Source organism: Cavia porcellus, unplaced genomic scaffold, assembly GCF_034190915.1.
Source record: "Cavia porcellus strain 051 isolate PalLab524CR breed Dunkin Hartley unplaced genomic scaffold, mCavPor4.1 scaffold_14, whole genome shotgun sequence".
NCBI lineage: Eukaryota > Metazoa > Chordata > Mammalia > Rodentia > Caviidae > Cavia > Cavia porcellus.
In genome coordinates, this window is record NW_026947497.1 from 64095874 (window position 1) to 64204897 (window position 109024).

At 55.6% G+C, this 109024-nt stretch overlaps 3 protein-coding genes and 1 long non-coding RNA gene across 13 annotated transcripts; 2 read left to right on the forward strand and 2 right to left on the reverse strand.

Moving 5' to 3' along the window:
* Positions 1–11192: 11192 nt before the first annotated feature.
* Myl3 (myosin light chain 3) lies at positions 11193–14590 on the reverse strand. 2 transcript variants are annotated; one of them, XM_003477033.5, is made up of 6 exons: positions 14383–14590; positions 12655–12682; positions 12420–12569; positions 12035–12208; positions 11529–11606; positions 11193–11440 (listed from the first exon to the last, which is right to left on the reverse strand). In XM_003477033.5, exons 1-6 carry the CDS (start codon positions 14521–14523, stop codon positions 11412–11414), a joined length of 600 nt encoding a protein of 199 aa, XP_003477081.1. In that variant the 5' UTR covers positions 14524–14590; the 3' UTR covers positions 11193–11411. The 2 variants fall into 2 exon arrangements, with proteins under 2 accessions (XP_003477081.1, XP_063117142.1); XM_063261072.1 differs by lacking the exon at positions 14383–14590 and adding an exon at positions 12959–13009.
* Positions 14591–25943: 11353 nt separating this feature from the next.
* Pth1r (parathyroid hormone 1 receptor) lies at positions 25944–47211 on the forward strand. 8 transcript variants are annotated; one of them, XM_063261067.1, is made up of 19 exons: positions 25944–26047; positions 26595–26715; positions 26850–26915; positions 27642–27733; positions 28618–28674; positions 30755–30883; positions 39290–39392; positions 40544–40678; positions 42173–42283; positions 42372–42490; positions 42634–42728; positions 43060–43246; positions 43557–43710; positions 44894–44954; positions 45179–45245; positions 45478–45572; positions 45962–46103; positions 46180–46221; positions 46692–47211. In XM_063261067.1, exons 6-19 carry the CDS (start codon positions 30809–30811, stop codon positions 47076–47078), a joined length of 1773 nt encoding a protein of 590 aa, XP_063117137.1. In that variant the 5' UTR covers positions 25944–26047; positions 26595–26715; positions 26850–26915; positions 27642–27733; positions 28618–28674; positions 30755–30808; the 3' UTR covers positions 47079–47211. The 8 variants fall into 8 exon arrangements, with proteins under 8 accessions (XP_063117137.1, XP_063117138.1, XP_023416091.1 ...); XM_063261068.1 differs by having other exon boundaries at positions 26031–26047; positions 26598–26715; XM_023560323.2 differs by lacking the exon at positions 25944–26047 and having other exon boundaries at positions 26534–26715; positions 45966–46103; positions 46692–47001.
* Positions 47212–64050: 16839 nt separating this feature from the next.
* Positions 64051–107581, reverse strand: Ccdc12 (coiled-coil domain containing 12). 2 transcript variants are annotated; one of them, XM_005006843.4, is made up of 7 exons: positions 107343–107536; positions 79929–79996; positions 66637–66716; positions 65289–65350; positions 65096–65130; positions 64498–64574; positions 64051–64411 (listed from the first exon to the last, which is right to left on the reverse strand). In XM_005006843.4, the coding sequence occupies exons 1-7, from the start codon at positions 107436–107438 to the stop codon at positions 64329–64331; spliced, it is 501 nt and encodes a 166-aa protein (XP_005006900.1). In that variant the 5' UTR covers positions 107439–107536; the 3' UTR covers positions 64051–64328. The 2 variants fall into 2 exon arrangements, with proteins under 2 accessions (XP_005006900.1, XP_063117143.1); XM_063261073.1 differs by lacking the exons at positions 64051–64411; positions 64498–64574; positions 65096–65130; positions 65289–65350 and adding an exon at positions 65559–65748 and having other exon boundaries at positions 107343–107581.
* Positions 73399–79934, forward strand: LOC134478745 (uncharacterized). The gene is made up of 3 exons (XR_010051590.1): positions 73399–74005; positions 76192–76836; positions 77216–79934. It is a non-coding gene; the product is annotated as an uncharacterized LOC134478745 (long non-coding RNA).
* Positions 107582–109024: the final 1443 nt, after the last annotated feature.

Below are 109024 nucleotides of genomic sequence, written 5' to 3' on the forward strand. Positions count from 1 at the left end.
GGAAAGAAGCCAAGCAAAAAATCCAGATCAAACTATAAGTAAAATACAAGGAAGAGAATGGGATTGATGCCCCCCAAAACCATAAAAACAGTCAGAAACGGCACAGAAAGAAAATATCTAACTCGGAAGAAAGGATAATGCCAAAACAGAAGTGCTGTTAAGTGCTGGTAATACCCTACCAGCACTTAATAGGAGTACATTTGCTGAGCATGGTGGTGCACACCCATAACCCCAGCCTCTGGGAGGCTGAGGCAGGAGGATCAGTGTGAGTTCAACGCTAGCTTGGGCTATGTACTGATTTCAAGCCCAGCCTGGACCACACAGCAAGACCCTGTCTCAAAAACAAAAAGCCAAAAACTAATACAGTAAAAGGATGGGGGGATCAGCACAAAATCAGTAACGTCCTCCTCAGCCAATCACGAATTAGAAAAGGTACCAGAAGGGTTGGGGATTTAGCTCAGCTGCACAAGCACCTGTCTGGCAAACGAGAGGTCAAGTTTGATTTTCAGTACCAAAAAAAAAAAGAAGAAGAAAGGGGCTGGAGATTTAGCATAAGCACCTGCCTTGCAAGCAGGCGGTCATGAGTTTGATCCCCGGTACCGATAAAAAGAGAAGAAGAAAAAAAAATTTTTAAAAAAAAGAAGAGGAAGAAAAAAAAAGAAAAAAAGAAAACGGAAGGGAAATCACTAATGATAACCATGCACACACTCAGAGCCAGCACAAGGCTTTGGGCCGTCTGGTGGGTTCTAGAGGGTTCTCTCTCACCTCATACTCACAGATTACAGCCACGCAGGCTCCCTGTGGTCCTCATTTGCTCCTGTCCCAGGGCTTTTGCATGCCTGCCTCTCATGGCTTCAGTTCCACTTCGCCTCCTGTATCTGTACCAGAATCTGTAAGCTTTTTATGGCAAAGGCTGCATAGTAAACATCATTGATTTTGTGAGCCAGGAGACAAGATTAACACTACTACATAAATACTTACATCACAGAGGGAAAGCCAATTCCCACCGAACTTTTACTGATGAAATTCAAGGTATATGGCAGGGCATGGTAGCTCACGCCTGTAATCCTGGCACTCAGGAGGCTGAGGCAGGAGGATCATTGTGAATTTGAGACCACCCTGAGCTACAAAGTGAGCTCAAGGCCAGCCTGGACTGCACGATGAGACACTGTCTCAAAAAAAAAAAAAAAAAAAAGGCAAGAAAGAAATTCAAAATATAATGAAAAACACTATTTTTTATTGCAGATCTACAAGGAGAAAAATGGAATTCTTTGGGGAGATAATATCAAAGTCAGAGCTCTCTGTCATGAAATTGATTATGAATGTTCTGTTAAAACCATTCTCTGTTAAGAGGCAGCGGAGCCACATTTGATTTAGACCCAAATGTTACCTCCTCAGCGAGGTCTCCTCAGGGCACCCTGAAAACTGTACCCCCCACATGCTGCCTACCCAGGCACCCCGTCCTCCTCTAAGGTTCCCTGGGAAATTGCCCACAGTCTGACAAGCCGTGTACGAGGGCCCATCAAAACACATGGATATGAGTGCGGATTTCAGTGTGCCGCAGTAAAGGACGCCTTGCCCAAAGCCCCTCACCATCTACATCTCCCCCTGCTTTGCACACACTGACCCCGTGTCTCTGCCACCTTCTGAAGCTGCTCTGAAAGTCCTTTTTCCTGAGTCTTTCGAGGTGATTAAAACCATGCGATGGAATGCTGCTGGCAAGCGGCATCCCATGGAGAGGCAGGCTGGGCCTCACCCACCTTACTCTCCAGACCTGGCACCATGTGACCCTGGCTCTTCCCCAAAGCCAGAATGACCAGGAAAGGTCGGCATTTTGAACAGATTCAGGACACTGAGGCAGCCATGACAATGGCACTGAAGACCCTCAGGAAAGAGGACTCCGGAGCTGCTGCAGAAAGCAGTGCGGACGAGGGGACCAGTGTGTGCAAAGCCAGGATGGTGCATCTCTTATTGCAGTAACTTTTAAAATTTGCACACTTGCTCCTTCTGGACCCTTAGCTGGTTTCTCTTCTGGAAGCTTGTCCCGTGCTCCCACGAACCTGGTGGGGGTGAGCACATTTTGTCCACCTGGTTCAGTGCCGGAGCCTGGCGCTGGGAACCCATCCCGGAAATGGGAGGCTGATGAGAGCGTGGGCCCTAGCAGAGACTGGCAGAACGTGGCCCTCCATGCCTGGCACACACTAGGCATCGGGATTAGTCACTCTTAGTCATCGTGATTGCTGTCGGCAAGGCCCCGGTGTCTCGTCTGGAAGGCACAGCCACCAGAAAGGACGTCATCTTCAGCCTCCAGATGTGTCCAGCCGCCTGTTCCCTGCTCCTCCTAGGCTCCTGGGATCCATCCTCCCCTGGACCCTGTGTCCTCCTCTGGGTCTCTTTGCCTTTGTCCCTCAGTTACAGGGTAGCACAAACCTCAGCATTCAGGAGGCTGAGGCAGGAGGATCACAACTTCAGAGGCAGCTGGGACAGCTTAATGAGACTGTGTCTCACAATAAAAACCGTCTGTCTGGCCAGGACCGGGGGCCCCTCACTTCCACTTCACTTGTACTAAGGATGCTGGCCCCATCTCCCTGGGGAGCCCCGTTCTGGAAAGCCCTCCTTAGGCAACCCCAGCACCCGGGTGACCCCATCTGTGCAAGCACTGACCATTCCCTGAGCACAGTCATTCCTGGGTCACGGGCACACCAATCCATCGCTGCCCATTCCTGACAGCTTCCGCCTCCCGGTTGGCTCCTCTAATCCCTCACCCTGGCCCCCCTGGATGCTCAGGGCCTACCCCCACCCCTTAGGAGGCTCCCCTGCCCCCAGGGCAGGTCCCTGGGGTTCACCTCTCCCCACACCTGCCCCTCTCTGATCCCCACACAGCCCCATCCGGTGGCGGTGGAGAGGAAACAGGCAACTCAGCCATCAAGAGCCAGGGGAACCAGAAGACGCGACAGATTTCGACAGGAGGGGGACCCTGCGGCTGGGCTGTAGAGTGGGGGACGCAGACACCCACGTGCTGCCGGGGGACCTGGGCCCCAGGACGGACCCCTCAAAGTGAGACCCCTGGGTCCCGGAACCCTCCTCCGTCTGAAAGCTCAGCCTTGTCCCCTCTCCCGCTGAATCCCGTCCTCTGTCCCCTTCCCCTCCTCAGAGGCTGGGACCAACGACCTGCAGGGGGCGCAACAGACTGTGCTCCATGTGGCCCGAGCGTCTGAAGCTCACCCGCCACCCCAGGGCCCAGTTAGTCTGGCGTCCCGGTGTTACATTCTCCACGGGCGCCAATGGAGGGGCCAGCCGTGTGTGTGGTGGGACTGTCCCACATGGGTCAGCCGAGTGCCACCTCCCCTGCTCCTGGTCACTGTCCCAGCCCACCTCGCCCCCCAGGGCCTCAGGAGACCATACCAGGGTCCCAGCTAGGGCCATGCACACAGAGATGCGATCACGAGGACTCCGGCCTGCACTCCGCGGAGGAAAGAACTGGCCGTCCTCAGCGAGCTGGGGCAACCCTGGGTGGGGACACCTTAGGGCCCCAGCTCCTGGCCCTGGCCCTGAGGACTCTGCCCTGCAGGAAGCTCCTCAGCGACCTCCTGATCCCAGGGCGCAAACCTGGCACAGTTTGGGAAGCCAGGCAGGTGCCGTATCCCACCTGTAGGCCAGCCCTCACCTTGACCCTCCCCTGAGGGACCTGTGTCCCAGTCTCAGGCGGATGTGGCCCAGGGTTACCAGAGATGCCAGAGAGGCAGCCCTGGCCTCCCATCACATGGGGACAGGGACGCTGTCACGTCTGCACACCTGCCTGGGTGCCAGAGCACACTGTGATACAAGTGAAAGTGTGCAAGGCTGGCGGGGTACTCTGTTCCCCCATGTCCCTACGGTGGGGCACAGAGCACATCTGCCCCACCAGGCCACCTAAGGGTGTCTGTGGTTGGTGGCCATGGCCACAAGGTCCCAGGTCACTGGGGCCAGTTGGGGAGGGATGCTTCTAACTGGAATGAATAAGGTTTGCACAACCAGAGCTTCCAAATTACTTAGCAAAACAAGTTTGCTTTTTAATTAACATATGCTTTAAAAACAATGGTTTTAATTAAAGAGGGTGGGGTGCAGAGGAGACAGGGGGGAAAATATTTCTAGCAGTTCCAAGCCCTGGGCCAGACTTCTTAAAAATGAACTGGGAGCCTTGCCTTGGCCTGCAGAGTCGGGGAGGGGACCTGGGGCAGTCACACTGGCTTCCACCCCACCAAGCCCTCACAGAACAGCTCACCACCCACTCCGGTTCCCTAGGCCACTCGGGAAGGGTGGTCCTTTAGAAAACAGCTTAATCAGCCTTTCTCTCTTTCTTTCTTTCTTTCTTTCTTTGCTTTTTCTTTTATTTTTTGAGACAGGGTCTCACTGTGTAGTTCAGGCTGGCCTTGAACTCACTCATTCAGCTCAGGCTGACACCAAACTCTCCTGCCTCAGCCTCCCATGTGCTGTGATTCCAGGCGTGCACCACCATACCTAGCCGTGCCTTCCACTTTCTTGACATCTCTTTTAGATGCCACACATTAGGGAGAGCGTGTGACATGTGTCTCTCTGAGCCTGGTTTACTTTGCTCTCCCTCCACAGAGGTCTGCTGGGTCTTGCAGGCAGAGCAGGGAAAGGAAGCAGAATGTGGGAAGGCTCTATTGGGTGGTGAGGTTTCCCGGCGGAAGCAGATTGGAGTTAGCGGAGGGGGAGCCTATAAACCATAGAACCTTCAGACCCTCCCAGCCACCAGACCCTGAGGAGTATGGGACCTCACATAGACAGAGGGAAGGGGTGAGTGTGCAGAGACTAGAAGCAGGGGTGTAGGCCTTGGGGTTTCCATCAGCCCAGCCCCGGGGCAGCCTGCCAGTGCCCAGTAAATGCTTGTGAGCTAGCTGCGGTGGTGCACACCTGTAACCCCAGCTCTCTGGGAGGCAGAGGCAGGAGAATCACCAATTGGAGCCCAGCCTGGCTGACTTAGCAACTTAGCAAGATCCTGTCTCAAAATTAAAAAATTAAAAAAGGCTGAGGATACAGCTCAGTGCAAAGGCCCTGGGCTCAGTCCCTAGGCCTGCTAAATAAAGAACAAGGTGGCTGCATGTGGAAGGGGGTGAGGAGAGGCTCTCACAGTCCACTATGCCTCCAACCCTCTCCTGGCCTCTCAGGGTATATGTCAGCACCAGCTGGGGGTCGGGTGCCAGCATGGGGCTGGGTTGGCACCTATCGCTTCCCCCATGCAGATCTCGGAAGGAGTACAGAACCCTGTTTCTTATTAGGCGCCTTTTGCTCCCTGGCCCACACCCCCACATGAAACGGGCCTCCCTGGGCTTAATTCACGAGACCCAGCTGGGTGGGAGGCCCGGGAGCAGGCCAGTGGGGGTTATTTTTTCCCCTGAGCTCAGACATTCCTGGCTTTATTATTCTCCACATTTCAAAGCAGCTGTCGCCTCCCCGCTCCCCAATCACCCCCAGCCCAAAGCTCAGTCTGGAGGAGGCCTGGCCAGGGCACATGCGTGCCCCACACCTCCAGGTCAGCACAGCAGGGGAACTGAGGCCAGGAGATGGATGGGGCCATGGGCACCTCTGACAGCCTGCACCTGAACTCAAGCCCCCACTGTGTACCCCATCACTGCCCCTCCCCTTTTTTCACATTCTGGTCTGCTTTCCACACAGGGACTTCGGTGGTTTGTCTGTAACACACAGCCAGTTTGGGGCAGGCATAGGACAATTCTCAGGGTCCCTGACTACTCAGGGTGCTAACACAGTGAGCCCCACTGAGTTAGGGGGACAGATTTGGGAACCTCATTTCAGAGAACTGTGATGGGGAGGCATCTGTGTTTTGCCAGAAAGCTGTCTGTACACGCTGGCTCAGCAAGGGATGAGAATCCTGTCGCTCGGGGCATTCAAGCCAGCAGCAGATTGGTGTCTGAGGCCCTTTCTTGCCTGGCAAAGTTTGGGGCAAAGTCTTCAGTTGGTGAACATGGGACCCACAAGAGGAAAACAACATAAGGGCTCCCTCCTCACACGCTCGGGGCAGCTGGACAGGTCTGGAAGCACTGGCCACACACACAGACAGACGTTGCAGATGCCAGCCAGGGCATAGGCTCCGTGGGTGCTAGGTACTGACTGTAGTGATGGGGGATGGGTAGGGAAGGTCGCGCCTCAGCCCCTCTGGCACTAGAGGTAGAGGTGGCCCATCTGAGAGTGCTGGGACGAGAAGGTAACTGAGCAGAGATGTGCAGCTCTCTCCGCTCAGAGCGCCATCTGGGCTGGGCACGCTAAGCCCATGCCTTCTCTCCGTGACTGCTATCAACACCCCATCCCTGTCCCCCACCTCTGTGCTGTGGCTGGGGCTCCCCACTTCCAGCCTCAGGCCCCAGAGGTGGCAACAGGCATAGTGTTCTGTGGTCCAAGACTATCATGGGCCCAGACAGTCCCAGAAAGGGGTCTTCTTCTTCCACTGCCCCATGCACAGGGCCAGACTGCACTGTGCCTCCTGCAGGGGCAGTACACCCCATACCCATGGCAGGGGAGCCCAGTGAGCACCAGGTAGCTACAGGACAGAAGGATGGATGAATGAATGGAAAGACAGATGCTGCATGGGTAAGACAGATGGACAAATGGACAGGTAGATGCAGAGTGAGTGGGTGGATGGGTGAATAGATGGACAGATGGATGCACAAATGCTGTATAGGTGGACAGATAGACAAATGTACAGGTAAATGGGGTAGAGGGTCAGTGGATGGACAGCTGAATAGATGGACTGATGGCTAGGCAGTTGCTGCATGGGTGGAGAGATGGGCAAATGGACAGGTAGATGGGGGCTGGGGTGGACAGATGGACAGATGGATGGATGATGGACAAATGCTGCATGGGATAGGCAGATGGATGGATGGAGGGATGAATGGATAGACAGATGAGTGGACAAGTGAGTGGGTGGATGGATGGACGGACAGATGGGTGGGTGAATGGATGACGGATAGATGGGAGGATGATTGGTCTGATACACAGCAGTTTATATCCAAACTAAATCATGAAACTTAAAACTGACTTTGTCAATTCTTGGTTTGTCAAGTAAAGTTATGGGAAGGAAAAAGCTACCGCTGACCATCACTGTCATCTGTAAACAAAAAACACCCTGGTAGAAAGCAGCATGGCGGGCTGTGCTAGGGAGGAGAGAGGACCCCAAGCTGGGCAGACGGTGCTTCATGGAGAGCGAGAGCACTTCCTGGGAGGGGCAGCCGGCACTGGAATCTGGGACATACAACTCTTCCCACTGCTCCGGGGCAGCGTCCCCTCTGGCAGCTTTCCTGGCTAGGACAGGACCCCAGGCTTGCACACCCCGCAGGCCAAGGAGCTCACCACCTCCCCGGCTCAGGAGCTGGGGTTACGTTTCAGATCGCCTTGCCACAGCCTCTGTAACTTCATGGGAGGGAAGACAGAGGCTTCCAGCCCCACGCACAAGAGTGTTGACCACAAGGCAGTGCCCAGATGGATCAAAGTACGCAAACCAGGCAGCACCAGGCGTGGTGGGGCACACCTGCAGTCCCAGCACTCCAGAGGCCGAGGCAGGGGGAATCTCAAGTTCAAGGCCAGCCTGGGCTACACATTGAGAACCTGCCTCCAAAAAAATCAAAAATAAAAACCCAGAAGCTGACAGACAAGACCTCAGTTGTCCCAGGCTGTCTGCTGTCTCTGGAATCCCTACTCACCAGCCCCTCAAGAGGGCTCTGACCTCCCACTTCTCTGCATGGCTTCAGGGAACATGTGAGGTGTGTGCCCCCCACCCAGATCAGAAAAAGAGCAGGAGATGGAAGCAAACAGCAGGCCTGCAGGCATCCCTAGGCAGGCTGTCCTGGACCCTGGCTGGCACAGCGGGGCTGGGGACCCCGTAGGCCGCACACACCACTCTCCAGCCGTGCTCCATCAGCACTCGGCAAACCAGGATGTTTTGGCTGTGGGAGACTGGAGAGCAAATAACCCCACCATGGGCCAGGGTGGGCCAGGGTGGGCCAGGGGCTGGGTGGGAGGGGCTTAGGAGAACTCTGGCAGCCAGGAGTTCGAGGCCTGGGCTCTCCAGTCCCTGGGGGGACTGCACGAAGGCTCTGAGAGAGGGCCCTGTCCCCAGAAAGCCCATCCATGGCCCTTTCCACCAAAGCACCCCGAGGGGTTGCCTGTCAGATATCACAGGTTCCTGTGGGCTCCTCCTCCCTCCACCTGATTCCTTCTTCTTTTGTTTTTGTTGCTTTGGGGGTTTTGTTGTTTATTGTTGTTATTTTGGATTTAGTTTTGGTTTTGGCTTTTTGAGACAGGGTCCCACTATGTAGCCCAGGCTGGCCTTGAACCCCCAGTGACCGTCCTGCTTCAGCCTCCCGAATGCTGGGGTTATGGGTGTGCACCACTACGCCCGGCTCCTAGCCCCAACTTCATGCATAGCTTCGTCTGGTCCTTTTCTCCACAACTGAATTCCTCCTGCAGCCTCCATCAGCTCCCGGGGATCCCTCTGCCTCGGTGCTTTGAGCCCACGGTTCTGGCTTTCGTACCCATGGACCCCTGTCCTTCCTGCTAGTGACCAGAGGAAACTTTTGTCCACTGCCAGACTTCATGTCCTGGCCTGACTTCAGCCCACTTCATCTTTGCCCTTCCTGCACCCCATTGCACGTGACCTGACCCTCATCTCCCAGGGGAAGGGTGGCAGCTGGGAGAGAGGACACAGGAAGTGACAGGCTGCCAAGAGCCACGGGTGGCCGTGCAAGACATCAGAGCAGCAGGGAGGGGGACCATTTGCTCCAGTCCCATCATGACCCAGCTCCCACAGTTCTCTGTCCTTTGGGTTCAAGTTCTGGACCCCGAATATCCGCCTTGAGACTATAGTCCCTCGGAGGGTCACTGCCCATGGTGTCACTGGCTTTCTGTAGGATGACTTAGGCCTGGCCCAGAGTCCCGAGGCTGCACTCTGCCCTCGACCCACCTCCCGACCCTGGTTCTGCCGGCCTGGAAGGGGCGCCCGCCTGCTTGTCACCTTGGAGAGTACCAGGGTGCCCAGTCAGGTGGGTAGGGGGGTCTGGGGGGACAAGCCCTCTCCCCTTCCCAACCTGTCCTCTAGCGGTGGGTCATGGGCCAGACCACCCTGCTCGAGGGGAGTGGGGATCAGGGTTTATGCAACTGTGGGGAGGCCACAGGCCGGCTGGCAGCACTGCCCACCCAGCACAGGGCTGACTCAGCACAGCCGACACACGCACACAACTCCTGCACACAGCGGCCAACGGCGTACACGCCGCATGCACCAACAGACATGCACACACCCTCCCCGGCACAGATGTGCATACGTGACACATGCACAGCTCGCACACGCACACACATTGCACACACACCCCAGCGGAGGATGCTGAGGCAGGAGGAGGGTCACCTTCAGCACAGCTGTGTATGACAGGCAGAAGGCCCCAGAGTGGTACCATGGCCCTGGTGTCAGGGTTTCACTAACTGGCCTTGAACTCGAAGTGACCCTCCTGTCTCAACCTCCCCAGTGCTGGGATTACAGGCGTGTGCCACCACAGCCAACTCCAGACACTCTCAGAGTCTCAGCAAGGGGACCAGACAGTGCAGACCAGCACGATTCAGATGCCACGCCCAGCCTGTCCCCACTATCAACCCAGCCTTCCCACCCTGGTTCACACATGAAGACAGGGATGGGGGACAGCAGGCTCCTTTAATCCCAGCATTAGAGAGGCTGAGGCAGGAGGATCACTGTGAGTTAAGGCCAGACTTAATTAAATAGTAAAACCGTGTCTCAAAAATACCAAAAGGAAACTCCTGGAGCTACCCAGCCCGTGCAAATCCACCCTCGGCCATCTGTGTCAGCTGGTGCTGCTTCCTTTCACAGGCTGAGTAATATTCTACCATGCGATTGCTACATTCTGCTGTCTGTTCATCCGCCCAGGCACATCTGGGTCCTTTCCACTGCCTGGCTGGTGTGAGCCAGGCTGCTGTGAACAGGGGCAGGCAAATGCCAGCTTGCAATCCTACCTCCAGCCCTTCCTGGTTTGAACTCAGATGCAGAGCAGCTCGGTCACAGGTAATTCCATGTTTAATGTTTTGCGGCCTGGGGTCCTGATTTCCACAGTGGCCGCACCGTTTCCATTCCCGAAAATGGCTCCAATCCACCTCATCCCAAGGATCACTGAGAGCCAGCGCCTCTGCCCGTCTCCCCGGCCCCACCATGTCCTCTTCACAGACATTTTATTCCTCCGCCCCGTTTTTAGTCAGGTTACCTGGGGGTTTTGTTGCTTGGTAGGAGTTCTTTATATATCATACGATTGCACCTGTCCTATGAGTCTCTGTCCAGTGGTTACCATCACCAATGTCACACTCATACGCTCAGTAATGCTCCTGCCTCAGCCTCTCCAGTGTGGGATTACAGGAGCCTGCTGCCCACGCTGGCCCTCCCTGTTGTCAGCCACCAGTCAGGCTGCACACATGCCCCACACTGCTCCTGATGCCCAGCAGAGCCTGGCCTGCGGCAGGTGCCACAGGAGGAAGCACCATCAGGTGCCTGGGCACAGGGCACACACACCCCTGTGCACCCTCCACCACAGGCACACACACATTGACAGGTCTCCCACGTGCACCGATGCCCGCTGTCTCCTGCCCTCACGGGGTGGACCACCCCTCAGGAAGCCGCCCCAAATGCTCTCCTGGGCAAGGAGATGAGGACAGAGGTGGTCACGTGTTTTGCTGCCTTCGCTAAGGGGTCCCAGCTGCCTTCCACTGAGAAGTGCAGGCTGAGGAGCCCACTGGGGGTCCTGGGAGGTCGTCCCTTGAGGCCTCTACCCCTCCCTAGGGCTCCCCACAAGCTGATAGCCTCAGTGTCTCCGTCTGACTCTGGCAGCTGGGGGATGGTGCTCCAGACACACAGGGCAGGGCCACCATGTCCCCAGCTCAGCTTGTCTGCCTGGGACACACAGCTCCAGCTCAGTCATGGGGTCATCACGCAGACCGCGCTCTCAGTGGCACCCGTGGGTCACGATAGGAGGGAGGGCGGGAGCAAGGGGGGGACCTGGGAGACCACCAGCCTGGCCCACTCCCACTGGGAGGCCATGGCCCAAGGACTGGAGAGGCTGGTGAAAGGGCAGCTGAGAGGAGAGAGAGAGAAAAGAAGGAGAAAGGGAAGGAGGAGGAAGCCAGAAGCGGGCAGATGGTCATTTATTGAGGATCCCGCACTGGAGCAGTACAGGCCAATGCAGCCCAGAGGGGCACAGATGACCGTGTTCCCCACTGAACGGAACTGACGTCCCCATTCAGCTCCCAGCTCCTGAAAGCAAAGGCAGCCCCGGTCACTCGCAGGGTCCCCCGGGCTCTGAGTAGGGGCTGTGGAGGCAGCCGGGCACGGGGGTCTCGCTGCAGGCTCAGCTGGTCATGATGTGCTTCACAAATGCTGGAGAGGAGAGTAGGAGGCCAGGGCTGAGCATCGAAGCCCGAGGACCTGGCCCCTGGCCCCTGGCCCCAGGACCCCTGGAGCCCACCTTCATAGTTAATGCAGCCATTGGAGTCCTCCTGCCCGGCCATCAACTTCTCCACCTCGTCTTCAGTCAGCCTCTCACCTGGCAGGGACAGAGGGCTGAGTCAGCACCATCTGGGGTGAGAGGTGCCAGGGAGGGGGACCCTGAGTCCCTCCAAAGGGCGGAGCTGCTGTCTAGGGCCCCCCCACCAGCGCTGCCCACCAGACTGAGGCCATCGACCCATTTCTGAGGGCCCTGGGCATCGTGGTGTCTGGATGACCAGTCCCCTCCTCCACTTTATATTTTTTATTTCCAGATTCGGTATCTCCCTAAATTGCTAGCTGGCTCATGCAGGACTCAAATTTGTGATCCTCCTGCCTCAGCCTCCCAGAGTGCTGGCCTCACAGGCATGTGATGGCTACCAGCAATACCAGGCTCCAACACTCTTTCTTTATTCCCTGCCCGAAGGACCTTGATTGTCAGTCTGCCCGTTTCGGGCCCCGCAGTGTGGGGCAGGCAGGCGGCCTCACCCAGGGTGGCCAGCACGTGGCGCAGCTCGGCACCCATGACGGTGCCGTTGCCCTCCTTGTCAAAGACCCGCAGCCCCTCCACGAAGTCCTCGTAGGTGCCGGTGTCCTTGTTCTTGGAGATGTGCTGCAGCATGGGCAGGAACGTGTCGAAGTCCATCATCTTGGTGTTGAGCTCTGCGTACAGGGCGGGGGTGGGGGTGGGGTGGGCAGAGCTCCTGAATGGGGGCTGAACCCCGAACCATGTGCCTCTCCCCACTGGCCCATCCTTCTCACGGACTGCCCCTGGCATGGGTCAGGGTGCCGAATTGAGGTCTCCCTGGACCTGCACCTTGACGTGAGCACCCTTGGCACCCCACCCCACCCCCACTCCAGGCAAGGCCCCTACCTTCCTGCTTTGGCTTTCCCAGGACTCGGAGCACCTCCGCCTGCGTGGGGTTCTGGCCCAGTGCCCGCAAGACGTCCCCGCACTGCCCGTACGTGATCTTCATCTCGCCCTTGGGCGTGCGGTCAAACAGCGTGAAGGCCTCCTTGAACTCTGCAGGAGGTGGGGAACTGCAGGCCACCCAAGTGGGGCAGGACCCCTGCCTGACCCACAGCCCCAGGCTGGGACCCCCACTCACCTTCAATCTGCTCCGGGGTGAACTCGATCTGAAAAAGACCCCAAGACCCTGAGCACCTGGTCCTGGGAGCCCAGCCTGTCCCCAGCCTCACCAGGCAGAACCTCTGGCCACACCTGGTCACCCACCCAGCTCTTGTCCCTGTGCAACCCCATGGCCTTGCCTCTCAGACCCCATTGCTTCCTGAAGAGGAAGGGAGGAAGGTCCTGCTTCTAAACAGATTCCCCAAGGCCACCAGATGGGCTCTGCCACAGAGCTTGGCGTGGACACGTGTCTCCGTGTGTGCCCCCTGCAGCCCTGCCCTCACCTGTGACCCTGGGACAGCCCCATCCCGGTGCAGCATGGGGCTCTGCTGCCAACCGTCTGCAGAGGCCAAATCACGGCCACTCCAAGCCAGGAAGCCTCCTGGGACCCGATGCCCCCTCCTCACCTGACACTAGGTCTATTTTTATCCCTGTCATCACCCTCCAGAGTTCAAGGTTAGGCCAGGGAAGGAGCTCTGAGAAGGGGACGCGCGTAGTGCCTCTCCCTCCACTTCTTCCTTGGAGCCACTCTAAGCTCTGGGTGCCCACCAGTGCCGGGAAACCCCCACCTGCCACCCTGCCCTGCGGTCCCTCCTCGAGTTGGGGGAACGAGTCGGCATTCATGCCTGGGCCCCTGAGAGCTCTCTTCATCAGAAAGGGACTTGGTCCCCTGCTCTCACCGGCCAGCCTGGGGTCCCAGGGGCCACAGAAGGGCCTCTAGGTCCGAACCTCACAGGGGAATCTGTGCCCACCTCAGAGCTGGTGAGACCAGATAGTGCCAACTCGGGGTGCAGGACAAATGGAGCCCACAAGACAGAGGGCACAGGCAGAGAGTGGCGGAGGACCTGGGCTCCCAGGGAGCTCATCATGGAGGTCTTGGAGCAGGCTCAGGACAGGACCCTCGTTGCCACAGACACAGAAAGGGGCTCTGGGAAGGGCGTAAGGGAAGGAAGTGGCCCGCCTTGTGGGTGCCTCTCTTGCTGGGCAGGCGGGGCTGGAAGGGCTCCGCGGTCCTAGGGAGGCAGCCAGGTGGCATGGAAGGGCAGGAGCCAAGCGTGCTGCTATGCGAATGCCACAGGTGGGAGTCACACTTGGCCTCCAAGTTTAGACTCCAGCAAGGACTTCCCGCCAGGAAGGGTTCCTGGGGCCACCAGTCAGAGCCCCACCGCCCACTTCCTTCAGGACTATGCAGACCTCCCTCCCCAGCCTGTGCCTCAACCTCTCCCCCTGAACGTTGAGGCCCGGCCTGACCCAAACGGCTCTGCCTCAGGGATCTTGGCAGGGGTGAGTGTGGCCCAGCTGGCAGGGCTGCTCTGCTTGCTCTCTGCTTTGCCCCTCTAGGAGAGTTGGCATGGACAGGGGACCTCAGCTGGCCAAGGAAGACACCTCCCTGGTTACGGGGATCTTGGAGCTCGGGGTAGCTGCCTCAGGGACCTCCCCACTTCCCCTGAAAAGATGCGAAGTCCCAGGAGAAGGGACAGTCAGCTTTCAGGGCCACCGAAAAGCCCTTCCGTTCCAAACCCAATCCAGACTCCACAGGCATGGTCTCCCTGCAGTGCCGGCCGGTCCTGCCCCATGTCTGACCACCACCCCTCCTGCCACAGCTCCTATGTCCCCTTGGCGTCCTCACCTTCCCCCACCCCAGTCTTCTTCCAGGGGCTCCACTCTCTGCCTGTCCCAGCCCAGCCCAGCTCCTGCCCATGCCCACCTTGATCTTAGAAGCATCGAATTCGACCTCCTTGGGGCGCTCAGGCTCCGGCGCAGGTGCAGGTGCGGGAGCGGGGGCGGGGGCCGGGGCCACTTTGGCCTTGGCATCTTCCTTCTTGGGATCCGGCTTTTTGGGGGCCATGGGGGCTGTGAGCTCAGTGAGGGCGGTGGAGGAGGATGCAGGCAGCAGGGTAGCCCTGCCCCAGGGCTTTATCCTCCTGGACACCTCTGACCCCGCCCCACCCCCACTGGGCACAATAGGGATAGGGCCATAAAAGGACATTGGTGAGGCTCAGGGGCTATTTTGGGGCCTGGAGAGGGCATTGTTCAGCCTGGGAATGGGGGGAGGGAGGGCTCTCTATTCCTCCCAATCACCTGTTGGGCAGAGGGGGGGTGAAGCAGGGCAGAGGCCGATGCTGGGCACACACAGGCACCCACACTCGTGTGCATACATGCCCCGGACTGCTGCAGGTCAGTAGCCTGGAGAGGAAAAGTCCCTGGATTAGTGTGTGCAGCTGGGGGCAGGATACCCCACTGTCTGAGCCACGCTTGCCCTCCGGCCTGGACGCCCTGTGTCCATCTGCCCCTGGATCTGCTTCCAGGCACCAGCATGGAGGCTCCATGTGCTCTGGTGCGTGCTGTCTGGAACATGTGTGCGGTGGGGTCTGGTGCCGCCTCTGTGTGTCAGGGGGTCGTCTGTGTGCCTGTCTGTGCTGGCTGACGTGTGTGTTCGGGACCCTGCCGCCGGGTGCTTCTATTTAGATGGTTTGGTTTGGTTTTCCTAGTGCTGGGATTGGAACCCAGGGCCTTTACATGGAACTACATCCCCAGCCCTTTTTATTTTTATTTGTTTATTTAGAGACAGCGACTTACTAAGTTGCCCAGGCTGGGCTCCAACTTGCCATTCTCCTGCCTCAGCCTCCCAGAAGGCTGGGATTACTCGTGTGTGCCGCTGCAGTCTAGGAACTAGTGTGTGTCTCTGAAACAGGCAGCTGCAGCCCTGGCTAAGGATCCTGGGGGAGCCTGCATCTCAGAGATGCCCACAACTGGGCAGGGGGTGCCCCGGTGCCAGCCCAAGCTCATCCTCATTCCTGTAGCCACCCCAAGTGCCCATTCTGGGGGCAGGAACACAGCACAGTTTGCCTGGGCCACTCTGTGGGCCAGTGGGCGGCTGAGGCAGCATGAGGCCCCTAGACCAAGCCACAGAGCTCAGGGACATCTTGCACACACATTGGGCCCAGCCCCTGCCCAGCCTGGTGCTGGGGATGGTGGGGGTAGGGGCCCCTGGTTATTTTTAAGCACCAAGAGCCTTTGATAGCAACTTCAGAGGCAGTGCTCCCGCCCCCAGACTCCAGGGGCGTTTCTGGGGCACTCAGGGGTGCAGCCCAGCTGAGAGGACAATGTTCCATCATCTCCACCTGGGTCCCCTATGGCCACTCCAGGTCCTCCTCAGCCCTGACTCAGCTCACTTGGACGGGACAGCAGTCTAGGGCTAGGGGCCTCCCCCTGGGACACATTCCTCGCCTCATCTGGAGGGCAGAACACCCCACATCTGGAAATCTCACAACATCCGGGGCTGGGGGGGGCACGTTTTTCACTTTTCTCCCAGATGTTTGGCAAGAAAGAGTGGGGGAGGGTCCACAGAGACAGCCAGGAGCTCCAAGAAGTGGGGACAGCATGGGGCACGGCCAGTGCCCTCCGGACAGTGCTGGCCCAGCCTGCTGACACACAGAATGGACGATTCTTGGATGACCCATGGCGGGCACTGGCGCCAAGGTATGACCTGGTCCACTTTCATTCATAATTGCTAACCCAGCCCAGGCCGCACACCACCTAGCCACCCAGAGCCTCTGAACTGTTCCCCAGGAGAACCTCAGTGTGGCATGTGGGTGACACACACTGACCTCTACCCTGTGCATGGACAGAGGGCAATGGCACCCTGATTCCCTCTCTTCATCCACCGGGCAGGTATGGCCTGCAAGTACCCTCAGATGGAGGCCAGCCGGACATGGGAGCCCAGACCTGGCCACTGGATACCTCAAACCTGCAGCAATTGCTGGGCACAGTGGTGCACGTCTGTGAGCTCACCACTGGAGAAGCTGAGGCAGGGGATATCTAGGGGTTCCAGACCAGCCTCAACTATATAGAGACTGTGTCTCAAAACAACACAAAAACAACAACAACAAAAAAAAAAACAAGAGAGGCCCAGTCCCCAGCAGAGACTCATCGGTCAACAGAACTGCTACCAGGATGGGGGAGGGGGGGCAAGCAGTGGAGCCAGCGGGTCACACCTTCCCTGCTGGGTCCCAGTTACAGAATGATGGCTCAGAAGATCCTGCAGGGCCTGAGGGACCTAGAGCGCCAGAGGGTCCTGCATCTTCCCCTTCCGAAGACCCAGCTCTGATGTCCAGTGGTGTTCCCTCATGTTGTGCTTCAGAGCCCCCCTGGGGGCCATGCTGGGGACAATGTAAGTGCCGACTTCTGAAGGCCAGTAGGCTGAGGCAGGAGAGTCCTGGCCACACCAGTCTTCTCTGCAGTGCTTCCCTCTCCCGGGTCTGCACAGACTGGGCCTCCCCCTGTGGTCCCTTGCCGGGGACTCTGGCCACCAAAAGCTCCTTGTCACTCTGATCTCAGCAAGACGCCAACTCCTCCAGGCAGCCTCCCCAGACCATCCTGCCATCTGCTGGCTCCTGTCCCTGTGTACCCTGCCATGAGTGCCCCCTTGTTAACCTGTCCTGTAGCCGAACCCTCCCTCCCTCCCGTGGACTCCATCTGTCCCAGCAGAAGTGTCACCCACATCCCCAGACACTCAGTAAACCTTGCAGGAACAAATGTCCCACATCTCCCATCTGCTCACACCTTACTGGGGGGATAAACCCCTCCTGAGCCCCTCCTGGAGTGGGGTGAGGGGAGATGGGGTGTCGTTGCATGACAGGCAAGAGCTCTGGGGACCACAGAGGGCCCCCGGCTGCCCCCCACACCCACTGTGGCCCAGGTTGGCCCTCCCTGCCACCCCATCCCTGGCTGAGACACTTCTCAGCAGCTGGGACAAGGCAGACGGCAGGTCAGGGACAGGAACCAGCTTTGGGTTCAAACCTGGAACCCCAACCTGGACTTTAGACTCAGGTCTTACCCCAAACTCAGACCCCAGAACTCAGAGTCCAGGACCAAACTCCACACTAAGAACCCCAAACCCAGAACCCAGACTCTGAAGCCCAGGCCACCAAATCTGGACTTTAGAGGCAGAGGCCACACCCCAGGGCTTAGGAGTCTAAACCCATGCTCCAGAGCCGGACTCGGACTTCAAACTCCAGAACCGTAACCCCAAACCCAACCCCCAGATCCAGAAGTAGGTGGAGGCCGAGGGCTGTCTAGATTGGCACTGCCCGATGCCCTGCAGATCGATCAGCCCCACAAGCCTTGGAGGTGGGTGCCTGGCTGACTTCCCGGTCCTGTGCACACTGCCCCAAGCCCACCTGGAAGCTTGGGCTATGGTGGCCACGAGTCTGTATGACAGGGGGCCGTCCCTCAGGCCCCAAAGCCAGAGGCAGGGAGGAGGCGATCAGGCTCCCACTGCACTCCTGCCCAGCCACAGGCTGCCCGCCCGCCCGCCCTGGCCCGCCCCTCCTGGCCCGCCCCTCCTGGCCCACAGCCCCTGGGCTGGGCCGCAGGCCCACACTTCCCGGAGGAGTCGAGAACGCGGCCTGGGCCAGACCCAGGGCCGTAGAAGTAGGTCAAATGTTGCCATGCGGCAGGTCCCAGGCCTGTCCTGGCTGCCACTCACTTGCCAGACACGTGCACCCATGTCCACTGAGACGCAACCCTTACTTCACACCGGGTGCCCATGATATCCCCGCCTGGGGCTCCAGGGGTCCCGCCTACAGCACAGATGGGGGGACCAAGCAAGCCAGTGGCGGTGAGGGCCACCTTGCTATCTTGGCCAGAGGCAGCGTGAGGTAGGCGCGGGCCCAGGCCCAGGAGATGACTGTCTGGGCCAGTCCATGCCACCCCATGGCTCTGAAGCCATGTGTGAAAGCCCGACTCCAACAAGGACTTCCCAGCAGAGCTGCTCTGCCACCAACAGGATGTGGCCGGCTTCCCAGAGGCACAGCCCAGGGCTTAAAAGATGGGAAACTGCCGAGGGTGAGGAGGGAGACTCCCGGGCTTCTACGGCCCTGGCTGCTCTCCCTTTCTCCCAGCCTCAGTTTCCCCACCCTGTACCCAGGCAACAACAGCTTCCCAGGATGATGGGGTCAGAGGACAGCCTCTGCCCTTGCATCCCAGGCCATCTGCACTGTCCCACACCACACACAGACAACTCTGTCCTGGCTCGGGCGGGCCCCTCCCTCTGCCCACTGTGCTGACTGGGACCAGATGCTCCAACCTTGTGGTTCTGGGGTGGGGGTGGCAAGGCTCGAGGGCTGGCAGGAGAGCCCTGGGTTTGGCCCAGGGACCTATAATCAGCTCCTGCCCCTCTGATCCCAGCCCAGGACTGACGCTTGGGGCTGTGGTGTCCTGGCCGGCTGTGGCCACGGCCGCTATATTTGGGAGCCCGATTCAGCATGAAGGAGGGGTGGGCAAGCAGCAGCCTCCAGCACCCAGGGCCTGGTGGGGGACAGGCAGGGACAGCACAGGCCAGGCTGGGGCATTCTGGATGAGGGGGGTGGCCCTGCATGTTTTGGGGGGCCCGGCCTGAAGGGTGTCAGCCTGACCCTGGACAGTCAGTGCCAGTAGGGACACAGAAAACACAAAACTGCAGTCTCTCTGGGAACGCTGAACCCCTTATTTCTGCAGAGTCTCAACATGAGCTAGGGCCATGCATTCCTGGAGAATGAGGCAGAGTGGGGGGCTGTGGCGAAATGGGGGACTGTGGGGGACAAAGTGGGGGGATGTGGCATCATAAAGGGCTATGAGAATGAGGTTGGGGGAAAGGGCCTGGCATGGTGTGAGAGGTACCTGAGAAAAGGGGTTTAGAGGAAAAAGAGTGAGTGTGGCCCACAGCCCCCACTCCCCAGCCCTTCCCACTGCTCCAGCTTCCTAAGGACAGATGGACAGGGCCCGCCTCCCCCGCCCAGCAGGGGCCTGTGGCCTCCCTGCCCTGCCCTGGACATTCCCTGCCACTCAGCCAAACCTTGTCCTCTCCCACCAGCAGTCTCCCAAAGAGCAAATATTTATTGTCCTTGGAAGAAAAAAAAAGAGTCCCCTTTTAGGATCGGGGTCTAGGAGTGGCTATTGAGGTTTGCAGGGGCTTGGGAGCGGCCCGAGATGACCAGAAACCCCCGGGATGGGCGGAAGGAGGAGGAGGAGGCAGGGGAGGAAGGGATGCCACTGGAGCTGGCCTTGGAGGCAAGATCCCACCTTTCTGTCCCCCAGGAGGGGGCTGAGGGTGTCCGGACCGGCGCCCAGAAGAGGAGAGCACCCGTGTGTCATTGGTGTGCGCAAGAGGGGAGCGTGCGTACGTGTGTCCCTGCGCACGCACGAGGCTCCAGCCACGCGTGGGGAGGAGCGGCCGGGAGCTCGGGGCTCTGCGTGCGTGTCGCTGCGTGCGCCCGCATCGTGGTGGGGTGGGGCCTTTTGAATGGCCAATTCAGTCAAAAATGCAAGTAAATTTAGCAGAGGAAAAAAAACCCGTCAGTCAGACTGGAAGTCTGAATTGAGTGGTTGTTCGAGCGAGCGGATAGACGAGTGTCTCGGGCAGGCAGCTCCTGCTGGGCGGAGGGACGGCTCCCCCCCCCCCCCCCGACCGTGGAGTAACAGGAGCCGGGACCCTGGACCATAGCAGAGACCCCGGGGACGAGGACAAGGGGGTGTAACAGAGGGGGCAGCAGTGACAGCAGGGGGACACTAAGGAAGCAACTGCGGTGAAGCCCGTGGAGGAGGCGCTGCGGCCAGAAGGCTTCCCTGTCCCCTCGCCAGCCTCACCACAGCATAGCCACCCACCCTTGGGCCCAGGCCTGTCCCCACGGGACCCCACCCAGCCCAGCGGTGGCCCCGCCTGAGGGGGTACACACCCCCTCTGCAGCCAGGGGATGGACACTGCATTAAAAATGGCCGAGCTTCCAGCTAGAAATAGTGAGGTCGATCTTGGTACCTGGCGGTGTGGTTATTTATCCAACCGCTCGGCCCACCCGGTAGCCGCGGCTGGGCACACAGGTCAGGTCCGACTGTTCCAAGATCCCCTGGACATGCCCACTCCACCTCTGCCCACCTAGACTGTGCTACTGTGGAAAGGGTCACACTTAAATGTGTACACGCACACCCCACACTCACTCAGGAAACCAGCCCATACAGGCTGGGCCAAGAGCCTGGCACACTCCTCTGCTCACAATTGCACACACATCCTCATGGTAGATAGATGCCTTTGCACACACATTCATAACGTGGACACAAACCTGCATACCTCTGCACATACATTGTGTGTATGTGTGTGTGGGGGGGGTGCTGGGAAGTGAACCCCAGCTGCTCTACCACTGAGCTACATCCCTGAGCCTTTTTATTTTCTACTTTGAGGTAGGGTCTTGCTAAATTATCCAGATTGGCTTCAACTAGAGATCCTCCTGTCTCAGCCTCCAGGGTAGCTGAGATTACAGGTATACCTCACTCCCATAAGTGCTTTTGCACACAGATGTGTATTCACATGCTTTTGCATGCACGCCCATACTCTCCCACACATGCACCTTTGAGCTCACAAACATAGAAAATACTCAGGATGCAGACAGCAAGTGGGAAGGAGCCAGGATGAAGGGACCAACACATCGCCCCCACCAACGCCTACTTAGTGTGTGAACGTGCGAGTCCAGGTGTCCGGGGCCTTTCCACCGCCTCCTTCCATGATCCCCGGAGGCCCCCTGGCCCGTCCACACGGGAAAACAGAGGCCCGAGCTGAGCAGCTGGCCAAGGAGGTCGGTGTCCCTGGGTTCGGGGCCCATGGGCCTCTGCATCTGTGTTTTTCTTGGCATGTCCAGGCCCGATAAGGATGGGGTCAGAGCTGGCCCTCGTGGGAAAGGGCTCTCTGCAAGGCTCCCGGTCTGTTCCTCCCATCTTGAGGACACCAGGGCCAGCAGAAGGAAGGCCACAGGGCACGAGGGATGGCTGGGCAGGCACATCCCCAGCAGTGCCTCTGTGAGGGCCGCACAGGTGCCCTGCAATCTAGTTAGAAATATTATAGGCAGTGAGACAGGGCTGGGTCCTCAAAGGAACTGGTGCAGATACCCTACAACTATGGGGAGACAGACACCTCCAGCTGTGGGCCAGGCCTCAAGACAGAAGATCAGACAAATACACCCACAACTCAAATGCTGATATTCTAATTAGTTCCCTATTACCCTGGAGTCTATCCCATCCCCCAAGGGGAAAGATCACAGCTCCAAGAATGCCCGCTTCCTACGCTTCCTACCTGACTTACTTTCTCCTCTGTCCTAATCAATTTGACCTGAACTATTGATCTCATTGTCCCACCTTATGCCCATCTGCCTTGTGAGTTCCAAGTCTTCCCCCAGCTTGAACCCATGGTTTTACTCTATAAAAGTCCCTGGAAATGACAGAGTCCAGGGCAACCCACTTGGGACCCCTTCTGTCTCTCAGGCAGCAGCTTTCTTTTTTCTCTCAATAAATACATTCTGCCCTTCACCTCCGCTGGTCCTAAAATTCATTCTTCGGTATTAGCGAACACAAGCTCCTACCAGACATAGTAGGTTGGGAGTTTCATTCCCCTGTATCATTTGGAGGTCCCTGTTTCGTCCCTTCGACCACCCCAAGACTCACAGGTGCAGGGCTCAGAGCAGAGGGCGAGGGGTTTGACCCCCACACTAGGGAGCCCCTAGACTGGAAGCAGGGCTGGGTGGAGAAGTTTCCAGGAGAACAACTGGAATTTCATTTCAGGGGCACTGGGCATTGTCTTCCCACCCAAGAGCCCTCCCCTGCCCAGGCCTCAGGGTTCACCCCTGTGCCTCGGGGTGTGGGTCCAGCTGTGAGAACCCTGGGACCTGAGACCACTCCCCTGTGGCTGAGTGGCAGAGACCTTCGGCCCTGCCTGGGGACTTCCAAGCGGAGGGCCTGAGTATGGCCTCAGTCAACAGGGACAATGGCTGGGATCTGCATAAACAAAGGACTCGGCTCTTGGCAGATAAACTGGGTGGGCCTGGGGAATTCCCCACCCCACCTCAGAGTCCAGACCTGTGTCTCTGGCCCAAGGATATGCCCCCGACTACCCTACCTCACGGCCCCTCCTGATCATCCTGGTTCTCCATGGAGCTCAGGGAGAAGCAGGGGTGACTTGCCTGGCTGCCAGGGGCCTCTGTCATCACCAAGCCTGGGGCTGGGGGGCCCAAGAGAAGACACCCCAGTCCCCTCACCCTCATTACTCCAAGGAGGGCAGCAGCTGTAGGGATGGGGAGATATGGGGCTGGGCTGTGGGGGACTAGGTAAGTCCCCCCTACCAGCTCTGAGGACCCTCACTTCTGTCTTCCAGCTGGGGATGCACCTTGATTCTCCAACAGCGTCGATCACAGTGCTTTGATTTGGGGGGTTCCAGGGGGGTGCTTTCTAACAAGGTAACTTGGGGAATGACAACCCTGATGCAAGGAAGCCCCTGCTCCTCTCCCCTGCCCTCTGTGTGCCAAGTCACCCTTGCCCCACGGTGGCACCCTGCTGGACACAGTAGTGCTGGGCTTGGGGGGGGGCACTGGTTGGCCTCTCCTGAGGGCAGGGCTGGCAGGAGCTGGGTTAGAGACTTCAGGTGACCCCACTGCAGGACCAGGCCTGGTCCCCTCCAGCTCCCAGCTGGCATTCAAGCTGTGCACAGGCACCCTCCGGTGGTGGTGGTGGGGTGCTGTCTATGAGGCAATGATCTACCTGTCCCCAGGGAGGGAATTTCAGCCTCTTTCATACCTGAAGTGACCCTTGGAAGGCCTAGGGGTTCAGAACAGGAGCAAGGTGACTCCAGTGTGGCACTGCTGCCCCTCTTCCTAGCTGGTCCAGTGCTCTGTGACGTGTTCCCATGGGGCTGCCCCTCCCTGCCCTAGATGTCCCTGGATCCACCAATTCCCTGCCTATCTTCGGAGGAAACTGAGGCCCAGGAGCAGCTCAGGTGTTCTCAGATGGTCCAGGGTGACCAAGGACCACCTACATGGAGGGTCCTTCCAGGCTGCATAGGGCCAGAGTGTCAAGACCAGGGCTCCCTGGGCTTAGGTCGCTCTCCGAGGTCCCTCTGCCACAGCCCGGCCAGGACCCAGTGTCTGAGCACCCACTCCCACCCCTCCTTCCTGGCCCCCTCCTCCCTTCAAACCGCAGGGCCCGGCGGCCTCTGGAACGCGTGCCCAGGACCTCGGTGATATTTTGAGTTTAAGAAAACTTTGCAGTCGGCAGCTCTTAAAGGTTATAAATAGCAGCAGAGGGAGCCCAGGCCAGGAGAGGCGGAAACACGTGTCAAACACGCCTGGGGGGGATTCCGAGCTCGGGCCCCCTCCCACACACACCAGGGACCCCTGGCTTCTGGGCTTTTTATGACCACCAGAGCGGGAAGTCACACCCCACCAGGAAGGCAAGGCGTCTGGGAAACGAGACCCCTTCTGGCCCCCACTGGGATCCCTGGCTGGGTTGCTGAGGCACCAGAGGGCTCTGCAGAAAGGGGATCTGGGGGAGCTTTCTCCCCACCTACTGTAGCCCTGTGCGGACGTCAGAGCTGTCCAGTGGGGACGCCCAAGGTGCAGGGGCTCTGGACAGTGGCCTCTCTAACCCCAGAAGCCCCTGGGCCAAGGATCAAGGCAGGAAAAGGATGACTTCAAAGTCAGGATGACTGCCCCTTCCACCAAATGTGGGTGCCTCTGTATTCGAAGGGACCTTAACTCAGTCTCAGGAAATGTCTCAGGGAGCACACAGAGACAAATACCCATCACCAGGGTTGGCAGCCCCTTGGGCCTCAGGGCTCTACCATAGTCCAAGCCTGATGCTCAGATGCCAGAAAGATGCCCCGGTAGCCAGGTGGGGTGGTGCAGGCCTGGGAGGCTGAGGCAGAGAGATCTCAAGTTCAAACGCAACCTGGGCAAATTAGCAATTTAGGGAGATCCTGACTCCAAAAAAAATTTTTTTTTCTAAAGGGCTTAGGGATGTGGCCTCAGGCCTGAGGTTCAATCCTTAGTATGGCAAGAATATAAAAAGAGAAGGAGGAGAAAAGAAAAGCAATGAAAGAAGAGGGGGAAGAGGTAGGGGAGATGAAACAGTAGAAGAAGAAAAAGAGGAAAAGGAAGAGGAGGAGCTCCCCAAACCTATGGGAAAGCGAGGGGTGGGGGAGATGAGGGACCCCAGCCCCAGTCAGCAGCCCAGGCCAGCTGTGGGGTACTAACAGAGAAGTCAATGGTCAGGGCACAGGATAGGAGCCCCAGGTTTGCCAGGCGGGCACCACTGTAATTGAAAATGGCTCTCAGGCTCTAGTCTCAGGGAGCCCGTGGTCAGGGGAGTCCTGATCTAAGGGTAATCCTTCAATCTAGCCATTGAAGGAGCCCGCCAATTGCCCTTTGAGAAATCGCCTCCTCTGCTCTCTGGTGTCCACAGCATTGGAACTGTGACCCCCACCTGCCACACCCGACCTGCCATTCCCAAGCCCCACCTGCTGCCCCTGCCAGGTGAGGCGTCCAGGAGTTGCAAGGCTTGGGGAGCCCAGAGGGTTACGGGGCTTCCAGAGAACAGGAGCTGGATGTGGCCCCAGGGGCCCAGCCAGGTACTCGGGTTTGTGCTGCCTCTCTCTCCTGACTTCAAGATGCAATTTCCTGTCCTGGAGGATGAGGACCAGAGTTGCCCCCAGAACCCCCAGCTGGGGTCCTTTGGAGGAACAAGGCTGGACACAGGTGCCTCAAGCTTGAGGCCAGAGAGGACATAGGTTTCCAGAGTCACAGCTCCGCCTGCTCCAAGGCAGGAGGCCAGGCATTTAGGAGCCACTTCTAGTCTCTAATGTTCTGACGCCAGCCCATCACAGTGCAGGGAGGTCCCGGCCTCCCATCCCTGGTCAGCAAGGTCAGGGACAATGTGAAGAGCAGAGCAGGCTGAGTGCCTCTAGAACAGGGAGAGGCGGGGGGCATGGGGCAGGGCCCAGGATACCATCATACAGGAAGCTGGCCCTCCCGGCCCTGGCCATAGATGACCAGCGGGTCCTAGGATGCCCCTTGAGTGGCACCTCCTGAGCAGCCCTGGGCAGGAGGCCTGTGAGTGCTGTTTGTCACGGTCTTTGTGCCCTCACCACAACACTGGGCTCTCGGAGCCCAGCTCCCTCCCTGTCTGGAGCCAGGTATTCACACACCACTGTCTCCTCTTCCAGCCTGTAAACCAAAGAGCACATCAGAAGTACCAGGGGCATCTCCAGGACCTTGGGCAGCAGCGCTGGGACAGGGGTCCCAGGGTGGTGCTGGGTGGCAGAGGGGTGGTTTGAGGCCCATCGCCTCACGTGGGGGTCACTGGGGCTGGGCTGGAATGTGCTGAGTGGCCACTGCCATGTGAATCATTACACCTTGGCAGGCTGATCCAGGACTTCCAGACCCAAACCAGCTCTGGCTGGGCTCAGGGTGGCTGTGGAGCACAGGGGTCAAGACAGGGCTAGGTAGAATACAGGCCCCCACCTGTCTTCTAGGTGGGGGCCACTGGGTCCCCAGCACTGGGAACGTGGAGACTTTCAGGTCTCACTTTTCTTACCTTGCATATGGGTGCAGAGCAGCCCAGCTCTCTTCTGATCTCTCAGGAGCCTAAAACTTGAAGGAGGTCATCCGCAGGGGCTCCTATTTCACAGTGCTTTGAGATCACTGAAATGTAGAGTCGGCTGTGGTGGTGCATGTCTGGTAATACCAGAACTCTGGAGGCTGAGGAGGATAGCTTTAGTGCTAGAGTGAGATCAAGGCCAGCCTCAACCACCCAGCAGGACCCTGTCTCAAAAAATAATAATAAAGTAAAAGAAAGGGCGGAAGGGTTAGAAAGGGACCCAGGGACAGGCCCAAGGAGAATCAGAGAGAAGCCGGGGAAAGAGGACCGCAGGGGCCCATGGTCACCTGGGCTCAAGCAGGCCCAGGCACCTGGCAGGCAGATGCAGTGGAGATCCAGGCCAGGGCATCTGACACAGCCATGCTCAGGGTCTGGGACAAAGTCCTTGGCCAACACGGGGCTTGGTGAAAAATAATTAATTTTCCTTTTCCTGGGAAAGCTCTGACTCAGGCCTTTTCCTATCCCCAGCAGCCTCATCCTCCCAGGCCTGGACCAGAGAAGCTGCCCAGAGCCGTCCATGGCCTCCTCATGGCCAACCTGAGTCTGCCCTGCAGCTTCTGGCTCGGTTTGGAAGGCCTGGGAACTCCAGGTAAGGGGGGCTAGTCCAGGGATTCCCGGGGGCATGGGTGCAGCTGAGGGGTACCGAGCTGTGGTTCCTATAAGGTGGACACTGGTTAGCATCCTGGGGCATACAAGGTGTGTATCTTTTTGTCTGTCTTTCAGTTTTTTTGCAACACAGTAGTTCAGGCTGGCCTCAAATTCAGCAATCCTTCTGCCTCATCCTCCTGAGTGAGTGCTGGGATTACAGGAGGGATTCTGTACAGACATGTGTCTGTGGACTTGGCGTTCCAATGGTGGGCACCTGTGACCTCAAGATCAGCCTGAGAAGAAAGCTTGTCCCTCAGCCTCCTGGGACTGCTCTCCACCTGGGACACAGCCTGCTGACACCTGGGCCCCCACCTTCCAGAGAGGGGGAAAACGAGGCCCCAGCCACATGGGGAGGAGGCTGCCCACCAGCTGCCAGAGCCTCCAGTGACTCGGGAGTGTTTATGAGCAGCCAAAATGGCTGTAAAAGTGGCACCTCGCTCTACTTAGGGCCCGGCCATTCTCTCCCCTACTGGCCCTTTGCCTCAGCAAAGCTTCCAGAGGTCCCTGGTCACTGGCAGTGTCTGGGGCTGGGACTGGGGGAACCTCAGGCTGGGGTCAGTTCAGCCAGAGGTTAGAGGTCAGGTTGGAGGAGCACACAGCCTGGGCCGAAAGTCCTGGTGGCAGCAGGGCTGATCTCAGGATGCAGTGGCTTTGAGCCGGGCAGGGGCAAAGAACTGGAATATCAGTGCCTCTGAAGCAGATGTCAGCCTGATCAAGGAGAGTCTTGGGGCTTGGACAGGAGCAGAAGAGCAGCCACTGTGGTCTGTGTACTTGGCCAGGGCCCTTCTCACAGAGCTAGCAGCACAGGAAGGGTCTGGCAGGGTCATAGCCAGGGTGCAGCCCTCGCCCTGTTTCTTTTTGAGACAGGGTTTCACTGTGTGGCTCATGATGTGTGGCTGATACAGAACTCATGATGATCCTCCTCTCTCAGCCACCCACCCTGGGTTCTGGAACTGCAGGTATGTGCCACCTGGGGACCCTGCTCCAGTTCGGAGCTCCAGGGAGGCCATGGGTCCTTCTGCTAGGACTCCCAGCTTGAGGGAGAAAGAGCTGGACCTCTCACCAAGGAAGCTTCCAAAGGCCTCTACAACTGACCGGAAACTGACCCCAGGGGATCTCTATCAAAAGGGTGATTCTGGCTCAGCCAGAGCTGGGGTGCTTCCAATTAATGTGTGACACCCCCATCTGCCTAGTGGCACTTAATCCAGAGGCCCAGGGGTGAATTGGAGGATGCATGGCACACCCACAGCTGTGGAACATCCAGCAGAAGCTCCGAAAGTCCCCAAGAGTTAAGGAGAACGTCTTAAGGGCCCAGAGCCCATCAGACCTGCCTGCAGCCCTGGCACTGCCCACTCGGGTCCATGGGGCTGTGGTGGGCCAAGTCTGAGGACTATGCCCTGCCAGCCCCAAGGTTAACTTCTCAATCCTGACTCCCCATAAATGTCTTATCTTGAAGTCAGGTAGAGGGAAGTCAGGAAATCAGGAAGAGGGATGTGGCCACGGGACTGTGTGGGAGACACCGCTACCTGGCACCATATAGCATCAGCTACGCCAGAAAGCAGTGCGGACTACTGACATTTTGCTTTTGCTTTGACACAGGGTCTTGCTATGTAGCCCAGGCTGGTCTCCAACTCGTGGCAATCCTCCTGCCTCAGCCTCTCACATACTAGGATTATAGGCATAAACCATCACACATTGGGACCATTGTCCCTCAGATGGACACAGGAGCTCAGTCTACCAGGCTGCCTGTGGGGAACCCTTGGAGACAAAGGGCGTAGACACTTTCAGGGGAACAGTAAAAGGCACCCTCTGAATCCACTGCTTAACTTTCCCCATTTTACAGATGAAGAAACCAAGGCCCAGAGATCAGGGAAGTCCTAGTGGCTAGGATACACAATTGGTAAGTGGGTCAGCTAGGCTGCTGCTCAGCCTTGAGAATTTTCAGGACACCACACTCTCATTAGCTTCCTCCACCCATCTGTCTATCCATCTTTCTTTATTTCTCTCTGTTTCTTAAAACAAGGTCTGGTTACATACTCCAGGCTGAACTTTCTATGTAGTCCAGGCTGGCCTCAAACTCAGAGAGATCCTCATGCCTCAGCCTCCCAAGTGCTGGGATACCAAGGTCTCCAGATCATCCTTAAAGCCATGGGCTCCAGGCATTCCCAGTCCTTTCTTCCACCAGAACCCCCGCCCCGCCTGCCTGGCTGCCTGGGTCCTAAGGAGGTGTGGGCTTGGTTGTCAACGTCCCTGCCCAGGAAGCACAGAAGCCCCACCTGTCTGGTCACAGCTCCCGTCCACTCCTCCCTCCTTTCCCTCAAGTCAAGGGTCCCCATTGCACCCCAGCCGGTCAAAAGTCTTGAGCCTACAGGGCCCCACCCGAGGCTGGGGTCTGATGGTGACAGAGAGGACACCCAGAGGCAGGACGGGTCCCTGATTGTGGTACCTCCCAGAACCCCGGACCCGGGCGCAATTGCTAGTGAGGAGGGGGCGAGGGGCCCTGGTGCGAGACCGACTCCACGGCGTCCTGAGCGTGCGGAGGCCAGGCGCCCTGGCATGGGACCCTGTGGCGGCGGAGGGTCTCCATGTATCATCAGGGAATTTAGAAAAGAAAGTGTGATTTCCCGAAGTGCAGTGAAGAGGCAGCAGCGTCCGAGAGGCTCCAAGCCCCGATGTTTCCCAGACCGCAGTCCTTTCTGCGCCCCGCGGCCGCGCTACCCAGGCTCGGGCACAGAGGAAGCGCGCGGGCTGGGGGCGGCGGCACTGGGCGGTGGGGGCGGGGAGGGGAGGGGAGAGGAGAGGTGGAGAGATGGGAGGGGAGGGGAGCCGAGGGCGGGCGCGGGGAGGGCGCGGCAGGCGCCGGGGCTGGGGACGTGCGCGGCGGGCGGCGGCTCCGGGCCGTGGCCGGGTGGGGGGCACCCCAAGACATCCATGCGGCACCCCCGGCGTCGCGGACAGTGCACTGGCTCGCAGGGGCAGCAGTCGGGGAAACCCCGACATCCATGGCAAGGTGGGGACCACGGCGGCGCGCTCGGAGTAAGTCGGAGCCAGGGCTGCGGGATCTGGGGTCCGGGAGCGCGGGGTCCCGAGGGATCGGGGTCCGGGCGGAGCGGACCTGGGCACGGTCCGCGACGCCTCTCCTCGGAGCTCGCTGGAGCCGCCGGCCGCGCCGCTCGGCTCGGAGGCTTTTTTGGAAACTTGCGAATGTTTTCGTAGCGGGGAGGGGGAGGAGAAAGGCGGGCGCGAGGGAGTGACCGAGACGGAGCCTGGGGCCGCCGAGGAGCGGAGGCCACGGCCGGGGGAGCTGGCGACGGCGCGCGGACCTGGTCACCCGGCGCCGGGCCGCACGCTCCAGCCGGGGCCAGGCGGGGCCGGGCGGAGCATGGGGAGGGGCGCGCGGAGGACGCCTGGGTCGGGGGTCCGGGGCGGGGCGCGGCGGGGCGGGGCGGGGGTCCGGGCCCCGCAGAGATCGGCGTCGCTTCCACCTCCTGATCGCGTCCCTGCGCCGCGCGCCCCGCCCCGGCTCCCCTCCCGCGGTGGCCGCAGAGCTAAAAATAACCGCCCCGTGCGCCCCCCGCGGACCGCGACCCCGACCCCTCCCCCGCCCCTCCCCCATGGGCGTGGGGCAAAGCCGCGGCTCCCAGTTCCCCCTAAGGGAGAAAAAAAGTAATGAGGAAAAGAAAGAATAGGCGGCGCGGAGGGGCGGGGGGCGGGGGCGGGCCGGGGGCGGGGGGCCCGGCCATATGGATGTGATTTCTCCGCTGCAGGCAGACGGGCCGCGCTCCGCCGCGCTCGGCGCCCGCCCGCCGCCGCCTCCTCCCTGCGCCTTCTCCGCCCTCTCCGCGCCGCGCTCGCCCTCAGCGCATGGGCCCCGCGCCGGGCTCCGGGGCCTCGGGCCGCCCGTACGCCGGGGTCCCCTAGGCCGGGGCGTGGGCGGGGCAGTCCGGCCTGACGCAGTCTGCACCCTCGCTCCCCATTAGGGCCGGCGGCGGCGGCGGCGGCTGCCCCGAGGGACGCGGCCCTAGGCGGCGGCGATGGGGACCGCCCGGATGGCTCCCGGCCTGGCGCTCCTGCTCTGCTGCCCGGTGCTCAGCTCGGCGTACGCGCTGGTAAGTCACTCGCCGCGCACGGGCCGCCGTCGGGGCGATCCCGGCGCGGCTTGGGGGTCCCCGGGAAGGTCTGCGGTCGCGGGGAGTCTCGCTTGCCTCCAGGCATCTGAACTTGGGAGGGTGGCCCCTCATACCCCGGGATTCTCGGTGGCTGCTGCTGCTCGCTTCGGAGTTTCTTGACTGTATGTGTCCGATGCCTGGAGCCTCCTCAGTTTTTGAAACTTGGGTTTGGGGTTCCTTGACTGGAAATCCGTGATTGAGGTTTGTTTTCTGACGTTCCGCTGCTGTGAGCACCCAGTTTGGGGTGTCGCCTTCGGAGATGACAGTGTGATCCAGCAGACACCCCCGTGTGATCTGGGCTTTGACTCTGACGGTGGACTCTCCAAGACTGCGATCTGGGGGCCTCTGCTTGCCGCAAGTCTTGTTGGAGATTCAGCAAGCAAAGCGGGGTGGGGGACAGAGGTCAGGATCCTCCAGGCAAGGGAGGGGTTTAGGGCCCCCTCCTGTGCTCCTGGGCACTTTCAGACACATGCTCGCGGTGCACCCATGGTGGCCCACTACCCAGGGTGAACGCTGGCTACCCCAGCGGTGGGGGCTGGGTGTGGTAGGGCACGGAGGGCCCCGGGCACCCCTGCAGGAGACAAGCACCCCTGTCGATGTATGAAGAGATCTCTGGAGAAAAGGAAAGATCCTGGGACAGAGTGGCAGAGAAAGTCAGAGAGAGGAGACAAAGTGAGGATGAAGCACCCCAGAGAAGCAGATACAGACCAGACTGCAGAGGCAGAGAGAGATGGAGCCTGCATGCACGGTGTCCTCCTGGGCCAGGGCCTGGGCACATTCCCTGGGGAGCACCAGCCCCGGCCTGCCCACACCCCTGCCCCAGCCTGTGCCACCCTCATACTCCAGAAAGGGCTCTGAGCAGCAGGAGGTCCTGGCATCACTGGGGAGAGCCCCAGCCGGGAGGCCTGAGCAAGCATGGGGTTTCTCCAGCCCTGCCCAGTGCCGTGTGACCTTGGGCTGTCCTCGTGCACCTCAGTTGTCCCATCTGTAAAGCAGTGTGTCAGAGAAGCCTTTGCTAACTTGCCCCAGCAGACTCCATGCACCCCCTTTACTAGAGTTCCCTGTGTGCAGTTCTAGTGCAGCAAAGGTCCCAAAACCTAACTAAGGGTCCCTCCACCAAACCAGGACTTGTAGATTAGAGCTGCAGAGGGGCTGAGCCTGGGTAGGCTCTGGGTGTGCACTGCGTGTGTATGGGATACAATGAGTACCGGGGTCCTGAGTGTGCGCCTGTGCGCTGGAAGAATGGGGCTGGGTAGGACACGGCCTGGATATGGCATGGGTCAGGGTCTCTGGAGTTATGTCTGAGCCCCCAAGTGAGGCCATGTGTATTGAAGCTGGGGGGTATACCCGTGCCTTGTGCCACGTGGCTGGGCACACGCATGTGCATGCACCAGGAGCCCATGTGCCCCACGTCTGTTCTTTTTCGGATTCTTGTTTGTAGCACACCTCCATTCTTCCTCCTTCTCAACACACACGGCCCAGCTCGCTGCCCAGTGACTGAGCCATGGGCTTCTCTGTTACTGCATTTTATCATTTGTTTGTTTTTGAACCAGGAGCTCACTAAGTTACCCAGGCTGGATTTGAACTTGCTGCACTGCCTCAGTCACGCAAGAGGGCTGAGATTCCAGGTGTAGGCCGCCATGGTCAGCAGGCCTCGCTTTTGGACCACCGTGATCATTGTTTATATCACGATGACTGAGTTTCAAGCCCTGTGCATCTGGGGGTGGGGGGCCAGGATCCCCAGGGCCCTGGGCTGCTCGTAGGGAAACCGAGCTGTATGCGGAGGATTGTCCTGGTTCGGTTGAGGGTCTGGTGGCAAGAGGGATGCCATTGAGGGTCAGAGGGTCTGGACTTCATTGGTACAGGGACCGTCAGGGCTTGGGATGTGGTCCAAGGGGCAGAATGGGCAACTCATCCACCCCCTCCCCCAGCCATGGCGGGGACCACAGGAGGGTTTAGGTCCTAATCTGTACCTGTCCGTGTACCTGCCAAGCCCACCAGGCTGAGTTGGCCCAGAACCTGTGTGCTCCCGTCCAGATGGCTCTGCGACCCTACTCACCTCCCGTCACCTGGTGCCTTGGTTGAGGGGAGACAAAGAGCTGTGCATGGTCCCAACTCCTTCCTCCTGCACCTTCAGGGAAAAGAAGGCCGAGGTCAGGAGAGATGGACCATAGACTGTGGGGAGTAGGCAAAGGTGCCCCTTCACCCCCCAGGGGCCTCCTTAGCTGCTCCAGGAAGGGGAAGGGCTGCCGTCTGGGGGTGCATGAGAAGGGGTGGGATTTGAACTCAGGTCTCACTGCTCCTGCTCCGAACTTCCTCCTTCAAACTAGGGCACAAACTGCTTCTGGCAGGAGGCATCTGGGTCTCACTGCGTTTTTTTGGTTTTTTTTTTTTTCTATTCTTCCTTTTTCTTTTTTAAAAACAAGATCCTTCTTGGGTGTTTTTTAACTTTTATTTTCTTGTTTGTAATTTCATAACTCGTGCATAATAAGTTCTTTCTTACAAAAGAGTCAACTAATACAGATTAAAGAGGACTGCTCCTTGGTGACATCCAAACCCTGTTCACCCACAGATGAAAGCTGTGGGGTTTGTTTTGTTTGTGTCGTGACAGGGTCGCACTGCGTAGTCCAGGCTGGCCTCAGATGCAGAGCCCCCCCTCCCCCGGCCCCAGCCTCCTGAGGGCTAGGATGACAGGCCTGCTGTAGAGGAATCCACTTTTAAAACACTTTGAGGGCGGGAGTTCTCAGACCTGCTTTCCTTCTGTGCAGGGCAGGGAGGTGATGGCTTTGTTGTGTTGTGTTCCATTTGCTTCCCTGGTTGGTGTTAAATGGTGTTGCTGTTAACTTACAGGTGTGTTTTGGTCCCCTTCACGGCAGTTGGTTTACCTCTGCCTTTTTAAATGCTGTGTAGTATTCCAAAACAGGAGCTTTGTGAGACATTTTCTTTCTCGGCTTGTGAGTGCACACCTGTGTGTGTGGGAGAAGGATCTAGGCAGTGGCACGGAAGCTCCTTGAAATGCCCTCTTGTGTCCCCATGTGACTTTCCCAGTAGGATATTTCTAGATTTCATCTTTGCTGGGTCTGAGAGCACACACATTTTTTATTTTAATAGGTCTGGCCAAACAGCCCTCTAAAAAGCTTGCACCGGTTCAAACTCACCAGGACTGAGAGGGAGGGCCTCTCCCCACACCCGCCGCCCCGTGTCTCCCAGGATGTTGGGGTGAGGGGTCCTTTGTTCCACTTTATGTCCTAAGCGGAGGGTGGGTGCCCCCTTCCTTACTGATGATCAGTGGTTTTTGGACTTCGTGCTTATTTATTATCCTCCTCCTAAGACAGCCCACTCCGAGCCGCTGCTTCTCTGGCTATGGGTTATTTGTCCTGTGCATATTGATTTGTGGAAGCTTTTTATATCACCTGCCTTCACACACATCCTCCCCTCCCCCGCCCTGTACTCCGGCCCTAGGCCCTCCCGGAGACTTGGGTTTTCTTCGGAATGCTTTAATGAAGCATCAAGCAGCCTCCTTTAGATTCCTGTCATGGGCCTTCTGGGGACATTCCCTGCTCCTCTGGCAGGCAGCTACATCAAGAAGGGGAGCTATGGGAGGGGGGACCCAGGAGAAATAAGAGATCAGTTGGGGGGGGTGCTTCACCAGCCCCCTGGAATTGTCTGCAGAGTAGCTGGAGAGGACACAGTCGCTCAGCTCTGCAGGGGCCCTGGGGACCTCCTGTGCCCGCACTGAGAGGTCCAGCTCTGGGCTTGTGTCCCGGGCAAGACCTGAGGACCCCACTCTGCCGACCTCGGGCCGCGCCTCGAATCCCCACTCCATCCCACCGCTGCCCCCATGGCAGCGGCCACGCTGGCTGGCTGGGATGAGAGGCGTCACAGTGCCTCCCGGCCCCGAACACAGGCCGCCTGTTCAGCAGGGCCTGGTGAGGGGGAGGAGAAGTCCGCACTTGTCAGCGGTGGCCACAGGAGCCCGTCCCAGCTTGCTCAGGCCAGACAGACCGACAGAGGGCAGCGAGGGAGTGGCCCCAGCCAGCTGGCAACATAGATGCCATGGGGTGCCAGCACAGGTTCCAGGAGTGGAACCCAAAGGTGGGGTGCAGGAAGGCCACAGGGTCACAGAGGCCCTCCCGTTAGCTGAGGTTTGTCCGGGCTTCGCTGGAACTGTGCACCGGCTTGCTCCGACCAGCACCCAACTCCTCTGCCCAGCTGGAGCTGGGAACAAGGCACCATCCTGACACTCTGCTGCTGTGCCCATTGGTGCAGGCTGCAGAGACACCCTTGCTTGGCGTAGCAAAGGACTCTAGGAAATGATGCCATTGGTGCCAGGGACCTCTGGTGGCTGGGAACTTGTGTTCTGGGAACTTTCCCTGGGGGCTGCTGCTTCCCCCCAATCCTGGCCTCCCTCTCGCTAACCATTGTCCCTTGGCCTCAGTGTCCCCTTCTGTGTAATGGGGGATGTGGTGGGAGGGCAGAATTCCAGTAAGTCTAGGGTCACCAGCAACGGCAGACAGGAACTTGGAGGGGGAGAGGGCAGTGAGAGGCTCCGTCCCATTCATCGCTGCCTTAGCTTCAGCTCCTTGGCCAGCAAGGGCCAGGCCTCCCAGCTCCCAACGCCCTTGCTCTGTGGGGTCCCTGGGAGCTGAGTTAGGGGACAGTCCATGGGGACAGGCGTGGGTAAGAAGAGGAGGGCAGGGAGCAGATGGTTTCTCTTCTCTTCTGGGCCCTGAACTAAGGAAGTAACAAGACACATCTGGGTGTCTTGACCACAGAGACTTTGTTCCCGGGATAACAGTTTCTGTGTTTGTTGCTGTACCTGCCTGGAAACCCCGCAAATGCCAGCTCAAGGTTCCCAAGCTGCCTCCCCCCTGCGCCCCCACCAGCTCAGGGCTGAGGTCGGCCGCGTAGTACTACCGTGTTCACAGGCCATGTGTGCACATGCGTGCTGCACAACCAAAGGGCACGTCGAGGGCCAGTCCTGTGACAGCTGGGTCACACGGCGTAATGTCCACCCTAAGCTGAGACCATGGAAGACTCTGGGCTGAGGGGCACTTGGGGGTAGCAGTGGGATTGGACAGAGGGACGCCTGGCGGGAAGCCAGCCCCAGATGTGCATGCTGAACTTAGAGGCTGCGGGTCCGGGTCTGCTCCTCTGCATCCTGGAGCCAGGCCAAGCTGAAGGCAGGGGCGGGTGTGCAGGTGTGGGGATGACAGGAAGGAGCTGCTGCATGGGGTGGGGGCATTTCCTCCTTATCCAGGGTGCAGGCAGAGGAGGGGCCCATTACTCCCAGTACAGACTTGGGGGATCTGGCAGTGACCCTAAATCCTATCAAGTCCTAGGTGGATTTGGGGAATCATTGGGATGTCCTTCACTGTGAAAGCATCGTACCCTGTGCTCCCCCATATTTCCTGCCCCTAGCTGTCCCAAGCCATCGGACCTTTGCTGTAACTCCAAGACTTTGTCCTCTACCCAGGCTACCCATCTCGCTGAGCCCTTGGCCTAGGCAGGCATGCGAGAGACAGCTCTGGGGTCCTGCTGCTGGTGACCACTGAGCCCTGCCCCCAGGCATCCTGTGAAGTATTTCATTTTACCCTAAGACTCTCCTGCTCCGGCAGGGTGGGTGAGGCCAGCGACACAGAAAGAACTGGTGGGTGGTGGGCATGAAGAGGCAGAGGGTGGGGATGAAGAAGGGACTGGTGGGTGGGAGTGACCAGAAGGGGCTCTGAGGTTTGGGGACAACCTCTTCTGAGGACTGAGCTTTCATACCTCTAACCTAAAGCCCAGAGAACAGACGAACTGCAGTGCATGCCTGTGATCTCAGCACTCGAGGAGACTGAGGCAGGATTGCTGCCAGTTTGGTCCAGCCTGGGAAACTTCATGATTTGATACCCTGCCTTAAAATAAAAAATAAAGGGCTGAGAATGCAGCTCAGAGGCCCTGGGTTCAATCCCCAGTACTGCAAAACAAAATAAAACAATAAAGCCAAGGGAGGCCAAGGGAGACCAGAAGCAAGGCCACCATCCCTGTGGATGAATGCACAAATTGGGGTCCCAGGAGGTGCCCCCCCTGGCCTGGGGGATGTGTTGGTCACTTTTCCACCCATGGCTGCCTGCCTTGGTCTGTTGGAGGTGTGTCAGCAAGATGGGGGGGACTGGTGGGTACCCCGTGAGCCTCCCAAAAGCTTCTTAGAAGCTGCGAGAAATGGGGTCCCCCTCTGTGTCACGAGAGGTGCGGGGAGGGTGCAAAGAAAGGAGATGGCAAAGGTGGTGATGGCACAGTGGTGATGGCCAGGTGCTGGCACAGGCCCTGTGGTAGCGATGGTTTGTTGGAATGGTGTCGTAGGAGCAGTGCCGGCTGTGATGGTGCCAGTCGTGGCCTAGTATTGACGCTGAGGGTCACAGCAGTGCATGCGGTGGGGCTGGCACATTCTGGGGACCAGGATGCTGGTGGCAGCGGCTCTCGTGCTGGGGACTGTGGCCGTCGCTGGAGACAAGAGTCAGTCACAGCAATGCAGTGATAGTGAGTGGGGAGAGCAGGGATCCCCCAGTTCCAGCGACAAGGAGAGACTCTGGTTGGTCTTGGGGCCCCTGGAACCTGGCAAACCAAGGTGTTCTCCCTGAGCTATCAGGCTGCTACAGCCAGCTTGGCAGTGGCCACGGCGGGCAGCAGGGGAGCGGGAGTTGTGGGCCCACCTTGCAGAACTGGCTCCATCCCTTCCTGGGGTCCCGCAGGTGCTGGGCTTAGCTGAGATGCGAGGGCCCCCCTCAGACCTTGGGGACCAGAAGCATCAAGACTGAGGGGTGTGCAGGTGAAGCACTGTATGGCATGCTCACAGGAGTGCACAAGCACGCGCACGTGCACATACACACTGGGCTCCAGTTTTCTTGCGGGACAGCACCCGCGTGGGAACCCCTGGGCGGCGCACAGCGGCGGAGCATGTGCGTGATCACGCGCACGCGCAGACGCCAGCAGACGCATACGCACATCCCGGGCTAAGTGAAACCAGCAGAGCCAGCCTCCAGCCAGCTGGAGACTCCTTGGCCTGGGAGCCCTTGCTGCTGCTGCCGCCGCCGCCAAGAGACGCGGTCAATTAACTTCTCTCTGCAACCGGGCTCCCGGGCCTGGCTCGGCTTGGCCCGGCCCGGCCCGGCCGCCTGTCCCGCCACCTCCTTCCTCTCTGTCTCCAGCTGCAGTGCTCCCCGGTGCGCAGCCGTGGACGTGGTCCTGACTTGGGAGAGGTGTCCTGGGCATCCCTGGGTCTCAGGATGCAGGCAGCCATCCCTGGGGATCAGGCACAGGCTCTGCTGTGCCTCAGGCTCTGCCCCTCCCCCACCTCCTGCAGTGCTGCCTTCTCTTCCTTGAAATGACTGGGTGGGGGGAATTCCCAGTGGGAGTACAAGGTCACAGGAAGTGAAAGAAGAATATTCGCACCAGGTGCCACACACCTGTAATCCCAGTACTGGAGGGAGGCTGAGGCAGGAGGATCACTGAATTCGAAGCCAGGCTGGGCTATGCAGAGCGAGTTCAAGGCCAGCATGGACTCCATAGAGCTACCCTGTCTCAAAAAAATAAGAAAAAAAGAAAAAGTGGTTCCTACAGCAAAATCGAAGGCACAGGAAGACCTGTGGCTGAGGTGGGCTGGAGGTGGGAGGCAGAGAGCTTCAGGGGCACCATACCACCACCACCACCCCTGCAGCAGCTTCCCAGAGGCTCTTGTTCTGGTCAGACCCCAGGCAGGGAGGCTAGGCTGGAGTGGAAGCTGGTGACTCCTTTGTCTGGGCCGGCTGGGCCTGCCTTCCTGGAGTTTGGCCCTTCTCACCCTCCCAGTCCTCGCCTGGGCCCCTAGCAGGCAGGGCAGTGCTGTGAGGACTCATCCTGGGACATTCCATCCATTCCCATGTGCCCCGGGGGAGTGGGCTGGACAGGAGGTCAGGGGCCAGGGTTACTGGTGGACAGGGAGGGAGCAGGCCCATCATCCTTCATCCCATAGCGCAGGCCCTCTTGTGTGTCACAGCTTTCCATCCGTAAAGGGGAAGCTGCAGGCTGGGAACAGTTTTGCACACTTGTGATCCCAGCATAGAGAGGCTGAGGCAGGAGGATTGCCAGCCTGGTCAACATAGCAACTTAATGAGAACTTGTCTCAAAAAATAAAACGGGCTAGAGATGTATGTAGCTCAGTGAGAAGACCCTGGGTTCAATTTCCAGTACCCCAGAAAAAGAAAAGAGAAAATAAATTACATAAGCAGGATTCCTTTTGCCTTCCTTAGAGTGAGGGCCTTAGAAAGGGAAGTCCTTGGCCTGACAGTCCTGCTGCTGCCTGCAGTGTGACCTTTGGCTCTGCAGGTAGATGCAGATGACGTCTTTACCAAAGAGGAACAGATCTACCTGCTGCACCGAGCCCAGGCCCAGTGTGACAAGCTGCTCAAGGAAGTCCTGCGGACCGCAGGTGGGCGGGGCCAATAGGTGGGCGAGGCCAGGTGAGCCTGAAGGGCTCCCAGAAGTTGGGTGGGACTGGCCCAGTGGGGCCAGGGATTTGGCTCAGCACCAGCCTGGCAAACTCGAGGTTGTGAGCTCAATCCCAGGTACCAAAAGAGGGGGGGAGAATCTGGGAAGTGGAGACCCGAAATGGGGTGTACCCACAAGGGTAAAGACAGCAGGTCCTGTGCTTGGGCTCCTATGCTGTCCCCCACACCAGCCCTTAGACCCTCAAGCCACTCTCACTTCCTGGCACGTCCTCAGAAGGCAGATTGAAAGGGGACAGAAGAGCTGGGACTGTCCCAGAGATGCATGGAGGGTGGTAGGAAGGCCACAGGGTCTCAGGGCAGGCCGACATCCCCCCCAGCTTGCCAGGCCTAGCAGCACGGACTGCAGCTTCCTAAAGGAAAGGCAGTCCAGGGAGGGAGAACGAAGTCTTTGAATGACACTACATGGTGCCATGCAGGCTGGGGTGGTGATAAAGGCCTGTAATCCCAGCTACATGGGAGGCTGAGGCAGGAGGATCACAAGATTGCCATCAGCCAACTTAGTGAAAATAAAATTTAAAAGACCTGGGGAACAGCCCAGTGGTAAGTGCTTGCCTAGCATGATCAAGTCCCTGGGTTAGATACCTAGTACTGTGAGGGGGAAAAAAATCCCTGTGGAGTTGGATGAAGAATGAGGGGAATGGGGACACAGGGACAGGTGTGATCACTGCCCTGGGAACACAGCACCAGCCTGACCCCGCCTCAGGCAGGTCTCTCCCTGCTCCTCCCCCAAGTCCCTGACCTGGCAGCAGAGATGGGGTCATGTGACATTCATCCAGGCCTTGGTGTATATTTGGTGCCTCTCCCAACCTGAAGGCCCCCAGGCCCTGGCCACCGGACCTTCCAGAGCACATACAGGCCCCCACATGTGCATACAGAGACAGCCCGCTCTAGTTCACCCTCTGACCAGCTCAGTCTCCACCTGCCGAACATCTGACCCTTCGCAAAGCACATCCTGCCCCATTCTCTGGGCGGGGGGACAGAACTCTATGGTCCAGGGAGGTCTGAAGCCAGAATCCATCCCAGCTCTGCTGCTGGAGCTCCCTGACAGCCGTAACTGCCCCAATTTCTACAGCCAGCATAATGGAATCAGACAAGGGATGGATGCCGGCGTCCACATCTGAGAAGCCCAGGAAAGAGAAAGCGTCTCCAAAGCTCTACCCTGAGTCCAAGGAGGACAAGGAGGTGTCCGCCGGCAGCAGGCACCGAGGTATGGCAGCTCCCAGCATCCTCTGGAGCCACCTGGCCCGTTGGTTGTGTGAGTTCTTGTGGAAAGGGCCTCAGCTGTTCCCCAAGAAGCAGGGCAGGGGCTGAGAAGACACAGCCCAGGGGACGGGGGCAAAAGCCAGCAGGCAAACGGGAAGGACCTGGGCCCCCTGGAGACGTGGTCCTGACACCCTATAAGTACAGCCACGTGGGGAGAAAGAAAAGAGAATCCTGGAGAGGGGGACAGGGAGAGACATGGAAAGATAGTCACGGACAGAGGGGCCCGAGAGGCACAGTCTGAAGATCTGGAGCGCAGCAGCAGAGGTATAGGGTGACGCACAGGGGAGGCTTACAGTGACAGTGAGATAGTAGGGCAGCCACAGAGGAGCAGGGCCAGGACAGTGGGACAGGAGGGGAAGAGAGGAGGGACGGACAAGCAGGGTTGTAGGGTCCCTCAGGGAGCTGAGCAGAGACCAGCATAGCCCAGGCTGTGGCCACAGGGCCAGTTAGAACCGGCCGGGTGGGCAGCAGATTCCAGATGGGCCACATCTGGGAGCCTGTGGTCACCCTGTGGCTCCCCAGGGACCAGAGGGAATTGTGAGCCTGGCCGGGTGGGGTTGGGAATATGGCGCCCAGGACAGAGAGCCTTTCACCAAGCTGGGCGAGTCTAGCCGTCAAGGCAGCTGCCCAGGAGGTTGGAGAGTCCTGTGGTCGGAGGACAACTGCAGTTCCTGCAGGGTGGGGAGAGGAGACTGACGGCATGCTGGGACAGCGTGTGGACCATGCAGGGGCTCTCTTAGTATCTCCGCAGTGAGCCTGGGGACCCAGACTGGGGTGCACTGTCCAACTTTGGGATCTCACCATTAATTAGCACTTAGCTGTAGGGGATCATATCCCCTTGAGTGGTTTTGGGAGGCCTCTGGTGATCTTAGAAGTGGATAGAAGTGCAGAGCAAGCTTAGCTTCCAAATGAGAAAACAAAAACAGAGGGGGGGACGGGGGGCCCTGGGGATTTAGCTCAGGGGCATAAGTACCTGCCTTGCAAGCAGGTGGTCACTAAAAAAAAAAAAAAAAACAAAACAGATCGGGGACCTGAGTGCAAGGTCAGAAGCCCTCCGGGAGTCCAGCGGGCATTGGAAACCAGACATCCTGCCTGCTGTCCCTGATCCCTGGAGAATGTTCTCTGGGGAGCCTCCTCTCCAAGGAAGTGTCTGTACACCTGCCCTTCCTGGGGCAAGCTGGACCAGGAACAAAATAAGAAAGGGCCTGGCTGGGGGCTGTCACCCATTTCTCTGGGTCTTCTCCAGACCACCTGGGAGGTAGGGCCAGGGCCAGTGTTAGGGGCCAGGTGGGTTGAGGCACATCGGAAAGTCACTGTCCCCAGAATGCTCCTGCATGGCATTGATAGGCCACGGCTGCACTTATCCCAGGCCTCAAGTGGGGATCAGCCAGTCCCTTGGTGCCTCCTACCCTGTCTGTCTACGTGTCTCTGGGCACAGGGCGTCCCTGCCTGCCGGAGTGGGACTACATCGTGTGCTGGCCGCTGGGGGCCCCAGGTGAAGTGGTGGCTGTGCCCTGTCCTGACTACATCTATGACTTCAATCACAAAGGTAAGGCTGGCACCCTGGGACATTTCCTGGGCTGTGAGGCTTGGATCTCAGGGCCCTCTGTCCTCCCTGACCGTCCTGTAACTTACAGGCCACGCCTACCGACGCTGTGACCGCAATGGCAGCTGGGAGGTGGTGCCCGGGCACAACCGGACTTGGGCCAACTACACCGAATGCCTCAAGTTCCTGACCAACGAGACTCGGGAGCGGGTGCGAGCCCTCCCCACCCTACCCCAGGAAAAGGGACCCTCACCCAGCCTCCTGCAGTGGCCTGAGCCAGGCCTAACCCAGGACCCGAGCTCACTGCGTGAGTCCCAGCAGTCTGACCTGACGGTGACTCCCCTACCACACAGGAGGTGTTTGACCGCCTAGGCATGATCTACACTGTGGGCTACTCCATGTCGCTGGCCTCCCTCACCGTGGCTGTACTCATCCTGGCCTACTTTAGGTGGGTGGGGTAAGGGGAGGGGCGTGGGGTAGGCGTGGCCTGGAGAAGGTAACGTATTTGCAGGGACTGTGGGTGTGGTTTGGGTGGGGTTTGTTGTAATGGGTGGGGCACAGGACCATAGCGGGGAAGAACAGTTTTTTGGGGATGTAGGTATGGTTTGCCCCAAAGCAATGGTGATATGGAAGGTTTGGAAGGTGGGCCTGACTAGGAGGTGGGCGTGGTTTGGTGGGTCTGGTGGGTGTGGCTTGGGCTTGTCCAAAGACGGCACCTACTCCTGTGAGGTGCCCTTGTCCACCACTCCCCTGCCCACGGTGACATCGCATGCCCGCAGGCGGCTACACTGCACGCGCAACTACATCCACATGCACATGTTCCTGTCGTTCATGCTGCGCGCTGCCAGCATCTTCGTGAAGGATGCGGTACTGTACTCGGGCTTCACGTTGGACGAGGCGGAGCGCCTCACTGAGCAGGAGCTGCATGTCCTGGCCCAGGCACCGCCGCCTCCTGCCGCTGGCTACGTGAGTGCCCGGCTGGCCACCTCGCCTGCACACCCTGTGCCTGCAGCCCATAGGCCTGGCCATCACTGCTACCGCCCCTCCCTTCGGGCCCCAAGTCTCAACTCTGCTTCCGTCTCTGCTGCCTGGAACCTCGGTGTCTCTGCTCCTGCCACCCAGGGTCCCTCGCCACCCCTCGTTGCTCTGTGGCATCTCCTGTCCCCGGTTCCCCAGGACCCAGCCTGCCCCCTTGCTCGACAGCACCTTCCGCCTGCCCAGCCCTGATGTCCCCATCTAAGGCCCTACTCCCTGGCTAACATAGCTGGTCTCCTAGGTGGGCTGCCGGGTGGCGGTGACCTTCTTCCTTTACTTCCTGGCCACCAACTACTACTGGATTCTGGTAGAAGGGCTCTACCTGCACAGCCTCATCTTCATGGCCTTCTTCTCTGAGAAGAAGTACTTGTGGGGCTTCACTGTCTTCGGCTGGGGTACGCAGGCCAGGCCCAGTGCGGGGGTGGGGCCGCCCATGGATAAGCCACCCACACAGCCTGTCCTGTACCCTGGCTGGGGACTCACCTGGGGTCAGCTGGCCTGAGCTTTCTGCTCACCTGGGTTCAGGTTCGCTCACCAGAGGAGAAGGGGAGACCCTCAGGGCCAGGTTCTGCTTGGGATCAGAGTGGGATTTGGAGTTAGAGATCAGCCTGGGGCCCAGTTGAAGTCTGGACCTTCTCCACCCTGAACCCTGTGGGCCAGGCCAGCGCCTGTTACCTGACCTGTCCTCTCGCCTTTCTGGGGACTCAGCAGCAGCTGCACTGGAGAAGGGGCTCCTGGTACTCTGCCCAGCCTTAACCCCCCACGGGCACGGGGATCCAGTTACCAATAATTGTCCGTTATTGTTGGCAGCTCAGAGGTTTGGCTGGGCTCCTGGGCAACTGGCCAGGCTGCCGAGGGGTGGGTCAGGTGACCGGAGCCCTCTCACATTCAGCACCCAGAGGCCCTCGGATTGTAGCCTTCCTACATCTTGGCACACACCGACCCCCTGCCCAACCCCCCCAGGGGCAACCCTGGAACTGGGGAGACCTGGCCTGATCCCAGGCGCTGGCACAGGTGCTGGGGCCTGAAGGACTAAGAGGCACAGAGACGATGTGGCCCAGGACTGTCACAGCCCTTTCATACCGTATACCAGCGTCACACCCTGTCCCCCTGAGGGTGTACCAGGTCTAGACCTTCCTTCCCAGAGGCACTGTGGGCCATCAGTGCTGGTTCTGGCTGGGATACTTGGGGCTCACTGTGACCTCTGCTTGGGAGGACGCCCCTTATCCCAGCCAATGTCACCTGCATGGGCTGGGGGTCGTAAGGGTACAGAAAATTCTGTTCATGGACTCCAAGTGTGGGTCTGTGAGTTCCAGGGAAGGGGGCAGCAGCTGGCTGAGCATAGGCAAGCCCGTGGCACACTGGTTATTTCACCGTGTGCCCAGCAAGGGAGCATGAGCACATGCGGGAGACAGAACCAGGCAGGATACCAGGGGCTGTCCCTAGGGAAAGCTGTTAGGCAGCGCATGTGGGATTTGGCTCTGTCTCTAGCCGCCCATGTGCCAGGGGTGAGGCCTGGGTGATGAGGAAGAAAGCCAGACCATCAGCCCCTCATACCATTGCCCTCTGTGCCCACAGGTCTGCCTGCCGTCTTCGTGGCTGTGTGGGTCAGTGTCAGAGCTACGCTGGCCAACACAGGGTAGGTCCAGCTAGAGAAGGGGCCTGGGTGCTGAGATAGGCTGGAAACACCCTGGGCTCCCTCCTCCCCAGGAAGCCTCCTGTGCCCTGGTACTGTGTGGCCCCCAATTCCAATCAGGAGCCCCCTGGGGGCACAGAGGGTGGCTTTTGGCCTGGCCACGCACGACACCCCCACCCCCATCCTGCGAAGGAGAGGCTAGGCACTAATGCCTCCACCACCCCCAGGTGCTGGGACCTGAGCTCTGGACACAAGAAGTGGATTATCCAGGTGCCCATCTTGGCCTCCGTTGTGGTGAGCAGGGGTAGGTGGTGGTTTGGGTTCGGGATGTAAGGAGGCTTCCCTGGACCAGGGGACCAGAGCCCCACAGGCCTGAGGACCCGAGAGCCCTCTACCCAGTCCAGACGGGACAACAGAGCCACCTAGAGCTAAATCAACAGAGCCTATGGAAGGATGTGGGTGGTGGAGCCCCTTCCCCCAAGGCGGTGAAGGTGCAGCCTCCAATGCTGCCCCTCCCCCTCCGCAGCTTAACTTCATCCTCTTCATCAACATCATCCGGGTGCTGGCTACCAAGCTGCGGGAGACCAACGCGGGCCGGTGTGATGCTCGGCAGCAGTACCGGTGAGGCTTGCCCACCACACCCCAGCTGCTCAGAGTGGGCGTGCACAAGGGGACCAGCAGGGCCCCAACGCCCAGCAGATCCTGCCGCTGCCACCCCTCCCCAGGACCCACACACATCCCTTGCACTTAAAGCTGGGGACTGAAGGTGGGACAGACAGAGGTTTCCCCCTGGAGCGCTGGTGGCAGGTAGGGACAGGGATGGACTTGTGACTTGGGGACACCTCTCAGAAACAGGGAGCCCGGTAACACCATGCCTTGTGGCAACCATGCTGGTGGGCTGGGTTGTCCTCTCCCAGTGAGCAGGGTCTCTGGAGCCTGGGGCTGGCAGGGCAGGATGGCCGTGCTTGCTGGGGGATGGGAGACACCTGACCTGCCTGCCCTGCGGCCAGAAAGCTGCTCAAGTCCACGCTGGTACTCATGCCGCTCTTTGGTGTCCACTACACCGTCTTCATGGCCTTGCCCTACACCGAAGTCTCAGGGACCCTCTGGCAGATCCAGATGCACTACGAGATGCTCTTCAACTCCTTCCAGGTACAGCGGCTGCCCTGGGTGGGGGCATAGTGGAGGTGGCTGTCATGGCCCTGATCCCATGCGCCTCTATCTACAGGGATTTTTTGTCGCCATCATTTATTGTTTCTGCAATGGTGAGGTAAGCAGTGGGCACTGCCAGGGTGGGCAGCGGATACAGTGGAGCCAGGTCTTCTGCTTGTCCCTCTGCTCTTTCTGCCCGTTCTTTGTTCCTCTAAGCTCCCCTAGGATGTTTTCAAGGCAGAGACGGGTCTTCTCGGAAAAGTCAGGCCCAGGACCCACTAGGATTTGGGGGTTCTGCAGTCTGTGCCCGGCTGAGGGTCTTCCCAGCCCCTTGTTCGAATTCTCTAACTCAGACCAAGGGCACAGCTACCCTCAGGCACTTGAGCCTGCAGATTCTGCACCAGTTGCCTGCTGTTGGGCAGTACTCTGAGGGTGCTGGCGTTGGACGGGTCTTGCAGTTGTCTAGTAAGCATTTGTTCGGTGCAGCAGGGCCATTGCAGGGGCAGAGTGGGGCACTGCTGAAGCTGGGGCCACCTGTGGCGGGAGGATCGAAGGAAGAACTGACTGCACCCTTCCTGCCACCCCAAGGTGCAGGCTGAGATCAAGAAATCGTGGAGCCGCTGGACACTGGCCCTGGACTTCAAGCGCAAGGCACGGAGTGGGAGCAGCAGCTACAGCTATGGCCCGATGGTGTCTCACACGAGCGTGACCAACGTCGGCCCCCGAGGAGGACTCAGCCTGCCCCTCAGCCCCCGCCTGCTACCTGCCGCCACCACCAACGGCCACTGCCAGCTCCCTGGCCTCACAAAGCCAGGGGCCCCGACCCTGGAGACACTGGAGGCCACACAGGCTGCCACAGCTGCCCCCAAGGACAATGGGTTCCTCGGGGGCTCCTGCTCAGGCCTGGATGAGGAGGCCTCGGGCCCAGAGCGGCCGCACCCACTGCTGCAGGAAGAGTGGGAGACAGTCATGTGATAGCGCGGGGTTGGACCTGTGGGCACAAGGCAGCCAGACCGATGGACCGAGTGACCAGTGGTTGGGTGGCTGCCCACTCAGGGCTGGGCCAGGAGGAAAACTGGGAAAAGAAAAAAAAAGAAAAAAGGAAGTGGCGTGTGGCTTCCTGTGATCTGAACTGGGGGTTCACTGTGAAGAGGGAGGGTCTGGGAGCTACAAGGAGTTTGGGGCGCTCACCCAGGAGGCTCATCCCTCAGCAAGGGCTGAGGCAGGTGGGTCACTGGGAGTTCAAAGCCAGCCTGGACCACATAGCAAGACTGTCTCAAAAAAATAGGGCCAACAGTACAGCCCAGTGGCATAAGCATCTGCCTGGCAAGTGTAAGGTCCTGGGTTTGATTCTCAGTAACAACAAAAAAAAAAGGAATAGGAGACACTGGTGGAGGTCCCTCAGAGGCCAGGCAGACCTTTTGGGAATCTGTCACTGTTGCCATCTCAGCTGTTGCCCTCACTAGCAGTCTGAACTCCTTGGAGTGACTTGTCTTGCTGCCCCTGGGTAACAGCCTCAGGATGCTGCCCCTGCAGGAAACCCTTTCGGCTGGTGGCTACGCAGGGAGCCCTCTGACCAGGGCCTCCGGCTCCCAAACAAGTGGCAGGGGAGCACCGGGCTGGCAGTGAGGCTCAGGCTGCAGGGGTCAGGAATCTGAGGTCAGGGCAGTCACCCAACATCCTCGCCTAACACCCATGCACCCTGCTTACCACTTAGATCCTGCCCATCCCAATGTGGTGTGGGCCCCTTTGAGCCCAGCCCAGCTCCACGGCTGCCCTAAGCTCTGGGGAACTGGACCTTGCTTGCCCACACCAGCAGATGGCCCCACCCCTGAGGTTTGCCTGCAGCCCGTGCCCCTGCCTAGGCCTCTTCCCTCCCCACAACCTGAGCTCCTGGCTTTCCCCATGCGCCCCCATCCAGAGAGCTCTTCCCACAGCCCCATGTCCATGTGCTGGGCCCGGCAGCGCCTCACAAGGCTAAGACTCAGAACTGAGGCTACCATGCAGGTCCCACCATGCCTGCTGTCTGGAGGGCTTGGTACCCTCTGGTGCGCCTGCAGGGGACAGCAGGAGAGGCAGAGGCCGGATATCCCGGAGGGCTCCTGGGAGCCACTGGTGATGATAGAGTGGGAGCAACAAGAGCTGATAAGGGACCAGGGATTGAGCTCAGTGGCATGAACACCTGGCAAGCACAAGATCAGGAGTTCAATCCCTGGTACCAAGAAATGGCAACAAAAGATCTGATAAGGGTTTAGGGGATTCCTTGCCCCACCTTGAGGCCAGAGGAGGCCTTGATGGAAGAGGAAGCTGTGCAGGTGGCCATGGGTGGACATGGAGTTGGGGAGGGTCAGGAAGGAATCTGGGTGACACCCCCCCCCAGCATCTCAGAGCTGCGGGACCTCCAGACACTGGCCTTCTGGGACAGGTCCTGCCCGCCTGTAGGCAGAGGTACCCAGTGTCAGAAGCGTCCGAGTGGGCTGGGCCTCTTCCCATCTCCCATGCACCCTAGCACCCTGAGACCAAGCACCTCCAAGACAGCATCACCTGGGCACTTCCGCTTTAGATGGACCCCAGCATAGGGCAGGGCTGTGCATCCTCTTTGGATTAATGGATCATTTGTAGCAGGGAGTGTCTGACAAATTTTTTGAGTTCTTTATCATCTTTGGTTTAAAACCTCCCATTTCAGGCCAGGGCCAGGTTTCCCCCTTCAGAGGGGGCACCCTTGATGGAATGTCCGGGACAGGTCTGGACCTTGCTTCAGTGAGAGGGACCCAGGCGCGGCCTGGCCAGCCTGCACGCTGAGGCCCCTGCACCCTGCTGGGCTGGCCAGGTGCTGGTGGAGGCAGTGGGAGCCCTCAGCAGCCCTGGCGGGCACTCAGGACCCTGTTTGCCTTGAGCAGTGGCTGGAGCCAGGTGGTCACTTCTCCCTTCAAGGCCCTGTGGCCCAGCCAAGCCACAGGGAACATGTAAACACCAGCTGGACAGGGTGGTGGCAGGCAGGAAGAAGGTGCCAGGAGACCCCCGCTCCCCAGGGGGCCCCGATCTAGCCCCCACCTGTCCTTGGATGTGGATGGGCTCTGCTCCTCTGGCCAGCTTCCCACACCAGGCTTAGGAGAAGGAACTTGACAGGGTAGAGTTGTTTGTTGAGATGGGCTTTCACTAAATTGCTCAGGCTGGCCTCGAACTTGTGGTCCTTGTGCTTCCTCAGCCCCACAACAGCTTGCTGGGGAAGGACCCCTGGAAGGAACAGGCCCCACCTCAAGCGGTGCGAGCCAGCCTGCAGCCTCCACTTAGAGGCTGAGTTCCAAGGACCCAAGGGCTGAGCTGGGGCCCAGCCTGGCGGGGTGGCAAGCACCCCACATGCAACCCTCACCTGGAAGGTAGACAGAGGAGTCCCCAGCAGGGGGAAGGAAGCCGAGCTCTTGGGGGCTCAAGGAGGCCATGACCCCACTGTCTCCAGGGACCTGAAAGGACTGTCCTGCTCTGGGGTGTTTGAGAGGGCATAGCCCTGCCCCAGGGCCCTGAGAGCATCTAGCCTCTGCTGTGCTTGTGAGAAAAGAGGTACACACCTGTAATCCCAGCTGTGCTGGAGGCTGAGGCAGGACAATCACGGAGAGAGCCTGCCTCGTAATTTAGAACAGTATGGAGGGCTGGGGATGTAGCTCCATGGCTGAGCGTTTGCTTAGCATAAACGAGGCCCTGGGCTAGGTCCCTAGTACTTCTGAGGGTGGCTTCAGAGGCTCCAGTTGTGCGGGAGGACAGACAGCTCTGGAACACAGGCCGAGTCGGGTCCAGCTCCCTGCCCTGGGTGCCTCCCCAGCCAACTCCAGGTGGATGTTGCCAGCCTCCCGAGGGGTCAGCTGGGTAAGGACCGACCATGGCCAGTGAAAACAGGCCTTAGCTGGGGGCACTAGTGGCCTGGCCTGGGGGAGGGGACTCTAGAGTCCACAGCAGCCCTGGCCCAACTGGCTAGGGTGCGTGCTGTGTGGTCCGGGGAAGCCACCTATGCTTTCTGGGCCTCGGCTTCTTCACCTAAGTCCCCAGGCTGGGATTTAGCAACCTAGACAGGGTCCCTGTCCTTCAAGATGTCCCTAGGTTGCCTCCTTCTGCAGCAGCACGGTCACACAGGTGTGGACACTGAGGGGTGTGCAGATCCCCCTTCCCAGGGGCTTGGAGTCAGCACCTTCAGGGTGGCTCTGGGCAGCAAAGGGACTGGAGCCCGCAAGATAGGAGACCAGGCCTGTGACACCCTTCCTCCCACATGGGTGAGGGGAGGGCAGGCAAGGCCCCGCCACCCCGTGCATCCTCGGCCTTGGGATTGGGGGGCCCAAGACCAGGCACAGCAGGGTGGGAGCAGGCAGAGCCACTGGCGGGGGGGGGCGGGGGGGGAAGGGGATGTCCTGTCTGTGGGAAGCTCTGAAGATAGATGCCTCCCCCCCCCCAGGGCTCCTCAGGCTTTGCTTCCCAGGAACAGGAAGGTGTGGTGAGCTCAGGCTGCATCCCATGTCCCTTTCTCAGCCCCTGTACATCCAGTCCAACCCATCCCCCACCGCAGCCCACCCCTCCTGGGCCTGGCCCATGAGGCCCTGTGCTAGCTCTTCCGTCCTTCATCCCCACACCCTCCAGTAGTTGGGGGAGGGGTAGCCGTGGCTACACTGTCACTCTGCCTGCCCAGCAGGCTGGCCCACAGCTACAGGCTGCGCATGCTGTCAGCCTGTGTGTGTGTGCATCCGCAGGACACACGAACTGCGTTTGTGCTTATACTTATGTCTGTGCACACTGTTCCCTCCGTACTCTCCATGTCTGCATGTCCTGCATATCTGCATCTATCTGTCTGTATATATGGGCATATTCAGGGCGTGACTGCTGGCGTGTCTATTTGTGTGTGTTTCTGTGTACATGTGTGTGTCTGTCTGTGTGTGTGTGTGTGTGTGTGTGTGTGGACCCACGGTCTGCAAATGCCGCCTGTGGGTGGAATTTGGCTCCCAGACACATTTGGTTTGGCCCTCGCCATATTTTCAACATCCTGAGCCAACATTTAAAAATCAGGGTATTTCACACAAAAATTCAGCTTTCCAGCTTCTCTGAAAAATTCAGAAGCCCTGGCAGCCCCACCTTGTGTTCCCATGAGGCTGCAGCCTGGCCCACTTATCTGGCCCACAAGAACCCTCAGGAGAGCAGGACTCAGAACCCCGGGGCGTGTGTGCACAAGTGTGTATGCATGTGAGGGCTGTGTGTATACCATGTGTGCATGTGTGTATGTGGAAGGCAAAGCTGTGCAGGGGCAAACCTGAGTGCAATGGTGTGTTCACGAGAGCTCCTGTGTGTATATGTAAGATGTTCCTGGGGGCAGTGTTCAGACATGCATGTGCATGCGTGTGCACATGGGGCATGGCCACGTGGAGTGTGTGAACCACTGTGGTCTGGCATGCACCATGTAGGGGCCTCTTCCGGCCTTCGAGGGGGAGTCAGATTCCCGGCTTCTGGCTGGGAAGCCTTGCGGGATTTATTTCTGTCTTGGTGCCCACTAGAGGCCTGAGTAATGGGAACATTGAAAAAGAACCAGTAAATCCGTACAGAGGGGGCAGGCTGACCGGGAAACCCAGTCCAGACATGCTGCCCAGCCCACGACTACCGGAGCCCAAGGCCAGGTCCAAGAACAGGCAGGAGGTAGCCTCGGGGCCCAGCATGCACACCCACGTGCCCTGTGGGCTGCCCACTTCTACGCCCAGCCCATTTGTGGGGCTCCATAGAGCAGATGTTTGGGGCAAATCCAGGGGCCGAGGGCTGCTGTCCAAGCCAAGCCACAGGGGGTCCACTATCCAGGGCTTCTGTGCATGCAGCATGGAGCACATGCAGGCCCTCTGAGGTCCTAGGAGGGGTGAGCCAACAGGGCCAGGCTGTCCCTGGCACTGAGAAGGCATGCGAGACCCCCACCCAGACCTAGCACCTCGAGGTAACCGGAACCAGCCCTCCCCCAGCCACGGCACCTGCCACTGCTCTAGTGCAGCTGGACCAGACCCTACTATGGACCATCTAACGACCAGCCACCCACATGCAACACATGAAGTGGGGTGACGTGCCCACTACGGACCCTCTTCAGCAGCCAACAGCACACACACGGGATGAGTTGACCTGTTCTCTCGTGCACCCGGCGGGTGTCCCATGCTGCCCCCCAGTGGCTGTGTGAGGAGCGTCTACTACATGGCTGGGTGCCTCTGAGGAGCCCCAGGGGACCTCAGCCAGGCAGCAGCTGGCCCCAGTGGGGTGGGGATAAGGTTTTCTGGGCAGGTGTGAGGTAAAGGAAACGGAGGGCCAGGAGGCCAGCTCCTGGGAGGCAGTGCTGTCTTCATGTCATGGGGCATCATCTGCACCTGGACCAGCACCCAGAACAAGGTTACCTCTTGGGAACATGTCAGGGACTGATTGTCCCAGCAATTTAGAGGGGGGGCAGGGCCACAGCAGGCCCTGGACACTGCCCAGAGCTTCCCAGGGAGGATGCTAGTAGGCAAGGGGCATCTCATCCACGGACCTGGGAGGCAGAGCAGCAGAGCGTGGGTAGAACTGGGGCGTGCGGCTTGAAGTTGGCACCCTTTGCAAGGCCACTGCTCCTCACCGTGATTACAAGGCCTTGTGTTGGGCAGGTTCTGCCTGCTCCAGGAGGCCCAGCCCTGCCATCCAGGTACATATGGGTGTGCATCATACCCAAGATGAACCCCAGGCCCTATCTCCCTGCCCTCTGACCCTAGGTCTTTTTTTTTTTTGGAGACAAGATCTCTCTATGTCACCCAGGCTGGTCTCAACTCAAGGTAACTCTCTTGCTTCAGCCTCCCAAGTGCTGGAATTCCAAGCCTGTGCCTCCACACCTGGCAGACACTGGATCTTGACCTTTAGTCTGAGCCTGGATCTCAGGACCAGTGGGCCCTTTTCCTGTTCTGCTGCTGTCCATGCCTCTCCTGCAATACCAGGACTCACTGAGACTAACTTTAAACTAAACCCCACCCTCACCACCACTACCACTGCCACTGATTCGGACTCCTGAATGGCTGCTGTGTCTTACTTTTAAACCCAGAAACCATACATATTTTAACGTGTTGTTTTAGGTAGCTTTCCATTACTGTAACAAAATCCCTGAGACTTCTGTTTAAAAGAGGAAAGGTTGGGGCTGGAGGTTTAGCTCAGCGGCATAAGCACCTACCTTGCAAGCAGGCAGTCGTGAGTTCGATCCCCAGTACCGATAAAAAGGAAAAAGACAAAAAAAAAAAAAAAAAAAAGAGGAAAGGTTTATCTTGGCTTCCAGCAGAGGTGCCAGTCCATGAGCTGCTAACCACATGACCACCAGAACCCCACATCTCTAGGATACCCCCATACCCCCACCCCACTGACTTCCTGTCACAGGGCCCTGCCTCTTACAACTTCCCAGTAGCATTCATAAGGCCCCAAATTTGAGTTCCAGGAAAACAAAATGAACAAAATTAGCAAGTTTAGCCAGGTGTGGTGAGGGGCTGAGGCAGGAGGATCGTTGTGAATTTGAGACCAGTCTGGGCTACAAGGTGAGCTTAAGGCCAGCCTGAACCCTGTCTCAAAAAGACACGAAAAGGGCCAGGGATTTAGCTCAGTGACATAAGTGCCTGCCTTGCAAGTATGCATCCCTGGTACCAAAAAATTTTTTTTAAAAAAGACAAGAAAAAAATTATTAGCACACTATATCCTGGTGCTCCAGTTTCCTTGCTTGCCATTTATATTTTTTAAACATTTTTTCTTTTAAAACATAGAATCACAGGAAGTTAAAAGAACACAGAGAGGTCCCAAGTAGCGCTCACCCCATCCTCCAGCTCACATCTTCCACAGCTGCAGTGCAGCATCCACACCAGGAAGAGACACGGGTCATGTGTGCGTGCTTCTAGTCCATTCTATCCAGGAAGTACCTTTGTGTAACCATCACCACCACCAAAATACATAACTACTTCACCACCACGAAGACCCCAAAGGTCTCCTGGAAGCTATCATCTCTTGCTGTCACACCTGTCCTCATCAGCCCAAACCCCCAGCAACTACCGATCTGCTGTCTCTATAATCCTGCCATTCCAGAAAGTTACAGAAACAGGTCACACAGCATGACACCCCCTGGTATTTCCTTCTTGGAGCATGATGGTCTTGAGATTCACCCAAGCTGAAGCACGTATCAGTACGTGGTCCCCCTTATTGCTGAGCTGTATTCAATAGTAAGGATGTACCATAGTGGAAGCAGTCACCTGTTGAAGGATATTTTATCCCTGGCAAGTGGTAACTAAAGACAAAACTGCTATACACATTTTTGTACAGGTTTTTATGTAACTACTAGCTTTTATCTCTCTGGGATAAATGTACAAGGATGTAATTATGGATTATGAAGTATATTTTGTGTGTGTGTGTGTGTGTGTGTGCGTGTGTGAGACAGCTTCTCGCTATTGTGGGAGACAACTCCAGTGACTCCCTTTGAATCCAGAACTGTTGCTGTGACTTTGATTTCTTGGAGACTCATTTCCTTATACTGATATGTGAAAGGCTGGCTAGGATATTTCCTTCTCTCTTTAACTGGCTCTGAGCATTGCAAATAAGGCTAGCCAAGGTGTATGCAGTCTGTAGCCATCAGACAGTCCTGTTTCCATGGTGCTCTCCACAACAGGATTGAGCTGGTGAGATATTAGAGCAAGCAACTATGGGAATGTCAACTGGGTAGAGCCTTAAAATAAGAGATTATGACTCCCCAGGGCAAAAGAGTTTGCATATCAGAAACCGAAGCCATAGCCCCCCAAAACAATTCCACTGCTACATAATTGGGTTATGTAATTGATCCTTCTGCATATCTTTATTTCTGCAAATTACACAGATGCCATTCTTGCACCTGGCCAGCCAGCTTAAGTTACTTAGTAATCCCCAACATCCTATCACTCATCCCTGAGCCATTCCCCTTTCTACACAAGATAATAAATGCTGGGAGAGGCCTAGGATCCAGGCCTTTGTCTGCATGTCCTCACGAGGATTGGACTTGGGACCCCTTGGCTACCCTTAACTTGGAACACGTCTTGGTGTCTTTACTCTCGCCATGGGTTGGATTGGTGGTGGTAGATTGGAATTAACTTGCTAGGATTCCAATAACGTCTCAATGGGATTACAATTATAATCGTTTGGATTGTGAGGAAAACTAGAAAGAGGATTATAATACTTGCATGATGGAACTCGATATTTGGGTTTACAATAGCTATGTAGCCCAGGCTGGCCTCAAACTCATGGCAACACTCCTGCCTCGGCCTCTCGAGTGCTGGGACCTGGTGGTACAATTTTTTAAAGAAACTGCCAAACTATGTTTCCAGCATGGTCACTACATTTTACATTCCCAGTGACGACACACAGAGTAGATTCAGTTTCTCCCACATCCTTGCCAGTGTTTGGTATTACTGCTGCTTTTTAATTTTGGCTGCTCAAATAGGTGCCTGATTCTGCTGTAATTTTCTTTTGCATTCCCGTATGTATTCCACCTTGCTCTCTTATAAGTTATGTAGTTTGCAAGTATTTTTTCAGTCTGCTTTTCATTCTCTTAACAGGGTCTCTGGGAGAGCAAAAGTTTTTAAGTCAAATTTATCAGTTTTTCCTTGATAGACTGTGCTTTGGCCCTGGGTTTAAGAACTCTTCACTCAGTCTTAGGTCTTGGAAGTTTCCTCCCTTCTAGTCTTCTAAATGACTTTCCTTTTAAATCTACTATAGACTTTGAGTTAACTTATAGAAGGCCTGAGGCTTGTGAATGTGTTTATTCTTCACCTACAGATACCCAACTGCTCCACACTGCTTGTGGAAAAGACTGCCTTTCCCTCCTCAGATTTGCTTTGCACAGCCTGCGTCCGCTAGCTCTGAGTACTGTCCCGTTGATCCCTCTGCCCACCAGAACTGCAATCTTAACTACTGGAGCTGTACAGTAAGTCTTGAAATGGGTCGAGGGGCTCCTCCTCCTTTTGGTTAACTATCATTAATCCTTTACATATACATTTTAGAATAACCTTATTTATTTGTAGTAACTTTATTATTTATATCTAGACAAGTCTTATGGGATTCTGATAGGAATCATCTTTAAATCCATCATTTCTCTAATGAAACATTTGCATTTAGAGATTTCTTCTTTAGGATTTCAAAGTTATAATTCAACTTCCAGGTTTCAGACCTATTCGAATGATCTATTTCATTTTGGGTGAGTTGTGGCAGTTTGTACTTTAAGAGACTGTCCCATTTTTGTTGGTACTTTAGTGTCCTTGCTCACCTTTTGTGTCTGTGAAGTATGATACCCTTATTTCATGCTTCATATTTATGATCTGTCTTCTCTGTCAGCTCACTGGACATTTGTCAGGTTTGGGTTTTTGTTTGTTTTGTCTTTTTGAGACAGAGTCTCTATGCAGTTCAGGTTGGCCTTGAGCTCACTTTGTAGCCCAGGCTGGTCTCAAACTCGCAACGATCCTCCTGCCTCAGCCTCCCAAGTGCTGGGATTACGGGTATGAGCCACCACGCCCAGGTCATCTGTTTTGTCTTTTTGAGACAGGGTCTCCTTATGCAGTTCAGGCTGGCCTTGAGCTCACTTTGTAGCCCCGGTTGATCTCAAACTTGCAAGGATCCTCCTGCTTCGGCCTCCAGAGTGCTGGGATTACAGGTGTGTGCCCCCACACCTGGCCACAGTTGTCAATTTTATCAATTGTCCCAAAACGTAGCAGTTCTCTGTGTTCACCACATCTTCCTGCATCCTATAGCTCTGTTAGCCACGTGCCCAGCATTCCCTGCCCTCTTTCTTTCCCACAGAATCTATTTCAATCACAGTGGCAAAATACCCAACCTAAAATGTCTTTGCTCTCCATGTGTCGCTGTAGCCAGGGGTAGCCCTGGGACACAGGGAACCCATCACAAGGGATGCCCGTTAGTGGACGGAACTTGAAGTCAGTTTTTTAGCAGGTCAGACCTCCTTCTTTCTCCCCCGGCCACTGCTCAGTCCTGCAGGGCAGCAGATGCCACCTTAGGGAAGTAAGGACAGAAACTTGGGAGGACAGAAGGAACTTACACCTGGTAACTTCAGGCAGCCACTGTACTTACTGTCTTGGAATTGACAAGAAAAATAAATCTCTGTTTCAGGGCCAGCTGCGTTATTTGCCACATGCACCACTGCTTCTCATATCAGTCTCCTGGTCCCACCCTGTACTTTCTGCAGCACATCCTTTGGTAACTTTCTCAGCAAAGAGTGATTAGTGAACAGTGAACAGTGTCATAAGCCTCTAAGTGCCTGTCTTAGTATGAACATAATTCAGCTGGTTGACATTCAGTTTCTCGACCTACATGGAAGGTTTGTTTTTTGGTACCCACTGTTCATCAATAACCTTTTTTATTCTTTACATGTAGCTTGTATGAGTTTTCTCTTTACCTTCAATGTTCTAATCTGGATGATTATTCAAACTAGTTATAGTAAAGGTGCTCTAAAAAAACCAAAACACAACAAAAACCCCTGCGATACACAGCACATAGACCAGAATATGTAAGTAAAATGAATTTCCATCATTCAAACCAAGACAAAGGATATTATCAGTATTTCAAGGCCAAACACAGAGCCAACTACAAATCTGAGGTTGACACACCCTCCTGCACACCCATCGTTCTTGGTCTGCTGCTACACTCTGACAGTTTGGGGAGCACCACATGGATGGCTCACATTCCCCCATGCCTAATGTCTTTCAAGATCTGTCCACATGCTGTGTAGGCCATGGCTCATTCACAGTGTGAAGTGAGGCATGGCAAGAACCACGGTCTACGCATCACTGCATGCTGGTTTTGGTTCGGTGTGCACAGTGCCACCATGAACAGCACTTTGGGCACCCCTGGCCCTGGCGGCGAAGCTGGCTGGCAGTGGTTAGGGACACTTGTGTCTGGTCTCCCTTGCTTGACTTTGTTCCAGCCAGCTCTGCTTTCTCTTGTTTCCCCAACCCCTCTACTTCCAAGCTCACTGTGTGGGTTTAGGTTTCTCTTCTTACAAAACATCGAAAGGAGATCTAGAAAGCAGCCTTCAGGGCCCACTGCATTCAGCACTCAGGAGGCTGAGGCAGGATCATGGTGAGTGCAGGGCCAGACTGGGCTCCATAATAGATTCAAGACAGCCAGCCTAAATTGCACAGCGACACCCACCTCAAAAAAAAAAAAAAAAAAAAAAAAATCACTACTGCTCCCTGCTCCCTCTCCTGTAGAATTTTCAGAAAGGCCTGGGACCTACCCTTCAATACAAACACTATGCAGGAAGCTCAGCTATCCATGCTTCCCCATATGGGAGAAATCCCAACATCAGATTTTGGGGCTCCAGGAACTCAGTCACAGACACACAACTCTTCCTGCCCCACCTTCCGTCCTAGAGAAGACTGGACAGGTGTACCTGCTGCCCAATGGTCACTGTGGAAGGCACCATGCAGAAAAATAAAGACCAAAGAGAAAGTGGCCATCAATAATAACTGTAGTCACTGAAGTCTTTGAATTCAATCATCCTGTCCTGGTCCCTCGGCTTTCCCTGGGACACGTTATTCTTACTCCACCTTTTCCTCAGCTACTTTCAAAGTGATGCACGGACCCAGCGCCTGCACGCAGAGCCACCTTGCCAGTCCTTTCTGCATTTTATATTTTGAGACAGAGTCCCACCAAGTTGCCCAGCCTGGGCTCAAACTTGTGACGTCTGCCTCTGGCTCCCGGATTGCTGGATGACAGGCACGTACCTCACACCCTGCTCAACTCACCTGTTCAGAGTGTTCAGCAGGCTCTAGCATGTTCACAGATCTGTGCAACCGCACCACAGCAGCTTCTGAATTTTAATTTTCCCTTAGTGTACTTTCTTCCTGTTACAGCCTGCGGGTGACAGAACCCGCAGTCTTTGTGCTAACACATTCTGCAGGGGCTGTCTCTAGGTTGGACATTTCCTTTCAGGCCAGCTATGCTGACACCAGGAGCTGTGCTGGTTGACACTGCGGGGTTTCAGCAGTGGCTGTTTTTTGTTTTGTTTAGTTTTGTTTTTTGATACAGGGAATCGAACTCCCGACCTCGAGCTTGCCAGATGGGCCCTGTGCCACTGAGCTATATCCCTGGCCCTCAGCAGTGAGTTTAATAGTGATAATGTTTTTGAAGCTTTTTTTTTCCACCTCCAGGGCTACAGTGACTGTCCTGGGCTCCGTTCTCACCACTGTGTAAATGGGGCAGTCTGTGCTAGGGAGGCCCTGGGTCTCCCTCTCTCCTTGTGCCAGTGTGGAAGAGGCCTTTTCCAACAGCACTGGCAATCGATTTTGTTCAAGATCAAAGTTAATGCTCAATGTGTTTTATTTTTTCTGTACGAGAATTGAACTCAGGACCTTGAGCTTGCCAGGTGGGCACCGTGCCGCTGAGCTGTGTCCCTGGCTCCACACGCTTCCATCTGCTGCTCAGAATCACTTTTATTTCTAATTAGCTGTGTTCTGTTGGCAGTTCTTTTGCTCAAGATTTTTTTTTACTGATTTGTAGAAGCTATTTTAGTGAAAAATATAAAAAATAGTCATAAAAATTTATTGCAGTGAAAGACAGTGCCAAGAATAATGGGATAAATGTGTTCAAAGCCAGGGGGTGTATTTTGAGGGAGATTAACAGCAATGTTTCTTTTACAGTAATAAAAACTTTAACGTTCGCTGTATTTTTATAACACTCCGTTGATGAACTTTTTATGGCAACTTCTGTCACATAACATTACAGCGTGCTCCCATCCACCTCCTTCACCGCTCTTCCCCAGAAGAGAGAAGCTTGGAGTCCACTAAAGACCCTCAGGAAAGAAGACTCTAGAGCAGGAAGGATGGGATGAGTGAGGGTGGGGGTGAGGAGGAAGGATTTCAAGAGGACCCCGGTGTGTTTACAGTGGTAAATTAAGAGGTGGGTGGATGACACCCCCCCACTCCCACCCCCACCCCACCGTGAGGCGGGATGTAACAGGCCAGCACTCCCCCAGCCAGGCTCCCAGCCCCCAACCCCAGGATCACCATCTGGGAGGCAGCTGCCTCCGGCACCACCCCCAGGGCCCCCTGGGTGTGCACAGCAGAGGCCTCCCTGCAAAAGCCCTGAGGGAGCTGAGGGAGCTTCGGGGAGGGAGTCCACCAAGCAGCCAGGTCCTCAGGAGTCTGCCACCTCACAGCCAGCGGGCTGGGACCACCCAGTGAGGCCACTTCCTGTCTCCGGACCCACAGAAACTGAGATAATAAACATTTATTTTAAGCCACTGAGTTTTGTGGTAATTTGTATGCAGCAACTGATGTCTGATAGTGTGAAAGAACTTTAAATAAATTTGCCTCTTGACAGAATAAACATACAAAAGTGCACAATAGCCAGGCATGTTTATAATCCCAGTACTTCAAGAGGCTGAGGCAGGAAGGATCACAAGCTGGAGTCCAGCCTGGGCAAGACTTAGAAGACCCTAAGTTAATAAAGGGCCAGAATGCAGCTCAGCGCAAAAACCCTGGGTGCAATCCTTAGTACCAGAAATGCAAAAAGCTTTTAAAATACAATTAAGCCAGGATAGTGGTGTGCTCCTGTAACCCTAGCACTCAGAAGGCTGAGGCAGGAAGATTGTTGCAAGTTCAAGATCAGCCTGGGCTACAAAGTGAGGTCAAGGCCAGCCCAAATTGCAGAGAGCTCCTGTCTCAAAAAGCTGTAACTATTAATTCTAACATGTGAAATCTGAGTCTGCTTTGCTTATTTTGTTTTTGCTATGTCATCCAGGCTGGCCTTGAACTTCTGATACAGCCTAGGCAAACCTTGAGCTCACTATCTTCCTGCCTCGCCTCCAGAGTGCTAAGGTTACAGGGGTGTGCCACCATGCCCAGCCTCCCAGGTTCTCAGTGTGGTGGTTGTTTTGTTTCGGTGCTGGGATGGAACCCAGGGCCCACACACACTGGGCAAGCTCTCTGCCACTGAACAGCACACCTGTCGTCCGTGACTCACAGTCGCTCATTTTTCTTGAGTGGTACCAGTGTGAATTCTTTGGAGACAGACTTGAATAGAACCTGCATTTCCATTCAGACATCTGTGGCCACTGCACTCCTGGAACACTGTCTTTGGCGCCGGCTTCTCCTGTGCAAGCCCCGAAAGCAAGGAGCGCTTGTCTCTTAAGTGGCTAGGCTCAGCTTGTCCTCCGACACAGGTGCACATGTTCTGAGCACCACCCAGCATTGTGCAGGGCTCTCACTGGGCTGGGCCTCTGGGTTCTGCACAGGTCTCGGGGTGTCCTGCCCCAAGACACTGAAGACCCCAAGATCAATGCTCAGTTTCCCCTAGTTTATCAAATGCCCGCAAGGCATGGGTTCCTGACTTTCTTGCCAGCCTATTGCTGTATTCATTTCTGTGGTAGAAAAGACTTACACATTGTGGCACAAAGCCAATCGAAGTTTGAAATCATTAAGGAACTAACGTGTTTTATGTTCCTTTCTCTGTAAGCATCACCTCGGGAATTTGGAGGGCTTTGAGAGCCACCTAAACCAACAGCATCTGCACCAGCCTAGCTGTAAGTTGGAGATTTCACAGGTTATCTTTTTTTTTTTTTGTCTTTTTCATTTTTACCGGTACCAGGGATAGAACTCGCGACCACACACTTGCAAGGCAGGCCCTTATGCCACTGAGCTAAATCCCCAGCCCCTTCACAAGTGATCTTTTGAGCTTTGCTTTGTTTTTGCAGTGCTGGGGGTTCAACCCAGGACCTCGTGCCTGCTGCTGAGTGCTCTGCCTTTGAGCTACATCCCCAGCCCACTGGTTGCTGCATTTAAAAAGTATTTGTTGTCATTATTCACTCAACACTTTTTGGGCAGGGGATTTAGCTCAGTGGCGTAAGGGCCTGCCTGGCAAGCTCAAGGTCGTGAGTTTGATTGTCCTGGCAGATACAGGTGTCCATCCCCAGCTTTACCTTCCAATTCATCACTCCACTCTGACTTCATTACTCCACTCTCCAGAAGAATTTATTTTTTATTTTTATTTTATTTTTTGTCTTTTTCATTTTTATCAATACTGGGGATCGAACTCACAACTGCCTGCTTGCAAGGCAGGCGCTTATGCCGCTGAGCTAAATCCCCAGCCCCTGTTTTTTATTTTGAATTAATTTTTATTAGTACGTTTGCAGCACACAAGGATTCCGTTTGTTTCTCTGACACATCCCAATTCTTTTCTTGTCCCCAGCCCCGCCTTCCCCCTCCTTGCATCTCTTGGTCCCTTTCGAGTTTACAAAGATTGAAATCCCTACTTCCTCTTATCTTTCATTTTGCTTTTTATAGCTTGGGTTTCCCATGTAAGAGAAACCATGCAACTTTTAAGCTGGCACGTCTGACTCATTTCACACAATACCTGTTTCCCACAGACTACCCAGGTTCACCCTTCCTATGGCAGAGCAGTGCTCCCTGTGGGCGAAACCCATTCTCCATCTGTTCGAGGCTCAGCTACTAAGAGTGGTGCAACTACACTCGGGGGTGTGCATGGGCCACTGCCATATGATGTCCTTCACACTTGCTGGAAGCCACCTAGAAAGGGAATAGCTGGGTCTAGCGCAATTTCCATTTTCAGTTTGCTGAGGATCTCCACACTGATTTCCAAGGTGTTTGCACTAGCTATACTCCCTGCATTTAACAGTTACATCCTTCATTTCCAAGGTTCCTAATGAATTCTTTTTTATGTCTAATTCCTGCTCCTGAATTATGGGGACCAGGCCCTCTTTTATCTGCTAAGGAAGTAGTTAAAGCTCATTCTAGGATGCTGCCGTTCCATTTCCATGGATGTAAATGCTGCCCTTGCTGGCTGCTGGCTATCGTTTGAGGCCCTGGCACTCCACCTGTGTCCTGCAGTTCCTGTCTCTCAGCCCACCACACAGGGCGGTTTTCACCTTTTTCTTCTTTCACAGGGTTGCCTCCCCACCAGGACCTTGGGTCATACCCTGAGTACCTTTCAGGACCCTGGCCCTCATCCTGGGGACAGCCCCACCCTGAGGCCTGAGCTGATGCCAAGCAGTGCCTGGTTCTCTGTCACCACCTATCCAAGCCCTTCCACAGCCAGACTTGCGTCCCGTGGCACCAGCATGTGCAGGGAGCCCTTCCACCCTGTCATCCTAGGGAAGGAAGGCAGCTCTGCTCCACGGGCTCCTGGAGTCCCCGTCCCTTGTGGGAACTGGTCCTGGCTCATTCCTCGGCCCAGGGAGGGAGCTGCCACCTAGCCCTCACTAGCAGCTGTAGTTCCTGCTTCTCCTCGAGCAGAGGAGCTGCTGCAGGGTCCCTATTGCGGGTCTGATCATCATGTGGGTGTGCTGACCCCATGTCCACATAACCCGTTCCAGCCCCGGCCCTGGGCCCCAGCGCTGTTGGCCAGAGCTGCACCAAAGGTCCAGGAATCCAGTACCAAGGGCAGAACACACCGGGCAGCTTTGGCAGGAGGCTGGCAGGGAACCTAAGGAACATTCCAGAGTGCAGCCCCCAGGAGGAGGTGGCCCCAGAGGAGACTCTAGGTCCCCAAGCAAGGGCTCAGGCCAGGGCCCCAGCCTCTAGCAGATGCACCAGGGAGCCTGGTGAGTGGGCAGCTGATGAGTGGGCAGGGAGAGGGGCTGTTGGGGGTTCAGCAGGTGGGGTCTTGAGTCTGGAGTGGCCCCAGGCAGTTCTGCAGGGCCTCCCAGTCTCTTCCTTTCTCACTGGGATCCACGAGGCTCAGGGGGGAACACCAGGCAAAGCCCCGGCCCATGAGAGGTCCCAAGAGGATGTAGCCCATCTGGCACCAAGCGCTTTGAGACCACCAGTGGGCAACGATTCCGGCCAGCTGAGGATCTCCCGACTCTCTGGCCTTCCCCAGGAATAGTCTGCCTTCATGGCCACCCTGTCTCAAAGCCAGACTCCGGCACCCAGGACACACCGGACAGTTTTTGCTGCACATAGGGATTTACTTCTGAGACTGGGGGAAGTTCAGGTACAGACACACATAGGGGCGTGGGCATACCCGCTCAGGAGGCAGGGACCCTCGGGACGAGAGCTGTCCTTAGCCACAGGCCTCAGCCCCAGCGAGCCTGCTTTGGCTGTCTAAGATCCAGGGTGACATTAATCTGGCCTCACCTGCAGAGGCCATCTACAGGTTGGCCTGGCAGGCAGGGAGGCAACAGCCATCTCAGTCGGAGTCACAGGCAAGGAGGTAGCAGCCACCTCAGTCAGAGTCACAGGCCTCCTGCTCGGTGGTGGCATCCACAGCAGTGGCCAGGCTGTCCTCCTGGCCTTTCAGCCTTTCACCTGGGAGAGGCAGATGGGTGATGGAGAAGGGCCCTGGCCTGGCCAGCACCTTGAGAGCCAGAGTACAGACTGCTGGCTGCACTTACGAATTAGCTCGGCGATGGCCCGCTGTGTCCGCTTCTCCAGCTTCTCCAACTTTTTGGCCACATCTCTTTTGAGGTCCCTACAGCCAGAGAGAGGGTGAGAGGGTGGGGGCACTTGCACTGGGCCACACTGGGAGGAGACTTATGTTGCCCTCCTTGGGGGCCCTCAGAAACCCAGTGGGGGCAGCACCTCCTCGGGCCAGGGAGCCTCCTGGCTACTGACAGAGGTGACTCTGCCTGGGCACCCACAGGACTCAGCCTGCTCTCCCAGGCCCCAGGCTTCCCAGGCGCACACATGACTATGAGGCTTTTTGCTCACAGCAGTTTTTCCTCTTGGAATCCCAAGGGAGAGGGACAACACCCAGGGTAGGGTGAGCCCTGGGTCCCCACCCCAGCGCCTTCCCACCTCTCCCTCTCGGCTCAGTGGGAGCAACTCTATGGGCTGGGGCCTGAGGGTGGGCACCTTGATCTACGGGAAAGTGGGGGAAGAGAGGAGCAGGGACAGACGCTGCCTCCGTTTCTCCATCACGGCTTCTCACAGCCCTCTCAGAGCTCATCCCCAGGTCCCTGCACCTCCACCCCAGCCTGCAGCAACACTCACCAGTCAGGCTTCCGGGGTGCCAGGTTGGCCAGGTCCTGGGGGGAGGAGATGCGCATCAGCGTGGAAGGGCCCCAGGGACATAGGGCGACAGGGAACAAAAGGCAGGAATAGGAGAAAGGGCAGCAGGAGGAAGGATGGACCGGGAGCACAGGACAGGAGGAGCCAGGAAAGACACCTGTTGCTGGGCACTCACCACTTCCTCAATGACGGGCTCAGGCTTGGCGGCCTCCAGCTGCTCCTTCACCTTCTCCTCCACTAGAGGGCACAAGACGACAGCGCAGGCCGCTCAGGAAGGCGTGGCCCCGTAGGAAGGCTACCGGTGACTTCCAGAGGTCCCACGCCTTCCCTCGGCCTGGGTGCTACCAGGCACAGAAGGGACTGTGGAGAGCTGCAAGCTGGAGTTGACAGGACCCAGACCAGCACCTGTAGCCGCCGTCTGCCCACAGCGGAGGACTGCCTGGATACACAGGAAGTAGGGTCTCCTCTGTATCAGTCTGGAGCCACGGGGCTTCTTCCTGTCCCAGCTGAGTGTACTGACAAGGTCTCCATGGAGTCAGAGACAGGTGCACCAGGCACGAGGCCCCTGGCGCCCCCTGCTTTCCTGGTCCTGAGTCCAGGTCGGCTCCTCAGCCCTTTCTGATCCTTCCTCTGGTCTGTAACAGATTCGGGGGCACAGGGACCTGGGAAGGGCGGCTAGTCACTGCAGTCGGCAACCACAAGCTCTAGCTTGCTTGTCAAGTAATAAACAACCAGTACCACCCCAGACTTCTGATCAAAATGCATGGAGTAAAAAACGCGAAAGTTGCATGGTGGCTGAACACCAGGTGTGAGGGGACCTACTGTGCAGTACTGGGGCTGGGGCCCAGGCCTGGCTCTGGCTTAGTAAGCCTCCTATGCAGAGTGGCTCCTGAATGTGTCTATTCATTCATTACTTGTGCCATTAAAAGCTGGTAACAAAACCGAATGTAATCCCAGCACTCAGAAGGCTGAGGCAGGAGGCTCGCCATGAGCTTAAGGCCGGTCTGGGCTACATAGTTCAAAGATAGCCTGGATTGCATAGCGAGATCGTGCCTCAAAAAACCAAACAACAAGAAAAGAAACATAACCAAATAGGCCAGGAGAGACAGCTCAGCATTTGCCTAGCATGTGAGACCCTGGGTTTGAGTCCCAGTAGTGCCAAAAGTTGCTAACAAAATAAAGATCAAGTCCAGGGCCAGAGAGCAGGAGGCCCTGGCAGGCACATGTGCTGGCCAAAGCCCTGGCTGCTGTGCTGCCCACACCACAGCAAAGCTGGGAGAAGCCACGCCCTGACCCTGGGTTGCCTGCCTGCCTGCCTGTAAGCTCCAAGACCCTAGACCCCCGGGGACCCTGATGGCTCTGGGGACCCGAGGACCCTGCCCTGCCCGCAGCACTTCTGCTCCTCACTCCAGGGGCCCCGAGGTCACTCCAGCTCCTCACAGCCTCCTGGAGAAGACCAAATGGGCACCTGCCAGGAGATGCTGCTGGAGGCAGGCCTAGGGGTTGAGAGAGCAGTTGCCCACCTGCAACTGGCTTGGCCTGGGGTACCCTCCTCCTCTTCAGGTCCTCATCCTCTGGGACGTAGTTCCTCAGCCTGAGTTCCCTGTGACAGCAGAGAGCGAGGCAGAGATGAGTCACCTGCAGGGCAGTCTTGCTTACCCCACATGACCTGTGAGCCAATGTGCCCACACCCACCCAGGAGGCTGCTCCCTGACTCCCCTCTGGCCTCTCTAGAGCCCCTCCAGGGGTCCAGCCTGTGCCACATAGCACCCACTTGACAGGCATGGGAGCCGAGGTCTCACTCAGGGACTGCCCACCTGAGACCATGGCTGGGTGTGTGCTCGGGCTGAGTTAGTTCTGCACTGGAAGCCAATGGTCACAGGGCAGTCCTCCCTGCCCAGCCCCTCCTCAAGAGTCCTGCATCCTGAAGCCAACATTCACAGTCCCTTGAGTGCTAGTGGATAAGGTCTGGGTGAGCTAGGTCGAAGTCTCGAGGCAGTGTGAGGTGGAGTGATGTGGGGACAGGTGCCGGAAGGGAATCCACAAGTGGCAGGGCTGCTACAGCTGGCAGGAACATGGAAGGAGGGCAAGAGGAAGTGACAGGGCAAAGGGACATAGCATACTCGAGGATGACCCCACCACAGCTGTGGGGAGTGGCCAGGGAGGCCAAGGGGCAGGCATGGCCAGGGCACGTCTAACACCCAGCACAACCAGTGCCCCCACCAGAGGCCTCTGGAATTCCAGCAGGATTCCCCACCTGTGTACAGAGGCAAGGCCTGCAGCTGCTTCTGGCCCCCTCTCTCCGAGCAGGGGGCTCAGCAGATAGCGGCCCTCACACATGCACACTCACAGGACTGCCCCAGAGAGGACAGGCCCTAGTCACTTCACAGAGCAGTGAGTGCAAATTCTCCAGGAGCTGCAGAAGGTGCTCCTCACCCCCTCACCTCCTGTCTTAGGCCCTTGGCCATGGGTTCCTCAGACACTCGTTGGCTCCCACCCACTCTCTATCTCCTATGACCCCTCTGTCCAGACAAGAGGGGAGAATGAGGCTCTCCAGACAGAGACAGGGGACTTGGGCCTCAAGGCCAGTGACCAGTGGCAGTGCCTCCAGCTCCGGCACCAGCACGCCAGCACTCCCCACCCCCGGGGCCCAGCTGACCCTCTGTGTGGCATCAAGGAGGTCACTACAGGGTTGGCAGCAGGGAGGAAGTCCAGCTAACAGCTGCAGCATGCTTTGACGTGACCTGCTAACACCTGGGGTAGCCTGGGGCAAGCCGGAGCAGAGGTACACGGTGGGAAAGTAAGGCTAGCAACAGGTGGGGAGAAAGAGGAAGAGGAACTGGGCGTAGGAAGAAAGTCCCAGGGATTAGTGAGGCAAAAACCTGGCTCAAGGTTTTGTGAGTAACCCCAGCCTCGGGCTCACTCTGCTGGAAACAGGAAGGACATAACCAGAGGGCGTGGGGGGCAAGAGGCCGGGCCACAAGGCAGACAGCAGCCCCACAGCATGTAGTCAGGGACACCTGACATTCTAGGCCTTGGCGTCCCCACCTGTAAGTACGGAGGTGACGCCAGGTCCAAGCTCTCTCCTGAGAGCAGATGCCTAGCTAACTGGCTGCTGAAGGGTAGGGGACACAGGGAAAGGAGCACTGGACTCTACTAGGGGCCTGGCTTTTCCAAAATGGAGCCCAGAGTCAACCCCTCTTCTACAAACAATTTAGCAAGACTGATGACAGATGCACCCCGCCAAGGCTCAGACCCAGGCAGAGATAAGGGAAGTGACACCAGGCCTCTCCCCACTTGGACCACCTGTCTGTTTACAGGCAGTGGCTCCAAACCTGAGCCTCTTGCAATCTCATGACACCAGGGAAAGGTGCAGAGGGTGATCAAGGAGCAGGGCTCTGATATAAGGTAGATTCTCACTGGAAGAGAGTAAATGACCCGGAACCTCAGGTTACCTCCAGAAATTTTCATACACAACGTCCAGGAGTCAATCAAAACAGGAGGAAAACTAAGCAGAAATATACTCACAAGAGACACACATGCTGGAATTATCAGAAATGAAACTTACAATAATCATAATTAACAAAGGTTCAGGGAAGCAGACCACAAGATAATTTTAGCAGAGAACCAGATGCTGTAAAAGCTAATTTATTGGAGCCAGACATGGTGGCACATTCCTATAATCCCAGCATTCAGGAGGCTGAGGTGGGAGGATTGCTATGAGTTTGAGGCCAGCCGGAACTACACAAGAAGACTCTGTCTCAAGCAAACACACAAACAGACTAATTAAATGGAAACTCCAAAGCTAAAATATATAACCAAATTTTAGAGCTCTGTGAATGGGCTTAACAGCAGTTTAGATATAGGTGAAGAAAACAGTGAATTATAAGACAGGCCACAAAACATCCAGACTGAGACACAGAAGAATTAAAGTGGAAACCACAAAGCGTGTAAGACACAATGAAGTATGAGGGAAGGACCAACACACATATAACTAGAATGTCAGTACTAATATTCAAGGAGACAATGACTAAAAACATTTTACGGAATCAAAGAACCAGGCAGAATTAAAGAAGGAAATAATCATCAATCACAACCATAGATTAAAGAAAACTGTAAATCCCCCCCAAAAAGCATGCCTAGGCAAGTTCTTTCCAAACTACTAAAAAAGAAAAAAAGAAACAAAACCCAAAGAGAAATACTCAACCTTCAAAGAAAAAAAGCTAAGACTGACAGCCAACTTCTCACTGGAATGTGTGAAAACCGTGAAACAGTGGAACACCATCTGAGAAGTGTACAAGGGACATAAAACACCACACAAGACTTCTAATCTCGCTCACACGCCTGCAAGACAAAAAAGTCAAGACAGAGCCAGGCATGGTGGTACACTCAGGAAACTGAGGCAAGAAGATTGCTCCGAGTTCACAGCCAACCTGGACTACACAGTGAGTTTAACGCCAGCCTAAACTACATGGCAAGAAACATACCAACACCAACCCCAAAAACAAAAAAAGAAAATTCAAGACAGAGAGGAGACAGTGCATGTGGTGACACACAACCATACTCCCAGCACTCAGGAAGTTGAGCAGGATGATCGTGAGAGTTCAAAACCCGCCTGACCTACAGAGACAGCCTGTCTCACCCACACACACACCAAAAAAGAGAGAAATAAATGACATCCAATGTTTTGAGGCCTAGCGCTGTATGGGCAGTGAGGAAAGTGCTACTGCTTTTGTTAGACTTTGCTAAGTTAAAGGTATAGGCTCCTATGTCTAATGAAACTACTAAAAGAAAGGGAGAAGAGTATATAATTAACAAGAGGAAGGAAAGGGGGTGATTAAACCTAAAAGACCAGAACTGAGATAAGAAAGAAAAGGCACCAAACACAGAAAGGCCTTGGGTTCACATCTGCCCTTTACAGCAGCTGGGGCTGCTACCACTGTGAGTCTGGGCAGGGCACGGCCCCAGGGGCACCCAGGCCAGTGACGCAGGCCACCACCCTAGCCCAGGTAGGCCAGCCAGGAAACGCTGAAGCTGCCTGTGCTAAGCAGGTGGCCATGGACACCTGACACTTTTAGGAGCCACAGGAACCCGGTGCTGGCTCCATCTCCCATCTCGGAGTGAAGAGGAGGCTGTGCAGGGAGGAGGTGCTGGGGCCCTGGACCCTCAGTGCTTTAGAGACGCCGGAGAGACCACATCTTCCGCAGCACACATGGGGAGACCAAGGGGCCTGGCTGGCTTTGCTCATCTCTGCAGCTCTCTGCGCAGCAGTGGGGATAGGACAGACCTGCACAGGGCAGAGCAGGATCCAGCTCCACAGCTCCTCCTGTGGCCCAGGCCACGCTGGAGGTAGATGACAGCATGTGAGGGCTCCCAGCCCCAGCTCTCCAGGAGCTACAGCTGAAGGTACACAAGACAGCCAGCCAGGCCGCCCCATCCTAGAGCTGCTACACCAGGACACAGCTACCAGATGCCCTCCTAGGACTACAATGTGGAACTGAGAGGAGCAGGATAAGGACATGAGACAGGGAGCAGAGCATGCAAGTACCAGAAGGTTCCAGCCCCTACATAGCCTGTGGGAGGGGCTAAAAAGTCCGCCCCAAGGTTGGAAAGTGGGAGCAGAGGAAAGTACTCTGCCCTGTGCACTGCTGGAGACTGTCTCAATTCTGAACTACCTGAATTCCTCAGGTACCCACACATAATATGTGTCCAGGGGTGATGGTGTACATCTATAATCCTCTTGCTTGGAGGCTGAGGCAGGAGGATCATTTTAGAGTTCAAGACCAGCCTGGGCAACACAGCGATTTCAAAGCTAATCGGAGCTACAGGGTGAGGCCTTGACTTTAAAAAAAAAAAAATCAATACAATCTTTCCCCAAATGGCTATACCCATTAGGTGGATCATTATATAAGCACTGAAAATATGTTTATGTAAAGGATTGTTTTGATCATGTAACAGAAAATTCACAGGAGGAAGTTTTTTAACTTTCTTCAATTTTATGTCATCTACAGAGTTTCTCAAGTAATCAGCATTCTGATTCCTACACCCCATCAACCAATGGAGCAGCCAGGAGGAAACAGACAGAGGGGTCATGATGAGGTTGACCTCCATGGCAGAGGACGGCAGGGCTGCATAACTGGGCAGCGTGCTCCGTCCACGCTGTCCCCCAGGCACAGGGAAGCAGAGGCCAGGCCATGCTTTGGGGTCTTCCTGCTTTGACGCCCAGAAAGCAGGACAGTGCAGCGAACCCAAAGGCTACTACTTTTGTGCCAGCAACCTTGGGCCATCTGTCCCCTCCATGTTGGTGGCCACTATCAAGTTGGACCCTGCTGCCTCTCCACAGTGGCCACCTCAGTGTTTCCTCTTCCTGCCTCTGACCCAGGCCTACAGGGTCCCCAGATGAGTTTAAACGTCTTCACAGGTCCTGACCCTAGCTGCGCCCCTCCCACCCTTCAAGTCCCCTGGGCAGGTCCTAGGGAGGCACTGTGAGCAGCATCCACCCCGGGAACCCCCGGCACACTCCTGCTGGGTACTCAGGCCCTATGTCTCTCCTGCCAGGCTCGGCTCCCAAGGCCCAGCCAGCCAGCTCTGGGACACCCAGTGGGGAACTCTCATAGGCTCTTGCTGACTGGAGCCCTGCAGACACAGAGAGCAGGGCTGCTTCCAAGCGACATGGTCTTCATGGCACGGTGAAGTGAGTCCAAGTTCATGTTTTCCTGAGCTCCCTTCTAAAGTTCCTCATCTGCTTCTCCTCCAGAGACCTGCCTGGCAGGGGGGAGCGACCACAGCAGGGGGCCCTCCAGAGGCCAGCTGCAGGGGCCTGGAGACTCAGGGGAAATACCACTTGGGGTGTTTTTTTAACACCCTCAAGAGCTACTGAAGGAGGGGCGGGGTGAGTTGAAACACTCTTAACTGTTTAAGCCCACAAGCAGAGTTCTGTGCCAGCCAGTGAAACAAGGCTTTAATGTGAGGAGCTTGGTCCAGCTTCATTTCTAGCAAACAGGGCCTCACTTCGCAGTAGTTTAGGCTCCCTGCATAGCCCAGGGTGCCCTCTAACCCTGATGATGGTCCTCCTGCCCAGCCTCCCAAGTGCTGTGATCACACCTGCCTTGCCCCAGAGATCTTGGAGCCACTCCACACTCATCCCCTGCCCTGGACTCTAGCAGAGGGCCAGATAAAGATGGAAGGGGCAGTCCATGTGACCAGCTCCTAGGGACAATGCCCTCCTGACCATCTACCCCCTCAGGGGCTGGAGCAAGCCGGCACATGGCTATCCTCATGCTGACAGACCCAGGGGAAGTATCTATCTTTAACCTTCTGAGTAGCAAGCACAGGAGCCTCCCAGGACGCACACACACCCCCGACACACTTTAGGTTCTGTGTCCCAAAGCCAGTAAGTAACACCTCCTGGCTGCTGCCAGTGACCAGACCCTAAAGGACCAGAAAAGCCAGGGGGTGGGACCAGACCATGCCGCACCATGGCCTCAGTTGGACGGTCCCCCCAAAGCTCCTTATTGTGCCCAAACCACTTGACCCAGTGACCCTGCCCCAGGGAAAGATCCCACCGAAACAGAAGGAAACGGGGGGTGTGTGCAAGACAGTTCTGGCAGTGCAAGAGGTATAGAGCCAGCAAAGAGTGAGGTGACCCTCTGAGCACCCTTCACACAATGCCAGGAGATGCCACCGGATGTTCCAGAGGAGGGAACCGGCCAGACACTGGCAGCCCAGCAACTCAGTGCAGGAGAAGCCAGGATGCAGACAGGATGGAGACCCTGGGAGGAGTTGGGTGCTGGGAGTTTCTGTTTGGCGGGAGTTTCTGTTTGGCGGTTAACATCTTCCTGTGGGAGACCAGATGGTCGCATGATGAAAGTCTAGAGAGCCTGTGGCTCCATGCGCCCAGGCAGAGGACAGCACAGGGTAGCAACCCCTTCATCTCCCAGCCCCCTCTCTGGCCTCCTGCCCTCTAATAACCACAGAGAACTCAGGCTGCCTGGAGCACACGGCTGAGTGCAAGACAGGGTCACAGCACGCGGTCAGGGGGCTGGTGACACCACCTCAGGACCATCCTTCAACACAGTAAGGGCAGGAGCTGACACTCAGTGGGGCAGAAATGGCCCAGACTCTGGATATGCTCATGTTGAAGGATGAGCAATAGCTGGGATCTGAGCCCGAGTCTCGTTGGGGACTGATGTGGCTGTGGAGGGAAACAGCTACCAGACCACACCTCTGCCCAGGGCAGGGGCTCAGCCAGGGCTCCATGCAGTGAGGGAGGAAGTCCAGCCACTGCCACCTCCCAGGAGTTCAGCCATCGGTGTCACCTTGGAAACGCCTCCTCCGGCCACAAAACCCCATCCTCTCAGCTCTCCCTGCTATGTGGAAAAAGCTTCATCAGCCCCCAAATCACCACAAATTGTAGGTGTCAGAGGCAGGAGGCGCCTGAGAAATAACTGCCACACTCTCGCCTTAAAGACAGGTGGCTGGGGTTAGGGGTGCAGCTCTGGGAACCCTTGGGTTCAGTCCCCAGCACTGAAAACAAACAAGCAAACAACAAAACCGAAGGCCACAAGAGGCAGAGTCCAGAAATGAGGCCCATCCTCGACCCTGCACATAGATCCACCACTATTGCCACTGAGTTCACCAACCCACAGCAACCCCATGGCGCACCTGTGGCCCCCAGAGGACGAGGTCAGGACCAGCCAGCAGCTGTTCTGGGACACAACCAGGCCAGGCACCAATCTGCCTGGGCCACCCTCTCAAGGTACTGAAGAACCCGACCCGGTCACCTCACAGCCTGCCTGAATGCCTGCAGCCAGTCAGGTGCTCACAGGAGCAGGAACAGCTGACACGTGCTCTTCAGGCTGAACGGATGAACCAGGCACTGGAAAAGACATGGTAAGCAGCCTTGGGAACTGCATGGAAAGCGTACATCGGAAATAGTCATGGGAGGTTAAAAAAAAAACAAGTCGGGGGCTGGGGATTTAGCTCAGTGGCATAAGCGCCTGCCTTGCAAGCAGGCAGTCGTGAGTTTGATCTCTGGTACCGATAAAAACGAAAAAGACAAAAAAAAAAAAAAAAGCTGTCAGATATGTACAGGTGGGTGTTAACCTGCATTTTCTGTTTTCAAAATTACAAACACCTAAATATACCTTAAATACCAATTTAAACTGAAAAGGTACTGAGGTGAAATCCAAGGGCTCTGACCAGGGTTACAGCTCAGTGGCACAGCAACTGCCTGGCAAGCACAAGGTCGTGAGTTCGATCCCCTGTAGCCCTCCCCCCAAAAACAAGGGCTCACAGCTGAGGACTGCTTGACCACACTGGCCATGAGGGGCTAATGCCCAGATACAGGGAGGGGCTGCATGCTGCTCACACCTGTCGCTGGGGAAGACATGCCTCTCGTCAGTCAAGGGGAAACGTGGGCCAGGTGTGGTGGCACATTCCTGTAATCCCAGCACTCGGGAGGCTGAGACAGGAGGATTGTTAGAAGGCCAGCCTGGGCTACAAAGTGAGCTCAAGGACAGCCTGAACTGACAGTGAGACCCTGCTTCAAAGACCAAAATAAATAAGGGCACATGGGACAGAGGTCATGGTGTCCATGGCGGGGACCACTGAGGGTCAGGAGGTGGAGCAGAGCAGCACCTGGCCTGGAAAAAAGCACCTGGCCTGGCAGAAGCTGGTGACGGTGCATCTCTTCACCAGGGTCACAGGAGGGTGGGTGAGCTCATGATTACCATCCTGGTCACCTCAGAGAGGAAGCAGGGAGGGTCCCACTGCCAGCTTACTCCCTGTGGCCAGAACTGCAGCTCCCACACCTACAAAGGTGGGCCACGCTCATCCCCTGGGCAGAGGGCAACTTCAGGCTCCAAGAATCCTGCTGTGAAGGTCCCAGCAGGATGCCATGACTCTTTTCATGTGGAAAGTACCAGCCCTGCCCCACCCGGTCACATAGAAGGACATCCCGGGCACTGGTCACAAGGGAGGGATGCTGCCCCTTCCTTACACCAAGCCTCTGGGACTGCATTCCCAGGCCTGTTTTGGAGATACAGGGTCAAGGGACAGTGCTGCAGGTGTCCAGGCCATAGCGCACAAGGGCACATACATACTCACACACACCCAGAGACAGGACATTGTGGCCTGGAACCAGGCTGAGATAACTCAGGGGCTGAAGGTGCGGCTGTGTGGATGCTCACCCCAAGGGCAGCAACATGTGCAGAGTCAAGCTGGTGTCACGGGTCTGTCACACTCCTACGTGCAACGGTGCCACCCCCAGGACCCAGTTCTCAGAGTGAAAGTCAGGCATCTGGTAACTGGAAAGGCTTGGACCCCATCAGGGCTACGCCTCAGCTGGGTGGCAATGCCCCACAGTGGGACGCACACACATGTGAGATACGAACAGGCTTCCCAGCTTCAAAGCAGAAAGACCAAGGCCTCGTTTCCTTTGCCATACAAGGCACGTGAGCACACACGAGCATGCACACACACACACACACCCCTGCAGCCACTGTTAGTGCTCTGCTCCCACCTGCCAGCTCCAACCAGGCCTAGAGCTGGTGATGGACAGGACCCTGCCTCAACCTCAGAGCTGCTTCCAAACCCTGAAGCTGCTCCGTCTGCTGGCCCTATTATTTCAAGGCCCACTGCGGAACCAGGAACTGTCTCAACTTTACTCCCCCATGTCCCAAGCTTAAAAAAAGCACGATGAGTCAGCTGTGCCAGTCACTGGGTCTGGCTACCTGTTCTGGTCTGTGTGGCGTGCACAGGGCACAGAGGAATGCCAAGTGATCTGGAGGCTGCCTGGGGTCACCCAAGGATTGACATTCAGAGCCAGTGGCAGTGTGGGATGGCAGGGCACAGAGGAGCCCGAAGGAGGAGACCCTGTCCCTCTGTGGGAGCGGGGCACAGACCGCCCGCTCAGGCCTCAGGCAAGGTCTGTCCTGAGGGCGGGGCTGGTGAACGTTCTGGCTATGCCGCTCCACAGGGCCACCTATGTGAAATCACAGGTTCAAGCTTTTGGGCCTGCATTTCTCAAGTTCCACCCTCTGCCGGAGACCTAACCCAAAAGTCCTGCTTTCTTCCAGGCCTTGCTCTGCTGCTGAAGATGACCCGAGCACCTTTGCACTGGTCAGGACACTCCTGGAGGGCCTGGCAGTTGGGTGGCCCAGGCTGGCCTGGATGGAGCCCCTGGGAACCCAGAAGCTATTCCCCCACCAGAGCAGGAAGGTCACTGCTTTCCCCGAACCGAGAAAGGGGCTACGGTAGAGCTGTGACCTATAGGCCCCAACCCACAAGCATCCTGCTGGGGTTCTTTTCTAGACTCAGCATACAGATGAGGGAGAGGTTCCTCTGCTGAGGGGACAGAGCCTCTCCAGGGAGGCCCAAGCCTGGACCCGCATTTAGGGTGAAGTCCAGTGGGTTTGGCTTTGTCTTACAGACCAAGGCTCCGAGAGCCTTCTGGAATGTGCTGCATTCTGGTCAGAAGAGTACGTTGCTCTCTGGGGACACCAAACACAGGTCCTTGTGAGGCTGTGTTTCCTGTGGGTGGCGACCCAGGGCAGGCGAGCCCACCTGCCAAAGCCTCCAGAGGGTGGCTCTGGGACTGCACTTTCTTCCGGTCACCAGCCTGGAGCTGTTCCACCACATCACCATGCTCCTTCTGCCTTTGTCTGCGATGGCCTCAGACTTATGATGCTCCTGCCTCAGCTTCCCAAGTGCTGGGAGGACAGGTATGCGGACTAGGCCTGGCCTCTTTCCCTTTTAGTTCTGAACAATTGAGAGAGTAACACAGCTCATCTGCTAGGTTCCCTGCTCAACAGAAATTGCTTTTTGCCTAATATGTAACAGGTTTGTCTCTCTTTCTCTTTTGTCTGTTTTAAAAATAAAATCAAGGGCTGGAGATGCACTGGGTGGTAAAGCACCTGCCCAGCAGGTGGTGCAAGGCCTGAATTTGATCCCTGGCCTTGCATGAAAATAGAAACACAAATATAAAGCAGACATGGTAGTCACCCTCTGTCTCCCGGGGTGCATGTGGAGCTACCGAGGGTCTGGATCCAGCCACACTTCTGCAGGGCTTCTAACATCACCTCTGTTTTCCACTGTGAACAGTCCAAGTCTGTCTGAGATGGGCACTGCACTGCTGCCTCCGGGGACCACACTGGTGTCCTGCACAGGGCAGGCAACCAGAGAGGCCACATCACAGCTCTGTGTCTATACCTGACAAGGCCACACCTTCCTGCCCCGCAGGTCTCCACCTTGAAACCTGCTTTGCCCTTCACCAGACATGACATTGAGATCCACCCACAGGGTCCAACATTCAAGTCCACCGTCTGACCCCCACCTGCCACTCACCAAGGACCCTTTGTTCCAAGTAAAGAGAAAGATCAGAAGAGACCACGAAGGCCAGGGATGGTGGCACATGCCTATAACCCCAGCTACTTGGAAGCTGAGAAAAGAAGATCACAAGCCCCGTGGGCAATTTAGCCTGACCCTGTCTCAAAGAAACATCGGCTGGGAATGTAGCTCAGTGGCAGAGTGCTTGCCTAGCATGTAAGAGGACCTGGGTTCAATCCCCAGTACCAAAATTTTTTAAATTAAACAAAATAATAATAAAGAGACCACCCAGCAATCAAAACCGGTCAGGACACTGGAACTTGGGCTCTAACCAGAGGAAACCAAGGAGTCTCATGTGCTCATGGTGGATGCGGAGACCGCAGGTACCACCATGAGCCACACAAGCGGGGGTTTCCAGGCAGAGGATGGTAACCAGGCTTTCCCCTTTCCATCACCAGTCAGGGGCCCCAGGGGCAGACTGAGACAAAAACAGCCCAGAGCCCAGCACAGGGACTCCTGGAGCACAGCTGTCACACATCTGAACCAGGGGAGAGGACGAGGAGCCTGCAGGGCCATCCAGAACAGTGTCCGGATCTGCTGTGGGATGAGGAGCTGCCATGACAGCCTGTACGGGGGAAGCCTCCTCTGCTTGCCTTAGGAGGGCCTGCGGGGTGCCAACTCGCTTCCCTGGAGTACTCTTTCCAGAGCACAGCCCACTGAGGTCCACTGCGCCTGAAGGGTGCTGCCTGTGGCAGAGGAAGCCGAGGCCACTGGTCTGGCACTGCAGAGCCCCAGTCAGCAGAGTAACGACAAAGAGAACAGGCAGCCTCTGGTATGTCAGAGGGGGGGTGCTGGTCGGACAGGAATGCTGTGCCTGGCTCACAGCCACATACAATGGTGTGATCAAAAAGTACAGTGAATGTTTACATTCAAAAAATGTTTTACAGTAAGGCACGAAGCCATGAATCCCCCTTAAAACATTCTCCTTTGCTTTGAACACATGCATCCCATCCATCTTGCCACTTTCTGCAGCAGTTTTGGAGGCCTCTTTTCTGAAGGTCTGTTATGGCTGTGTCTAGATGTCCCCCAAAGCCTCATGCAGTCATAGGTAGGGCTAGGGTACAATAGTGCAATGCTAGGATTCATGGTGCAACTCTAGGATTAAAGGTGCCAGGATTAAGGATGGGTGATTACTAAATCAGTTCACTGATTAGTTTGGCATGGTTCTAATCCCAGGGTAGAATATAAATCACAGGAGGTGGCTCATCGTGTCCCTCACTTGCTCTTCAGCTTTCTACCCACCATGAACTGTTTCTCCTCTGTGATGCCTGTTTGCCACATCACCCTCTTTGGAGCCAGCTGACTATGAAGCAAAACCTCTACAAACTGCAAGCTGAATAAACCTTTCCTCCTTCACTGTGCATGTTGGGTATTTTGTCTCAGCAATGAGAAAAGTAACTAAGACAGTTCATTCTAAGGTCCGATATCAAACACAGTGAACTCTGCTGCTGCTGAGTCCCTTTCAAGGGAAACACAGCCCATAAAAACACAAGGCTGGATCCTCATCCACCTTATCCACCAGCTCCATTGTGCGACTCCTGGCTCTTCCCAAAGTCAAAACGACCAGGAAAGGTCAACAGTGTCAATCAGATCAGAACATCCGGCAGCCACAACAGCACATCGAGGCATCAGGAAAGAAGCCTCCCGGAGCTGCTACAGATTGTGGCAAGAGTGACAGGTAAGTGTATTTAAGGTGGTGAGGGAGAGGATATGGAGAGGGATTCATGGCATTGTCTTTCAGTGGTAATAAACTTTAAAACTGTAAACATTTACCATATCGTTCCATCACACCAAGTAGCTCTCCCTTCCCACGCTGTTTTGGCAATGCTGGGAATGGAACCCAGGATCCTGCATGTGCTAGGCAACTGTTCTACTCCCCCCGCCAGGCACCCAGCCCGCACAGGCACTTCTGAAGCAAGGCAGTGAGCAGCTCTGTGTTGGCCCTTAAGATTTGGGAAGGGCACTTCCACCCAGGCCCATGAGGGCAGTGTGGCCAGACCCTCACATGTGCCATGCTGGGCAACTAAGCGACTCAGCCATGTGTCAGAGTTCAGCAAAGCAGATCGGCACTCTAAGTAGCTACCCGAGGAACGGGGCTGGAGAGAGCAGCAGCGCCGGAGCTGAGTTCTGGCAGGACAGCTTCAGAGGGGGCAGAGGGGAGAGGGTAGCAGGGACAGACCAACGGACACAGTGCTGCTCAGGAAGCGCCGAGCCAGCAGCAAGGTGGACACAGCCTCGTCCTCTAGGTGGTGCTAGCCCATGTTAGAGAAGCGGGCCTGGCTCTGCACGTGACACGGAACACAAGGAAAGGGTGCAGCAGGAGGCAAAGCCATATGGCCGTCAAGGAGAGCATGCAGGGAAGGGTGGTGTCTGGCTGTGGACACGAGAGTGGGGCAGATGGCCACAGAGCACCACATGCAGGCTCCACCTGTGCTTCTCGCCTTCCTCCTCCTCGTCTCGGAGCTGCTTGGTCTTCGGCTCCCCATCTTCCTTGTCCTGCAAGACAGGGAGAAACCCACCGCTCAGACAGCCACTCCCACTCCTAGCTCACGTGGCACCAAGGAGGACTGCACATCTTTGAAGCCACACACTCAGCACCTCATAGTGTGATGCTCCCTGCCCTCTACATGCAGCCTGAACCCCCTGCAGGTCCCAGGCATGGTAGCCCCAGGGGGTTTAGATGGTGGGAAATGGAGCTGGTCAGTGTCACAGAGTCTATGCGGGCAGCTGACCCTCTTCAGGGGTCTAGAGAGAGTGAGGGCAGACGGGAAAGGACCAATCTGATCACTAGCAACCAAGGTGGAAACAGAGCTCTCCAGGCTGGAGGCATCTCCAGAAATATCTGTGGGTGGATAGACTGAAATGGAGATTTCTATACACTTTAGGCTAACCTTGAACCCACTATGTAGCTCACTCAGGCTGGCCCTCCTACCTCAGCCTCCTGAGTACTGCATTACAGGCATACGCCTCCATGCACAGCCACAAACACTATTTAGTTCCTTTTTAGGAAATGAGGCCCACTAGAATGGGGACTATGATGCACTCTGGGAGATGGAGGCAAAGGGAATTCTTGTTTCTAGGAGAAAATGTTCTCCCACCTCTAGTTCTTTGGTTCAGTCCTACCCATCTCCCACTTTTTCTTTTTTTTGGTACCGGGGATCAAACTTTCATGACCTCACCCTTGCCAGGCAGGTGCTTACACCACTGAGCTAAATCCCCAGCCCACTTTTTGGTTTTGATGTTTCCTGAAATGGGATCTTGCTATGTTGCAAGGCTAGTCTTTAACTTGTAGGTCCAAGTGATGCCCCTGCCTCAGCCTCCTACATGGCTGGGACTGCAGGTGTGCCCTATCTCTCCCACCCATTTTTAGTGTAGAGAAGTCCTGTTCATGTCACCCTTGGCATGGTGTGCTTGTTCTCAGGTGCCCCCAGGCCCACAACAGGAGGACATTGCCCGCTGCTTCCACCTGCAGCACAAAGCGTCCGTGGGCTGTCCTGCTTCCTGTCTTGCTGCTGTGACTGCTGGCCTGGCACATGAAGCCCCAGCCACATGCCTGAAAGCACAGGGGGTTCTCCCAGGTCCCATGTCCCCATAGACTGTCTGAAGCATGCACCTCTCCCTGCCTAAAGACTCACCCAGCAGAGTCAGGGCAGCATCCCCAGGCTTCCTGTCAGTCAGTGACTCTCCGGCAGGACAGTGAGCACCCATGGAAGGACAGTGTCTGGGGCGATGACCCCACCCAGCTGGACACTCAGAGCTCAGAGCCAGCGGCCCGGAATCACACGTTCCAGGTCCTCTGTCCAACCTGTGGACAAACCTGGGGAGCAGCTCTATCAAAGGGAAAAGGACAGCGCCTGGCCACAGCCATAGGACCTGTCTGCTGCGCATGCAGATGGATCTCTTTCCGGTCTCCGCCTGTCTTCTTGCCTATCAAGAGCAAAGCTGCCTCTGTAAGGACTCTGATCTCAGCTGCTGTCCAGTGCTCCCACGTGAGTTGGATCTGACCCCAGCCGGCCCCAGCTGCAGGGCGTCAGCGCCTGGGTGCCCCATGACTCAGGATCCAAGTCACCCTTCGTGGGACCCCTACCTCTGCCTGCCCCACCCCCAGGCAGCTGTATTTGATCTGGAGAAGAAGCTGCCTCTGCATTTCCCCTTGCTCCACCCCATCCTCCCCACCCATAGACAGCACAGCCTCTGCTCCAGCCTTGCTGGCGCCCACCTGCCCCAGGACAGGGGCAGCCTACCCAGGCTCCCAGGCAAAGACCCTATCTTCCTGGCAGCCAGCAACTGTTTCCTTCATATTCAGGTCTTAATCAGTACAAGTGTTTCCAAGGGCACCTCAGGACCACCCTCCAGCCAGGACTATCCCAACCGACTCCTCAGCAATCAGCTGCTCTTCCCACCAGCCCCGGCCCCTCAGAGCCCAAAGGAGGAAGGAGGAGCCTCTGGGGCAAGATTGTAGGGGTTTCACAAACAGCTCTGGCCGAACAAAGCCTGAATGCATTGCTTTCTAATGTCTGAAATCCTTTTAGCAGAGACAACACTTTAACAAACAACATTAGAAGCTGGATGGTAGTGCACGCCTGTAATTCTAGGACTCTGAAAGCCTTAGACAGGAAGATCACAAGTTCAAATCTAGTCCATGCGACTTGTGAGACCCTGCAACAAAATGAAAAAATAAAAATAAAAAGTAAAGAAGATTGGCCAGGTGTGGTGGCACATGCCTGTAATCTCAACACTCAGAAGGCTGAGGCAGGAGGATCACTGCCAGTTTAAGGCCATCCTGGGCTTCAAAGTGAGTTCAAGATCAGCCTAAACTGGAAAGTAAAACCCTGTCTCAACAACAACAAACAACAACAAAACAAAAAAAAAAAAAAAGAGGAAGAGAAAGAAGATCATCTAAAACATAGCTCAGTGCAAAGGCCCCAGGTTCAACTTCTAGTACCAAAAAAAAACAAAAATAAAAAACAAAAAAACAGAGTTGTAGAGCACAGTCCCAGCATGGATAGGCTGAGGCAAGATGGTTGTTTGAGTCCCAGAGCTCCAAAATAAATAAAACCACACATTGAGCACAGTGACATCAACTCTTTCGTCACTGTTCGAGAATTCAATGAGGCCACACTGCAGTGAAGTTTTCTCTGTGAGAAGATTTCAGCTGTAGGACCACTCGGACTTTCTACTTCCTGAGTCAGGACTGTTGATCTGTGCCTTTCAGGCACACCCATGTCACCTGTCCGTGAGTTTACCCACACGAAATAGCTTACACAACACCCCCCACACTGACGACCCAGACAGGCTCTCCTAAGTTGCTAAACTGCCCAGGGTGGGCTCAAACTTGCAATCCTCCTGCCTCAGCCTTCCACCGCACTGGGAGTTCACATGTGCAGGTTCCTTATCCTTTCAAGGCCCATGAGAGCCATGGTGATGTCAAAGCTCGTCTGCCTAAGACAGGCCCTCCACCTCCCAGGCAAGGTGCCATGATGGGCTGCTCCTCAGCTCCCACTGTGAAGGCGGCTTCACTCGCTGACCAGCAGGGACTTAGACAGGAGAGCAGGGCAGCACCAAGCCTCGCCGCGGCCCAGAGGCAGGGCCACCACCACCAGTTCAGTTACCAGCAGCCAGACAGACAAGCAGGAGGGTGGTGGGGAGAACACAGCCGCCCTGTCCCGTTCCTCTGCTCCCTTCTGCCAGGTCCAGCAAGGTCTCTCTTCTCTGCAGCCCCCAGCCCTTTGCTCTGCTGGCTCTGCCTCGGAGGCAGGGACACAGAAGGCAAGAACTCCAGCTTTGAGGACTCCAGTGCACCCATCGCTCCACGCCCTGAGTGTTCTGCACCCCTGGGATGTGGCCAGGGACATGGCTTCAGGGAAGAAGCCACCTTCCAGCCCCATCTTCAGTGTCCGACAGGGGAATGGGTGGCTACCACAGGAGGCAGTGCGCTGTGAGGGGGAACTGCAAAGACCCACACAGCTGGCCGGCCAGGACCAGGGTCCATGGAGACCAGGGTAGGGTCAAACCTGGCCTAAGGCACTTGTTGCTACCTGCTCGAGGTTACTGTCCTGGGCAGGGGCACAGGGAAAAAAAACCCCACCCCCAGCCTGAGGCTTGCCTGTGGCTCAGGTTTTAAGAGCTGCGGTGTGTGGGGGGGAGTCTCCCCTCCAGAAGGGAGCAGGGGGCTGGGAGGAGTCAGCAGAGCCGATTTCTGGGACCCAGCTCAGGTGGGGAACATGTCCCTGAACCCTCATGGACCCGCCAGCCCACCTGGGAGGGCTGCTGACATCTCTGTGGGAATTGGCCCTTTGCACAATTGGGGAAAACAGGGTGGTGGTTCCTGGCAGTGCCTGCCTGTGATCCAGCTGCTTGGGAGGCTGAGATGGGACAATCAAAGGTTCGCAGCTAATGTGAACAACTTGGCAAGACCCTGTCTCAAAAAAAAGAGCAGGAATGAAGCTCAGTGGAGTGCCCCTGGGTTCACTCCTGATATTAAATCGCCTATCTTGCAAGTGTGCAGTCATGAGTTCAATCCCTGGTACCAAAAATAAAAATAAAAAATAGAGACAGAGAGACAGACAGAGACCAAGACAGTGAGAAAGAGAAGAGACACAGAGAGATACAAAGAGACAGAGATATAGATAGACAGAGACACAGAGAGAGACAGAGACAGAGACAGAGAGACAGAGAGACTCAAACTCTAGCCCTCTAAGAGGTGGAAGTTTGAGCCTTTCCATTGTCTTGAGCCCAGGGTGAGGGAGAATTGGAGAAGTAGAGAGGGACACACACAGCACCCGGGGTCAGCCAGGTCCCACCACCTGTCCTGGTGTGCTGGGATCTGGTGATTTCCTACGGGTGCACCAGAGGCAGCAGGGCAGCCACAGGAGCCCGACTCTCCCTGGAGAGGGGAAGCTAAGCCCTGGGCTGACAGCCACCTCGATCCTGCCGTGGTTCTCTCTGCAGGAGGTTGAGCTGGGGGTGAGGGCTCTCTGAGCTTACTGCCTGTCCCCCAGCACAGCTCCCAGGGCACATGCTGTGCCCTCCTTCTGCACCTGCACGCCTGACTCTGCCAACAAGCAGGGCACAGCGAGCAGTGCACGTGATGGGAAGCCTGGTTCTGTTGTCTTGGCTGTGGCCGAGGGCAGGTCACAACACCTGCCCTACCTCGCTTCCTCATCAGTGAAGACAAGGACCGTCACAGGACATCACAGCCCTATTCCAGGAGGAAGCACAGAAGACACAGGCTGAGGGAATGGGCCAGTGGGGCAAGGAGAACTGGGCCTCAGCAGCAAGGACAGGGCGGTAGGAGACAGCAGTGGGGACACAGCGAGTCGCCTGGCTTGGCAGTCCTGGGATCAGACGAGCGGTGTCACCACATGCTGTAGAGACATCAGGCAGGGTGTGGAAGGAGCCTGGTCTCCTGCCAAAGGTGGCTGGGACAGCGGACAGCAGGGCAGGGAGGCCAGGGCCCTCCAGGCTTGAAGCTGAGGCCAGCTAAGAGGCTCTGCCCGGCACAGCCATTCCCCAGGGGCTGTGAACAGAGAAAAACAAAAGCGCCCAGCAGGAAAATGGAGCAAAGGACTGCAGATAAGAGGGAACTGGGTCAGGCTGTGGGGACACAGGCAGGGGCCAGCTCCAGGAGACAGCTCTGTGGTGTGGTGACTCACTGGGAGAAAAAGGCACCTCTCACAAGAGCCGGTGGGGGCAAAGGGACAGAATGGGTGCAACGTCCTTGAGGCAGACTAGGGCAGGCCTGGGCAGGCGGGGCAGTGAGGGGGAGTGCCTGTCCAGGGCTCCTTGTAGAAGCCACTGCCCACAGCCCATGGCCAAGGCCCCAAGACCACAGGTGCCCTGCTGCATCACAGGAGTGCGAGAGCTGGCCCTGGGCCAGACTGGGTCCTAGTCTCACCACAAGTCCCCCAGGAAACCAGCCTACTGAGTGAGGTATTATCTTTGTTAGTCCACAAATATTGACCGTGCTGGCCACAGAGCAGGGTGTGGCTTCTGGCCTGGCTGCCCAGGAGGGCTTAGGGTGAGTGATTCCAGAAAAAGAGGTGCAGCTCTTCAGATTCCTGGGAAGAGCAGCCCTGGGGCAAGGGACAGAGTGAAAGTGGGCAGAGAGGGTGTAGCAGGCTGGGGCTCCAAATTGTGCCTTCCCCCCCCCCAAGTACTGGGGTTGGGGATTAAACCCAGAGAATGGGCTGAGCTATACCCTCCTTGGTTTTCAGTTTTGAGACAGGGTTTGTGAAGTGGCCCAGGCTGGGCTAGAATCTGGATTGGGGATGGAACACAACAGAGAAGCATAGCCCCTCCCACCGTCAGGGCTTCCCCTCTACCAGACGGACAGAAATAATCCCTGTAAGGTCCACGGCAAGCCCACCTCGCTCTGCACCTCTGCATGCAGCAGGCCTGGACCCATGCCTCTGCACAGCCTGGCCAAAGGAGGCTCCCACTGGCCTCTGCAGAAAGTAGTCGGGGCCAGACCTTCCTCTCAGGCGACAGACCTTGAGGCCACACTCTGCCCCTGCTAACTAAGGCAGGGCTGAGGACTAAGCAAGGTGGCAGCCTGGGGTGTCCTGAGCCCTGCTGGCTCCATTCCTCCTTAGAGATATGTCACTGTTCTCACTCCCTACTCTTACACTGTTCAAGAAACCCCAAGAGAGGGCTAGGGATAAAGCTCAGCGGTCCAGCCCCCCTGGTAAGTGTGAAATTGTGAGTTCAATCCCTGGTTCCAAAAAACAAAAACAAAAAGAAACAAAAAGACAAGACTAGTACCTGGCAACCAGCTAGAGGCGGACCTACCAACACCTGCAGGCCAGTGGGAGCCCTCATCCTTTTCAACAGTGCTTTTTGGGGCCACTTTTAAGCTTTAAAAACAAGGCCCAGTTGGAACTAAGCTAAGGGCCCATCAATGGGAGAGGGATAAAGAAAACATGGAGTATGCACACACCTATACATGTTCACACATGCACCTCACACCCATGGGTGCTCACACCCATGCACACATGCTATTTCCTCCTGGGAAGGGGGAGTCCCTGGCAACAGAAACAGGATGGGTGTGAGGCAAAGTGAGAGAAGCCAGGCATGGACCTCGAGTCCCCGTGGGATCTACAGAAGCCAAACTCAGAAGCAGCCTCGGGAAGGCGCTTGCTCAAGGGGAGGTGCTGATCAAAGGGCAGAACACTCCTGCACGAGGAAGCGTGAGCTTAGAGACCCACTGCACAGCACAGTGACCACACAGGGCTGTGTGCTGTATTCTTCAAGACTGCTAAGAAAGTAGATCTTACAAGTTCCTATTTCAAAACAATGGTGAGTGAGTGAATTGACTGATGTGTGAACTAGCCCGACAAACCAGGCGTTAACTTTTCCTATAGTGAGTACATATATCAAAACACCACACTGTACCCCATAATTATATACAATTATTATTTGCCAATTACCAATAAAAACTTTAATAAGGCTTAGTCAAGGGTGGTGGTACACATCGGAAATCCCAGCTCACAGGAGCCTAAAGCAAGGGGACGCAAGTTCAAGGTTAACATGCGTAACTTACTGAGACTCTGTCCCCAAATTAAAAATGCAAGACCTGGGGGTGTAGCTCAGTAGTAGAGCACCCTGGGTTCAATCTTCAGGTGTGAAAAAAGCTCAGAGTAAGAATGAGTCCCTTGGGGCTGGGGATTTAGCTCAGCGGCATAAGCACCTGCCTTGCAAGCAGGCAGTTCGATCCCGGGTACCGATAAAAAAGAAAAAGACAAAAAAAAAAAAAAAAAAAAAAAAAGAATGAGTCCCTTGGGCTGGGGTGTCACTCAATGAAGAGTGCTTATCCAGCATGCAGGAGGCCTGGGGTTCCATCCCAGCACAAGAAGAGCAAGGGGGAAAGCAATGCCTACCAGGGTGAGTGACAAGAGACCCCGGGCCGGGAGCAGGCCCCACACTCAGGAGGCTTCTCCACAAACCCATCATTTCTGAGCCACTTGAAAACTCCACTCACCAGGCAGCTGGCCTGGCTTCAGCACTCTCCATTGGACCATGCTCTCCCCAGGCCTTCTAACACTCTCCACCCCGACTCTGATTCTGCCTGGATGTGCTTGTGTGAGGCGGGGCCATCCGTCTTCTCTGGACTGGAAACTCTGAGAAGCCTGCCCTCCTCGGCACCCCAGCTCCAGGCTCCCCCTGGCTGGGCTGCCACCAAGTGAACAACAGCAGGGAGGAAGAAGATTCATGCTACCCCTGTCGCTGCTGGGGCCTCCCCTCCACCCCACTGTCCAAGCTGGCTGGCAGGGCCTATGCAGATGTCACCCTGGGCCACGGATGAAGCTCTGGGACTTGGGTCTGTGCATTCCACACTGCACTCCTCCCTTCAGGCAGAGCTCAGGACAGTGGGGACAGAGACAACCTGAAGTCCTATCTTCTGTTACCACATGGTCCTATCCATGAATGAGCCAGGCCTGCTCATTCATCCCTTGAGGATCTGTCCCCCTCCCTTCTAACAACCCTGCTTCTGTCTTGCAACATTAACCCTGCTGCTTCCCACTTCTCAGGAGTACAGCAGGGATAATTTAACTGGGTTTCCTAAGATTGGAAGACACTCCATTAGAAGAGGAATGTTGGGACTGGGGATTTAGCTCAGCAGCATAAGCGCCTGCCTTGCAAGCAGGCAGTTGTGGGTTCGATCCCCGGTGCTGATAAAAAGGAAAAAGACCAAAAAAAAAGAGGAATGCTAGGAGGACTGGTCCCAAATGTTACTCGTTTCTGTTCTACCACAGTTCCAACAATAACACCTGTTATTTTTATTACCTGTTAAAAGCTTGCCAAGCAACTGATTATTCACTTAGCTGGGTAACGTTGGAATTATTGAGTATAATCAGTATTATTAGTTAATCACTGTAAAACATGAGTAAGGCCGGCCATTCTTCCTCATACAAGAGAACAGAGGCCCACCCAGTGCAGCTACAGTGCCTGGGGCAGCCAGGACCCACAGCAGGGGGGTCTTCAAGCTTTGGCTGCTGCCCCAGTGCCCCCACTACTCCCTCAGACCGGTCTCCCGCAACACCAGAGCTGCCAGCTCTTCCTGCTGTCATCACCAAGGGAGGCCCAAAATGGTGACTTTGATCACGAAAAGTGCCCCGGACCACAGGACAGATACGTGCCGAGGCATGAAGAGTTGTATTTCCCAACCAGGGAGACCTAGAACTCACAGGGCATAGATGGGACAGGCCAGCTGCTCATGCCCAGGGCCAGAGGCTCAATAAAGACGGCAGCCTGATGGTAGCACAGGGACACACACGAATACACACACACGTACACACACACACATGTACACAAGTACACACACATGTACACACACACACATACACATACAAGAACCCAAGGGCAGCAAGTCCACATACCACAGCCACGGCTGCAACTTTGGCAACGCCACGTGCACAGGCAGCCCAAAACTTCACGGGGTCAAATGACACATTTTGCTGCCGAAATATCTCAGTAACAGACACGAGAAACCAGAGGAATCCATCCTGTGGTCTGCTGTCCTGACTGACTCAAACCCTAGACAGCATCTCCAGGCCACCCGGCTTGATGAGGCAGGAAGCCACAGCTGGGGCCGGGTCAGTATCCAGTGACGACAGCAAACCAGTGCTGCTGGAGAGCAAGCTGAGGACGGTCAGAGGTGGTATGTTCCAGCAACCCCCGAAGCCTGATACTAGACACGCAGCGGAACCTGCAGGCATGTCACAGACCTGTTACCCAAATCAGGACCAATGGCTCCAGCACCTGAGGCTAAAACTGAAGGGAAGAAAGTGACTAGTGGCAGCCAGAGGTGATGCTACACACCTGTGACCCCGGCACTAGGGATGAGACAGACAATTCAAGGCCAGCCTGAGCTACAGAGTGGGATAGAGGGGAAAGGAGAAGGAGTGGAGGAGTGGAGGAAGGAAGGAGGCTGGAAGGGGAGAAAAAGAGAAAAAAAAGTAACCAGTGCTGTGCTGAGGACATGGCTGGGGGCAGAGCTGCACCTCTCCGCTCCCTGGCCCTGGCCGCAGCTTCCCTCTCCAGGGAGGACAAAGCCACCTGGGCTGCAAAGCAGAACACCCGACCACCAGCACTTCCTCCTGGCAGGCTCAGAAGATGCAGGAGCAAGCAGACCACAAAGTCAGAAGCGAGACCCGTGCAGCTGGGACCCCTTTCGCTGCCTCCCAGGGGATAGCTGGGGCCACCAGGCATGTGGCAGAGGGCAGAAGGGCAGCTCTGGGACCTGAGCAGCCGTCTGGCATCTGTTCCTGAAGCCATGGGGCCATGCAGGGGCTGAGGAGCATGCAGGCTGCACCTTCTCCCATACACTCCTGCTGGTGACCAGGACAGGGGATGAGGGACAGGGCAGCATTATCTGTCTACATTCACCATCCCAGGGTACTCTTTTTTTTTTTTTTTTTTTTTGTCTTTTTCGTTTTTATCGGTACCAGGGATCAAACTCACGACTGCCTGCTTGCAAGGCAGGTGCTTATGCCGCTGAACTAAATCCCCAGCCCCCCAGGGTACTCTTCAGCAAGGGGCCCTGCAAACAATACCCCTCTGCTGGGCACACACATGCCTGCCATAAGTCTGTGTACACCCACTCTGGGGCACCAACCCCAATAGCACCCCAGCCTTTCACACAAGCAGAAGCACAACAGAAGACACCCAAGAGGTACCACAAGTTACCGGAAGGAGAGGTGTTTCCCAGCCACACCGAGTCCTGACTCACAGCAGGGCTCCAGGCACTGGCATCGACCCTGGCTTCTTCAAAGCCTGGGCCCAACTGAAATGCCCAGACCAACCCCAGTCCACACTTAAACTCCAGATGTGAACACCCAACCATCTGATGTCACAACTACTCTTGAGTTTCTGTCTCAGATCCACTGTCACCCACAGGCTCTCAAAGAAGCCCCCAGATTTGTCTCAGGAGGCATGAGCATCTTCCCTGAGAAAAACCATAACTGGTCGGCTCCCCACCCCACGTGCCTTCAGAGCCTCACAGCCTGGCAGACAGAAAGGTGACAAGCCTGCTGCTGCAGGGGGTGGGAAGGAAACAGTGAAGGGATGATCACTGCAAGTGCCTGGGGTGGCGGCCCCTGAGAGGATGGGCCTGTGCCTCCAGGAGCCTCCAGGCCACACAGGCAGCAAGGGGTGCTGAGGTCCTGGGAGGAAGGGGTAACAAGGCTGAGGCTTGTGTCCAGGTAGAGAGCACAGGACACCCAAGGGCACCACTGCAGTGGGAGGGCACAACCCAGCCAGCCAGGGCCAGCTGCAGTCGGATACAGCAGAAGCCAGGGAGGTAGCAACAGTGACCAGGTGTTATTCATAAACAGCACTCATCAGGGGCCGGAAAGGAAAAGGCAAAGGTCAGTGGTTGAGGCTACTGAAAGAACACGCCGGATGTGGGTCAGGCCACCTTCGAAGCCCAAGCACAGCAGAGGGCAGTCCTGCCAGCTGCACAGCATCAGCACCCTGCTTACACTTCTTTGCTGACAGTTCCCGGGCTCAGGTGGCATCAGGCCTGGCACAGCCCGGGGTTCAGTCACGGCTCACAGCAACAGAAGCCCTCAGGTCAGGTGTCTACAAAGGCTTCCTGATTGCTTCCTGAGACACAGCACTGGCCCAGCTGTGCCCTCTGCATGACAGCCAGAGGTATGTGCTCCATCAATCAGTCAGTCTGTCAGGGCTGAGGAGGAAAGGAAGATGACCACAAGCGGGGAGGGAGGGTGCTGCAAAGGCCCCAGAGGGCACCTAGAATGGAGTGAGGGACCCATAGGCCTGAGAGTGAGCTGTAACAGGAGCTCTGCTCACAGGTGGGGCTGAGCCAGGGAGCAGGCCAGAGGGGGAAGCGCTCCCCTGTACAGGGCTTATTCGCCCCTGAGGGTGGGCTCTGGACACAAAAAAGACCCTGAGAAGAGTAAGCAGAAGCTAAACTTGGAGCCATAGGCCTGTAACCCTAGGACTTTGTGAGGCCAAGGCTGAGGCAGGAGGATCGCACGCTAGAGATGCCGGGAACTGTCTCAAAATTAAGACACTCGGCAACTGTCTCAAAATTAAGGAAAAAAACACTTTTTTTTTTTTTTTTTGAGACAGGGTCTCACCATGTAGTGCCGGCTGGCCTTGAACTCACTTACATTGCCTGGGATGGCCTCAAGCTCATGGCAATCCTCCTGCCTCTGCCTCCTGAATGCTAGGATTACAGCAGTGCTCCACCACACCTAGCAGGAAACTTTTTTTTTTACTGGTACCAGGGATCGAACTCACAACCACGTGCTTGCAAGACAGGTATTGATGCCGCTGAGCTAAATCCCCAGCCCCCAGGAATTTTTTTTTTTTTTTTTTTAAATCGGTACCAGGGATCGAACTCACGACTGCCTGCTTGCAAGGCAGGTGCTTATGCCACTGAGCTAAATCCCCAGCCCCAGGAAATTTTTTTAAAAGGCTGAGGATGTGCCAGTCTGTGAATCCCCAGTATCTGACCCCCATCAAAAGAAGAAACAGAGGGGCTGGGGATTTAGCTCAGCGGCATAAGTGCCTGACTGGCAAACGTACAGTCGTGAGTTCGATCCCCAGTACCCCAAAAAAAGAAGAAACAGAATGGGTTGGGGATTTAGCTTAGCAGCACAAGTACCTGCCTGGTAAGCATGAGGTCATAAGTTCGATCCTGGTACCAAAAAAAAAGAAGGAAAGAAAGAAGAAGAAACAAGAGGCAAAACCTCTCATGTAACACTAACACTCCACATGTTCTGAGGGTCACAAGAGATCCAAGCAGTGCGGGGCACAAGAACAGCAGACGCTGAGGCAGACCGCAGCTCTCTGGACTCAACTGCTGGCTCACACTCTCCCCCACACACAATGATCAGCGGCCTAACACCTGGTTTTCTTCCTAAACCAGTCAGAGCGGACTTCTGTTGCTTGTAGAGCCATCAACAGCATTAGCCTCATGACAAAGCAGGGATCAGAGCATCCTCCTTCCGTATCTGTCTGACAGAAGCCCCTGGATGCAGACAGGGCAGGTTCTGAGGCCCCCTTTACCAATGGAAAAGCCAGAGTGGGGGCTGGGTATAAGTGTTCTTTGAGTGTGGCCCCAGATGTCCTGGAGTTTCCTGACTCCCCCCAAGGTCAACTGCTTAGACACCATGCAGAGACCCCTCTCCTAGTCTCAGGGTCCCCTTCCCACTCCCTGGAGAGAGTGAATCATCCTGGACCTGAGCATGAATCGTCCTGGACCCCAACCTCTGACACCCTTTCAGAAAGCCAAATTCTTCCCAAGTCCATTTCCAGACAAGTCAGAGATTTACAGAGCAACAGGCGCTGACACCAAGAGACAAGAAGCTGTTTTTCCTCTGCTCAGCTGCTGTTTGGCCGGCACAGTCTGGGAGGTGAAGCAAGATACCATCCCCTCTGGTGTGATTGCCAAGGCGTGAGACACCAATGAAAACTGAGTCTGGACCACAAGTCAGGTCCGGCACATTTATCTGTAGAGGATAGCAGTGCGTCACTAAGCTCCTGTAATCCTCCCACACATGCTTCCTTGGAAGTGCTTCCTCTGACTCAGGGCCCAGGTGACAGGCTGACAGGGCAGAGCCACTGGGGATCCAGTGGGCTCTGCTAACTGCCTGTCATAGGGGCCCTGGCATTCTTTGGTTTCTCAGAGCCAAAGGACAGCACGAAGTGAGGGACCGTGTGACAGGAGTGTGCCGCCTGCAGCTGGCACAGAGCAACTCCTCCACCAGCAGGTGCCAGCCCTGTCATGAGGACAGAGGCTAAGAGGCTAGCACTCTTGTGTCTTCAGAACAATGCATCTCACTGCCCCAAAGGGTCACGTAAAGCCTTGGTCACTGTTTTGTCCCCTTCTCGGTGTGGCTCCATGTTCCTTAGAGGAAGACCTCGCCTTGCATCCCTGCCCACCTGCATGCAGAGAACTCCAGCTATGTCAGAGGTGGTTGGTCACAGCATGCAGAGAATGGGGCAGGCTGGGGCCTCCATAGCTGGTTTTCCAGGGTTCAGACCCCTCTATCCCTGCTGGCTCTGCTCCTGCCCCTTCTCCTCATTCCTGGACACACTCAACCCCTCGAGGGCTTTCCAGCACCATGGCCAGGTCAGGCTCTGTGAGGATGGCCCTGGGCACTGAGCCCAGCAGAGACTAAGATCCATCAGCCAACCCAGAGGAGAAGGAGGAAACAACCAGAGTCCACACCAGGTAAGTTTCCACCTCTAATCCCACATTATGGGAGGCTGAGGCAGGAGGACTGTAAGTTTGAGCCCAGCCTGGGTTACTTGGCCAGGATCTGTGTCAAAAAGTTTTTTAAAAGATCTGGGGATGTATATATAGCTCAGTGTGAGGCCCTGGTTCAATCTCCAATAGTGCTCCCGTCCAAAAAAAAAAAAAAAAAAAAAAAGCCAAAGCACAATTTCCACCTCCAGGCAGATACTACAGCCTCAAACCCTCAGGCGGCATGTTGTGCTGAAACAACCTCCCCCGGGGGCCAGCCCGACCTCACGGTCCTCACCCCCCATCCTGGCTCTCACTCCCTAAGCAGAAGGCACCTGGCTGACTCCAGAACTCAAATGACCCTGCAAGAATGCACCAGGGCCCCACCCCGAAACAGCAGGGGGCGGGGCCGCCCTTGAAAGGGCGAACGTGCGCTTTCTCCAGACCGAGCTCTCTGCAGCAGGAATCAAAACAGCCCCAGAGCTTGTATCTTACTCCCTATGGACTCTGTCTCCACAGCAACCATTTTCCCCCTTGGAATGCTTTCAAGAGCAGGACGCCACGGCTGCCGGGGGGAGGGGGGGGGGACGCCAGGGTCAAGGGCCGGGTCTGGCCGGCTTCACACCAGGCTTCAGCGCCTGCCGGTGCCTCCAGTGCGTAAGGACGGGGAAGAGGAAGGTGGTGCCCGCCCTTCCGGGTGCAGAGGGTGAGGGGCTGTGTGGGTCATGCTAGGTTGGGATAGCGGAGTAGGGTGTGCACTGGAGGTGTGGGGGTTCCTCCATGGCTCAAGGTGCAGCGGGGAACACAACTCCACAATTACAGGAATTTCGCTTCAATTCCCCATTAAAATTCTCAGGGCTTATACTACAACTCCACCGATTCTGGTCCTGGTCCTGGTCCAGAGGTCCAAACTACCAAAGGTCCCTACCTCAGCCTCCCCTTCTGGAGACTTCTGACACTATCACACACTGTAGCTAGAGTCCCCCAGGCCTCCCCGAGAAGGGACTGGAAACAGGAAAGCTAAGGGACCTTAAAAGCCAACAACTGTTTAAAACATACTGCGCCAGCCTGAAACACTGACCCAGAGGCAGCTGTCTGGGGCAGTGGGAACACCCTGTCTTCCGCCCATGGTTCAGACTCGGTCTGGATGACAAAGCACAAGGCAGCCATGGACCAGTCTGGCCGGCCCTTGTTCTCCCCAAGGGACTACAGTAAATAGGGCCCTCAGGAGGCTGAGACAGGACGATCACCACAAGTTCCTGGGGAGCCAGGGCTACCAAGTAAGTCCAAGATCACACTGGACTACATAGCCTCTGTCTCAAAAAAACCCAAATACCTCCTGGAAACCAGTTGGGATGCAGCTCAGCGGTAAAGTACCTTCCTAGCATACAAGAAGCCCTACATTCTATTCTCAGTACCCCTATACTAAAAAGTAAATTCCTAGAAATCAACAGGAAAAGGGACAGCAAACCAATAAAGAAAGGGGAGGAACAAAAGCATGCCACAGAAATTATGCCAAGATGCTTGAAACTCCCTGCTGAGAAAGATAAACCGAGTCTAAACCTCATGAGGACAGGATGGCCTGGCTGATGAAAGTGGAACCCTACCAGGAACCCTACCCCTCGCTGGAAGGACAGCTGCAGGCACAGCTGCGGAACAGGAAATGATAACAAGGGTCTGGAAAACCGCCTGGCAGGATCTAGCCTAGTGACAGTCACCTTGCGACTCAGCAATTCCAGTCCTCGGCATCCACCAATCCGTGCGCACGGAAGACTGGGAAGGGAGCCTAGCTGGCAGGGCCACCACCAATGGTCCCCAGAAACAGTGATGGACAGAAGTGGCCAGGCAGAGACTATGGAAAGGAGGGTCCCACTGCATTGCACAAGGCTCCACAGGGTCAGAGGATGCTCAGAGAGGTTCCCTCTGGGCATGCGCAGGAGCAGCTAGGGGACACCAGAGCTTCTGTCTCCTCATTGGCGTCACTGACTACAAGGACACACACGCATGGGGTGCCCTACAGGGCTGGCCTTTGTGTATGCCAATTAGAAGTCCCTTCTAAATGCCACCTCAAGCAAGAGCGGTGGGCACACCTGGAATCCCAGCACTCAGGAGGCTGCAGCAGGGGGACTCTGATTCAGGACAGTCTGGGCTACATAGTACACTGAAGGCTAATCTGGACTCTGTGGCTAAACCTTGTCTCAATTTAGAAAAACAGAAAGAAAAGAAAAAAAAAAAAAAAAAAAAAGGAAGCCACTTCAGATTGTTAGTAAACAGCCAGTAATCCCAGCACTCAGGAGGCCAAAGCAGGAAGACTGCCAAGAGGCTGAGGCCAGCCTGAACTAGAGGGAGACCCTGTCTCCAGAACAACAAAAACCAACCAAACCGAAAAGAAAACCTAAGCCCTCTTAGGCACTACGATTAAAATCATTAAGATTTAAAATAAGAACTAAGAAAGTCTAGAGGACTATAAGACAAAGGCTTTCCAAAGAGAAGACCTTCGAGGTCCCTAAGCATACCCCCAGACTGCTGCCTGGACACCGCCTCCTCCTGCCCAGCAAGAACCACCAGAGGATTCACCAGCAAGGTCACTCAAGTCCTCTGGGCAAAGCTAAGGGAAAAGGGCCGGGCCAGCTCAGCAGCACAGTGCCTGCCGGAAAAGTGCAAGCGCCTGAGTTCGAGTCCTAGTACCAAAAAAAAAAAAGGCAAAAAAAACCAAAGCTGAGGAAAAGGTTAGAATCTGTTTGAAGGTTAAGGTTCCTCTATGTCCCTACCCATCGAGGCCACTAACCCTAACTCCAGTTAAAGCCTGCAATACCCAGAAATCACCAAAGGGGAGACCCAGTGGGAACTGGGTCCCAGTGCAGAGCAAGGGGCCCTGCCCTCCAGCTGTCTAGCACTTCTTCCAGAGGGACCCAGAACGTCCCTGAGCAGCTTGACTTTTGGGGCAACCAGCTCTTCCCAGCCCGACAGGACAAGCCGAGGGAGGGGAGTGGGTGCTTCCACAGAGTTGGCCCCACTGCCACCCCCTGGGCAGAGAGCCCAGAACCCTGCCTTGCAGCCAGGAAAAAGGCTCCCAGGGCAGGGGCGGGCAGGCTCGGGGACAGGGCTAGTCCTATGTGAGTGTACAATCCATGCTGTCCTGTCACTCACCAGGACTAAAGCCAGAGCATGGCAGAAAGAATAGTGTGCATGCCCTTATCCAGGAGCCAGGGCTCCTGAGTCCTCTTCCAACTGAGTAAGTAACTGAGTCTCCATGGGCAGCAAAAGCAAACTGTCTGGACAACCCACAGGGCAGGGAGCCCTGGGTGACCCCCAGCCAGAATCCCCTGCAGGTGAGGGGAGAGCAGGGCACCTGAAGATCTGGGGAGACCCCAGGCCAAGGGCAGGAAGGCTGGGTGGGCCCACAGCCAGCCCGAGACACTGTTCCCAGGGGGACCAGTGGGTCTCACAGATAGGGCCCAGGGAGGCCTCAGAGCAGAAGGCAGGAGCTCAAGGCATAGCACAGCCCCGTCTGGTACCCTCTCTTCCCTGTACCCCTGAAACAGCAGGACCAAGCCTGCCCGATGCCCATCTCACCCAGACCCATTCCCAGTCCCCACTTCTTCCCTAACCTGTCCTCTCTTTAAACCCAGAGTGACCTTGGGCCACAGACAGTGCCCAGCCTTGCTCTGGTGTTTGGCTCTGTCCTCAGAGGCCTGGCTGAGACCCGGGGCCCAAATCCTGCCTACATGTGTGTCTACTTCCAGCCACAGGCTGCATAGATAGCTCGGGTATCTAGGCCGAAGTGCAGCCACAGCCAGGTTCTCACCAGCCTCTGCAGTCACTCTCAGGTCACAGGTCTGCTGAGGTACAAGAAAGAACCACCTTGGAATAAAGAAAGTCACAACTGGATGTGGTAGCACACACCTACAACCTCAGCACTCAGGAGGCTGAGGCAGGAGGGCTACCATGAGTTCAAAACCAGCCTGGATTACAAAATGAGAGCCTGTCTCAAAAAAAAGAGAAAAGTATGAACAACTATTTTGAAGAAAATGAGACATTATGGCAGCCATTGCTGATTTCCTGTCCTCTTGTTTTGAGGTCCTATAATGCTTTTATTCTTTTGCCTTGACTGGTTTTACTCCATTGTGTTTAATTTGATTTTATTATGTGTGATGATATGGACAACTGTTTTGAGGGAACCAGACATTATAGTAACCATTGTTCGTTTCCTGTTACCTGGTTTTGAAGTCCTGTAATGCTTTCATTCTTTTGATTGGTTTTATACTATTTGGTTATGTTGGATCTTATGCATGTGAAGGAATGGACAACTATTTTGAAGAACACAAAAGACATTATGGTAACCACTATTGATATCCTATTGTCTGATTCTGAAGTCCTGTGTTGCTTGCATTGTTCTGTTCTGATTTGCTTTCTTCTGTTTTTTGTTTTGTTTTATTCTCTTTAAAATTAAAAAATTTTTAAAAAAAGAAAGAGAAAGTCAAAGTCTTCACCATCTTGGAATGGAGGGCCCCCACCCCCAGAGCACCCTGACCTCCATGCACTACCCCAGGGCAGGGCTGCCCATCATCACCACAGCAATGCTTCAGAGTTATGAACAATAAGGAACAGCACCACCACTGAAGTCCCAAAGTGACAGCCATGCCCTGGGGCTCCCAAGGGTCTGATGCCCATCCCCACCCCTCTCCCTGCAGGGCTTTTCAGCCCCTCAAACAAACCAAGCTGGCCCTGCTCAGCTTGCAGCTCCTCCCTGGACCCTGGTCTCACCCCTCCATCCCATTGCCACCCCCACCCCCTCTGGGAGGTCTGCCCAGCCTGGTGTGGATGTACAGCCTTCCCCTGCAACCCCCACCCCAGCTCACAGCTGCACCCTTGGTAACAAACACCTGCTTGGTGTTGGCTGCTGTGGAAGGGAAAGGAGCCCTACTCCCGGGACAGAAAGCCAGGGAGTGGGCAGAGGGTCCCGGGAAAGGCTGGATCAGATCACCTGGCCATCAAAACTGCTGGGCTTTGCCAGAGGTGGGAGCACAGGACTGTAATGCCAGCTACATGGGAGGTTGGGACAGCAGGATCCCAAGTGTGAGGACCACCTGGGCGACTTAGTGAAATTTTGTCTTAGGATAAAAAGGGTTGGGGTTACACCCCTGCGGGACAGTGCCAGGGCCTAGTGCCTGAAGCCCTGTGCTCAAGGTGGGGCTCTGCAAAAAAAGAAAAAAGAAAAGAAAAGAAAACGCTGGGCTTCTGGGTGCATCCTAGGACCAAAGACATCTCGTTTCTCCCACAGGCTCCCCTGCACAGGCAGGCTCCCTGACCCCAAGCCAGCACCCACAGGCCTCACTCCCACAGCTCTCCATCAGTCCGAGCAGGGAGGCCTGCAGGCCCCAGCCTGGCCAGCACTCTGCAAATCTCCGGGTTCTTTCCTTTTGTGGCACTGGGGATTTACTCCAGAACTTCTGCACTGACCTACATTCCCACCAACTCTTTTCAACTCTTTTAATTTCAGACAGTGTCTCAGTTGCTAACCGCCAGGCCTGTAACCCCACCTCATCCCCTCCTGAAGCCCTGGGTTACAGGTGTGCAACAGCTGCTGTCTTTTCAGTGTGGCTCTTAGTTCACCACGTTCCGCCTTCAAAGAACTGGGGCTGTGATGACAGCAACCTCCTGATTCCTCAGAACCTAAATACAAGGCTGGGTATTGTGGTACAGGCTATGATCCCAGCAGTCGGGAGGCTGAGGCAGGAGGATCCCTGCAAATTCCAGGCCAGCCTGGGCTATGTGGTGAGGTCAAGGCCAGCCTGAGCTACATAGTGACACCTGTCTCAAAAACAAAAACAAAAAAGACAAAAAAGTAAAAAAATAAAAAAAAACAAAAATTAAAAAAAAGAACCTAGGTGGTCTTCTCCCCAGTGCAGGGGTTGGGGGACCTGCTGGGCCTCCCCACCTTTGGGAGAATGTAAACACAGATGTCCATGCTCAGCAGATCTACCTATGTGTGTACCCTGGTGCAGGACACCCCCAGGACAGGACACCACCAGACGGCATTCCTCCCCATCTCCGGGCCACTGAGCCACACCTCAGCTCTTCAGGTAAAGCAGACACACGGCTGGGACCTCAGACTCGCTCCAGGGCCTGGGCCAGAACACACGGAGCCAAGCAGCTCCTGTGCACAATCAGGCCCACAGCCATTCTCTATGAGTGAGTGGAGGGAGCCCCTTCCTGGGGACTGCTTGTTCCCAACCACCCAGGGCGGGCGAGGGAGACCCTAGGGTCAGCAATATCCCAAATCAGCACTGCAGGAGGTTCCTCCGGCTCCAAATGTCTTGGTCCTAAACCAGGATGGACCGGCACCTCCTCCAAGGCCACTTCTGGCACTGAGCCAGTGGAGTTCCCACCTCGGACTGCCATGCAAACGCTGTGACTGCCGCCCTACGAAAGGCTGGCTCCTCGGGACACAGCGAGCTCCTCAGCTGAGAGCCCTCAGGCTGCTGGACACGGTAGAGGTGCACAAAGGCAGAGGGCGAGTCCAGCTCCTCCACTCCATTTGGCAACCTGCTTCCCTACAGCGCATGACCAGAGGCCCCACACGTGGCTGGCCCCTTCCCAGCCCTCCACCCTTGCCTCTTCACCCTCAATAAATGGGTCTCCAGCAGAGCCCAGGTTTCTGGGGAGGTGGCCGGGGCAGCAGGTGCTCAGCAGCATGGGCCAGTAAGGTGGCTGTGAGTCACACATGTCCACTTGAGTAGAAATTAATTAGAATTGAACAGAATCACAATAGTTACATTTCAAGAGTCTACAAGTCCCACATGGCTCCTGGCTGTGGGACTGGACAGCCTTGGTGACAAAACATCACTGCACAAAGCTCCACAGTGGCCCTGCTCCAATCTCCTCCTGGTGGAAGCCAGGAGCTGCTGCTGAGTCCACAAGGTAACAACTGGCCCTGACTGGGGGCCACGTCCGGCTCCTAAGGGGCTGCTGGGCCAGGCTCAGCCAGGATCCTGACAGCCCAGGGCAGCCAGAGGCATGGTTCTGTTCCAGGCTAATCACTGGGAGCCTCTACTTGTGGCCAAGTTAGGAAGAGGGTGGCCGAGGACAGAATTGGCTCATGGCCATGTCTTGGGTGGCTAGAAGCAGAGGCCACCGCAGGGCTCCGTCCACATAGCTGGAGCACTCACCCATGCCTGGCTGACAGAAGAGCAGCTTGGGTCCAGCACAGGAAAGGGAGCCCAAGCTGGCTGCCTTCCGCCCTCAGCGTGGAACCTTGGATTCAGCAGGACTCGGCCACCAAAGCACTCGGCCCAGTCCTTTCCAGCCATGCCTTGCCCTATCCCCACCAGGTGCTTACTCCCAGAGCATCTTCACTGTCACTTGTGTGCTTGAACACTCCCACCTGAGAACTCTACTTCCTAGCTCCCTCAACATCCCCTAGTCTGTCTCCCTAAATTGTCCAGGTTGTGCTTAAATTTGCAATCCTCCTGCCTCAGCCTCCCAGAGTACTGGGATTACAGGTATACGCCACTTCTCCTGGCTAACTACTTTCTTCTTTGAGTCCTTTGAGTTCAAGCTCAGGTTCCAAGCTGCCTTCCTTGGGGCATACCTAGGCCCAACCTAGGGACCCTAGACAGCAGGAGATATTCGTATTGTGTGCGGTCTTTCCATGCATCACCCAGGGCACTGCTTATGCAGTGCTGAGTCCCCCACAAAGCCCCTCCCCCGGAGGCCTGAACAAGCTGGAGTCCAGGAAACAGGGCTTCCTGTTCCCATCCACGGGCAGCCCGGCACCTCTGAGCCCTCACAGCAGTCACTCAGATGGCCTGAGAAGGAGGCACTTTGTGAAACGTACAGCCACGTGGAGACGGCCATGGAGATCTTCGATGAAGAACACAGAGGCAGAGTAACCCTGACCTTAGGACTCCCACCTGCCCACACAGCACTACATTATAATTTACAAGCTGGGCACCTGTAATCCCAGTACTCAGGAGACTGAGGAAGGAGAAGTCCCTCAAGTTTGAGGACACCCTGGGCTACAAAGTAAGTTCAAGGCCAACCTGAACTACACATTGAGACCCTGTCTCAAAATAAAATAAAATAAAATAAAATAAAAACCCAAACCAAAATTAAACAAAAAACCAAATGCCAACATTCTTAGCAGCATTAACCACAAGAGCCAAAAGGCATCCATCGCCAAATGAATGGATAAAACATGAGGGCTGAGGGTGCAGTCAGCACCTCCCCCCAACACACACACTCAAGAGATGACAACGCACCAGCAGAGCACCTGCCTGGCAAGCACAAGCACTGGGGGTTTTGTTTGTTGGGACCGCCTCACTAAACTACAGCCCAGCCCTTTTCATTTCTTATTTTGACACAAGGCCACATTAAGTCACTGAATTGCTCGGGTTGGGCTCAAATGCCATCCTCCTGCCTTAGCCTCCTGGGGTGCCAGTATTACAGGTATGCATGTGTTGTCACACCTGGCTAGGACCTGGGCTCAATCTAGTACAGGGGGGAAAATATATGTGATTTATTAAGATGCGTTAATATTATCTAGCACAATGTAAATGCAAGCTGAAAACTGTACGTATGCTAAGTGAACTAAGCCAAACACAACAGGACAAGTAATACATGACCCCACTGACATGAAGTACCTGCAGTAGGCAACTGGTAGAGACAGAAAATAAATTAGTGGTTATAAGAAGCTGGGGGAAAGAAACGGGAGTTATTGCTTCACAGAGTCTGGCTGATAACAGTGTCGGAAATGGTGACAGCTGCAGGGTACTGTGAACACACTCAGTGCCATTGGGAAATGGTTACACAGCAAGCTTTCCGTTACTGAGATTGCAACACGCTAAACACAGCGCTGGGGAGAGAGAAAGGACAATCCCGGGGAAAGGGCCAGGAGTTGCACGGTGCCAGTTCTGGTGAATAGAGTGGATGAGGAAGACACAGCGTCATGTTTCATGATCCCGCCTTGTCGCAGGATGGCACCGGCAGTAGTGGTCACAGTATTTCTGATCATGGCTCTCAATGACACTCATGAAAGAGAATCTCCAGAGCTGCTTCAGAAAGAAAGAAAATTACCAGAAAAGCTCTTGTCCCACCAACTCACTGGACAAGACCAGACAAGCCAGGCAGCTGGTATCAGGGACCAGCTCAACTCTGGAAAGGCATCACATTTAACAAAGGATTTTAAACCATCAGCATTTCAAGGAGCACCGGGCACTTCCAGCCACGTATCCTCCATCTAAGACCTGGTACGGCTAGTGGGACTCTGTCTTGTCAGCTGAATGCAAGTTACTTGGGGCAGACTGTCTGCTCCATTTCTATCTGTGGAAGGAATAAATTATAGCCACAAAGCCCCATAGTGGGGAACAGTACAAATATTCCGCAAATTCCTCTCAAAAATGGAAGAGAGAAGAATTATTTCCTAACTCATTTTAAAGAGTCAGCATTACTCTGATATCAAAACGAGACAGACATTGTAAGAAAATTATAGATATACATACATATACATGTATATATGCACCTTAAAATACTGATGGAAAAATCCTCACGAAAACATCAGCAAGTTGAATTCAGCAATCCTTTTTTCCCCCCTTTTGGCTTTTGGATACAGGGTCTTGCTATGTAGCCCAGCCTGGCCTCAAACTACGCTCCTGCCTCAGTGTCCCAAGTGCTGGAATTGCAGGCAAGCGCCACCACATAAATACTATTAAAAGATGTGCAGACCATGATACAGTAAGATTTTCTCTTAAAACGCAAGAATGATTCAACATAAAAAGTTGATCGACATACACTTACCAGCATGAAAGAAAAACCCACACAATCATTTTAAGTGATGTAGAAAAAGCATTAACAAAATTTAACTCCCTTTCAGGATTACAAAAATGCTCAAAAAGCTATGACAGGAAGGAAATCTAACATGATAAAAACTGTATTAAAAAAATCCACATTTGGGTCGGGGATTTAGCTCAGCAGTATAAACGCCTGCCTTGCAATAGCAAGGTCGTGAGTTTGATCCCTGGTACACCCCCCGCCGAAAAAAATCCCACATTTGGGGGTGTGGTGACACATGTCTATTTTCAGCTACTTGGGAGGCTAAGGCAGGAAGATTGTTGTAAGTTTGAGGCCAGCTTGGACCACATAGTTCAAAGCCAGCATGAACTACACAACAAGACCCTTCCTCAAAGACAAAAACAAAACAAAACCAACAAAAAAAATCATATACCTAGACAGTTGTAAATATCCAAACTATGAGAAGAACCCTTAAATGCAACAACAGTAACAACAAAAGTTCCCCCACAACTGGATTTTCAAAATGAGCAAAGAACTAGAATACATATTTCTCCAACAACATCACGCACATGGCCATAAACGCAGGAAAAGACATTCAAATCACTGATCACTAAGGAAATACAATCAAAACCACAATGAGACACCGCCTGTTACCCGTTAAGATGGCTATAATTTAAAAGAGAAAGGGAAGCACAATATAGAGAAGGAGGTGGAGACAGTGGAACCCTTGTGCACTGCTGCTGGGGATGTGAAATGGTGCAGCTGCTGTGGAAACCAGGATGGGGGCCCCGGGCCTCAAAAGAGTAAACCTGAGCTGGGCCTGGTGGTATGTGCCTGTAATTCCAGCACTCACAAAGCTGAGGCAGGAGGGTCACTGCAAGTTTGAAGCCAGCCTGGGTTACATAGTGAGTTCAAGACCAGCTGAACTACACAGTGAAACTGTCTCAGAAATATACGCCCACAAAAAATTAGACACGGATGGGGGCTGGGGATTTAGCTCAGCGGCATAAGCACCTGTCTTGTAAGCAGGCAGTCATGAGTTCGATCCCTGGTACCGATAAAAAAAAGACCAAAAAAAAAAAAATTAGACAGAGAAATACCGTGTGACCCAGCAATTCCCTTGTGAGTACATGCCCAAAAGAAGTCAGAGCAGAGACGCAAATGAATGTGTTCACTTCCATGTTTACAGCAGCATTATTGACAACAGGCAAAAGGTAAAAGCAATCCCACTGTTCATTAGTGGACGAATGGATAATCAACATGCCTTAAAAAGTGATGAAATTCTGACACGGATGAATGCTAAAGACACTAGACTAAGTGAAACAGTGCTGTATGACTCGACTAAAATAAGGTACCCAGACAAGTCAAGTTCACAGCCACAAATGCTGCGACAGTGTGCGTAAGATGGAGAAAAGGAGGTGTTATGGATTAAGAACTGGTGGTCAATTTAACGCCAGCTGGATTACATCAGCATGGCATTGAGCGAAGATGTTCCACCTGAGGAAAGTTGCCAGGATAAATAGGTGGAGAAGGGAGGTGTGGAGGGTTGAGGCGTTAAGGAGGCATTGTGTGTTCTCCTATGAGTTGCTGTCTGAGCTGTTGGTTCTGGAGAAGCTTTGGTCCTCACATCGAGCATTGCTTCCTGGCTCCGGAGGGGAAGACATGTGCTGCTTGGTCTCCAGGATGAACTCATCAGGCTGCTTCCTGGCACGTCCCCAACTATGCTTGTCGTTGGAGGATTGCAGGGGCTCCGTGTCGCTGAGGATAGCCCTGGTCTTTGTTGTGAGTGTGACTTCTCGGCTCCAGCATAAAACCCTCATCCCACTAGCACAGTTCCTTCACCCTGCTGGCATAGACTTTCTGGCTTCCACCGCTGACCCTTGGGTCTTCCTGGCATGGATCCGTAAAAGAGACTGGTGTGAGTCCTTCTTGTGGGCTCTGGACCTCCAGTTGGACTTGTGGAGGCATTGCCCTGAGCTCTGGATTTTTATGGGGACTCATGTGGGACACTGCTGTGGGGTTTAGGCTCTTGACTAAATAATCTATGTCTTTGGTGTTGCGGATAGATTTCCTGCATTTTCCTGTGTTAACTTCTGGTGACTATTATAAAAATATTATAAATTCCATGTCCTAATCCTAGTTGTCCTCTGTGTACAACCCCTGACTACAACAGGAGGCATGATGAGCTACTGTTTTAATACTTAGAATTTCTGTTTGGAATGATGACATAATCCTGAAAAGACAGAGGTGTGATTATAATGTGGATGTACTTAATACTGTTGGGCTGTACACTTCAACTAAAATTATCAATTTTATGTCTACTTTATTATAACTTTTTTATCTTTTTGAGACAAAGTCTCACTAAGCAGTTTAGGCTGGCCTCAAACTTGCAGCAATCCTCCTGCCTCAGCCTCCTGAGTGCTGGGATTATAGGTGTGTGTCACCACACTCTGCTCTTACTACACCTTTAAATAAAAAATACCAAGCCCTATTTGGAGGAGAGCTTGTGCATGCATGCATGCATGTGTGCATTCCTGGTACCAGGGATTGAATCCAGAGGCTGTGCATTGAGCTACATTCCCAGCCCACCCCCTCCTGTTTTCTGAGACAGGGTCTTTCGAAATAGCCCAGGCTACAAATCTTGAATTTGTAATTCTCCTGTCTCAGCCTCTCGGTGTGCTGGGATTACCAGTAAGCATTAAGTCCCACTGATAAAAATCTTTAAAGGCCAGTTCTCCTGAGGGAACATCCCTCAGAAAACATCCCAGGATAGTGAGCTAAGAGGCTCCTATCTTGGCCTCTGTATTTGGACCTTGGTATTCAGTACCTGCTGCTTGCCTCAGTTAGGACTCCTGTTATGGTAGGGGGCTGGTGCTGCCTGGGAAGGCCCACACCTGGGACTCCCTGGCAATGCCTGTGCTGCACAGCGGCCAACAAACGCAGAAGCCAACCTGGCCAGCTTTCGCTCTCGGCCACTTCCCCTCTCGCGCTCCCACGCGGCGCAGACAGCTAGGATGCAGGAAAATAGGCCAGACTAAGCAGCCTGGTTTTGGTTTTGGTTTTGGTTTTTTTAAACTGGAAAGTGTCCCAAGATCCCTGGCACTGCTGGCAGCTCTGGCATATTTAATATCCTCTGAATAAGCAGGATTGTTACTCCTACTGCTTGAAAGCTCAGGGACAGGGGGCAATTTGTCCCAAGTCCCCACCCTCGAGTGACCGCACGGGGTCTGCACACGGGGAGCTAGCCTCAGAGTTCTGCTCCTGCGTTGCTTTAGAAGACAGCTAAGGCAGAAATAGATTCGCAGCATTTCGGTGTCAAACGAAGGCGAGGGAAATGCTTCTGAATCTGGCAACTAACAGGACTGGGGGGCTCACTGCAGAGAATCATCTGGGAAAGAAACAAGCAAGCACCCTTTTTTTTTTCCTCTGCAATCCACTGACAGCTTTTTCTTTGGAGTTTTGCATTCTACAATAACAAAGTAGGGTCTGTCACTCAGGAAATCTAGTGTGGAAGTCAAGCCAAACAAATCACGCCGAACCTAACAACATCTTAAACTTAAAATGAACCTAGCCACAAGTTGTAAGGGAGAAACTAACTTCCTGCAGCGCCAAGCCCGCAGCACGCGCAACCTCGCGCATGCGTTACAATGCCCCGCCCAGGAAGAGCCCAGCCCCACAGCCACAGATTCCGTAAGCGGACGCCTCTCCTCGCGTAGGCGCGAGTCGCCCACGCATGCGCAGCTCAGAGACGGTGTTTTCCTACTAGTCCCTGCCCTCCGCCCTGGACTCCGAATGCTGGCTGCCTCGGCTCTGCCCTCCCTGTGCTTTTCTCACCTTGCGCCCTGTTTTCTCCCGTAGGGCCTTCAGCCGTTCTTTTCTCCGCAAGGCCTCTTCCTCTAGCCGGCCCACGCCGGGAGCAGTAGCCGCCATCTTGCCCACAACTCGCTTTTTTTTTTTTTTTTGTCCTAGTCGCGCGAGATCTCACGGCCAATCCAAGGCGAGGATGGATGCGCAAGAACCACTCTCCTCCGCTGTCAGAGCCAATCAGTGCTATCGGAGGGTCTGTAACTCGCTGGCGGATATGGAGTTTGCAAAAAAAAAAACACAACTGCTAAGGCTCGATTTGTCCAGCGCTAATCAGCTTTAGCAGCAAGTAGAATCAGACCTGAGAAAGAGAGAATAGAGTGCGTCGATTGCCCCTGGTTTTATCTAAGCAGTTAGCTACAACGCTTCCTTGCTGGCCTCTTGAATATCCTAACCCATCCTTATCCATCCGGCTCTTCAGATGCGAATGCTCCAGGAGACCTTCCTGAGCCTGCGTGGTAGCACAAGCCTGTAATTCCAGCACTGAGAAGGCTAAGGCAGAAAGATCATGAGTTTAAGGTCAGCCTGAAATAAGTAGCAAGACAATCTCAAAATAAATAAATTAAGAGAAACCTAATGAGATCTGCCTCTTCTTCCACTACATCTCACGTGGCCTCGAACTCCTAAGCCCCTCCGTGTCTGCTGTTAGCCTAGACAAAACCCGCAGAGTGGCATAAGCGTCTGCCTTGTAAGCAGGCAGTCGTGAGTTCGATCCCCGGTACCGATAAAAAGGAAAAAGACAAAAAACAAAACAAAACAAACAAACAAAAAAAAAAAAACCGCAGAGTGGGACCTAGGGGCACAATCTTTCTTTAAAGTGGCATGGGCTTTCCAGATGATCTCTCCTCTCCCCTTCTCTTCCCCATCCCTCCACCCCGCCGCAATGTACTCTGGGGCAAAGACTTTCCTTTGGAGGAGAGGGCACAAGACCATCCACCTCAGTTTACAAAGAGTTGGTGTGCCCTGGCCTGCAGCATTGGCCCCGAGGTATGTGGCTGCCGAGATCCATCACTTGCTTTGATTGCCTGCTTAGATCAGGATGCAGGGTCCCTCAAGCCAGACCCGCACCCTCTCAGGGTAGGAGGCTATGCCCTCTTTCCCCTACCCCACAGACTTCCCAGTACAGCAGACTCTCACAAGCTATTCTCCGCTCCTGATTCCCTTCAGAAGCCCAAAGGCTGCAGACCGGCCTGACTGTTAAGCCCCCTCCCCGCAGTTGTAGTGCCCTGCCAGGGCCTGAGGCCAGGCAGTGGGTGCTCAGGAATGTCAGTGTAGAGCTCAGAGAGAGGGAAAAGGAATAGAAGTCGACTCTGGGAACCACTCAAAAAGCAAGGGGAGGGGCTGGGGATTTAGCTCAGTGGCATAAGCGCCTGCCTTGCAAGCAGGCAGTCGTGAGTTCGATCCCTGGTACGGATAAAAAGGCGAAAAAAAACAAAAAACAAAAAACAAAAAAACTAGGGGACAGGGCAGAGGTGCAGATTCCAGACTGTTCACTTCCTACAACCCATAGCAAGTCTCTAGGCCTGGTGACACCCCCACCCCCACCACCAAAAGGCCTGATCCCTGCCCCATGGCAGGGAGGGTATTTTACAGGCAAGTTGGAAACAGGGAAAGGGACACGGGAGCCATGGGGACAGTGGCCCTGCTATCCA

Excerpts from the sequence above, each read along its gene's own strand:
- Myl3 (XM_003477033.5), bottom strand. The coding sequence starts at position 14,523 with ATGGCCCCCAAAAAGCCGGATCCCAAGAAGGAAGATGCCAAGGCCAAA. Across the intron at positions 12,209-12,419 it reads GGGAAAGCCAAAGCAGGAAG|AGCTCAACACCAAGATGATG; the intron begins GTAGGGGCCTTG and ends CCCTGTACGCAG. Across the intron at positions 11,607-12,034 it reads CCACGTGCTGGCCACCCTGG|GTGAGAGGCTGACTGAAGAC; the intron begins GTGAGGCCGCCT and ends TGTCCCTGCCAG.
- Ccdc12 (XM_005006843.4), bottom strand. The coding sequence starts at position 107,438 with ATGGCGGCTACTGCTCCCGGCGTGGGCCGGCTAGAGGAAGAGGCCTTG. Across the intron at positions 79,997-107,342 it reads GGGAGAAAACAGGGCGCAAG|GACAAGGAAGATGGGGAGCC; the intron begins GTGAGAAAAGCA and ends CCTGTCTTGCAG. Across the intron at positions 64,412-64,497 it reads GGCCATCGCCGAGCTAATTC|GTGAAAGGCTGAAAGGCCAG; the intron begins GTAAGTGCAGCC and ends TGCCTCTCCCAG.
- Pth1r (XM_063261067.1), top strand. The coding sequence starts at position 30,809 with ATGGGGACCGCCCGGATGGCTCCCGGCCTGGCGCTCCTGCTCTGCTGC. Across the intron at positions 42,729-43,059 it reads CTCATCCTGGCCTACTTTAG|GCGGCTACACTGCACGCGCA; the intron begins GTGGGTGGGGTA and ends GCATGCCCGCAG. Across the intron at positions 44,955-45,178 it reads GCTACGCTGGCCAACACAGG|GTGCTGGGACCTGAGCTCTG; the intron begins GTAGGTCCAGCT and ends CACCACCCCCAG.